Here is a 142,807-nt window from a genome sequence, read left to right as displayed (position 1 = left end):
TCCTTGTTGAAAACATGCATCAGAATCTCAACACGTGGAGGATATATAAGCCAACTTTCTACCAGGTATTTATCCAAGGAAATGAAAAGATGTCCACACAGAATACTGTGTATGAATATTCATAGTTGCCTTATTCTATCAAAGAGTGGTAAAAACCCAAATGTCCATCCATCCATCCATCGTCCAATGCATAAATTAAACATGGTCTGTCTATACAATGGAAGTCATTCTCCCATTTAAAGGAACAGCAAGCCAATTGCCTTTCAAGGACCATTACAATTACATACCAACCAGGAGAACACGATGTCCATATTCCTGAAGGTAAGCAACTCTGAGTTTTATTAAATTTTTCAGAATTCCTTGCAGATTAGAAACGCTCATAAATCAACTTTTAAAATGTGCATTTCTCCAAATTTCAGTAATTTGGTCTCTTTTCCATGTGTCTTTAGCTCGACGCTAGGCCTTTGGTGACATGCGTGTTCTTGCATATCTTTGGGCCGGTTTCTATTAGTATTGCATCACTCACTTTTCCTTATGGGTTGTAGAAACTTCCTGTTCTAAGTCATATCTTTCTTTACAGAAGCCCTAATGGGTTCACAGTGGGAGAAACATTCCACCTCAAGCAGAGCCCAGGGAAGCTGCCTGAGCCATCTGGTCACTCAAGCTCTCCTGAGGAGTAGGCTGATTAGACAGGGTCTCCCTCTCAGAAAACAATGCTGGTTCTGCGCCGGTGGTTAAGCTCCCTGGTTGTGACTATGATAACATGCAATAATTCCTCACAGTTCCCCTTCCATCTAGAATCTCTCTTTCCTCATCATTTCCAGGTTCCTTTCACACTCCACTACACACAGAATGCTTCCTGGCCCTGGTCTGTGGAGAGGCCAAGGAGCTGCCCATGGATGGAAGTACCTGGATGGAGGGAATGCGGGAACCATGGAAGGAAGGCAGTTCCTCATCTTACCTCCCAGCCCAAGCAGCCTGTCTTCATCCTACGTCATCCCACATCAGGCTCGCTGTCCTCCCCTGCAGTGTCCGTGCAGCGCTGCGGCTGCCTGGGGGGAAGAAACCAGTCTCTTTTCTAAGGGCACTCAGGAATCAAAGTCTCAGGTTCCTAAATTCACAACAGCCTCTGGAGAAAATTTATGGGGTAACAGCAGCTTTTGAGGACTTCCGTCTCTCAGATGGTTGTCCCAAACCTCATACCTGGTTTCTGAGGTTCCTAAACAAGCCTGGTCTCCTTGCTTCTAGCCCCTTCCCCGTGGACTGCTCCCTGGCACACCTCTCCTCTCCTCTCCATGAGATGCACCGGGTGTCTGCACCTGGCTCAAAGACCCCCTAAGTACCTCCCGCTCCATCAGAGCTTCCCAGCTGCTCTCTTTCTAGACCGTCCCATGGGTAGGCATCATCTCCTTCTCAGTGACCATGCTTTTATTCTCAGGGAGGAGCTGAAGGGTCTGCTGGGCATTTTGTAAGCTGCCTTCCCAGAATCACAGGTTTATTCAGCATCTGTTCCCCTTGCATGTGTCACAGGCCTTGGGAGAAGCTGATCCCAGACCCAGCTCCAAGGACTGGCCTCAGTGGTGAAGGAGGTGGTGTGAGTGTCCCCAGGAAGCTCCCCATCCTGGCGATGTGCAGGAATGAGCACGTCCCCAGGTGAAGGGACAGGGGAGGTCTGGCTGCAGAGGAGGTGGGAGAGGTCTGCTCCACGTCCTCCCCACTGAGGGTGAGGCCAAGTCACAAGGGAGGCAGAGCAAGAGGATGGTGGGCTGCCAGCCCAGAGCCGCTGGGCAAGCTCACCCCAAAGCCCCTCCCTTCCAGCTCCAGGAAGGAGCTGCCCGTCCTTGTGGTTGAAGGCGTTTGGGATGGCATGTCAGTCTTTTGAAGGAGGAAATATCCTCACCCCTTCAAGGTGCCATGAATCCCAGAACAAAAAAGTGTTCCTAAAATTTCTTAGAGAGTCTTAAAAAAAGAAATACATTCTATCCCCTTTTTGAATCCCCAAGCTGGCAAACCTGCTCCAGCTCTGTTTTGGTGTGTGTGTTTGTGTAGAGTAAAAGCAAAAATTTCAAATCCTGCAACAGAAAATTGACCAAGGGTGATGCCAGCCATTCTGTACTGCTCGTAATGTAATGGAATTCTTTCCAAAGACTCATCAGTAAAGAAGCCGTCTTGCTAGGTGTTTTTCATAGCTGCACTTTATGATGTTAAGCTTGTACCCGTCAGTGAGTGGTTTCTAAGAGTTTTATTTGACATCATTAATAGTTACAGAATTTTGTTTCATTTGTTTTGAATCTATTGATGTGTCATTATAGATTTTATGTTTATTCTGTTAACATGACAAGTTCCTCTAAATAGGTTTTTGGTGTATCGTTGTACTCTTGGGATAAATCCTTATGCTTTACAAATATTATCACACTACTAAGTCCAGTTTCTAAAACTGTATTCTATTTCATTTTTTGCTCTTATATTGACATCCATGTTCTTGAATTAGATTGCATGACATTTTCTTTCCTGTATTGTTCTTTCCCATTACTCGTATCAGATTATACTTACATCAGATTATTCTAAATTTATAAAATGAGCTGGGTACCCTTTTCACTTCCTCAAGATATCTTGGAAAAGTTAAAGGTCATCGAAACAGTGATTTTCATTGTTAAACTCCCTGGAACTATCAACTTTCTGAAAAGAAATCTTCTCATTATTAATTCCATTTTTTTTTAAATTATGAAAGTATGATAACATATTTACAGGAGATTTGGAAAATGTTGAACAAAGTTTTATATAGGTTATGTTCAGCTCAGCCTAGAATGGAAGAAATATGATTCCCAAATTAACCTGTGTGAAGACTGGCTGGAAAGAAATGCAGTACTTTACAGGATCATTGAAAATGCATGTGTGAACCTATACTCATTCACTCATTCATTCATTTAAGAATTGCAACTTGGACATTGGAGTCCCACAGTGGTACAGCCACACAAGGAATAAACAAATGATAAGTTAAATGACCCAGGGATTTATACAAGGTAAGTGAGGGGGGAAAAGGAGCGAGATCCCTGCACCTAAGAGGTGTCAAGAAGATGATAAGGTAACGTTAGCCCTCAATCTGAACCATGGTATCCTATATGGGGGTGGGGGGGTGGCGGTTCTGGCAGAGGGCATGTGAGTCAAAAGGTTTGGACAGATGCGATCCTGGCAGATGAGATCATGTGACAAAGGCATGGAGTTGCCCCAAATTCTTCAGTCTCCAACACTCAGTGTGTGATGGTCCAGCATTGAAAGGAGCAGAGGGGAGAAGAGGTTAGAAGGGAGGGAAGCTCAGAAAAGGAAAGATTTTGGAAAACTAGGCTAAAGTGGGTAAACTTTATCCTGAAGACAGAGATCCAGAGAAGGGTTTTCAACAGGAAGTGCCAATGGAATCAGATGTGTTTAGATGCGTGTGCTGGATGGTGAACTGGAAGAGACCAGGGTGGGATCTTTCCTAAAATCTACATCAGCAAAGAAGCCCCACCTCCAGGGAACTCACCTGAGGAAGGGAGACTCCAACACGGCTTCTGAGCTGGTCTCCTCAGGATGGTCCAGATAGACGAGTGCTGCTCTCAGGGGAGCTGATGACCCTGCCCAAGTCTGGGGAGACTCTACATCCCCACCTGACGAGTGGTGCTCTCAGGGGAGCTGATGACCCTGCCCAAGTCTGGGAGGAGACTCTACACCCCCCACCTCTCCAAAGAGAACAAGGTAACACAGAGGAGGATCCGGGTGTGCCCTCGTGTGTGGGGTTTGTGTCACGCAGGCAGATATTATGCTTCTTGGTCCTCCTAACATCCTGGCCTCTGGTAAAATGCAGCATCAAAACCTGAATCTGGGAATATTACTAAGCCATAAAAAAGCACAAATTTGAGTCAGTTCTAGTGAGGTGGATGACCCTAGAGCCTGTTAGAGAGAGTGAAGAAAGTCAGAAAGAGAAAAATAAATATTATATATTAGCACATATATATGGGATTTAGCTTCCAAGGTCAGACGAGATTGGCCACGTTCAGGATGGCATGGGCATATCAAACCCATCAATCCTAAAGAAAATCAGTCCTGGATGTTCACTGGAAGGACTGATGCTGAAGGTGAAGCTCCAATACTTTGGCCACCAGATGTGAAGAACTGACTAGTTGGAAAGGACTCTGGTGCTGGGAAAAACTGAAGGCAGGAGAAGGGAACAACAGAGGGTGAGATGGTTGGATGGCATCACCAACTCAATGGATAAGAGTTTGAGCAAGCTCTGGGAATTGGTGATAGACAGGGAAGCCTGGCATGCTGCAGTCCACGGAGTCGCAGAATTGGATATGACTGAGTGATTGAATTGAAACTGATGGGATTTGGGGCTTGGGTTCACATGGTAAAGAATCTGCCTGCTAATGCAGGAGACCTGGGTTTGATCCCTGGGTCTGGAAGATCCCCTGGAGAAGGGAATGGCAACCCACTCTAGTATTCTTGCCTGAAAAATTACATGGACAGAGGAGCCTGGCAGCCTACAGTCTATGGGTTTGCAAAGAGTTGGACATGCTGCAGCGACTAACACTTTACTTATGGGATCTAGAAAAATGGTATAGATGAACCCAATGGAGATGCAGATATAGAGACTGGACCTGTGGACACAGTGGCACAGGGAGAGAGTGGGACAAATGCAGAAAGTAGCAGCAACATATATACACTAACACGTGTAAAATGGGTAGCTGGAGAGAAGTTGCTCTATAACACGGGGAGCCAAGTCTGGTGCTCTGTGAGGACCTAGAGGGCTAGGATGGAGAAGGGGAGGGAGGCTCACGAAGGAGGAGATATATGTAAAATTATGGCTGATTCATGCTGTTGTATGGCAGAAACCAGCACAACATTGTAAACATTAAAAACCAACAAACCAACCAAGCAACAAAAAACCCCTGAATCTGATGATCCCACAAACAAAACATGTTTTACTCTTTGCATATCTTTTTAAGACACCCGAATATAGTTCTAGTTGGCCAGTGGGCATTAGAAGAAATTTAATGTATCACCATCAAATATTCTGTATCACCAACCACATTGTCAGAAAGTTTAGCAGAAAGATGCTCCAATGTCTCTACTCTGTCTTAGAGGTTTATCTTGGGCACAAGAGGGAAATAGTAAATAGGCAAAGTAACTATCCAAAGACAGGACTCAAAAAATAAAAACCTCTATGAGTTTAAAGAACTTCAGAAGAGGTTCCTGTCATTCTCACTGATGTCTGATTCTCTAACCTGTGACATGAGGACATTTAGAGTAAAAGAACAAATCCAGACCAGGTAAAGAGACTTTATTCAAAATGATTATAATGACAAGTGGAATGATCCAACAACAAGACTGGCAAGTATCGAAAACTCAGGAATAAGGAATCTTTCTTTGCAGGGAAGAGACAGAAGGCTGGAAAGGATGGAGGAGACCGGATGGGACGAGCAGGTGTGATCAGACAGGTGACCAGGATGTGTCTCTCCTCGTGGTCAGCTGATTCCAGAAGCGTCTTCCAGGAAGATTGTTTTCATCTGCAACACTTGTCCACTCTTAGGTGTGAGCACGATCACTAAGCTGTGGATGGAGAACTTAACTAGAGTTTGGTTAAGTCAGTTACACAGGGGCATCCCTCATAGCTCAGTTGGTAAAGAATCCGCCTGCAATGCAGGAGACCCTGGTTCAATACCTGGGTTGGGAAGATACCCTGGAGAAGGGATAGGCTACCCACTCCAATATTTGTGGGCTTCCCTTTTGGCTTGGGGAGCTTCCCTAGTGGCTTAGACGGGAAAAGCATCTGTCATGATGCGGGAGACCCGGGTTCAATCCCTGGGTCAGGAAGATCCCCTGGAGAAGGAAAGGACAACACACTCCAGTATTCTTCCCTGGAAAATTCCATGGATGGAGGATCCTTATAGGCTACAATCCATGGGGTCACAAGAGTCAGACACGACTGAGTGATTTCACTTTCACTTTCTTGCCCTTGTGGCTCAGCTGGTAAGGAATCTGCCTGCAATGCAGGACACCTGGGTTTGATCCCTGGGTTAGGAAGATCCCCTAGAGAAGGAAAAGGCTACCCACTCCAGTATTCTGGCCTGGAGATTTCAGTGGACTGTATAGTCCATGGGGTCACAAAGAGTTGGACACGACTGAGTGACTTTCACTTCACTTCAATTAAACAAGCATTTCCTTCCCATTGATAAGTGGGGGAAAAGTTTAGCTGATCATTAATGAGAAAAAAGAAACAGTTTTGAGAAACTGTGTCTGATTTGCCTTAGGTGACACATGTATATATTTGTATGCATAAATATTTGGTGAACATAATATACATTTTGTGTAGTAAATGGCAAATATCCATCCTGCTATATCTATATCCGAAGATATATATGTGCATTATATCTATATATCTGGTAAATATATGCATTTTATATAGTATACTATGTGTAATACACATTTTAAATGTACACACTAGAAATGCTTAAGGTTATAAGATCCAGAAAGGGAAATTTTCTATTTGGGAGGAATATGGGACATAATCAAAGGGAAGAGTAAAATTTGAAAAGAATTTTCATATGGGTCTTTCCAATTCCAGTATCTCAGATGCAGAATGTTGAGAATGAGCGGGTGGATGTCTCTGGAGAGACTCACTGTGTCATCCTGACTCTCGCTCACCCAGTGATGATCATGCAGAACTTAGATTCCACCTTATTTCAGCAGTCATGTAACAGCCACATGCCCAAGTGACCACAGAGCCATGCACGGACAGGAGAAGGCACTTCAGCAGACCCCTGTCCATCTCACCTACCTGATGGACGCCCGTAGTAAAATATATCAAAAGAAGATACTGGCTGGTTGGAACTTCTGTAGTACTTCACAGTCATGACATTGGAAGAAGATCGAAACACCAGGTGTCCCCCTGAACAGAACTTCCCAAATGTAGTACTGTCTGGCAGCCCGTCTATGATTTCCACATACTCTTCATTACAGTTGAGGCTGTTGGAACAGAGGGAAGGGCAGGCATCAGCCTTGGGAATCGTGGTCCCTCCGGCAGGCAGCCTCCCCAGTCCAGACCCCACACAATCACACAGCTTTGTGCACCAGACTTCCCAGCCTGGTGCCCACGGGGAAGGAGACTCATCCTTCAGGAGAGGGTGGTGGTCACCCAGGACCCTCGCCCCCCAGGGGCTGCAGGTGACTCCTTGCCTCCTGGGCAACCCCACTGACGGGGCTCAGGGAAGCCCGCCCAGGACTCTGGGATCAGGAGCCATGGGAGGGCACAGTACAACCAACCCTGAGGACCGTTTCCTTGGGCACAAGCACAGAGTCAGGTGAGGCCCAGACAGGCGTGTGTGATGCCACTCCTGCTTCACCCTCTGCACCCCTGGCACAGGGGGCCCAGCACCCCTTCTTGGCCTCCAGGATCTACAGAGGCGAGAGGGCCATCCAGCTCTCCCTGCTGTGGGCAAAGTGCACACTCGGGGTGTCACACTCCTGCTGAGGTCTCTGTCTCCTCCTCCTGCCCATCAGACCTGACCCCACCCTGTCTTCCTCTCTCAGCCACCAGCGTGTGTCCCAGCCAGGAGCGAGGTTGGAGCCTCCCTGGGCTAAAACGAGACACGGAAGGGACATCTCACCAGGACACACACTCAGCTCCCTCTATACTAGCTCACTCTTGGACTGATTCCTTCCTAGTCCCATATCCAAAACTTGTCTTGGGGAGTGTCAAAGAGACAATAATGAAAACTTTTAGAATAATCTATCCCTCTGATCCTAACAGAAATGGTGATGTAGGAAATGCCTCCCTCCTTCAGCCCTGGCGTGTGGTTTTGGTAGATGGTCTGAGCCCTGCTGTGAGGCAGGCATCTCCAGGTTGTCCTCCTCACATGGAGCAGCTCCTCCGCCTAGTGGGAGACCTGATCTCACAGAAGGACACGGCCCTCAGCTATAAGATGATAGAACTAATCTCAGCCTCCCCTGACGGTGACCTTTATTCCACAAATAATGAAAATGTCACTTCCAGGTTGAAATATATGAAGAATAACCTGCTACAGAAATGCTGTAACTATTGCTACTTTGGAAATACCTTCTGGAGCATTATAACTTCCTTCATACTTTCAAACATTTATTAGATCTTTCATTCAGTTATTCACTCCTAGGTAAAACAAGCAAACAAGCAATAGACACGCATCCTAGGAGAGACAAACTCAGACATCAGCAGGAGTGATGTTATGCTGTCAGTCCCCCAGAGTTTTGCACGGATTAATGGATGGGGCACAAATGCGAGAAAGATCTGCCCAGCTGTGGACAGAGTCAGAGCAGGGGTTTCTGGTGTGATGGAAAAGTTCTTCTTCCAGTGAACTCGTGAACTAGGAAATGAGGACCCTAAGCAGCAGGTGGTGAGTCTGGGAGAGGTGGAAGGTGCCTTTCAGGCAGAGGGGACAGTGTGAGCAAAGGCTTAGAGCTGCCCAACAGTCTGATGGGTCCACAGCTCAGTGTGTGCTGGCTCAGCTCAGAGAGGGGACAGAGGGGAGAAGAGGTTAGAAGGGAGGGGAGGTCGGGGTCCCCTGGAGGGATCTGAAAGCCATGCAAGGAGGGTCAGCTCTATGCAGAGGGCAGGGGGCCATGCAGGGTCATCAGCAGGAGTGAGCTGGAGTCAGGATGTGTCTGGATGTGTGTGCTGGGTGGTGCAGGGGAAACAGAAAGGGGCAAAAAGGGACACCTTCCCATAAAACCACACCATCAGCAAAGAACACTCAACTGAGCACTGACCTGAGAAATGGAATTGTCAGTACAATTCTATAACCTCTCTCCAAGAGGATAGTCCAAGTACACTTTGGCTCCCATGAGGAATAGCTGGAGATCCTCCCAGAGAAGTTTCTGCGGACGCCCCCACATTTTCTAGCGTCTACAACAGAAGGCAGTTTTCTTGGTGCCCAGAGGCTGTGACAACCCCTGGGTTGGAGGGCGGGGGTTGCTGTACCATTCTTGGGGCCCACACCATCATTAAACCTTGTGATTTCCGGATTCCAGAAATCACAAATCAACATCAATGATCCAAGTCTAATGACCTCCAAAAAAGTGATTTTGATGTTTTACTCTTTTAAACATCATAAAGGGAACCATACCCATCACTGAAATTTGTTTTGACCCCTGGAAACAGATATATTTAATCCCTCTTCAGCAAATAAATCTTTATCATCAACAGCATGGCCAGACTGGAAGTCAAAAGGTGCACACAAACCCCTCCTTCTGGGTGCTGTGTGTCTCTTCCCAGTGAAGCCTGAGAAATAGCAAAGGAACAGCCTGAGGAGCCAGACCCCTCAGAGCCATGAAAACCCACTCACTGTGCAGACCTGCAGGGAGCACCGGGACCCACTCAGTGACGCTCAGGCTCCACATCTGTACGTGAGGATAAAAGGAGCATTTTCCTTCGGGCATTTGGATCTAATGAGCTCCTGGTTGGAAGGTGCTCAGCCAGTGCCTGGGCCTGGAAACCTCTAGAGCACACAGCCCATCTCTGGTCAGCTGCACCCTCTGACCCGGTCCACCACGATATCCTCACTCCCTCTCCCTGTGAAGCTCTCATCTCTGACCCTGAAGATGGTGATGTCCCCCAGCCATTAGGAGGCGGCTCCATCCTCCTTGGCCACCTGCTTCATGGAGATGTGGCCCCTTCCTCCTCCCCGCAACCCCCAGTGAGGCTTCTCCTGAGTTTGGAAGATGCTGTGGGGTGGAGAGAAGGAATGAGGCAGAGGGGGCGTCCTCAGAGGTCAGGAGAGACTGGAGTTAGGGATTGTGATGACGGAGCCAGGCTGCGAAGTACAGAAAGCTATGTTCTTTTGGTAACGGGTACGTACATCTCCCTTGTAGAGAAGCCACTTGCACCTGAACTTTAAGGCTCATCTCTACGTGATGAGGGGAAGTGGTGAAATCACATCGTCTACACTTACCTTCATCCGATTCTGTTGAAACCGTTGTGGCTGAAAGGTAGCAAAACAGAAAACATCGTGAAAATGAGAGGTTACAGAGGGGTCAGGGTAAGAGAATGGAAAACGCACAACCCAGTGACGACAAGCCGTGTGCCAAGGGATGGCCGTGAGAGGAGAGAAATGCTTCGCTGCCTCCACCCTGGGGACCGTCCTGGTCACACAGGGGAAGGGCAGAGGGAGGGCCTTCGAAGGCTAGCCCATTCAGCTTGATGTCTTTGTTTTCCCCAGATCTACTCAGTTTAGGGCCAACGTTCTCTCTCTGCAGCCAGAGTTGGAAGAGTCAGCCCCCGGGAAGGTGACCACCTTGTCCCTTTAGCCTAGGGTTATCCAGGTCTCAGCACTGAACTACCTTCTCCCAGAAAATGTCTCAGTCCCGGCCAAACGAAGAGAGTAGTTCACCCAACTAGGACATGAATGTTTCTCATTAATCCTTTGGTGGTGAATTTGATGTTGTATTGAACACATTGAGTAAAATTTTCAGTTAAGGAGAAGTGAACCATCTTACTTTGTAGAAGCTTCACTGTATCAGGGACCTGAGTTAGGTGCATGGATCCAGGGCCCTGCTTTCAATCACGTGGCCTCCCAGAGTGGACCTGCACTGTGGCTTATCTTCACGATACAACGATCAGGCGTAGCAAAGCTTAAGAATATCTGATTCTTGGCCCTCGTCACAGCCCTGTGGGGATGAGAGATGCATGGCTTTGGACAAGTCATTTTCTCTCCTTAAGCCTCAATCCATTCATCTCTAAAATGGAAATGAACAGTAAGAGCCTCCTTGGTTCCAGAGGACAGTCCACACACACATAGCTCAGTGCCTGGTGCAGGGATGCTCCTCACTAGGGAACCTACCACTCATTCATTTCCTTTCCCGTAGAAACTGCTTTCCTTAGTAAATAGAAATCAGCAAGCCCTCTGGAAACTATTTGACATAAACGTCAACCAGGACACTGGAGTCCATCCCCACCTACCCTTCCTGAGTCTGAAGTGTCATTGGATTGGGGGCACAGTTACTTTCAAATTTCTTTTGATATTGTTTCTAACATAATTCCACAGTGATAAGAGAACAGACTATGATTTCAACACCTTTAGACCATGAAAGTTTTCTACCTTGTCTTAATGTCACTGGGTATGTTCCAGTGTCTCCTAGTTTATCGTCTATAGGAACCTGAATAGAATTGGTATCTTACTGTTGTGTGAAAACTGTATAAATCTTAATTATGCTGAATTGGTTCACAGGGCTTCTCAGGTCTGTTATATTCTTTTACTTCTCTGTATATTCTTTCTATTAATTTTGAGAGTTTGATATTAAAACTCCAATGAAACATCTTATTTATTTTAAAAAATAACTGTAATAGATAGCGGAACTGTATGTAACTTTGTTCTGTATTTTCCAAGTCTCCTGTAAATGTGTTATCATACTTTCATAGAGGGATGGTATGGGGAGGGAGGTGGGAGGGGGGTTCAGGATTGGGAACACGTGTACATCCGTGGTGGATTCATGATGATATATGGCAAAACCAATACAATACTGTAAAGTAATTAGCCTCTAATTAAAATAAATTTAAATTCAAAAAAATAAATAAAAATTAAAATATAAAAAAAAATCCTCCCCACCCTGGGGCATCCATCACAGTCTGCTTAGGAAGACACAGATTAAGGTTTGCCTGAAAGCAGGCCTCAGGGACAGAAGCAGAAATCATTCCTGTTCCTTCAGGTGACGTATCTGGCCTGGACCCACACGTACAGTGACCTCCTCTGATCTAGAGTCTGAGGTCCCGGCTTTGAAGCAGGGGAACAAACAGCCCCTTGTAGGAGTTCAAGACACATCACCCCAAAACGTGCCATCTTGATCTACTGACGATTTGAACTGAAGGCACTTGAGAAACAGCAGAAGCAGCAGGGGCTCTGATGGACCCATTTCTACCTACAAGGCGCCCACGAAGTGTCCCAGGAGAAGGGCTGCCCCTCCCCACCCCCACCCCGGGCCTCATCACAGGAGCCTGGGATGGACCCTGAGAAGGATCCGGGCGCACACACTGACTGCACGACCCTCTCCTTCCGCTCAGCCCCCACTCAGCTCCTAGTCGTGACCCACCATTGACTGTAGGGAGAGAAGCGGGGAGGGAAGAAAGAGCCTAGTCATGGGGACAGTCCCTGACAGGAAGTGTGAGGGGCAAGGTGAGCAGCGGAGGAAAAACAGGGAGAGGGGAGGGAAGCTGAGTGAGGCGAGAGGAAAAGAGGAGACGGAGCTGAAAAGGGCAGAGGAGGAATCACAAAATGCGACAGACAGAGAGACCCAGGAAGGAGGAGACAGATTTCCCTGAAGAAATGGCTGCCTTCCTATTCTTTCCCACCAGCACTGGGAACCAGCATGAGTAGTGAGTCCCTCAGTCGTGTCAGACTCTTTGAGACGCCATGGGCTGTAGCCCGCCAGGCTCCTGTGTCCAAGGAATTTTCCAGGCCAGAATACTGGAGCAGGTTGCCATTGCCTTCTCCAAGGGATCTTCTCAACCCAGGGATCGAACCCGCATCTCTTGAGTTTCCTGCATTGGCAGGCAGATTCTTTACCACTAGCGCCACCTGGGGAGCCCAAACCAGCGTGGGCCCCTCTGTGTTCAGTGCAGGCCCAACGGCTAGCCCCTTGAAGGATTATGACTACCTGTCAGGATGGCCTCAGCCCTGCTGGGAGCTGCTGCTCCTGCTGGTCATTCCTGAGCTCATGTTGCTGCCACGTCTCATTCCCAGGGGCAGAGGCAGAGCAACCCACTTGTCCAGGGGCTTCTCCAGGGGCCCCTGCTTCCCCTTAGATGCCACCCTCCAATCAGGTCCAGCCAGGGTCCCACCTCCAGCACCCACACTGGTCACACATCCAAGACCCCTGAAAAGCTGACCACGACTGGTTCACTTCATCCAGATGTGGGTGAGGGCTGGCTGTCCCGCAGGGCATCCCAGGCGAGTGAAAGTCACTCAGTTGTGCCCAACTATTTGCGACCTCGTGGACTATACAGTCCATGGAGTTCTCTGAGCCAGAATACTGGAGTGGGTAGCCTTTCCCTTCTCCAGGGGATCTTCCCAACCCAGGGATTGAAGCCAGGTCTCCCGCATTGCAGGCAGATTCTTTACCAGCTCAGCCACCAGGGAAGCATTCCAGAGGACATTGGTTAAGGCAGAGGGGCCCAGGGAATGCGTGCCAGAACAAGGAGAGACAGCCCAGAAAATGCTTAAAAGTCATTATATGCTCAGCCCTGGGTCACGGCCATCCTGCTGAACCCTCCTCCTCCAGGCCAGGCTGAGGGTGGCATCTCCTTGGAGGAAGGCAGCTTGCAGATCCTATTCTGTGGCAACAAGCGAACTGCACAGAATCTCTAGGCTGAACAGGAAGCAGAGAGGCCCCGGGGCAAGGGGTTGGGGGCCAGGCTTTACCTGTGCTTAGCAGCAAGGCCCAAGGGATGACGCTGGGCAGCTTCATCTTCGCAGCCTGGCACCAGCCTCAGCAGTGAGCCTGGCCCCGGAGGCCTGGGGCTATATACACACAGCAGCTGACACCTGACCTCCTCCTCCCCTGGAGCTCAGCCCAGCAAGGCTGCGGGAGCCCCGGGTTCTCTAGGAGAAGTGGGCTGCCTGCTGCTTCCCCCTTGTCTATGTCAGAGATTTTCTGTGTCCTTTCCCACCCAGACTGGGAAATGATGGCCTGTTTCTCCTCTCCCTCTCCTGTTTTTGTGGTCCTTGATGAAGGTTGACAAATTAGCCACAGACCACCAGGATGCCCTGTTTTCAGGGCCCTCTTCCCTGGGGTTCACCTGCAGCATATCCACCTCTAGTTACTTCATAAACCTCAGTATGACTTGGATGGAGAGGAACTGAGACCCAGAGAGACCAAGGGACTTGCCCACATCCCAGGGTGCCAGTGGCAGAAGCAGGACCAGTCTGATATCTTGGCTGCCTGGTCTTAAGAGCCCTCCTGTGTCACTCAGGGCAGAGGCAGGTAAACAGCCCCCCACCTGCTCCAGGTGCGGGTCATGATTGGTGGGGCAACTGGAGTACATGTCAGCCTGTGTGTGCTGTGTCCACAAGGGTGACCTGGACACACATGTCGGAATTCTTTCTGTTTATGATATAAAGACCACGTGGCTCAGTCCGATGAGTGTCACAGTTGTGAGAACCCAGCAGAAGCCCCTGTGGAAGACAGTCTAGCAGGTTCTCAAATGTTCCACACTAGTTTGTATATGGGCCCAGGTTTCTACCAGGTATTTACCAAGGAAATGAAAACATGCGTCCACACAGAGAATTGTGCATGAATATTCATGGCAGCGTTATTCATTAGAGACAGAGTGAAAAAAATCCAAATTTCCATCATCTGATAAATAAATAAAACATGGTCCATCCCTAAAATGATAACCATTCAGCCACCAAAAGGAATGGCAGCCCACTGGCCTTCCAAGCATCATTACCAGCTATATGCACACCAACCAGGAGAAGCCGATGTCCAGTTTCCTGATTAAACAGCTCTGAATTTTACCAAGTCTTTCAAAACATCTTGGTGATTACCATTGTTTGAAATAATATCTTCTATTAAAATGTGCATTTCTCCAACTCCAGTGCGTTTGGCCACTTCTCCAGTGTTTCTAGTCCAACCCCACTTCTTCTGAGAAATGTCTGTTCATATATATCTTTGAGCCAAGCTTTTATTACTGTTGCATCACTCACTTTTCCTTATGAGTTGTAGAAACTTCCTGCTCTTTCTAACTCATACCTTTCTTTACAGGAGCCCTAATGGGCTCCCAGTGGGAGGGACATTCCCCCTCCAGCAGAACACAGGGAAACTGTCTGAGCCATCTGCTCACTCAAGCTCTTCTGGCTGATGAGAGGAGGAAGTTTATTGGACAGGGTCTCCCTCTCAGAAAACAATGCTGACTCTGCTCCAGTTGGTTATGCTCCCTGGTTGCTATTTGTATAAAATGCAATCATTCCTCATAGTTCTCCTTCCATCTAGAATCTCCCTTCCCTTACCATTCTCTGTTATCCGTTACAGTCCCCTACACACAGAATACTCCCTGGCTCTGGTCTGTGGACAGAACAAGGAGCACCCCATGGCTGTAAATGGCTGGATGGAGGGAATGCAGGAGCCATGGGAGGAAGGCAGTTACTTGTCTTCCATCTCAGCCCAAGCATCCTACTTCAGTCCCCATGTGTCAGGCCCGCTGTCCTCCCCAGCAGCATCCAAGCAGGGCTGTGACTGGCCTGGGGAAAAAAGAAACTACAGTCCCTTTCCCAGGGACACTCAGGAATCAGTCTTAGGTTCCTGAAGTGTCTGTGCCCCCTGGAGGAAATTTATGACATAATAGTTTTTGAGGACTTCCGTCCTTCAGATGTTTGTCCCAAAGCTCACACCTGGTTTCTGAGGATCCTAGACAAGCCTGGTCTCCTTGCTTCTAGCTCCTTCCCTGTGGACTGCTCCCCAGCACAGCTCTCCTCTCCTCTCAATGAGATGCACTGGGTGTCTGCACCCGGTTCACAGACCCCCCCTAAGTGTCTCCCACCTCATCAGAGCTTCCCAGCTGCTCTCTTTCTAGACCGTCCCGTGGATAGGCATCATCCCCTTCTCAGTGACCATGCTTTTATTCCCAGGGAGGCTCTGAAGGGTCTGTTGGGCATTTTGTAAGCTGCCTTCCCAGCCCGGATTCCCTCCTCATTGATAGAGAACTGCTATTTCATTCCATTTCTATTCCCCTTGTGTGTGCCATGGGCCACGGGAGAAGCTGACCCCAGACTCAGCTCTGAGAGGAGGTCAACAGGAAGTCCCTGTCCTGGTGATGGTGCAGGAATGAGCATGTCCCCAGGTGAAGGGATAGGAGAGGTCTGGCTGCAGGGGAGGTGAGAGAGGTCTGCTCCACGTCCTCCCCACTGAGAGTGAAGCCAAGTCACATGGGAGGCGAGCAAGAGGATGGTGAGCCGCTGGTCCAGAGCCACTGGGCAAGCTCGCCCCAAAGCCCCTCCCTTCCAGCTCCAGGAGGCACTGCCTGTCCTTGTGGTTGAAGGCGTTTGAGATGGGGGTCCCAGTCAGAAGGAACCTGACTGACAGGTGCAGAAAAGACAACCTTACCCCTTCAGGTTCCCAGGATACGAGGGACACAAAGTTTTTCTAAGATTCCGTAGAGAGTCTTAGGAGAACAACAATTATCTTCCTTTTGAGCCCCCAAGCTAAGCAGACCTGCTCTAGCTCTGCTTTTCTTTGGAGGAAAGGCCATAATTTCTAAATCTTCCAGCACAATATTGATGAAACATGATGACAGCCATCTTGTGGTGTTCTTAACTCTACTGCTGCTGCTGCTAAGTCGCTTCAGTCGTGTCCAACTCTGTGCGACCCCATAAACGGCAGTTCACCAGGCTCCTCTGTCCCTGGGATTCTCCAGACAAGAATACTGGAGTGGGTTGCTATTTCCTTCTCCAATGCATGCATGCATGCTAAGTCATTTCAGTCGTGTCCAACTCTTCGTGACCCCATAGACAGAAGCCCACCAGGCTCCTCTGTCCACAGGATTCTCTAGGCAAGAATACTGGAGTGGGGTGCCATTTCTAGGGATGCTCTTTATATCTTAATCACAAACTATATGTTTTGCTGGATGTTCTTTCTAGTTGTGATTTATGAAAGCAAACTTGCTTCTTTCAATGACTAATTTCTAATAGCTTTGTTACAACATTAACAGTTATTCCATTTTTTTGAGTTTGTTTCTGTATCCATTGAGGTGTTAATATGGATTTCAGTGTTTATTCTATTAATATGAGAAGTTACTTTCACAGATTTTTTTATCTCAAGTTATCTTTGTATCCTTAGGATAAATATTTATTTTTAAATTATGGAATTTAGTTTCCTGAAGTTCTGTCCTATTCTTTTTTATTTTATGTTCGCACCTATGTTCATAAATTTTATTTACTGATTTCCTTTCCTGTACTATCCTTGCCTATTACTCATGTCAGATCATAGTTTTTTCAGATTTTTCTATATTTAAAATGATTTGGGTAGCCTTTTTGAGTTCTCTAAGATATTTTGAATAAGATAAAGATGATTGAAAACAGCAATATTTCCTTGTAAAACTGCCTGAAAGTATGACCTTTGACGACAAAACTTTTTTTCACTCTGTGGACAATTTCAGGGCATCAGTCATCACATTTTATTAAATAACCTCTGATGTGATTATAAATGGATTGTTTTCTTAATTTCTTTTTCTGATAGTTTGCTATTAGTGTATAGAAGTGCAATAGATTTCTATATATTAATTTTGTATCCTGCAAATTTACCTAGTTCTTCAATGAGTTCTAGTGGTCCTTGGGTGGCATCTTCAGGATTTTTAATCTGTACTATGGGGCTGCCCAGGTAGTGCTGGTGGTAAAGAATCAGCCTGCCAGTGTACGAGTCCACTTCAGCTCAGTTGTATCTGACTCTTTGTGACCCCATGGCACGCCAGGCTTCCCTGTCCATTACCAACTCCTGGAACTTACTCAAACTCATGTCCATTGAGTCGGTGATGCCATCCAACCATCTTTCAATCCCTTCTCCTCCTGACTTCAATCTTTCACAGTATCACAGTCTTTTCCCATGAGTCAGTTTTTCGCATCAGGTGGCCAAAGTATTGGAGCTTCAGCGTCAGCATCCATCTTTCCAACAAATACTCAGGACTGATTTCCTTTAGGATGGACTGGTTTGATTTCCTTGATGGCCAAGGGACTCTCAAGAGTCTTCTCCAACACCACTGTTCAAAAGCATCAATTCTTTGGCACTCAGCTTTCTTTATAGTCCAACTCTCACATCCATACATGAGTACTGGAAAAACCATAGCTTTGACTAGATGGACCTTTGTCAGTAAAGTAATGTCTCTGCTTTTTAATACACTATCTAGGTGTGTCATAGCTTTTTTTCCAAGGAGTAAGCATTTTTTAATTTCATGGCTGCAATCACAATTGCAGTGATCTTGGAGCCCAAGAAAATAAAGTCTCTGACTGTTCCCATTGTTTCCCCATCTATTTGCCATGAACTGATGAGACTGGATGCCATGATCTTAATTTTTTGAATGTTGAGCTTTAAGCCAACTTCTTCACTCTCCTCTTTCACTTTCATCAAGAGACTCTTTAGTTCCTCTTCACTTTCTGCCTTAAGGGTGGTGTCATCTGCGTATCTGAGGTTATTGATATTTCTCCCAGCAATCTTGATTCCAGCTTGTGCTTCATCCAGTCTGGTGTTTCGCATGATGTAAGCTGTATATAAGTTAAATAAGCAAGGTGACAGTATACAGCCTGACGTACTCCTTTCTCAATTTGGAACCAGCCTGTTGTTTCATGTCTGGTTCTAACTGTCGCTTCTTGACATGCATACAGATTTCTCAGGAGGCAGGTAAAGTGGTGTGGTATTCCCATATCTTGAAGAATTTTCCACAGTTTGTTGTGATCCACACAAAGTTCAGTGCAACACATTTGACAAAATTCCTGCCAATGCAGGAAAAGTGGGTTCAATCCCTGGGTCAGGAAGATCTCTTGGAGTAGAAAATGTCAACCTGATCCACTACTCTTGCCTGGAAAGTTCTATGGACAGAGGAGCCTGGTGAGTTACAGTCCATGGTGTTGCAGAGTTGGACACGACTGAGTGACTGAACACATCTATACTATGATGACATTTGTAAGCAGTGACATTTAACTTCAGCCATTCCAGTTTGAATTCCTTTTATTTTTCTTTTCAGCTTGCTGTAACTAGGAATTCCAATACTATGTTGAATAAAAGTGGTGAGAGTGAGCATCCTTGACTTGTTCCTGATCTTGGATGGAAATGCTTTCAACTTTTTACCACTGAATATGATATGAGCTCGGAGAAGGCAATGGCGCCCCACTCCAGTACTCTTGCCTGGAAAATCCCATGGATGGAAGAGCCTGGTAGGCTGCAGTCCATGGGGTCGCTAAGAGTCGGACACGACTGAGTGACTTCACTTTCACTTTTCACTTTCATGCATTGGAGAAGGAAATGGCAACCCACTCCATTGTTCTTGCCTGGAGAATCCCAGGGATGGGGGAGCCTGTTGGGCTGCCGTCTATGGGGTCGCACAGAGTCGGACACGACTGAAGCAACTTAGCAGCAGCAGCAGCAACATTATATGAGCTGTGGACTTGTTGTATATGGCTTTTATTATTTGAGTTGTGTTCCCTCTATATACACTTTGTTGAGAGTTATATTTCTTTTTAAAAAAACTCTCAGGAAATTGTAATCCATTACATCCTGTGACGAAATTTGCACCAAGTACCCTTCATTTCTCTGTCAAGTCTTTCTTATAATTTACGTGAAATTATCTCATATGTTAGGTGCTAAATAAAACTCACTTTGTACTATTAGAAAAAACTCTCAGGAAGCATGGCTTTTTGAAGCAGAAAACTTTGAATTGCTAGTTCTTTTTTTGACAAACAATATTTATTAAATCAAAGAAGTAATGAATGGATGAATGGGTAAAATACTTATTTTTAAAATCTGTCTCATTATGCTTGTTTTCATAAGACCATTTTTTGACCATGCCATATCACTTGTGGGATCTTTGTTTCCTGACCAGGGATCAAACATGGGCCCCAGCAGTGGAAGGGTGGGGTCCTAACCAGTGGCCCACCAGGGAAGTTCCATCATGAGACTGCTTTTTAAAGCAGTTTTAGATTCAGAGCACAATTGTGAGGCAGGAACAGAGGTTCCCCACATAACCCATGCTCCACACATGCACAGCCTCCTCTACTACATCAAAACTCAGCAGAGTGGAACATTTGTCATAACTGATGAATCAGAGTTGAAGCATCATAATCATCTGAGGTTCATAGTGTACATGAGGGTTCACTCTTGGTGTTGAACATCCATGGCTTTGGACAAAATATATGACATGGATCCATCATTATAATAGCACATGGAGTATTATCACAGTTTTCAAAATCCTCTGGGCTCCACATTGTCATCATTCTCCCTTAAGCCCTTCAAACCATTGACCTTTTTATTGTCTTCATAGCTTTACCTTTTCTAGAATGTCCAATAGCTATAATGGTACAGTGTAGAGCTTTATCAGATTGGCGTCTTTCACTTATCAATATGCCTTTCAGTTTCTTCCAAGTGTCTTTTTGTGGTTTGATAGCTCATTTCTCTTTAGTGCTACAAAATGTTCCATTTCTGGATGTACTCTACTTTACTGACCCATTCACCTTCCAAAGGACATCTTGGTTACTTCTGAGTTATGACAGTTATTAATAAAGCTGCGTAATATCTGAGTGCAGACTTTCGTGTGAAAATGTTTTCAACTCTTGTGTGTAAGAACCAAGATATATGATTAGATACCACATGTAACGGATACCATATGACATTTGTCTCTCGCTGACTTACTTCACTTAGTGCGACAACCTCTAGATCCATCCATGTTGCTGCAAATGACATTATTTCATTCTTTTACGGCTGAGTAGTATGTATGTATGGAGAACGGCACCCACTCCAGTCCTCTTGCCTGGAGAATCCCGTGGACGGAGGAGCCTGGTGGGCTGCAGTCCATGGGGTCACTAAGAGTCGGACACGACTGAGCGACTTCACTTTCACTTTTCACTTTCGTGCATTGGAGAAGGAAATGGCAACCCACTCCAGTGTTCTTGCCTGGAGAATCCCAGGGACGGGGGAGCCTGGTGGGCTGTCATCTATGGGGTCGCACAGAGTCGGACACGACTGAAGCGACTTAGCAGTAGTGGTATGTATGTATCTCTCTATATATGTATATATACACCACATCTTCTTTATTATTTCACCTGTCAATGGGCTTTAAATTGCTTCCTTGTCATTTTATTGTAAACAGTGCTGCAATGATGTATTTTATTTAATTAGAGTGCATATATCTTTTAAAATTATTTTTCTGTATTTATTTTTGACTGCACTGAGTCTTCATTGCTGCGGGCTTTCTCTAGTTGTGGAGAGCGGGGCTACTGTTCGTTGAGGTGAACAGGCTTCTCATTGCAGTGGCTTCTCTTGTGGAGCACAGGCTTCAGTAGCTGTGGTGCACAGGCTTAGCTGCTCCGTGGTGGCATGTGGGATCTTCCTGGACCAGGGATCAAACTCATGGCCCCTGCATTGGCAGGCAGATTCTTAACCACTGTACCACCAGGGAAGTGCATGTATCTTTTTTAATTAGAGCTTTCTCTGGATATATGCCTAGGAGTGGGATTTCTGGATCATATATTAACTCTATTTTTAGTTTTTAAGGAACCTTTGTACTGTTCTCCATAGTGGCATCACCAATTTACATTCCCACCAACAGTGTAGGAGTGTTCCCTTCTCTCCACACTCTCTCCAGCATTTGCTATTCGTAGACATCTTAATCATGGCCATTCTGATCAGTGTGAGGTGATAATTCATTGTGGTTTTGACTTGTATTTCTCTAATAATTAGTGGTATTGATTCTTTTCATGTGCCTATTGGCCCTCTGTGTGTCTTCTTTGGAGAAATGTCTGTTTAGGACTTCTGCATTTTTTTGAGCAATTTTGTTTTGTTTTGTTTTAATTAAGCTGTGTGAGCTGATCATACTCTCTTGGTAACTGTAGCATTGTAGTAAATTGTGAAGTCAGATAGTGTCAGTCTCCCAATTTTGTTCTTCTCCTTCAATAATTTCTCATCTATCTGAATCATTTCCCTCCACAAATAAAGCTTTCAATCAGCTTGTCAATACCCACAAAATAACTTGCTGGGATATCAAAAGGAGTTGCATTGAATTCATAGCTCAATTGGGATCTTGACAATACTGAGTCTTCCTGGCCATGAACATGGATTGTCTCTCCATTCACTTAGCTGGCCTTTGATGTCTTTGAACAGAGTTTTGTGGTTTTTCTCATATAAATCATGAAATAATTTTGTTTGATTAAAACCTCAGCATTTCATTTTGGGGTTCTAAACTAAATTATATAGGTTTTATTTCAATTTTTTTGCTTGTTCATTGCTAATATATAGGCAAGCAATTGACTTTTGTGTATTAACCTTTTTATTCTGCAGCCTTACTATGATCATATATTACTTCAAGTAGTTTTTTTTTAAACAATTCTTTCACATTATCTAAGAAATGATCATGTCATCTGTGAACAAAGTGTATATCTTCCTTACCAATCTGAATGTTTTTTACTTACTTTCTTTGCCTATTGCATACTGGAAACAAAACTTTTCAGTAATTAGTATGATACTGAAAATGAGTAGTAAGAGAGGATATACTTGCCCTGACCCAGATGTTTGTGGGAAAGCATTGTCTCTCAGTAAGTATGATGCCAGCTATGGGGTTTTTATACATATTCTTTTACAAGCTGAGGAAGTTTCTCTCTGTTCCTATTTCATTCTGAATACTTCTGATGAATGAGCTGAATTCTTTCAAGTGTTTTCATGCATATATTGTTCTGATCATGTGATTTTTCTTTTTTGCCTTTTTGATGTGCTAGATTACAATAATTGACTTTTGAAGGTTGAGCCAGACTTGTGTACTCATAATAGACCCCATATGACTGTGTGCATAATTCTTTTTATACATTGCTGGATTCAGTATACTATGATTTTGTTGAGAATCTGTGCCTGTATGAGTTTTAAGTTATTTCAAAATAATTTTTTATAAATATTAGAAGTTATGCTTTCAATGATACCATTGGTCACCTTTAAGATTCCAATTACAATCTTTGCAGGAGTGTTCTTAAAAATTAATCTTAAAAAATTAATCTAGAATGCTAGGTAAATCCATAAAGACATAAAAGATTCATGGTTGCGAGGTAGTGTTAATCTTCCAATTGGATGGAGGTAGAGAGGGATGAACGTTTATGGGCACAGGGCTTCATTTAGGGCTGCTGAAAACGCATTGCAAGTTGACAGAGATGGTGGTTGCCCAACATGGTGATTTGGAAAAGACAATGGCAACCCACTCCAGTACTCTTGCCTGGAAAATCCCATGGACGGAGGAGCCTGGTGGGCTGCCGTCTATGGGGTTGCACAGAGTTAGACACGACTGAAGTGACTTAGCAGCAGCAGCAACATGGTACTTATACCAAATTCCACTGAAGTACACACTTTAAAATGGTTCATCCTATGTTACCTAAAATTCACCTTGTTAAAAGTGAAAAGTGAAGTCGCTCAGTCATGTCTGACTCTTTGTGACCCCATGGACAGTAGCCTACCAGGCTCCATGGTCCATGGGATTTCCCAGGTAAGAATACTGGAGTAGGCTGCCGTTTCCTTCTCCAGGGGATCTCCCCAACCCAGGGATCGAAGCCAGGTCTCCTGCATTGCAGACAGACGCTTTACCATCTGAGCCACTAGGGAAGCCCACCTTGTTAAAACATTCACCCAAACAAGCTAATCCGGAGTGAATATCTGTTCCAATTGTTGATTTCGTTGGCCAACGTGTTTAGCATTTCCTCTATTTTATGTGTTGTCGTTTGGTTTCACAGGTCCATTTGGAGTGGGATGTTTTTGTGAATCTCTGTGTCTTTCTTCCTCTGCCCTGTCCCCATCCTCCATCTCCACACTCTCCTCTCCTGTCTTAGCAGTTTTGCAGTGACCTCCACATGGCCCTTTCCTGGGCCATGAGTCCAGAACCAAGGGCAGCTCTAGTAGGAGATCTGGTCAGAGATCCAAGAGCACCAGCTGTGTCTGTCTTCTGCCTCCCACAGTGGGGCCCCAGATCCAGCAGAAGATTTTCATCAGCCTCTCTCGGTTGATGGTCATTGGGTGGGTTGATGCTCATCAGTCCCCATGAGGTTGGCTGGCTCCTGGTCCTTCCAGTAGGTCCTGTCTGTAGGAGAGACAGGGGGTCCCAGCTCCCATGTAACCCCTGAGCTTCACCCCACCAGCCATTAGTATTTCATCAAACAAGAGTGATTTAAATGAGGATCCATTGGCCAAAGGACAGAGGTTTTATTGGCCACACGGCCAACCCTCTGCCGCAGCGTCAACCTGGCCCCCTGTCAGCCTGGCGGGAGACGCCTTCACAAAGACTTAAAAGGTTCCCACTTCCTGTACTCCCTGACCCTCCACCAAATCCACTCTCCTCCTCACACCTCCCAGGAGATCATATGGGAGGAAGAAGATGTGTCCAGGGTCACTGCTGGTTTCTGTCCTGTGACCCCTTGTAAGCTCCTAACATTTCACCCTCTCAACCCACAGCCCCAGCTTGATGCTGCCCCAGGGCCCTCAGGTCAGCCTTGGCCTCCTGAAACTACCTGCTCCATCAGGGACTCGTAGCAAGAAGGAAGTGTCCCCAGGGCTCTTCTACAGAGGCTGTAATGGGTCTGGGAGGGGAGGCAGGCAGATATGGGGGTGGGTGGCAGTCTGCCCACCCGCGGTCACCTTGCCTATGAAGACCCCCAGGGGCCGTGACTGGAAACGGCTGGGAAGCTGTGTCGGTCCTGTCTGTCCACTGCTCACTCCACAGTCTCCTCAGTCTTGGGGTCACTACAGCGCAGGGCCCCGCGGCCATTCTCATTCCTGCGGGAGCCCCTCTACCCGTCTACCAAACATGAAGAGGTCCATGCTGGGTGCAGCCTCGGAAACAAGTGACCAATCTGACAGTTGCTTTGAAAAAAGTTCTTTATTCAGCTTGCCCTATAACAAGGAAAGGCTAAGATATATACACCACAGGCCAAAGAATCTGGTTCCTAAAAGGTCAGAAAAGAAATTCTATCCACAACAAGTGCTCCTAGTGTGTAAGATCCCTGCTACAGGCAGGATTTTTAGGTCCCTGACCTGCTTGCCTGACATTTTGTCCCTGTGCCGAGCCTATGTTTTGGGGGAAACCTGCTCTCATTTTTCTCACCCCCCTCCTCCATCCACCCCCACCATGCACCAGGCCAGAGTTTAACACAGTTGTGTGCTCTGGGTACCAAGCTCTGGATGCTGGTTTCTTCCCTCCTCACATGGCTCCAGAGCACAGGGACTTGGGTCTGAGCACCACATCCTCCTGCTTCACATCTTAGTGCTTGGAGGCTGGGCACAGGCCGCCCGCACTCTCCGCCCCAGTGCGAAGGCTGCCACGGCCACGACCATAACCACGAGGACCCCGGCAAAAATGGTGGCAGTGTGGTAGCTCCCGCGGGTGCTGGTCTCCTCCTCTATGTCCACCACCTGCCGGTCTGGGAAGGAGAGGAGACTTGAGGTCAGGATGAGCCCAGCAGGGAAGGAGAAGGGGAGACAAGTAAGCGCAGGGTGGGCGGGGGGGTCCCAGGGCTCGGTGATGGCAATCAGAACCATTTGGTGGGAGGGAAAAAAATAAAGGGAGAGAGGAGTGCTTTTCAGGAAACTGAAGCCAGATTCCCCCCCCCTCAAGGGCAGCTGAGTGTCAGCCTTGGGAGATTTCACAGTGTCTTGTCAGCTCTTAGGAGCAATGAAGGATTCTAAACATAAGGGCAGAGATGGGCTTTGGGATATTCTCTCTGGCTGAAGGCGCCTAATGGATGTGAAGGGAGGGAGTTGGGGCATTTGACCCCATCTGGGAATGGCTACAAAGGTCCCAGCAAGAGGCAGAGACACAGACCTTGAGCTACTGCTGTGTCAGTGGGAATAGAGAGAGAGGAGAGACAGGAGCGGTGCCCCATCGGCACCCTTTGTCCGGTCCCTGCCCCACCTTCCTTCTCTCTGTAGCTCCACCCGCCATGGCAGGTGACCTGTGATGGAGCTGTGTCTCCTCCTGCTGGAGCTGCAGGGGTTTTGATCTATTTAGTTCTATCTCCTAGCACATAATAGACCTTCCAGAGATGATCTTCCAAAGATCACACCAGTCCACCCTAAAGGAAATCAACCCTGAGTATTTACTGGAAGGACTGATGCTGAAGCTCCAATACTTTGGCCACCTGATGTGAAGAGCCAACTCATTGGAAAAGACGCTGATGCTGGGAAAGATTGGATGCAAGAGGAGAGGACGACAGAAGATGAGATGGTTGGATGGCATCACCGACTCAGTGGACATGAGTTTGAGCAAGCTCTGGGAGATAGTGAAGGACAGTGCCTGACGTTCTGCAGTCCATGGCATCTCAAAGAGTCAGACACGACTGAGCAACTGAACAACAACAAAAATGCCCGGAATGCTGAAAATGTGAGGGAAGAGCCTGGAAGCAGCCAGACTAGGGGAGGGCCTGGGTCTGGGCCCTGGGAGGGAGGGAGCTGTCAAAGAACCTCTGTGAGGATGAGCCTGTGCCTTCAGGGGGGATTGTGGCAGCTACTGCTGCCCCACCACTAACACCACCACATTTGTTGACCTGGCCCAGCCTGGACCAGAAATGATGGGAATCCCTCTGCAAACATAACCTCATCTGCACCCACAACAGCACAGCACAGCAGGGGAACTCTGCTCCCCATTCCAGGTGCAGAAAATGAAATGGCTTTTCCAGGGTCAACCGCTAGGAGCTGTCAGAATAAACCAGTCCTGCCTGGATCTACACGGCCCTGCACAGACCCTGAGGTCACAACCCTGAAGGTACAGTTTGTTATCATCATAGGTAATAATGTGATCATTAATGTTAACATTGATGACAATATGATGGTAACAAAGTCACTGATCTTTGCAGCCAATGACTTGTACCAGGCAGAGGCCAAAGCAGTGTAACTAACTAACAAAGCAATGTAACCCTCTCTGCAGTCCTAAGAGCTAAGTATTAACGTTTTTGTTTCATGGATGAGTGTGAGATCGGTATTCAGAACTCACAGGATAAAGGTGTCAGGTATGCTGTGTCCCAGGTTAGAACTGTCTTGACCAAACCCCTCACATGCATCCCCCCCACAGACCAGAAGCCCTTGGAAGAACATGGGAACCAGGTCTAGTTTGACTCTGTATCGACTCCATGTCATATAGCACAGGTGCCCTATTCAAGGGGAAATAGGACAGCCACGGAAGCAGCCTGAGTCCCTGTGGCCCACAGTCCGGGTCCCAGGCAGATGGGGGGGTGGGAGGGGGGCCACTTACCGAGGTTCCTCTTCTGGGGCGAGGCCTGCAGCTGGATGGGTCCCAGGACGACATCCACCTTCTCCTGGTAGGAGCTCACATCCCTCTTGGCCCTCACAATGCAGCCTCTGTTGCAGCGGGAGAAGGGGTCATACGCCCTGCACACGACCATCTTGCACTTCAGGTACACGGAGGGGAAGCGGTTCAGGAAGTGGAAGGAACTGAACTTGAAGCGGACGATGTTGGACGAGGGCTGGTGGTAGGATCGGTAGGTCTCATCCTTCACACACCTGGGGGAGCAGAGGAGTGGCTGTGAGCTCTCAGCAAGGCGCTGCGCTCCTCATGCCACCCGACCACGCAGTGAACGTCCTCTGGGGAGGATGGCGGTCACGGGGTCACCTGCTCCCTTCACAACCCTCCTGTGGACCACCTGCTGGGTAGCCTCTTTATCCACTGCGCCATCTACCCCTTGTTTAACCTTCCCAACAGACTGGGATAAGGGCTTCACTACACTCATCTGATGGCTGAAGAAACTGGCTCAGAGAGGTGCGATTTTCTATCCAGGGTGATGCAGCTAGCATGGCACTGCGCTGGCTTCTCAACTGCAGTCTGCTTCAAAATCAATGTTGCTCCTGCTACATGCATATCTTTGGAACCTTAAGACTCGGCTGGAGTTTAGTCACTTGGTCTAGTGTTACTTTATAGCTAAACTGCTGGATGACAACTGACGACTCCCTGAGTTCTCCAGATACCCAGAAATGATAGCCTGGCTGCTGAAGCCTGAGCTACTGGAGCCCAGTCTGCATTCCTTGTGCTCTGGGCTAGCTGGGCATGAGTTTATCAGGTAAAAGCTGAAGTCCACTCCCAGAAGACGCTACTTACCCGCTCTGGATGAGATCGTAGGTCAAAGATGTAAAGTCATTGGGATTTGGTGATGCCACACAGGTGTCCACAAATAAGGCTAGGGAAGGGTTAGAACGGAGGATTTCAGCCTGAAGGTACAAATTCTGGTTTAGGTCCACATAGTATGGGCTGCTGGTCACCGGATACAGGAATGAAGAGGATGTATAAAAGGAAATGTTCACGTCAAAATTGCCGTATTGTGTGTTCTCAATGTCTATGGTGTCATTAGTAACATAGACCGTGTTAACCCAGGTGTTCTGGAGCATCTTGCAGCTGACGTGAATTTGGAGGTCCCTCTTCCTATTGATGATGCTTCTTGAAGCAGTCGCTTTGAGGAAGTTGGAGTAGGTAATGGTGTCGTTATCCACCTGGGAGGGGCAGGAAGGAGAGCAGAATCAGGCAAATGTCATCCACTAAGGGCATCTCATTGCTGGTTTGGGTTAGGAGGAGATTGAAGTGATGCTGCAAGACTGCAAAATGCTTCCAAAGCCTCAGAGAGATGGGAGGTACCTGTCGCTATGGCTACCGTTACCTGGGATGGACACACTTCGCAGCAAGATCCCCTCCTTTCATACCACCCCTTTCCTTTGCCTCAGGATACAGACCACAAGGCTGGTGGTCCTCCTGGGAGCTGCTGCTCTTGGAAGGATGGGTGTGTCCGGATGACCCCTACCCCGGCTGCATGACTAAGTTGAGTTTGGTCTTCCTGGCTTGGGGCCCTTCGGGCTGTTCTGTTTCAGTCTCACTCTTGGTGGGAGAAATCAAGGGAGGCAGTTGTGAGGGAGGGGTGGCTGGCAGGATTCGATTTCCCTGTGCTGTGGGGATGCGTGTGGCTATTGCAGCTTGGTGTCTGAAGCTGCCGGAGCCCAAAGCAACAGAGATCCAGACTTATAGCCGTGGCAGCTCTCTGACCTCTGGGCAGGAACCTCCCCAGAGGTTCTTATGGAGCACGGGGTCGGTGCCATGGCAGTGCAGGAGCACTTGCGTCACGCTTTGGCTCTCCGCTCCCCAAACCACAGCACCATTTCCTACTGCACCTTTCAGGAAGCAGCAAACTCATATGATTGTTGGTCTCTCATGCTGCTTGATGTGCTTATGTCTTGTAAGAGCAACCTCTCCAGGGAAAAGAGTCTTGCAACCTGATGGTCTATGAGCAACTCAAGGAAGGGTGATGTCTAAGCATCTCTCTTTTCCCAGAGCTTGGTAGTGCTGATGATAGCATCATTAGCATCAATAAAAATTCATGGAATGGAGGAAAGGCCCGGAGCATAGAAGCCCAGCCAAAGTACTGTGATGGAAGAAGGATGGAGCTGGCAGTAGCAAGCCCAAATGGCCAAAAGGTCACAGGTGAACAAGTGCCCCTGGAAGCCCTATGGTCACGATCCTCTGGCCGCAGGTGAGGTGAGCACAAGAGCAGCATTCCCAGGTGGAGACGGGCTGGGGGGGGGTGGACTCTCCCTCCCAAACGCTGTGATGGTCAGAACCTTGCCTGGTATGAGTTCCCACCAGTTGTGGGCGCCTTTGCAGGAATGGACACAAAAATAGTGGCCTAGATAGAAGCCCTTGTAATATGTGAAACAACCGTACTCTTTAAAAAAAAAAAAAAAAAACATGGAAGGGGGACTTCCCTGGTGGTCCAGTGGTTGAAGGGCAGGGGATGAAGTTTCAATGCCTAGTCAGGGAACTATGATCCCACATGCCCTGCGGCTGAGTCAAAAGAAAAGTGAGTCGTTGAGTCAGTTACACATGTACACCATGAGGAGCAAATGTGCATTCCTGGCCACTTGGGAGATTAGACAAGTTCCCTTCTGAAGCCAGCACTTGTACAACTCAAATATAATTATTCTTTAGAACAGCATGTATTGCAGAGGCTTTCACTCCATGTCTGAAGTCGCAGAGCTCAGCTCTGAGTTAGTCCCTTCCAGAAAGACTTGTGAGAAGAGAAAAGTTTAACAAGTAACTAAAGTGGTCAGATATGCAGATGACACCACCCTTGTGGCAGAAAGTGAAGAGGAACTAAAAAGCCTCTTGATGAAAGTGAAAGTGGAGAGTGAAAAAGTGGGCTTAAAGCTCAACATTCAGAAAACGAAGATCATGGCATCCAGTCCCATCACTTCATGGGAAATAGATGGGGAAACAGTGGAAACAGTGTTTATTTTTTTGGGCTCCAAAATCACTGCAGATGGTGATAGCAGCCATGAAATTAAAAGACGCTTACTCCTTGGAAGGAGAGTTATGACCAACCTAGATAGCATATTCATTACTTTGCCAACAAACGTCCGTCTAGTCAAGGTTATGGTTTTTCCTGTGGTCATGTATGGATGTGAGCGTTGGACTGTGAAGAAGGCTGAGCGCCGAAGAATTGATGCTTTTGAACTGTGGTGTTGGAGAAGACTCTTGAGAGTCCCTTGGACTGCAAGGAGATCCAACCAGTCCATTCTGAAGGAGATTAGCCCTGGGATTTCTTTGGAGGGAATGATGCTGAAGCTGAAACTCCAGTACTTTGGCCATCTCATGTGAAGAGCTGACTCATTGGAAAAGACTCTGATGCTGGGAGGGACTGGGGGCAGGAGGAGAAGGGGATGACAGAGGATGAGATGGATGGATGGCATCACTGACTCGATGGGCATGAGTCTGAGTGAACTCTGGGAGTTGGTGATGGACAGGGAGGCCTGGCGTGCTGCGATTCATGGCGTCGCAAAGAGTCGGACACGACTGAGCAACTGAAATGAACTGAAACTGGTTTTAGTGGAGAAGGAAATGGCAGCCCACTCCAGTACTCTTGCCTGGAAAAGCCCATGGACAGAAGAGCCTGGTGGGCTGCAGTCCAAGGGGTCGCAAAGAGTTGAACACTACTGAAGTGACTGAGCACGCACCCCCACACTGTGCAGGGCGTGGGATGGGTGGGGAGACCAGGCTGTTCTGGCCTCTACATTTGCCCGACACCGGCTAAACAGGGTACCTGGAGGAGATGCAGAAAGTTCCAGCTATGGATCACACTATCTTGTCTTTGAATCTCAGCTCTGCCACTCATGACCATGTGGCCTTGAGCAAGTGGCTTAACCTCTGTAAGCTTCTGTTTCCTCTTGATTAAATGGGAATAAAGTTTGTCTCAAGAATTTTGAAAGTCTCATTGAAACTCAGAGTTCGGTGTCTGGCACGCAAACTAGCCATTAGTAATCTGATTATAAAGGCTGAGGCTCTGCACCAAGGGGCGTAGGCCATGGCAAAGATGAATGAAATGTGGGCCTGCCCCAGAGGTTTGTAGAGGATACAGGTATTTAAATAAGCAAAGGAATAAGAATTAACCTACGCGACCCACGACCATCCAGGTTAGAAGACCAGGGCTGCCCTGTGGCTTTGGCATCTCCTAACAGAAATGAAGGAACACAGATGGAATAGCCCAGACATCAGAGGCTCCAGGCCGTACATTTGGAGCCTGGAGGGGTGGTTGCCTGTGGTGGACCAACTTCCACTGACTTAACTCAGGACAAACCAGAATCCAATATGACTGATCTGTGAAATGTAAAAGCCAGGTGGACTAGAGCATTTGCAGGGCGTGACTCATCTTCTCTGCACTTAGGCCTCCATGACCCACTCAGATCCTCCCAGAAGGAGATCCTATGGGAGCTGGGTGGCCACAGTGGTGACTGCAGACCCTCGGGCCCAGGCACCCATCCGCCGCCCACGGGCTCACCCGGTTAGCTAATCAGCACCCCTGCCTCCATCACTGTTCCTTGTGACTGAAACAGACATGGCACTGCGCCCTTGGGGCCCCTTGCCTGGCACACAGCAAATGGGTAGAATGTCTTTGGTGACTGACAAACCCTCTGATCGTGTGTGTCACACACACTGCACACATTTGAGCACTTCGTGCTGTATATTTGCTGCAGACCTAAACCTAATAAAAAACTTCCTAGGTGGCTCAGTGGCACAGAATGCGCCTGCGAATGCTGGAGACACAGGTTGGATCCCTGGGTCAAGAAGATCCCCTAGAGTGGCATTCCAGTATTCTTGCCTCGGAAAATCCCATGGACAGAGGAGCCTGGGGGGCTACAGTCCATAGGGTCCCAAAAGAATCGGACACGATCCAGCAACTAAACAACAACAAACCTAATAAAAGTATTTGCTCTGTGTCTGTTTCCTGACATCATGAGAAATGCTGAGCTGGATGAAGCACAAGCTGGAATCAAGATTGCTGGGAGAAATATAATAACCTCAGATAGGCAGATGACATCACCTTTATGGCAGAAAGTGAGTAAGAACTAAAGAGCCTCTTGATGAAAGTGAAAGAGGAGAGTGAAAAAGTTGTCTTTAAGCTCAACATTCAGAAAACTGAGATCATGGCATCTGGTCTCATCACTTCATGGGAAATAGATGGGGAAACAGTGGAAACAGTGGCTGACTTTATTTCTTGGGGCTCCAAAATCACTGCAGATGGTGACTGTAGCCATGAAATTAAAAGACGCTTACTCCTTGGAAGGAAAGTTACAACCAACCTAAACAGCATATTAAAAAGCAGAGACATTACTTTGTCAACAAAGGTCCATCTAGTCAACGCTGTTGTTTTTCCTGTGGTCATGTATGGATGTGAAAGTTGGACTATAAAGAAAGCTGAGCACCGAAGAGTTGATGCTTTTGAACTGTGGTGTTGGAGAAGACTCTTGAGAGCCCCTTGGACTGCAAGGAGATCCAACCAGTCCATCCTAAAGGAGATCAGTCCTGGGTGTTCATTGGACGGACTGATGCTGAAGCTGAAACTACGATACTTTGGCCACCTGATGCAAAGAGCTGACTCATTTGAAAAGACCCTGATGCTGGGAAAGATTGAAGGTGGGAGGAGAAGGGGACAACAGAGGATGAGATGGTTGGATGGCATCACCAACTCAATGGACATGGGTTTGGGTGGACTCCGGGAGTTGGTGATGGACAGGGAGGCCTGGTGTGCTGCGGTTCATGGGGTTGCCAAGAGTCGGACACGACTGAGCGACTGAACTGAACTGAACTGTTCCCTGACAGACAAGATCTGGAAGTGGTTACTTAGGTGGCACTCAAAAATTCAGATCTAGAATGGAGAGTTTGAAATAAATTTGCATGAAGTTAAGTGCAACAACTCTCAGAGTGCCAGCAGTGCCATGCTGATGGCAGTAAGAGGCCCGACGTTCTCATAATCCCAGAGCTCCGTCTGCCTTTGCAGGCATCTCCCCCACCAGGCTGGCCCATCACACGCTGACTCTCCATTTCTCAGCTTCGCAGAAATGGAATCACAGGGCAGGGCATCTGGAGTGCCTGCCTTCTTTCACTCAGTGCCACATTTTTGAGATTCTCAGAGTCTGACGTCAGCCCTGCCCCTACCTACCTGGCTAAGGAGCCTTAGGCAATCTGCTTGACTCCTGGAAGCCCAGTCTCCCTGCTTTTCAAGTGGGATGATAATGAGGGAAGGCTTGTTGCATCTTGTTGCTGGGGGACTCGGGGAGTTTGACAGGGACTGATCTCAGGGTCTGTCACTTGTAGGGTGACAGGATCGAGGAGTTTCCTGGGACATAGGACTTCTCGCTAAAATCGGCCAAGCCCCACGTCAGCCAAGACAGCTGGTCACCCTAGGTGGTGACAGCTCAGCAAGTGACACCTGCGGAGGCAGATGTATTGTGAAGCTAATAAGCTTAAGGACTTCCCTGGCGGCTCAGTGGTAAAAAAAATCTGTCTTGGTTTGATGCTTGGATGAGGAAGATCCCCCAGAGAAGGAAATGGCAACCCACTCCAGTATTTTTGCCTGGAAAATCCCATGGACAGAGGAGCCTGGTGGGCTACAGTCCATGGGGTTGCAAAAGAGTTGGACACGACTGAGCAACTAAAAAACAATTAAGTTTTGGCTTTAGCACCCCCATCCCCACCCCGACCCCAAGGACAGGTCCTCCCAGGGGTCAGCAATATGCTGGCACCACCATGCGTTTCTGTAAGATTTCTAAAAGTAAGATATGCTTGCTTTCTTTCCATGAAGGAGGCACCCATCCCTCTCACCCACCCCAACCTCAACCTATATAAGCTCTAGGACCTTCAAAACCTGGAACGGCCCCTGGGAGTTGCTACTGTTCTTGCTGACCTGATGGCAGCCTGCCAGGCACCCTCTCTGATGGACACTGTGGGAAAAAACTCCCCGCTGACCTTCCTTCTTTTTCTGTTTGAACGTGGCTGGAGCCACATCATGACACCAAGGAACACATTTATATCCTCACCCAGATTATGTTCTGGTTATACCACAGTCATGTTTTCTGGGTCCCCAGGATTCCCAAAGCATAGCATCCTTCGCTAAGAAAGCTTGCTTGGCAGGAGGTGGGGGGAAGCTCCAAGCTTACCTGCTGGATGGTGCCGCAGCCGGAGTAGGGGATCACGAACGTCACCAGGCTCGACGTAATCTGGGGCTGACACTGGTAGCTTGAGTCCGAGCCGGGAATGGCAAGGTCCCTGACAGAGTAGCCCAGGGATTGGAGGTAGCTCGTCCTCACTCTGGCTTCCATGTGATTTTGCAGGCAAAGCAGCTCTGGGGGCCAAAGGCAGACAGTGCAGTCAGTCACCGCACCCCCGCTAAGCCCACAGAAAGACTGAGATGGCTGGCCCATGGTCTTCCTGTGGACACAGCTCACCAACCCCCCTCCAGATGCCCTGGGGCTCAAGTCAGTTTCATTCGCCTGAGACCCCTATGAGGGCACAGGGACTAGGATTCCTCTGATGGAGAAATGGAGGCAAGATGTAAAACAACAAAATGTTTCTGCCAGGTTGCCATTTATCCTTTTAGTAGGATAGCACTTGGGCTTTGCTGGTGGCTCAAATGGTGAAGAATCTGCCCACAATGCAGAAGACCCAGGTTCAATCACTGAGTGGGAAAGATCCCCTGGAGAAGGGAATGGCAACCCACTCCAGTATTCTTGCCTGGAGAATTCCATGGACAGAGGAGTCTGATGAGCTACAGTCCATGGCATTGCAAAGAGTCGGACACAACTGAGCGACTAAGACACATACACACAGAGTTACACTTGGGGCAACTTGCAGGGATGTTGGGAAATCAACATCCTTAGCTATGGACTTAGCATAGGTCCTGCAGCTAAGGGCAGGTCAGTGCTTAAAATCCTGACTGCAAAGATAGCCAGCACATCTCTTTGCCCAGCCTCTGGTCAATCTGTACATCAGTCCATTTAACAGATCCAACCATGGCTGCCATCCTCTGCTGGATGTGGCTGAGAGAGCAGCTCAGACCACTTTCAGGAATCAGCTGAATGTGCTAGATCTCAGGACAAGGTCACAGTGTCCCTCACTCTGGGAAGGCCACAAGGTCTCAAGCCAGGTGGTCCCCTCTGCCCTTGGCACTGACATCTCACTGTCTGATGACAGCATCTTCTCACCCCTTCTACTTCGTCTCTGCTGACCATAGAAAGGCCAACCCACCACCCATCGGCCAGTCCTGGGCAGCCAGAGTCCCCAGATCCCCTGCTCTTGGCCCCCTTCTGCCCAACACCAAGCCTTGGCGGCCTGATGGGGTGGCTCTCGTTTCTCCTTCCACAGCCCTGGGATGGCTGAGCCACTGAAGGCGCTCAGAGGTGTCACCCCGGATGGGCAGGGACTTACTCGTGTTCTCATTGGAAAGAATGGAGAAGTATTCAGCTGAGAACCCTCTCTTGGTGATGGAGATGTCGCTGATGAAGCGGATGGAAATGAAGTTGGACGATGAGGTGAAGGAGCCCCTTGACCCGTCACAAACCCGGGCGAGCAGCGGGGAACTGTGGTGGGGGCCGTCGTACACTTCAATGTAATCATAGTTACAGCCGCCTTCCAGCCTGCAGAGATGGAACACACAGTCTGGCTTCACTTCCAACCAGGATTTGATGCCGGCGGTCAGAGGCCTTACGCCTCTAAGCCAGAAACTCCGACAAAATTAATAATCGGAAGGAATAGACTTTCATTTTTTACCAGAGTAGAGTCAATGTACAATATTACACAAGTTATGGGTGTAAATACAGTGATTACAATGTTTAAAGGCTATACTCCATATATACTTATTTAAAAGACATAGGCTATCCTCCCTGGGCTGTATTGAAAGCATAGAGTCTTGTAGCTTGTTTTCTACGTCATGGTTTGTCCCTTTTCATCCCCTACCCTCAGCGCCCCTCCCTCAACCCCTCTCCCCACTGGTAACCACCAGTTTGTTAGACTTTCTTAAATCCAGTGGAGGTTCATCCTCCCATGACCTCCATACATCGGTCTTAGTCCTGCCTTTTGGGGTCACGCATATGAAATCTACAGCTCCTCTCTTGACAGCCCTTCGCAGTACGTAAGAAAGAATGACATCCCACCTTCGACTTCTTCTTTGATGAAAAAGACCCCAGTTTCCCATAGAATTTTTTTCTTAAAATCCATGAATTCATAGTGACAGAAACAAATAATTGAACAAGTAAATATTGGGCAAATGAGATAACCTCTCTGCAGCTCGGATTTCTTATTTATAAAGGTGAAATCTCCCAATGCAAGTGTACTGAAGAGAGCTATCAGGAGGCTCTAACAGTGGAAAAGTGCTTCCTAAGATGCCACAAACGGTGGTCACTGATATTAAGATGCTGGCTCAGAACTAGTCACGGTCAACCTTCCTCTGTAGAATTTCATGAGCTTTAAGTACAATCCCCCAAATGAATAGTAATGATGAAGAGATTAAAATAACATCATATCTTTTGCAAAACTTCACGCGAATTTCCAAGGCAGAAACTCCCAGGCCACCGCAAGCAGAAATCAAGAAAAAAAAAACTGCTTTGTTCAGTGGTGACTGTTAGAGAAAAAATGACGGTACCCCCTTTCCAGGACTCTACAAGCTCCTGATGTCTCAGTGTGGTCACCCCTGCCCCTTGAGCCAGTCATATATCCTGGTGGTTCTGATGTTGTCTCCTCTGCTTAAAACAAGGATTCCCACCCTTCACTGGATGAGGAACAGATAACCTAAGCTCTGTCACAGGAATTATTCCTCTTCTGCCCGAAACCACTCCCCCAAGAAAGAGGGAGCAGAGAGAAAAGAGTTCAGAAAAACTAGTGTGGTTGTTAATAGGATTCTTTGTGCTATTACTACTTCTAACAATAACCCCTCCCATTGGGTAACACTGCCCGAGTATTTTCATATATTTCTCCTGTGACTTTCCCAGGAACCAGGAGGGGAGGGGAGCGGATATTATATTCTCCTCTTTTGAGGCTCAGGAGAGTTAAATGACTTCCTGAGGTCACACAGCAAAGCAGTGATGGACCTGCAACTTGACCCAGGACTCTGATCCTGGCGTCCCCTCCACGGCTGCTTCTAGGCTCGGTCGAAAATGGAACCCATAGAAAAAAAGGGCAGTGGGGCAAATATCTCTCCTGAAGTGCCATTTCTCTCCTCCTAGAATGTCTGCAAGGGGCTCACCACATGGCCCTCCCCACTGCACATGCACTCACTGGACATCTCTGAAGGTCACAGTCACTCGGTAGTTGTTTTGAACTTCAATGTCCCACACACACTTGGCGTTGTTCGGATAGTTCCTAGGGTAGAATGGGCTGGAAAAGTTCCCTGAAAACTGGGTCAGGAAGCCTCCGCAGGCTGTTGGGACAAAGGGAGAAATGCCGATGACGCGCAGTGTACACTGTACAGTCACATGGGGGAAATCCACCGGGAGGTGCCTACACCTGGACTGCCTACTGAGGGTCGGGGCGGTGCCCCTACAGGGAGGCCGTACCTAGGGAAGCCCTCTCCTCACTGTTCTCCTCATCCCTCCCCAGTGTCACTGTCATCAAGGAGAAGGGAAGGGGGACTGGTCAGTGGGGCTCAGAACTTACTGGCTGGGCCGGTGACGTTGTAATCAGGATCTGTTGACAAACAGAAAAGATAATGATCAGTTTCCTGGCAACCTTGGTTCAGCTGCTGAGTCCTTGTCAGCTCTGCGCTGGAAAAATGCCAACCCCAAGTTCCCAGAGAGATGCCAGATGCGGGACTTGCCCTCTGGGAGCTCACAGCCTAATGAAGAGGATGGAAAAGAGCAAATCCCAGCCTCCAGGGATGGGACTGTGATGGAGCAGAGCCCAGGAGGTGCTAGGAGCTGGGAGATTTGGCTCCTGATCCAGACTGAGGAGGGAAAGGGGACGGGTACACAGAGAGGTGAGGCCAAAAGGTCAGAAGTGTGCTCTAGGCAGAGGGAACAGCATGTGTGAAGGAATCTAGGTATGAGAGTAGCTGGCATAACTGGGGACCCCCTATGTGGATGGAGCAGGGATGGGAAGGATGGCAGGAATCAACTCCACAATGGGAAAGAATTTGCAAGCCCTAGAGATTATCCTGAGCACTGAGGATCTGGGTCCAGACGGTGCTGAGGATTCCAGCCTCGAGGCCAGGACAGACCTTGGCATTTGATGAAGATACCCTAGAGCACTGCAGAGAATGGGTCAGGGGGAGGGAGCCTGAAGCTGCTGCTGCTGATGTAGGAGACAAGGTGGTGAGGAGGGGAGGCTGTGGATGCAGAGGAGACATATGGGGCAGGGTGGGGGCAGTGAGCGGTGGTTCAGCACCCACTCAAAAGCAGGCTATTGGGAACTTTTGTTGATTACATGCCAGGCTCCATCCAGGCTGCACTGATCTGGGACTAGTGTCCCAGACGAGGGGTGGGACCTACACAGTGGGAGACTTCACCTAGACATTGACCAGAGACCCGAATCTTAGGATGGTCAGGTGATTAAAGGACAAAGAAGAGCCTGGAGAGAGGCCCAGCCCTCCTGGGGTTGGGACATCAGCTACAGAGACGCCACGTGGCAGGAAAGTCAGGAGCGGTGAACTCATTGGAGAGTGAGTGCCGTGACTACAGCCTGGAGACCAGCAGCAAAGCCTGGGGAGAGGAAACCCAAGGCCTGCGGGTCAGGTGAAAAATGTGATACTTACTCTGAGTGGGTGTAGTTGTTGGGGACAGCCAATCTAGAAAGAAAACCAAGTGATTTTAGGATATTGCTGGATCATTTTTTAATTCCATACTCAAGGGTTTGATGGAGAAAGTAAATCGTTCTCCTTACTTCAGGACTTCAGAGACTTGATTATACCAATTTACACTGACCAGACAAAAGGGGTTAGAGACACACCACATCCAAACATACTAGAACCAGATATTTTCCTTGTGTCATAAAGATCATTTGGGGAATCGCTCTGAACATGAAGGATTATTTAAGAGATAAACCTCTGTAGGGCTGCTATTCAGTCATAGTTCTACAATGCTGACAGTTCTGCTTGGCATGACTGGGACACTTATTTTCATAGAAGTGATCACAGGACATAATCCTCTCCACCCCACAGCAGCTCTGAACAGGCGCAGGCAGCAGGAGGTGCCAGGGGACCAGAGGTTCCTCCAGGGACAGCTGAGTGACAGCCCTGGTCCTGAGGACCCAGCGGGTCACTGAACAGCCTCCAGAGTCCTCGGAGGGAAATGACTCTTCAGGAGGAGGCTGCTCTTCTATTGGAAACCTGAGAGGTGGAATCCCGGAGAGGCTTTGGCTGGGTGGGGCTGCAGGGACTCACCTGGAGTGGAGGAGTTGGTCGGTATATCTGCAAGAAAGAGGAAGTATGATCAGCCTCCACACCAAGTTGTTGTTCAGTTGCTAACTCATCTCGGGCACTTTAGGGACTCCAAGCACTGTACCCTGCCAGGCTCCTCTGACCATGGGATTCTCCAGGCAAGAATACTGGAGTGGGTTGCATTTCCTTCTCCAGGGGCTCCTCCCAAACCAGGGATCGAACCAGCATCTTCTGCTTTTAGGTGAATTCTTTACCCTCTGAGCCACAAGGTAAGCCCATAAAGCAAATGGGAGAGTAATGGTAAGCTGGATAGCAGCTGAGTGATCAGCACAAAGACCAGAGATGAAGTGGCCTCTGCAAGGTCTCCCGAGTGCACAAGTCAAGGGGTACTCTGACAAGCTCCTGCCCACCCCCACACCCTGAACTAGCCACAGACACCATCAGTCACTGGCCTCCAGTTTCCCCTGCTCCAGTTTCCAGCAGCTCAGAGGTGAAAGGGGCCTTCCGCAAATGACATCACCCAATACCTGAGCAAATGACTCCAGCATCTTCATGGTGGCCACAATTGTGGTAGAACCAGCCTCGGTTCCGGCACTGCCAGAGATTGGACTCCGCCCCTGAGCACACCACGTCATCCAAGGTGATGGGACCAGAGCCAGAGCCAAAGTAGGCATTTCCTGGGGCTGAGACTGCATATCCACAGCCCAGCTGTCTGCACACCACCTGGGCATCTTGAACGTCCCAGTTGTCATCGCACACTGTTCCCCACTGGCCACCATGGTAGATTTCCACACGCCCAGCACATGTGGGATGGGAGGAGTTCCAGTTCACCAATCTCAAGCTGACATCTGAAAGACACATGCTGTAAGAGGTGATGACCCCATCCCCCAGCAAATACCCAAAGCCAATTAACCCCTGGTTCTTTCCCCATCCCAAAAGCCACCCAATGACACTGATCAGTGAATAAACAGCTACATGATCCACCTGGAAGGGGCTCTTGACATCACAGAGTTCAGATCCCCCATCTTCTAGATATATTCTTTTCCGCATCTGCTTCCATATTCTTTCCACACGGTTTATCACAGGTTACAGAATATGGCTCCCTGTTCTCTACAGTGGGACCTTGACGTTTATCCATTTGAATGTAGTAGTTTGCATCTGCTAATCCCCAAATCTGCATCCACCCCTTCCCCAAAACCCCATCCCCTTGGGAACTACAGATCTTTTCTCTATGTCTGGTACTCACTTCTTGGAAAGGAGTTATACCAAGCAGAAAAACCAGTTTTTTGGACACTGCCGTCACTCCGAAATCGAACAGTCAATCGGTTGGAATAAGAAGTGAATATTTCCCTGGTGTAACGACAGATTCTCCTCGCTGAGGCATTGCTACTCAGCGGTCCATTAAGGATTTCAACATAGTCATAACTGCAGCTACTGTGTGTCTCCAACCTGTATGGAAAACGGGGTTCATGTCAACATCAGGATGTCTGCTGCTCATAAACTTTGTAGCTATTTTGAACTTTATGAGAAATGTCCTTGAATCTAATATCTTCTTCTTGTTCTTTCTTAATCAGATCAAAGGACTGCCCAATATTGTCTGATACTTCCCAGTGGGGACCAGAGAAACCTGAAATGTAGTCCATGGTACCTGAGAGGGGAAAGCCTCCTGGCCCAGGACCCAACCCAAACCACAGGGTGGTCCGTGGAAGATGCCTCCTTCTCCAAGTGGCCTGGGGGTTACTTACTGCAGACTGTCGAAGCCCAGGTTTATGAGGTAGCCGGGGTTCACTTGTATTTCCCAGACACAGTCGGCGTTGTTGGGGTAGTATCCTGGGTAGGATGGGCTAGAAAAGTTCCCACTGGCACTGAATAAGAAGCCACCACAACTTGAAAAGGAGCCTGCAGAGCAGAGAGAGAGGAACATTCCCATTGTGGTGGGTCTCCGGGGGTGTTGTGACCAGCGGTCGTCTTCTGGGTGAGTGTCCTCAGGAAGTCCTTTTCCTTCCTGCAGGACTTCTCAGTGCCTTGACCATTCCACCTACTCGGAGACTGGCCAAAAGGACTGGCGTGCACAGAAGCACACCTTCCAATTTTGGCACCAGATGTTTTCAAGTGGCCCTAAAAATGGCAACCCACTCCAGTGTTCTTGCATGCAGAATCCCAGGGAGGGGGGAGCCTGGTGGGTGGCCGTCTATGGGGTAGCACAGAGTCGGACACGACTGAAGCGACTTAGCAGCAGCAGCAGGAAAGATCATTTGTGGTTACTCTCAATGTGAAGGAGCATTTAGCAGAGAAAGCTCTGTAAGGCTGCTACTCCGTCTGTTTTGAAAATGGCCACAGTTCTGCATGGCATGAGTGGGACACTTATTTTCATAGAAATGATCAGAGGACCCAATCCTCTCTCTCTCTCACTGAACAGGCACAGGCAGCAGGAGGTGGCAGGGGACCAGAGGTCTCTCCAGGGACAGCTGAGTGACAGCCCTGGTCCTGGGGACTCGGCTGGTCACTGAACCGATTCGAGTCCTCGGAGAGAAATGACTCCCCAGGTAGAGTCTGCTCTTCTCTTTCTGGAAACCTGAGAGGGTGGAATGCCAGAGACAAACCTGGCTGGGTGGGGCTGCCGGGGCTCACCTGGAGTGGAGAAGTTGACTCCTGGTGCTGCAAGAAAAGAGGTAGCATGATCAGCTTCAGCATCCACAATGGGCTGCAATGAACCCATCAGTTTCCTGAGAGATGCTGAGTGCCCGGCCCCTTCACGGCCAGAAAAGGGCGGCCTAGGAGTTGCACCCAGGAGCTGAATAGGAAACATCAATCTCGCATATCGTTCTTCACAAACAACAGCAAATCTGGGCAATTTCACTCTTACAAACTGGATGTCCCCTCCTCGATGTGAGGGATTGACCTTGCCATTGGCTGAAGACGACCATCACTGAGAGAATGGATCATGGGGAGGGGCAGGCTGAAGCTGCTGCTGCTGTAGGGAGCCCGGTGGGGAGGAGGGAAGCGTGAGCATGCAGAGGAAATATCTGGAAGCAGGGTGGGGTAGGGAGCGGTGGTTCAGTGGCAACTCAGAATCAGGCTGTTGGGAGCCTTTGCTGGTGACACACCAAGCTCAGCAGTGAAGCAGAGTCCATCCAGTCTGCTCTGACCCCCGACTAGTGTCCCAGGCAAGGAGTTGGACATAAACAGGTGGTCAGCATCATCTAGAGACTGACTAGATGTAGGAATCTCATCCTGGTCAGACGAGTAAAGGACAAAGAAGAGCCTGGAGAGAGGCCCAGCCCTCCTGGGGTTAGGACATCAGCTGGGGTAATCATGTGGCATACAGTCAGGAGAGGTGGACTTATTAGAGAGTGAGCACCCTGACTGCAGCCCGGAGACCAGCAGCCAAGCCTGGGGAGAGGAAACCCAAGGCCTGCGGGCCAGGTGGAAAATGTGATACTTACTCTGAGTGGGTGTAGTTGTTGGGGACAGCCAATCTAGAAAGAAAACCAAGTGATTTTAGGATATTGCTGGATCATTTTTTAATTCCATTCTCAAGAGTTTGATGGAGAAAGTAAATCATTCTCCTTACTTCAGGACTTCTCAGAGACTTGATTATACCAATTTACACTGACCAGACAAAAGGGGTTAGAGACACACCACATCCAAACATACTAGAACCAGATATTTTCCTTGTGTCATAAAGATCATTTGGGGAATCGCTCTGAACATGAAGGATTATTTAAGAGATAAACCTCTGTAGGGCTGCTATTCGGTCATAGTTCTACAATGCTGACAGTTCTGCTTGGCATGACTGGGACACTTATTTTCATAGAAGTGATCACAGGACATAATCCTCTCCACCCCACAGCAGCTCTGAACAGGCGCAGGCAGCAGGAGGTGCCAGGGGATCAGAGGTTCCTCCAGGGACAGCTGAGTGACAGCCCTGGTCCTGAGGACCCAGCGGGTCACTGAACAGCCTCCAGAGTCCTCGGAGGGAAATGACTCTTCAGGAGGAGGCTGCTCTTCTATTGGAAACCTGAGAGGTGGAATCCCAGAGAGGATTTGGCTGGGTGGGGCTGCTGGGGCTCACCTGGAGTGGAGAAGTTGACTCCTGGTGCTGCAAGAAAAGAGGTAGCATGATCAGCTTCAGCATCCACAATGGGCTGCAATGAACCCATCAGTTTCCTGAGAGATGCTGAGTGCCCGGCCCCTTCACGGCCAGAAAAGGGCGGCCTAGGAGTTGCACCCAGGAGCTGAATAGGAAACATCAATCTCGCATATCGTTCTTCACAAACAACAGCAAATCTGGGCAATTTCACTCTTACAAACTGGATGTCCCCTCCTCGATGTGAGGGATTGACCTTGCCATTGGCTGAAGACGACCATCACTGAGAGAATGGATCATGGGGAGGGGCAGGCTGAAGCTGCTGCTGCTGTAGGGAGCCCGGTGGGGAGGAGGGAAGCGTGAGCATGCAGAGGAAATATCTGGAAGCAGGGTGGGGTAGGGAGCGGTGGTTCAGTGGCAACTCAGAATCAGGCTGTTGGGAGCCTTTGCTGGTGACACACCAAGCTCAGCAGTGAAGCAGAGTCCATCCAGTCTGCTCTGACCCCCGACTAGTGTCCCAGGCAAGGAGTTGGACATAAACAGGTGGTCAGCATCATCTAGAGACTGACTAGATGTAGGAATCTCATCCTGGTCAGACGAGTAAAGGACAAAGAAGAGCCTGGAGAGAGGCCCAGCCCTCCTGGGGTTAGGACATCAGCTGGGGTAATCATGTGGCATACAGTCAGGAGAGGTGGACTTATTAGAGAGTGAGCACCCTGACTGCAGCCCGGAGACCAGCAGCCAAGCCTGGGGAGAGGAAACCCAAGGCCTGCGGGTCAGGTGGAAAATGTGATACTTACTCTGAGTGGGTGTAGTTGTTGGGGACAGCCAATCTAGAAAGAAAACCAAGTGATTTTAGGATATTGCTGGATCATTTTTTAATTCCATTCTCAAGAGTTTGATGGAGAAAGTAAATCATTCTCCTTACTTCAGGACTTCTCAGAGACTTGATTATACCAATTTACACTGACCAGACAAAAGGGGTTAGAGACACACCACATCCAAACATACTAGAACCAGATATTTTCCTTGTGTCATAAAGATCATTTGGGGAATCGCTCTGAACATGAAGGATTATTTAAGAGATAAACCTCTGTAGGGCTGCTATTCGGTCATAGTTCTACAATGCTGACAGTTCTGCTTGGCATGACTGGGACACTTATTTTCATAGAAGTGATCACAGGACATAATCCTCTCCACCCCACAGCAGCTCTGAACAGGCGCAGGCAGCAGGAGGTGCCAGGGGACCAGAGGTTCCTCCAGGGACAGCTGAGTGACAGCCCTGGTCCTGAGGACCCAGCGGGTCACTGAACAGCCTCCAGAGTCCTCGGAGGGAAATGACTCTTCAGGAGGAGGCTGCTCTTCTATTGGAAACCTGAGAGGTGGAATCCCAGAGAGGATTTGGCTGGGTGGGGCTGCTGGGGCTCACCTGGAGTGGAGAAGTTGACTCCTGGTGCTGCAAGAAAAGAGGTAGCATGATCAGCTTCAGCATCCACAATGGGCTGCAATGAACCCATCAGTTTCCTGAGAGATGCTGAGTGCCCGGCCCCTTCACGGCCAGAAAAGGGCGGCCTAGGAGTTGCACCCAGGAGCTGAATAGGAAACATCAATCTCGCATATCGTTCTTCACAAACAACAGCAAATCTGGGCAATTTCACTCTTACAAACTGGATGTCCCCTCCTCGATGTGAGGGATTGACCTTGCCATTGGCTGAAGACGACCATCACTGAGAGAATGGATCATGGGGAGGGGCAGGCTGAAGCTGCTGCTGCTGTAGGGAGCCCGGTGGGGAGGAGGGAAGCGTGAGCATGCAGAGGAAATATCTGGAAGCAGGGTGGGGTAGGGAGTGGTGGTTCAGTGGCAACTCAGAATCAGGCTGTTGGGAGCCTTTGCTGGTGACACACCAAGCTCAGCAGTGAAGCAGAGTCCATCCAGTCTGCTCTGACCCCCGACTAGTGTCCCAGGCAAGGAGTTGGACATAAACAGGTGGTCAGCATCATCTAGAGACTGACTAGATGTAGGAATCTCATCCTGGTCAGACGAGTAAAGGACAAAGAAGAGCCTGGAGAGAGGCCCAGCCCTCCTGGGGTTAGGACATCAGCTGGGGTAATCATGTGGCATACAGTCAGGAGAGGTGGACTTATTAGAGAGTGAGCACCCTGACTGCAGCCCGGAGACCAGCAGCCAAGCCTGGGGAGAGGAAACCCAAGGCCTGCGGGTCAGGTGGAAAATGTGATACTTACTCTGAGTGGGTGTAGTTGTTGGGGACAGCCAATCTAGAAAGAAAACCAAGTGATTTTAGGATATTGCTGGATCATTTTTTAATTCCATTCTCAAGAGTTTGATGGAGAAAGTAAATCATTCTCCTTACTTCAGGACTTCTCAGAGACTTGATTATACCAATTTACACTGACCAGACAAAAGGGGTTAGAGACACACCACATCCAAACATACTAGAACCAGATATTTTCCTTGTGTCATAAAGATCATTTGGGGAATCGCTCTGAACATGAAGGATTATTTAAGAGATAAACCTCTGTAGGGCTGCTATTCGGTCATAGTTCTACAATGCTGACAGTTCTGCTTGGCATGACTGGGACACTTATTTTCATAGAAGTGATCACAGGACATAATCCTCTCCACCCCACAGCAGCTCTGAACAGGCGCAGGCAGCAGGAGGTGCCAGGGGATCAGAGGTTCCTCCAGGGACAGCTGAGTGACAGCCCTGGTCCTGAGGACCCAGCGGGTCACTGAACAGCCTCCAGAGTCCTCGGAGGGAAATGACTCTTCAGGAGGAGGCTGCTCTTCTATTGGAAACCTGAGAGGTGGAATCCCAGAGAGGATTTGGCTGGGTGGGGCTGCTGGGGCTCACCTGGAGTGGAGAAGTTGACTCCTGGTGCTGCAAGAAAAGAGGTAGCATAATCAGCTTCAGCATCCACAATGGGCTGCAATGAACCCATCAGTTTCCTGAGAGATGCTGAGTGCCCGGCCCCTTCACGGCCAGAAAAGGGCGGCCTAGGAGTTGCACCCAGGAGCTGAATAGGAAACATCAATCTCGCATATCGTTCTTCACAAACAACAGCAAATCTGGGCAATTTCACTCTTACAAACTGGATGTCCCCTCCTCGATGTGAGGGATTGACCTTGCCATTGGCTGAAGACGACCATCACTGAGAGAATGGATCATGGGGAGGGGCAGGCTGAAGCTGCTGCTGCTGTAGGGAGCCCGGTGGGGAGGAGGGAAGCGTGAGCATGCAGAGGAAATATCTGGAAGCAGGGTGGGGTAGGGAGCGGTGGTTCAGTGGCAACTCAGAATCAGGCTGTTGGGAGCCTTTGCTGGTGACACACCAAGCTCAGCAGTGAAGCAGAGTCCATCCAGTCTGCTCTGACCCCCGACTAGTGTCCCAGGCAAGGAGTTGGACATAAACAGGTGGTCAGCATCATCTAGAGACTGACTAGATGTAGGAATCTCATCCTGGTCAGACGAGTAAAGGACAAAGAAGAGCCTGGAGAGAGGCCCAGCCCTCCTGGCGTTGGGACATCAGCTGGGGTAATCATGTGGCATACAGTCAGGAGAGGTGGACTCATTGGAGAGTGAGCACCCTGACTGCAGCCCGGAGACCAGCAGCCAAGCCTGGGGAGAGGAAACCCAAGGCCTGTGGGTCAGGTGGAAAATTGTGTTACTTACTCTGAGTGGTTGTGGTTTGTGGGGGCTGCCAACCTAGAGCGAAAAACAAGTGATTTTAGGAGGCTGCCCCAAATTGTTAAATTCTATCATCATCATTTTCATGGAGAAAGGAAATCCTCGTCCTAATAAGGATTTCTCAGAAGCTTGACTATTCCCACCTACAGTATTACTAACCACGTGGGCTAAGTACATAGAATTCCCCCCTGATTCAGGAGCAGATATTATCACTGTGGGATAAGATCATTTGGGAAATTGCTTTCAACCTGAAGAAATTTTTTAACTGATAGATATTTGCGAGTCTGCTACTTGGTCATGGTTCTAAGTGGTCAGTCTGCATGACATGACTGGGACACTTATTTTCAAAGAAATGATCAGAGGACCTAATCCTGTCTCCCCTCATAGTAGCTCTGACCAGGCACTGGCAGCAGGAGGTGGCATGGGGCCAGAGGTCCCTCCAGGGACAGCTGAGTGACAGCCCTGGTCTTGGGGATTCCACTGGTCGGTCACTGGACAGCCTCCAGAGTCCTCGGAGGGAAATGACTCCCTAGGAAGAGGGCGTTCTTCTTTTATAAATGTGAGAAGTGGAAACCCAGAGAGGAGTCTCACTGTGTGGGGCTGCTGGAACTCACCTGGAGTTGAGGAGTTGATCTGTGCAGCTGCAAGAAAGAGGAAGCATGATCAACCTCATCACCCAGGCTCAATGCAAGAAACCCATCAGGTCCCTGAGACAGAGATGCTGAGTGCCCGGTCCCTCCATGGCCTGAAAAGGGCGGCCTGGGTTTTGTCCAGAAGAACTGAATATGAAACATCAAGCTCAGAACATCAGTCTCTACAAATGAAAAAAGTCTGAGGGGAATTTGCTCTTACAACCTGTAATCACCCCCCTGCTCTGGGGGCCCAATACAGAAGGGGCTGCAGTGGATACATGAAACCCACCCGCCATCTATCAGTGATAGAGGAAGGGAAATAGCCCATCTTCCATGGAAGCTCAGTGTGATTGGAGCACAGTGCAAACAAGAGCTCTTGGTGGGAGAAAATCACTCACTAAAATGGCGGTCATGGAAACCAACCTGAGCAGATGACGCTGGCATCCTCGCTGTGTCCACAGTTGTGTGAATTCCAGGGGCTGTGGGAGCAGCTCCACAGGTAGGTCTCATAGCCTGAGCAGCCCACGTCGTCCAGGACAATGGGCCCTGAGCCCTGACCGAACCGGGCATCTCCTGGGGCTGAAATGGCCCAGCCACAGCCCAGCTGCCTGCAGACCACGTTGGCGTCGTTGGTGTCCCAGCTGTCGTCACACACGGTGCCCCAGGAGCCTCGGTACAGGACCTCCACCCGGCCCTGACACCTGTCACTTCCGTTCACCAGCCTCAGGGCCAAACCCGACTCGGTTCCTGGAAGGAGACAGGAAAAGTCAGCCTCCTGTTTCTCCTGAAGGAAAAGGCACTGAGGACTGAGATTCAGATTTCTTCCAGGGGAAGGCTGCTGAGGTCTAGGCAGTGAGTCCATAAGGACTTGACTGAGCGTGGTCCTCACTCTTTATCTCCGATGGCGTGTGATAGAAGCCTTGACTGTGCGCTGTGGACTAGCTCTGCAGGTTCTCTGATGGCATGCCCAAATTCAGCAATTCAGGCACTGAATCCTGTCTCAGGATGCAGTTGGGAGGAGGGAAGCCCACAGCCTGTGTGGGCAACCTACATCTCAGACCCCTGGGATAGAATGAGCCTCTGCAAAGGAGACCACTGACACAGCTTCCCTTTCCCACCAAGGTGCCGAGTTTGGCCATTCACCCCTACGTGGGAACCCACTCCATCAGCCCAAGGTTATTCTGAAGACTTTTCCACTCAGTATGCATTCAGGTACTTTCACACACAAAGTGTAGCTTGAAGCTTTTTTTTTGTTTTTTTGCTTGAATCCTGAAATAACCTTGGAATTGTTGAATATCATTGGAGGACTTGGAGATGACTGGGGAGAAGGCACCTATTACCAGCAGGCTGTTCACAATCCCTCCAGGACTTGTCAGCTCAACATCAAGAACAAAAAGACTCTTTCCTCCTGTGGCAGGAGACTTGTGGCTGACAGGCGCCCCCTGGCAGGAAGCAACCTGACAGTGAAGCTCATAAACACAACCAAGCCGAGGTCAGAAAAGTGCATGGGGACAAAGAGAGTATTGGAACTTCTGGATCCAGCTGTACCTGAAGGTTGCCTTATGGCTCAACATCCTCGATATGTAGGCCGTGGCACCAGCCCAAATTAAGAGTACGAGTAGCCATCCTAATACTTGCAAACAAAACATTCTGAGTAACATATGGCACAACTCGTAGGTAAAGCTTATCCATAACTCTGGCCAGTGAAGGCAACCATCCAGAGTGGATGAGGTGGTGACCTCAGAACCCGGACCCAAGAGGCAAGAACTACACCCATGTCTGTGGACTGGAATGTTCCATGCTGGTAGTTGAGCAGGATCTGAATGACGCTCACCATAGTCAGTTGTTGGATACCACAAATCTGGAGGGGAAACAGAGCAGGATTACAAAGAAGGTTGATAGAATCAAGGCTGGTCTAGTTCCTATGACTAGGATCAGGACAGTGGGGTCTGAGGAGCTTCACAGTCCGGAGAGAAGAAGCCTTTTCTGAGAGTTTGCTGTGAGCCCGGATCATGTCATCAAAGGTACACACTCATCTAATGAGGCGGCACAGCCCACAGAGCCATCAGCACGTCCTGCTGACTGGGTACTTCTTGGTAATATAAACGCCTAGACTCGGCCATGAGTGGAGGACAGGAGAAAGCTCTGTCCTCTCCATACACATAACTTTTGGTCCAGAGAATGCATGCAAGCAGAAAAGACCCCGGGACACACCACCCTGTCACCCAAAACTCTGGGGAGACACTGTGTAGCCACGAAATATTGAAGTCACTGAGACAGTCCAGAGGATGCCTGAGTTATGGCTTATCTGGAAGTGTCTTTGTGGTCCAGAGTAACCTGGGCAGGTACTGAGAGGTGGAAAACCTCCACAGTGCCTGCTTGGGGATACTGGGTGGGGGCCCTGGGGGCGACTGGGGAGGGGACATCCCAAGTGAAGAGGCAGCAGGACTCACCTGGCACAACCGTGGACTGGGTCTGGGAAGCTGGGGGAGAGAGAATGCAGGTCAGACACAGTGCAGGTCAGACACAGTGCACAGAACGGGCTCCATGGGGGCAAAGGGGTGATGCTAAGATGCAGGCCAGGTGAGGGGTCAGTGCATGCACCTGCTCTGCCATGGATGGCGGGGCCTCTGTCATCCTCAACCCTCCAAAGATGCTCCTCCTGAGAGGTCCCAGCAGACCAGCATCTCTTATTTCCAAAGTCAAGGTGATTGACTCTGTGTCTTGATGACACAGTGGACCCGGAGCATTCGTCAGGCCCACAGCTTTTATGGATCCACTGAGACACTGAGACGGGGCCCCAGCTCCAGGTCAAGTCCCATGTGTGATCTGTCAGGCTCGACCTTAGGGGATGACAAGGGGGTGCCTGGCAGGTCACACAGGGGCCAATGCCCTACTCACAGCAGACCTGGTGCCCAAACCGTGCTTCCCAGTTCCTTGGAGGGGCCACGGTCCAGGACTCAGAAGGCAGAACCGAGGCCACCAGCAGCCGCAGCCCATGCCCTCTGCTCAGAGACCTCCTGGCAGACCTGTGCTCTCCTGCCCCTGGTTTGCACTGGGTGTGTATTTCTGTTCTAATTCTCCAGCTACACACCCAGGGGCCAGACAAAAGCCTATATACTAAATAAGCAAAACACTAAGGGGATTTCAAGGGAAACGGAAATGTAGAGAGGGTTTCTCGATGGGGTTCAGAATGTGAGCAAGAAACCACCTCCAGAGAAGCGCACCCAGCTTATTTGAGACCCACCTGAGCAGATGACGCTGGCGTCCTCGCTGTGTCCACAGTTGTGTGTGTTCCAGGGGTTGTGGGAGCAGCTCCACAGGTAGGTCTCATAGCCTGAGCAGCCCACGTCGTCCAGGACAATGGGCCCTGAGCCCTGACCGAACCGGGCATCTCCTGGGGCTGAAATGGCCCAGCCACAGCCCAGCTGCCTGCAGACCACGTTGGCGTCGTTGGTGTCCCAGCTGTCGTCACACACGGTGCCCCAGGAGCCTCCGTACAGGACCTCCACCCGGCCCTGACACCTGTCACTTCCGTTCACCAGCCTCAGGGCCAAACCCGACTCGGTTCCTGGAAGGAGACAGGAAAAGTCAGCCTCCGGTTTCTCCTGAAGGAAAAGGCACTGGGGCCTGAGATTCAGATTTCTTCCAGGGAAAGGCTGCTGAGGTCTAGGCAGTGAGTCCATAAGGACTTGACTGAGCGTGGTCCTCACTCTTTATCTCTGATGGCGTGTGATAGAAGCCTTGACTGTGCACTGTGGACTAGCTCTGCTATCTCTGATAGCTATCTATAGATAGCTCCACTATCTCTGATGGCATGCCCAAATTCAGCAATTCAGGCACTGAATCCTGTCTCAGGATGCAGGTGGGAAGCCCACAGCTTACATCCCAGACCTCTGGGATAGAATGACCTTTTGCAGCTGGAGACCACTTACACTAGCTACCCATTCCCACCAGGGTGCCAGGTTCGGCCATTCACCCCTATGTGGGAACCCACTCCATCAGCCCAAGGTTATTCTGAAGACTTTTCCACTCAGTACGTATTCAGGTACTTTCACACACAAAGTGTAGCTTGAATCTTTTTTTTTTTTTTAAGCTTGAATCCTGGGAGTGACGGTGGGGGAGGGGACGTCCTGGAGTCAAAAGGCAGCAGGACCCACCTGGCACAACCGTGGTCTGGGTCTCGGTAGCTGAGGTCAGACACAGTGCACAGAAGGGGCTTCACATGGGCTAAGGGGGGGATGCTAAGTTGCAGAGCAGCTGAGGTGTCAGTCCTTGCACCTGCTCTGCCATGGATGGGTGGGGGGCCCTCTGCCATCCTCAACCCTCCAAAGAGGCTCCTCCTGAGAAGTCCCAACAGACCAGCATCTCTTATTTCCAATATCAAGGTAAGGTAATTGACTCTATGTCTTGATGACACAGTGGACCCGGAGCCAATCGTCAGCCTCACAGCTTTTATAGATCCACTGAGGCAGAGACAGGGCTCCAGCTCCAGGTCAAGTCCCGTGTGTGATCTGTCAGGCTCGGCCTTAGGGGATGACAAGGCGGTGCCTGGCAGGTCACACAGGGGCCACTGCCCTGCTCACAGCAGACCTGGTGCCCAGACCGTGCTTCCCAGTTCCTTGGGGGAGCCATGGTCCAGGACTCAGGAGGCAGAACCTGAGTCTGCCAGTCTCTCCAGGACTTGTCAGCTGAAGATCTAGAACAAAGAGGCTCTTTCTTCCTGTTGGGATGTAGACTTGGAGCTGACCCCTGCCCCCATGACAGGAATGAAAGTTAGAATGAAGCCCAACACATGGAAATCAGAGCTCTAAAAAGTGGTTAAGACAGGTAGTCCTGGAACCTCTGGATCCAGCTGTACCTGAAGACAGAACTATGACTAAATGTCTTAGACATGGAAGTTACTAGGTCCTAGTCCAGCTTGAGTGTCGGTTGAAATCTTACCACATGGAAACTGAAACAGCCTGACTAATACATTCTCTAACGGATAGGTGAAGGTTATCCACAGTTCTGATGAGTAGACGGAATCCCTGCCGTTGAATGAGGTGGTGAACGCAGAGCTTTAAGCCAAGATTTAGACATTGAACCCTGAGAGTTCGGCGGCATCCAAGTGACGCCTACCATAACTAGTTGTCGGATACCACCACTCTGGAGGGGAAACAGAGCAGGATTACAATGAAGCTCAGTAGAATCAAGGTTGGTCTCATTCCTATGACCAGGAACAGGACAGTGGGATCTGAGGGACTCCACGGTCCAGGGAGAAGAAGCCTTTTCTGAGAGTTTGCTGTGAGCCCAGATCATGTCATCAAAGGTACACACTCATCTAAAGAGGTGGCACAGCCCATAGAGCCATCAGCATGTCCTGCTGACTGGGTACTTCTTGGTAATAGCATCACCTAGACTCCACCTGGGGTGGAGGACAGGAGAAAGCTCTGTCCTCTCCATACACAGAACTCTTGGTCCTGAGAATACGTTCAAGCAGAAATGACCCCAGGACAGAGCACCCTGTCATCCAAGCTCTGGGAGACACTGTGTAGCCACGAAGTCCTGAAATCTTGAGCCAGTCCAGAAGATGCCTGTCTTATGGCTCACTGGAAGTGTCTTTGTGGTCCAGAGTGAATAGGGCAGGTATTGAGAGGTGGAAAACCTCCTCAGTTCCCTCCTGGGGCTACTTGTTGGGGCCCACGGGGCTGACTGCTGGGGAGAGGACGTCCCGGGGTCAAGAGGGAGCAGGACTCACCTGGCACAACCGTGGACTGGGTCTGGGAAGCTGGGAAAGAGAGAAAGAAGGCAGGTCAGACACATAGTGCAGAAGGGGCTCCACAGGTGTAACGGGGGTGATGCTAAGCTGCAGACCAGGTGAGGGGTCAGTGCGTGCACCTGCTCTGCCATGGACGGCGGGGCCTCTGCCATCCTCAACCCTCAAAGATGCTCTCCTGAGAGGTCCCAGCAGACCAGCACCCCTTATTTCCAAAGTCCAGGTGATTGCCTCTCTGTCTTGATGACACATTGGATCCAGAGTCAATTGCCAGGCTCGCAGCTTTTATGGATCCACTGAGGAATGAGACAGGGTCCCAGCCCCAGGTCAAGTCCCATGTGTGATCTGTCAGGCTCGACTTTAGGGGATGACAAGGGGGTGCCTGGCAGGTCACACAGGGGCCACCGCCCTGCTCACAGCAGTTCTGGTGTCTAGACCGTGCTTCCCGGTTCCTTGGAGGGGCCGCGGTCCAGGACTCAGGAGCCAGAACCGGGGCCACTGGCATCCCCAGCCCATGATCTCTACTCAGAGACCTCCTGGCAGACCTGCGCTCTTTTGCCTCTGGTTTGCACTGGGGCATGGAGCGAAATGTCACTTTCCATTTGGTTTGTTGTTTTTGTAATTCTCAATCTACATACCCAGGGGCCAGACAAAAGCTAATATACTAAGTAAGCAAAGCACTAGGAGGATTTCAAGGGAAAGGGAAATGTAGACAGTGCTTCGTGAGGGGATCAGAATGTGAGCAAGAAACCACCTCTAGAGAAGCACACCCAGCATATTTGAGACCCACCTGAGCAGATGACGCTGGCATCCTCGCTGTGTCCGCAGTTGTGTGAATTCCAGGGGCTGTGGGAGCAGCTCCACAGGTAGGTCTCATGGCCTGAGCAGCCCACGTCGTCCAGGACAATGGGCCCTGAGCCCTGACCGAACCGGGCATCTCCTGGGGCTGAAATGGCCCAGCCACAGCCCAGCTGCCTGCAGACCACGTTGGCGTCGTTGGTGTCCCAGCTGTCGTCACACACGGTGCCCCAGGAGCCTCGGTACAGGACCTCCACCCGGCCCTGACACCTGTCACCTCCATTCACCAGCCTCAGGGCCAAACCCGATTCGGTTCCTGGAAGGAGACAGGAAAAGTCAGCCTCCTGTTTCTCCTGAAGGAAAAGGCACTGGGGCCTGAGATTCAGAATTCTTCCAGGGAAAGGCTGCTAGGTCTAGGCAGTGAGTCCATAAGGACTGGACTGAGCGTGGTCCTCACTCTTTATCTCCGACGGCTGTGTGATAGAAGCCTTGACTGTGCACTGTGGACTAGCTCTGCAGGTTCCTTGATGGCATCCCCAAATTCAGCAATTCAGGCACTGAATCCTGTCTCAGGATGCAGGTGGAAAGAGGGGAAGCCCACAGCCTGTGTGGGCAACCTACATCCGAGACCTCTGGGATAAAATGAGCCTCTGCAAAGGAGACCACTGACACAGCTTCCCTTTCCCACCAAGGTGCCGAGTTCAGCCATTCACCCCTACGTGGGAACCCACTCCATCAGCCCAAGGTTATTCTGAAGACTTTCCCACTCAGTACGTATTCATGTACTTTCACACACAAAGTGTAGCTTGAAGCTTTTTTTTTGTTTTTGCTTGAATCCTGAAATAACCTTGGAATTGTTGAATATCATTGGAGGACTTGGAGATGACTGGGGAGAAGGCACCTATTACCAGCAGGCTGTTCACAATCCCTCCAGGACTTGTCAGCTCAACATCAAGAACAAAAAGACTCTTTCCTCCTGTGGCAGGAGACTTGTGGCTGACAGGCGCCCCCTGGCAGGAAGCAACCTGACAGTGAAGCTCATAAACACAACCAAGCCGAGGTCAGAAAAGTGCATGGGGACAAAGAGTATTGGAACTTCTGGATCCTGCTGTACCTGAAGGTTGCCTTATGGCTCAGTATCCTCGATATGTAGGCCGTGGCACCAGCCCAAATTAAGAGAGCACGAGTGGCCATCCTAATACTTGCAAACAAAAGCATTCTGAGTAACATATGGCACAACTCATAGGTAAAGCTTATCCATAACTCTGGCCAGTGAAGGCAACCATCCAGAGTGGATGAGGTGGTGACCTCAGAACCCGGACCCAAGAGGCAAGAACTACACCCATGTCTGTGGACTGGAATGTTCCATGCTGGTAGTTGAGCAGGATCTGAATGATGCTCACCATAGTCAGTTGTTGGATACCACCAATCTGGAGGGGAAACAGAGCAGGATTACAAAGAAGGTCCGTAGAATCCTGGTCTAGTTCCTATGACTGGGATCAGGACAGTGGGTTCTGAGGGGCTCCACAGTCCAGGGAGAAGAAGCCTTTTCTGAGAGTTTGCTGTGAGCCCAGATCATGTCATCAAAGGTACATACTCATCTAATGAGGCGGCACAGCCCACAGAGCCATCAGCATGTCCTGCTGACTGGATACTTCTTGGTAATATAAACACCTGGACTCGGCCTTGGGTGGAGGACAGGAGAAAGCTCTGTCCTCTCCATACACATAACTCTTTGTCCAGAGAATGGATTCAAGCAGAAATGACCCCAGGACAGACCATCCTGTCACCCAAAGCTCTGGGGAGTCTGAAATCACTGAGGCAGTCCAGAGCATCAGATGCCTGTGTTATGGCTCATCTGGAACCGTCTACATGCTCTAGAGTGACCAGAGCAGGTACTGAGAGGTGGGAAACCTCCACAGTCCCCTCCTGGGGCTGCCGGTTGGGGGCCCTGAGGGTTACTGGGGGGAGGGGACATCCAGAGTCAAGAGGCAGCAGGACTCACCTGGCACAACCGTGGACTGGGTCTGGGAAGCTGGGGGAGAGAGAAGGCAGGTCAGACACAGTGCAGGTCAGACACAGTGCACAGAACGGGCTCCATGGGGGCAAAGGGGTGATGCTAAGATGCAGGCCAGGTGAGGGGTCAGTGCATGCACCTGCTCTGCCATGGATGGCGGGGCCTCTGTCATCCTCAACCCTCCAAAGATGCTCCTCCTGAGAGGTCCCAGCAGACCAGCATCTCTTATTTCCAAAGTCAAGGTGATTGACTCTGTGTCTTGATGACACAGTGGACCCGGAGCATTCGTCAGGCCCACAGCTTTTATGGATCCACTGAGACACTGAGACGGGGCCCCAGCTCCAGGTCAAGTCCCATGTGTGATCTGTCAGGCTCGACCTTAGGGGATGACAAGGGGGTGCCTGGCAGGTCACACAGGGGCCAATGCCCTACTCACAGCAGACCTGGTGCCCAAACCGTGCTTCCCAGTTCCTTGGAGGGGCCACGGTCCAGGACTCAGAAGGCAGAACCGAGGCCACCAGCAGCCGCAGCCCATGCCCTCTGCTCAGAGACCTCCTGGCAGACCTGTGCTCTCCTGCCCCTGGTTTGCACTGGGTGTGTATTTCTGTTCTAATTCTCCAGCTACACACCCAGGGGCCAGACAAAAGCCTATATACTAAATAAGCAAAACACTAAGGGGATTTCAAGGGAAACGGAAATGTAGAGAGGGTTTCTCGATGGGGTTCAGAATGTGAGCAAGAAACCACCTCCAGAGAAGCGCACCCAGCTTATTTGAGACCCACCTGAGCAGATGACGCTGGCGTCCTCGCTGTGTCCACAGTTGTGTGTGTTCCAGGGGTTGTGGGAGCAGCTCCACAGGTAGGTCTCATAGCCTGAGCAGCCCACGTCGTCCAGGACAATGGGCCCTGAGCCCTGACCGAACCGGGCATCTCCTGGGGCTGAAATGGCCCAGCCACAGCCCAGCTGCCTGCAGACCACGTTGGCATCGTTGGTGTCCCAGCTGTCATCACACACGGTGCCCCAGGAGCCTCCGTACAGGACCTCCAGCCGGCCCTGACACCTGTCACTTCCGTTCACCAGCCTCAGGGCCAAACCCGACTCGGTTCCTGGAAGGAGACAGGAAAAGTCAGCCTCCTGTTTCTCCTGAAGGAAAAGGCACTGGGGCCTGAGATTCAGATTTCTTCCAGGGAAAGGCTGCTGAGGTCTAGGCAGTGAGTCCATAAGGACTTGACTGAGCGTGGTCCTCACTCTTTATCTCTGATGGCGTGTGATAGAAGCCTTGACTGTGCACTGTGGACTAGCTCTGCTATCTCTGATAGCTATCTATAGATAGCTCCACTATCTCTGATGGCATGCCCAAATTCAGCAATTCAGGCACTGAATCCTGTCTCAGGATGCAGGTGGGAAGCCCACAGCTTACATCCCAGACCTCTGGGATAGAATGACCTTTTGCAGCTGGAGACCACTTACACTAGCTACCCATTCCCACCAGGGTGCCAGGTTCGGCCATTCACCCCTATGTGGGAACCCACTCCATCAGCCCAAGGTTATTCTGAAGACTTTTCCACTCAGTACGTATTCAGGTACTTTCACACACAAAGTGTAGCTTGAATCTTTTTTTTTTTTTTAAGCTTGAATCCTGGGAGTGACGGTGGGGGAGGGGACGTCCTGGAGTCAAAAGGCAGCAGGACCCACCTGGCACAACCGTGGTCTGGGTCTCGGTAGCTGAGGTCAGACACAGTGCACAGAAGGGGCTTCACGTGGGCTAAGGGGGGGATGCTAAGTTGCAGAGCAGCTGAGGTGTCAGTCCTTGCACCTGCTCTGCCATGGATGGGTGGGGGGCCCTCTGCCATCCTCAACCCTCCAAAGAGGCTCCTCCTGAGAAGTCCCAACAGACCAGCATCTCTTATTTCCAATATCAAGGTAAGGTAATTGACTCTATGTCTTGATGACACAGTGGACCCGGAGCCAATCGTCAGCCTCACAGCTTTTATAGATCCACTGAGGCAGAGACAGGGCTCCAGCTCCAGGTCAAGTCCCGTGTGTGATCTGTCAGGCTCGGCCTTAGGGGATGACAAGGCGGTGCCTGGCAGGTCACACAGGGGCCACTGCCCTGCTCACAGCAGACCTGGTGCCCAGACCGTGCTTCCCAGTTCCTTGGGGGAGCCATGGTCCAGGACTCAGGAGGCAGAACCTGAGTCTGCCAGTCTCTCCAGGACTTGTCAGCTGAAGATCTAGAACAAAGAGGCTCTTTCTTCCTGTTGGGATGTAGACTTGGAGCTGACCCCTGCCCCCATGACAGGAATGAAAGTTAGAATGAAGCCCAACACATGGAAATCAGAGCTCTAAAAAGTGGTTAAGACAGGTAGTCCTGGAACCTCTGGATCCAGCTGTACCTGAAGACAGAACTATGACTAAATGTCTTAGACATGGAAGTTACTAGGTCCTAGTCCAGCTTGAGTGTCGGTTGAAATCTTACCACATGGAAACTGAAACAGCCTGACTAATACATTCTCTAACGGATAGGTGAAGGTTATCCACAGTTCTGATGAGTAGACGGAATCCCTGCCGTTGAATGAGGTGGTGAACGCAGAGCTTTAAGCCAAGATTTAGACATTGAACCCTGAGAGTTCGGCGGCATCCAAGTGACGCCTACCATAACTAGTTGTCGGATACCACCACTCTGGAGGGGAAACAGAGCAGGATTACAATGAAGCTCAGTAGAATCAAGGTTGGTCTCATTCCTATGACCAGGAACAGGACAGTGGGATCTGAGGGACTCCACGGTCCAGGGAGAAGAAGCCTTTTCTGAGAGTTTGCTGTGAGCCCAGATCATGTCATCAAAGGTACACACTCATCTAAAGAGGTGGCACAGCCCATAGAGCCATCAGCATGTCCTGCTGACTGGGTACTTCTTGGTAATAGCATCACCTAGACTCCACCTGGGGTGGAGGACAGGAGAAAGCTCTGTCCTCTCCATACACAGAACTCTTGGTCCTGAGAATACGTTCAAGCAGAAATGACCCCAGGACAGAGCACCCTGTCATCCAAGCTCTGGGAGACACTGTGTAGCCACGAAGTCCTGAAATCTTGAGCCAGTCCAGAAGATGCCTGTCTTATGGCTCACTGGAAGTGTCTTTGTGGTCCAGAGTGAATAGGGCAGGTATTGAGAGGTGGAAAACCTCCTCAGTTCCCTCCTGGGGCTACTTGTTGGGGCCCACGGGGCTGACTGCTGGGGAGAGGACGTCCCGGGGTCAAGAGGGAGCAGGACTCACCTGGCACAACCGTGGACTGGGTCTGGGAAGCTGGGAAAGAGAGAAAGAAGGCAGGTCAGACACATAGTGCAGAAGGGGCTCCACAGGTGTAACGGGGGTGATGCTAAGCTGCAGACCAGGTGAGGGGTCAGTGCGTGCACCTGCTCTGCCATGGACGGCGGGGCCTCTGCCATCCTCAACCCTCAAAGATGCTCTCCTGAGAGGTCCCAGCAGACCAGCACCCCTTATTTCCAAAGTCCAGGTGATTGCCTCTCTGTCTTGATGACACATTGGATCCAGAGTCAATTGCCAGGCTCGCAGCTTTTATGGATCCACTGAGGAATGAGACAGGGTCCCAGCCCCAGGTCAAGTCCCATGTGTGATCTGTCAGGCTCGACTTTAGGGGATGACAAGGGGGTGCCTGGCAGGTCACACAGGGGCCACCGCCCTGCTCACAGCAGTTCTGGTGTCTAGACCGTGCTTCCCGGTTCCTTGGAGGGGCCGCGGTCCAGGACTCAGGAGCCAGAACCGGGGCCACTGGCATCCCCAGCCCATGATCTCTACTCAGAGACCTCCTGGCAGACCTGCGCTCTTTTGCCTCTGGTTTGCACTGGGGCATGGAGCGAAATGTCACTTTCCATTTGGTTTGTTGTTTTTGTAATTCTCAATCTACATACCCAGGGGCCAGACAAAAGCTAATATACTAAGTAAGCAAAGCACTAGGAGGATTTCAAGGGAAAGGGAAATGTAGACAGTGCTTCGTGAGGGGATCAGAATGTGAGCAAGAAACCACCTCTAGAGAAGCACACCCAGCATATTTGAGACCCACCTGAGCAGATGACGCTGGCATCCTCGCTGTGTCCGCAGTTGTGTGAATTCCAGGGGCTGTGGGAGCAGCTCCACAGGTAGGTCTCATGGCCTGAGCAGCCCACGTCGTCCAGGACAATGGGCCCTGAGCCCTGACCGAACCGGGCATCTCCTGGGGCTGAAATGGCCCAGCCACAGCCCAGCTGCCTGCAGACCACGTTGGCGTCGTTGGTGTCCCAGCTGTCGTCACACACGGTGCCCCAGGAGCCTCGGTACAGGACCTCCACCCGGCCCTGACACCTGTCACCTCCATTCACCAGCCTCAGGGCCAAACCCGATTCGGTTCCTGGAAGGAGACAGGAAAAGTCAGCCTCCTGTTTCTCCTGAAGGAAAAGGCACTGGGGCCTGAGATTCAGAATTCTTCCAGGGAAAGGCTGCTAGGTCTAGGCAGTGAGTCCATAAGGACTGGACTGAGCGTGGTCCTCACTCTTTATCTCCGACGGCTGTGTGATAGAAGCCTTGACTGTGCACTGTGGACTAGCTCTGCAGGTTCCTTGATGGCATCCCCAAATTCAGCAATTCAGGCACTGAATCCTGTCTCAGGATGCAGGTGGAAAGAGGGGAAGCCCACAGCCTGTGTGGGCAACCTACATCCGAGACCTCTGGGATAAAATGAGCCTCTGCAAAGGAGACCACTGACACAGCTTCCCTTTCCCACCAAGGTGCCGAGTTCAGCCATTCACCCCTACGTGGGAACCCACTCCATCAGCCCAAGGTTATTCTGAAGACTTTCCCACTCAGTACGTATTCATGTACTTTCACACACAAAGTGTAGCTTGAAGCTTTTTTTTTGTTTTTGCTTGAATCCTGAAATAACCTTGGAATTGTTGAATATCATTGGAGGACTTGGAGATGACTGGGGAGAAGGCACCTATTACCAGCAGGCTGTTCACAATCCCTCCAGGACTTGTCAGCTCAACATCAAGAACAAAAAGACTCTTTCCTCCTGTGGCAGGAGACTTGTGGCTGACAGGCGCCCCCTGGCAGGAAGCAACCTGACAGTGAAGCTCATAAACACAACCAAGCCGAGGTCAGAAAAGTGCATGGGGACAAAGAGTATTGGAACTTCTGGATCCTGCTGTACCTGAAGGTTGCCTTATGGCTCAGTATCCTCGATATGTAGGCCGTGGCACCAGCCCAAATTAAGAGAGCACGAGTGGCCATCCTAATACTTGCAAACAAAAGCATTCTGAGTAACATATGGCACAACTCATAGGTAAAGCTTATCCATAACTCTGGCCAGTGAAGGCAACCATCCAGAGTGGATGAGGTGGTGACCTCAGAACCCGGACCCAAGAGGCAAGAACTACACCCATGTCTGTGGACTGGAATGTTCCATGCTGGTAGTTGAGCAGGATCTGAATGATACTCACCATAGTCAGTTGTTGGATACCACCAATCTGGAGGGGAAACAGAGCAGGATTACAAAGAAGGTCCGTAGAATCCTGGTCTAGTTCCTATGACTGGGATCAGGACAGTGGGTTCTGAGGGGCTCCACAGTCCAGGGAGAAGAAGCCTTTTCTGAGAGTTTGCTGTGAGCCCAGATCATGTCATCAAAGGTACATACTCATCTAATGAGGCGGCACAGCCCACAGAGCCATCAGCATGTCCTGCTGACTGGATACTTCTTGGTAATATAAACACCTGGACTCGGCCTTGGGTGGAGGACAGGAGAAAGCTCTGTCCTCTCCATACACATAACTCTTTGTCCAGAGAATGGATTCAAGCAGAAATGACCCCAGGACAGACCATCCTGTCACCCAAAGCTCTGGGGAGTCTGAAATCACTGAGGCAGTCCAGAGCATCAGATGCCTGTGTTATGGCTCATCTGGAACCGTCTACATGCTCTAGAGTGACCAGAGCAGGTACTGAGAGGTGGGAAACCTCCACAGTCCCCTCCTGGGGCTGCCGGTTGGGGGCCCTGAGGGTTACTGGGGGGAGGGGACATCCAGAGTCAAGAGGCAGCAGGACTCACCTGGCACAACCGTGGACTGGGTCTGGGAAGCTGGGGGAGAGAGAAGGCAGGTCAGACACAGTGCAGGTCAGACACAGTGCACAGAACGGGCTCCATGGGGGCAAAGGGGTGATGCTAAGATGCAGGCCAGGTGAGGGGTCAGTGCATGCACCTGCTCTGCCATGGATGGCGGGGCCTCTGTCATCCTCAACCCTCCAAAGATGCTCCTCCTGAGAGGTCCCAGCAGACCAGCATCTCTTATTTCCAAAGTCAAGGTGATTGACTCTGTGTCTTGATGACACAGTGGACCCGGAGCATTCGTCAGGCCCACAGCTTTTATGGATCCACTGAGACACTGAGACGGGGCCCCAGCTCCAGGTCAAGTCCCATGTGTGATCTGTCAGGCTCGACCTTAGGGGATGACAAGGGGGTGCCTGGCAGGTCACACAGGGGCCAATGCCCTACTCACAGCAGACCTGGTGCCCAAACCGTGCTTCCCAGTTCCTTGGAGGGGCCACGGTCCAGGACTCAGAAGGCAGAACCGAGGCCACCAGCAGCCGCAGCCCATGCCCTCTGCTCAGAGACCTCCTGGCAGACCTGTGCTCTCCTGCCCCTGGTTTGCACTGGGGCATGGAGCAAAAGGCTTGATGTCACTTTTGGTGTGTGTTTCTGTTCTAATTCGCCAGCTACATACCCAGGGGCCAGACAAACGCCTATATAATAAATAAGCAAAACACTAAGGGGATTTCAAGGGAAACGGAAATGTAGAGAGGGTTTCTCGATGGGGTTCAGAATGTGAGCAAGAAACCACCTCCAGAGAAGCGCACCCAGCTTATTTGAGACCCACCTGAGCAGATGACACTGGCGTCCTCGCTGTGTCCACAGTTGTGTGTGTTCCAGGGGTTGTGGGAGCAGCTCCACAGGTAGGTCTCATAGCCTGAGCAGCCCACGTCGTCCAGGACAATGGGCCCTGAGCCCTGACCGAACCGGGCATCTCCTGGGGCTGAAATGGCCCAGCCACAGCCCAGCTGCCTGCAGACCACGTTGGCGTCGTTGGTGTCCCAGCTGTCGTCACACACGGTGCCCCAGGAGCCTCCGTACAGGACCTCCACCCGGCCCTGACACCTGTCACTTCCGTTCACCAGCCTCAGGGCCAAACCCGACTCGGTTCCTGGAAGGAGACAGGAAAAGTCAGCCTCCGGTTTCTCCTGAAGGAAAAGGCACTGGGGCCTGAGATTCAGATTTCTTCCAGGGAAAGGCTGCTGAGGTCTAGGCAGTGAGTCCATAAGGACTGGACTGAGCGTGGTCCTCACTCTTTATCTCCGATGGCGTGTGATAGAAGCCTTGACTGTGCGCTGTGGACTAGCTCTGCAGGTTCTCTGATGGCATCCCCAAATTCAGCAATTCAGGCACTGAACCCTGTCTCAGGATGCAGGTGGGAAGCCCACAGCTTACATCCCAGACCTCTGGGATAGAATGACCTTTTGCAGCTGGAGACCACTTACACTAGCTACCCATTCCCACCAGGGTGCCAGGTTCGGCCATTCACCCCTATGTGGGAACCCACTCCATCAGCCCAAGGTTATTCTGAAGACTTTTCCACTCAGTACATATTCAGGTACTTTCACACACAAAGTGTAGCTTGAATCTTTTTTTTTTTTAAGCTTGAATCCTGGGAGTGACGGTGGGGGAGGGGACGTCCTGGAGTCAAAAGGCAGCAGGACCCACCTGGCACAACCGTGGTCTGGGTCTCGGTAGCTGAGGTCAGACACAGTGCACAGAAGGGGCTTCACGTGGGCTAAGGGGAGGATGCTAAGTTGCAGAGCAGCTGAGGTGTCAGTCCTTGCACCTGCTCTGCCATGGATGGGTGGGGGGCCCTCTGCCATCCTCAACCCTCCAAAGAGGCTCCTCCTGAGAAGTCCCAACAGACCAGCATCTCTTATTTCCAATATCAAGGTAAGGTAATTGACTCTATGTCTTGATGACACAGTGGACCCGGAGCCAATCGTCAGCCTCACAGCTTTTATAGATCCACTGAGGCAGAGACAGGGCTCCAGCTCCAGGTCAAGTCCCGTGTGTGATCTGTCAGGCTCGGCCTTAGGGGATGACAAGGCGGTGCCTGGCAGGTCACACAGGGGCCACTGCCCTGCTCACAGCAGACCTGGTGCCCAGACCGTGCTTCCCAGTTCCTTGGGGGAGCCATGGTCCAGGACTCAGGAGGCAGAACCTGAGTCTGCCAGTCTCTCCAGGACTTGTCAGCTGAAGATCTAGAACAAAGAGGCTCTTTCTTCCTGTTGGGATGTAGACTTGGAGCTGACCCCTGCCCCCATGACAGGAATGCGAGTTAGAATGAAGCCCAACACATGGAAATCAGAGCTCTAAAAAGTGGTTAAGACAGGTAGTCCTGGAACCTCTGGATCCAGCTGTACCTGAAGACAGAACTATGACTAAATGTCTTAGACACGGAAGTTACTAGGTCCTAGTCCAGCTTGAGTGTCGGTTGAAATCTTACCACATGGAAACTGAAACAGCCTGACTAATACATTCTCTAACGGATAGGTGAAGGTTATCCACAGTTCTGATGAGTAGACGGAATCCCTGCCGTTGAATGAGGTGGTGAACGCAGAGCTTTAAGCCAAGATTTAGACATTGAACCCTGAGAGTTCGGCGGCATCCAAGTGACGCCTACCATAACTAGTTGTCGGATACCACCACTCTGGAGGGGAAACAGAGCAGGATTACAATGAAGCTCAGTAGAATCAAGGTTGGTCTCATTCCTACGACCAGGAACAGGACAGTGGGATCTGAGGGACTCCACGGTCCAGGGAGAAGAAGCCTTTTCTGAGAGTTTGCTGTGAGCCCAGATCATGTCATCAAAGGTACACACTCATCTAATGAGGTGGCACAGCCCATAGAGCCATCAGCATGTCCTGCTGACTGGGTACTTCTTGGTAATAGCATCACCTAGACTCCACCTGGGGTGGAGGACAGGAGAAAGCTCTGTCCTCTCCATACACAGAACTCTTGGTCCTGAGAATACGTTCAAGCAGAAATGACCCCAGGACAGAGCACCCTGTCACCCAAAGCTCTGGGGAGACACTGTGTAGCCACGAAGTCCTGAAATCTTGAGCCAGTCCAGAAGATGCCTGTCTTATGGCTCATCTGGAAGTGTCTTTGTGGTCCAGAGTGAACAGGGCAGGTATTGAGAGGTGGAAAACCTCCTCAGTTCCCTCCTGGGGCTACTTGTTGGGGCCCATGGGGCTGACTGCTGGGGAGAGGACGTCCTGGGGTCAAGAGGGAGCAGGACTCACCTGGCACAACCGTGGACTGGGTCTGGGAAGCTGGGAAAGAGAGAAAGAAGGCAGGTCAGACACATAGTGCAGAAGGGGCTCCACAGGTGTAACGGGGGTGATGCTAAGCGGCAGACCAGGTGAGGGGTCAGTGCGTGCACCTGCTCTGCCATGGACGGCGGGGCCTCTGCCATCGTCAACACTCAAAGATGCTCTCCTGAGAGGTCCCAGCAGACCAGCACTCCTTATTTCCAAAGTCCAGGTGATTGCCTCTGTGTCTTGATGACACATTGGATCCAGAGTCAATTGCCAGGCTCGCAGCTTTTATGGATCCACTGAGGAATGAGACAGGGTCCCAGCCCCAGGTCAAGTCCCATGTGTGATCTGTCAGGCTCGACCTTAGGGGATGACAAGGGGGTGCCTGGCAGGTCACACAGGGGCCACCGCCCTGCTCACAGCAGTTCTGGTGTCTAGACCGTGCTTCCCGGTTCCTTGGAGGGGCCGCGGTCCAGGACTCAGGAGCCAGAACCGGGGCCACTGGCATCCCCAGCCCATGATCTCTACTCAGAGACCTCCTGGCAGACCTGCGCTCTTTTGCCTCTGGTTTGCACTGGGGCATGGAGCGAAATGTCACTTTCCATTTGGTTTGTTGTTTTTGTAATTCTCAATCTACATACCCAGGGGCCAGACAAAAGCTAATATACTAAGTAAGCAAAGCACTAGGAGGATTTCAAGGGAAAGGGAAATGTAGACAGTGCTTCGTGAGGGGATCAGAATGTGAGCAAGAAACCACCTCTAGAGAAGCACACCCAGCATATTTGAGACCCACCTGAGCAGATGACGCTGGCATCCTCGCTGTGTCCGCAGTTGTGTGAATTCCAGGGGCTGTGGGAGCAGCTCCACAGGTAGGTCTCATGGCCTGAGCAGCCCACGTCGTCCAGGACAATGGGCCCTGAGCCCTGACCGAACCGGGCATCTCCTGGGGCTGAAATGGCCCAGCCACAGCCCAGCTGCCTGCAGACCACGTTGGCGTCGTTGGTGTCCCAGCTGTCGTCACACACGGTGCCCCAGGAGCCTCGGTACAGGACCTCCACCCGGCCCTGACACCTGTCACCTCCATTCACCAGCCTCAGGGCCAAACCCGATTCGGTTCCTGGAAGGAGACAGGAAAAGTCAGCCTCCTGTTTCTCCTGAAGGAAAAGGCACTGGGGCCTGAGATTCAGAATTCTTCCAGGGAAAGGCTGCTAGGTCTAGGCAGTGAGTCCATAAGGACTGGACTGAGCGTGGTCCTCACTCTTTATCTCCGACGGCTGTGTGATAGAAGCCTTGACTGTGCACTGTGGACTAGCTCTGCAGGTTCCTTGATGGCATCCCCAAATTCAGCAATTCAGGCACTGAATCCTGTCTCAGGATGCAGGTGGAAAGAGGGGAAGCCCACAGCCTGTGTGGGCAACCTACATCCGAGACCTCTGGGATAAAATGAGCCTCTGCAAAGGAGACCACTGACACAGCTTCCCTTTCCCACCAAGGTGCCGAGTTCAGCCATTCACCCCTACGTGGGAACCCACTCCATCAGCCCAAGGTTATTCTGAAGACTTTCCCACTCAGTACGTATTCATGTACTTTCACACACAAAGTGTAGCTTGAAGCTTTTTTTTTGTTTTTGCTTGAATCCTGAAATAACCTTGGAATTGTTGAATATCATTGGAGGACTTGGAGATGACTGGGGAGAAGGCACCTATTACCAGCAGGCTGTTCACAATCCCTCCAGGACTTGTCAGCTCAACATCAAGAACAAAAAGACTCTTTCCTCCTGTGGCAGGAGACTTGTGGCTGACAGGCGCCCCCTGGCAGGAAGCAACCTGACAGTGAAGCTCATAAACACAACCAAGCCGAGGTCAGAAAAGTGCATGGGGACAAAGAGTATTGGAACTTCTGGATCCTGCTGTACCTGAAGGTTGCCTTATGGCTCAGTATCCTCGATATGTAGGCCGTGGCACCAGCCCAAATTAAGAGAGCACGAGTGGCCATCCTAATACTTGCAAACAAAAGCATTCTGAGTAACATATGGCACAACTCATAGGTAAAGCTTATCCATAACTCTGGCCAGTGAAGGCAACCATCCAGAGTGGATGAGGTGGTGACCTCAGAACCCGGACCCAAGAGGCAAGAACTACACCCATGTCTGTGGACTGGAATGTTCCATGCTGGTAGTTGAGCAGGATCTGAATGATACTCACCATAGTCAGTTGTTGGATACCACCAATCTGGAGGGGAAACAGAGCAGGATTACAAAGAAGGTCCGTAGAATCCTGGTCTAGTTCCTATGACTGGGATCAGGACAGTGGGTTCTGAGGGGCTCCACAGTCCAGGGAGAAGAAGCCTTTTCTGAGAGTTTGCTGTGAGCCCAGATCATGTCATCAAAGGTACATACTCATCTAATGAGGCGGCACAGCCCACAGAGCCATCAGCATGTCCTGCTGACTGGATACTTCTTGGTAATATAAACACCTGGACTCGGCCTTGGGTGGAGGACAGGAGAAAGCTCTGTCCTCTCCATACACATAACTCTTTGTCCAGAGAATGGATTCAAGCAGAAATGACCCCAGGACAGACCATCCTGTCACCCAAAGCTCTGGGGAGTCTGAAATCACTGAGGCAGTCCAGAGCATCAGATGCCTGTGTTATGGCTCATCTGGAACCGTCTACATGCTCTAGAGTGACCAGAGCAGGTACTGAGAGGTGGGAAACCTCCACAGTCCCCTCCTGGGGCTGCCGGTTGGGGGCCCTGAGGGTTACTGGGGGGAGGGGACATCCAGAGTCAAGAGGCAGCAGGACTCACCTGGCACAACCGTGGACTGGGTCTGGGAAGCTGGGGGAGAGAGAAGGCAGGTCAGACACAGTGCAGGTCAGACACAGTGCACAGAACGGGCTCCATGGGGGCAAAGGGGTGATGCTAAGATGCAGGCCAGGTGAGGGGTCAGTGCATGCACCTGCTCTGCCATGGATGGCGGGGCCTCTGTCATCCTCAACCCTCCAAAGATGCTCCTCCTGAGAGGTCCCAGCAGACCAGCATCTCTTATTTCCAAAGTCAAGGTGATTGACTCTGTGTCTTGATGACACAGTGGACCCGGAGCATTCGTCAGGCCCACAGCTTTTATGGATCCACTGAGACACTGAGACGGGGCCCCAGCTCCAGGTCAAGTCCCATGTGTGATCTGTCAGGCTCGACCTTAGGGGATGACAAGGGGGTGCCTGGCAGGTCACACAGGGGCCAATGCCCTACTCACAGCAGACCTGGTGCCCAAACCGTGCTTCCCAGTTCCTTGGAGGGGCCACGGTCCAGGACTCAGAAGGCAGAACCGAGGCCACCAGCAGCCGCAGCCCATGCCCTCTGCTCAGAGACCTCCTGGCAGACCTGTGCTCTCCTGCCCCTGGTTTGCACTGGGGCATGGAGCAAAAGGCTTGATGTCACTTTTGGTGTGTGTTTCTGTTCTAATTCGCCAGCTACATACCCAGGGGCCAGACAAACGCCTATATAATAAATAAGCAAAACACTAAGGGGATTTCAAGGGAAACGGAAATGTAGAGAGGGTTTCTCGATGGGGTTCAGAATGTGAGCAAGAAACCACCTCCAGAGAAGCGCACCCAGCTTATTTGAGACCCACCTGAGCAGATGACACTGGCGTCCTCGCTGTGTCCACAGTTGTGTGTGTTCCAGGGGTTGTGGGAGCAGCTCCACAGGTAGGTCTCATAGCCTGAGCAGCCCACGTCGTCCAGGACAATGGGCCCTGAGCCCTGACCGAACCGGGCATCTCCTGGGGCTGAAATGGCCCAGCCACAGCCCAGCTGCCTGCAGACCACGTTGGCGTCGTTGGTGTCCCAGCTGTCGTCACACACGGTGCCCCAGGAGCCTCCGTACAGGACCTCCACCCGGCCCTGACACCTGTCACTTCCGTTCACCAGCCTCAGGGCCAAACCCGACTCGGTTCCTGGAAGGAGACAGGAAAAGTCAGCCTCCGGTTTCTCCTGAAGGAAAAGGCACTGGGGCCTGAGATTCAGATTTCTTCCAGGGAAAGGCTGCTGAGGTCTAGGCAGTGAGTCCATAAGGACTGGACTGAGCGTGGTCCTCACTCTTTATCTCCGATGGCGTGTGATAGAAGCCTTGACTGTGCGCTGTGGACTAGCTCTGCAGGTTCTCTGATGGCATCCCCAAATTCAGCAATTCAGGCACTGAACCCTGTCTCAGGATGCAGGTGGGAAGCCCACAGCTTACATCCCAGACCTCTGGGATAGAATGACCTTTTGCAGCTGGAGACCACTTACACTAGCTACCCATTCCCACCAGGGTGCCAGGTTCGGCCATTCACCCCTATGTGGGAACCCACTCCATCAGCCCAAGGTTATTCTGAAGACTTTTCCACTCAGTACATATTCAGGTACTTTCACACACAAAGTGTAGCTTGAATCTTTTTTTTTTTTAAGCTTGAATCCTGGGAGTGACGGTGGGGGAGGGGACGTCCTGGAGTCAAAAGGCAGCAGGACCCACCTGGCACAACCGTGGTCTGGGTCTCGGTAGCTGAGGTCAGACACAGTGCACAGAAGGGGCTTCACGTGGGCTAAGGGGAGGATGCTAAGTTGCAGAGCAGCTGAGGTGTCAGTCCTTGCACCTGCTCTGCCATGGATGGGTGGGGGGCCCTCTGCCATCCTCAACCCTCCAAAGAGGCTCCTCCTGAGAAGTCCCAACAGACCAGCATCTCTTATTTCCAATATCAAGGTAAGGTAATTGACTCTATGTCTTGATGACACAGTGGACCCGGAGCCAATCGTCAGCCTCACAGCTTTTATAGATCCACTGAGGCAGAGACAGGGCTCCAGCTCCAGGTCAAGTCCCGTGTGTGATCTGTCAGGCTCGGCCTTAGGGGATGACAAGGCGGTGCCTGGCAGGTCACACAGGGGCCACTGCCCTGCTCACAGCAGACCTGGTGCCCAGACCGTGCTTCCCAGTTCCTTGGGGGAGCCATGGTCCAGGACTCAGGAGGCAGAACCTGAGTCTGCCAGTCTCTCCAGGACTTGTCAGCTGAAGATCTAGAACAAAGAGGCTCTTTCTTCCTGTTGGGATGTAGACTTGGAGCTGACCCCTGCCCCCATGACAGGAATGCGAGTTAGAATGAAGCCCAACACATGGAAATCAGAGCTCTAAAAAGTGGTTAAGACAGGTAGTCCTGGAACCTCTGGATCCAGCTGTACCTGAAGACAGAACTATGACTAAATGTCTTAGACACGGAAGTTACTAGGTCCTAGTCCAGCTTGAGTGTCGGTTGAAATCTTACCACATGGAAACTGAAACAGCCTGACTAATACATTCTCTAACGGATAGGTGAAGGTTATCCACAGTTCTGATGAGTAGACGGAATCCCTGCCGTTGAATGAGGTGGTGAACGCAGAGCTTTAAGCCAAGATTTAGACATTGAACCCTGAGAGTTCGGCGGCATCCAAGTGACGCCTACCATAACTAGTTGTCGGATACCACCACTCTGGAGGGGAAACAGAGCAGGATTACAATGAAGCTCAGTAGAATCAAGGTTGGTCTCATTCCTACGACCAGGAACAGGACAGTGGGATCTGAGGGACTCCACGGTCCAGGGAGAAGAAGCCTTTTCTGAGAGTTTGCTGTGAGCCCAGATCATGTCATCAAAGGTACACACTCATCTAATGAGGTGGCACAGCCCATAGAGCCATCAGCATGTCCTGCTGACTGGGTACTTCTTGGTAATAGCATCACCTAGACTCCACCTGGGGTGGAGGACAGGAGAAAGCTCTGTCCTCTCCATACACAGAACTCTTGGTCCTGAGAATACGTTCAAGCAGAAATGACCCCAGGACAGAGCACCCTGTCACCCAAAGCTCTGGGGAGACACTGTGTAGCCACGAAGTCCTGAAATCTTGAGCCAGTCCAGAAGATGCCTGTCTTATGGCTCATCTGGAAGTGTCTTTGTGGTCCAGAGTGAACAGGGCAGGTATTGAGAGGTGGAAAACCTCCTCAGTTCCCTCCTGGGGCTACTTGTTGGGGCCCATGGGGCTGACTGCTGGGGAGAGGACGTCCTGGGGTCAAGAGGGAGCAGGACTCACCTGGCACAACCGTGGACTGGGTCTGGGAAGCTGGGAAAGAGAGAAAGAAGGCAGGTCAGACACATAGTGCAGAAGGGGCTCCACAGGTGTAACGGGGGTGATGCTAAGCTGCAGACCAGGTGAGGGGTCAGTGCGTGCACCTGCTCTGCCATGGACGGCGGGGCCTCTGCCATCCTCAACCCTCAAAGATGCTCTCCTGAGAGGTCCCAGCAGACCAGCACCCCTTATTTCCAAAGTCCAGGTGATTGCCTCTCTGTCTTGATGACACATTGGATCCAGAGTCAATTGCCAGGCTCGCAGCTTTTATGGATCCACTGAGGAATGAGACAGGGTCCCAGCCCCAGGTCAAGTCCCATGTGTGATCTGTCAGGCTCGACTTTAGGGGATGACAAGGGGGTGCCTGGCAGGTCACACAGGGGCCACCGCCCTGCTCACAGCAGTTCTGGTGTCTAGACCGTGCTTCCCGGTTCCTTGGAGGGGCCGCGGTCCAGGACTCAGGAGCCAGAACCGGGGCCACTGGCATCCCCAGCCCATGATCTCTACTCAGAGACCTCCTGGCAGACCTGCGCTCTTTTGCCTCTGGTTTGCACTGGGGCATGGAGCGAAATGTCACTTTCCATTTGGTTTGTTGTTTTTGTAATTCTCAATCTACATACCCAGGGGCCAGACAAAAGCTAATATACTAAGTAAGCAAAGCACTAGGAGGATTTCAAGGGAAAGGGAAATGTAGACAGTGCTTCGTGAGGGGATCAGAATGTGAGCAAGAAACCACCTCCAGAGAAGCACACCCAGCATATTTGAGACCCACCTGAGCAGATGACGCTGGCATCCTCGCTGTGTCCGCAGTTGTGTGAATTCCAGGGGCTGTGGGAGCAGCTCCACAGGTAGGTCTCATGGCCTGAGCAGCCCACGTCGTCCAGGACAATGGGCCCTGAGCCCTGACCGAACCGGGCATCTCCTGGGGCTGAAATGGCCCAGCCACAGCCCAGCTGCCTGCAGACCACGTTGGCGTCGTTGGTGTCCCAGCTGTCGTCACACACGGTGCCCCAGGAGCCTCGGTACAGGACCTCCACCCGGCCCTGACACCTGTCACCTCCATTCACCAGCCTCAGGGCCAAACCCGATTCGGTTCCTAGAAGGAGACAGGAAAAGTCAGCCTCCTGTTTCTCCTGAAGGAAAAGGCACTGGGGCCTGAGATTCAGAATTCTTCCAGGGAAAGGCTGCTGAGGTCTAGGCAGTGAGTCCATAAGGACTGGACTGAGCGTGGTCCTCACTCTTTATCTCCGACGGCTGTGTGATAGAAGCCTTGACTGTGCACTGTGGACTAGCTCTGCAGGTTCCTTGATGGCATCCCCAAATTCAGCAATTCCGGCACTGAATCCTGTCTCAGGATGCAGGTGGAAAGAGGGGAAGCCCACAGCCTGTGTGGGCAACCTACATCCGAGACCTCTGGGATAAAATGAGCCTCTGCAAAGGAGACCACTGACACAGCTTCCCTTTCCCACCAAGGTGCCGAGTTCAGCCATTCACCCCTACGTGGGAATCCACTCCATCAGCCCAAGGTTATTCTGAAGACTTTCCCACTCAGTACGTATTCATGTACTTTCACACACAAAGTGTAGCTTGAAGCTTTTTTTTTGTTTTTGCTTGAATCCTGAAATAACCTTGGAATTGTTGAATATCATTGGAGGACTTGGAGATGACTGGGGAGAAGGCACCTATTACCAGCAGGCTGTTCACAATCCCTCCAGGACTTGTCAGCTCAACATCAAGAACAAAAAGACTCTTTCCTCCTGTGGCAGGAGACTTGTGGCTGACAGGCGCCCCCTGGCAGGAAGCAACCTGACAGTGAAGCTCATAAACACAACCAAGCCGAGGTCAGAAAAGTGCATGGGGACAAAGAGTATTGGAACTTCTGGATCCTGCTGTACCTGAAGGTTGCCTTATGGCTCAGTATCCTCGATATGTAGGCCGTGGCACCAGCCCAAAGTAAGAGAGCACGAGTGGCCATCCTAATACTTGCAAACAAAAGCATTCTGAGTAACATATGGCACAACTCATAGGTAAAGCTTATCCATAACTCTGGCCAGTGAAGGCAACCATCCAGAGTGGATGAGGTGGTGACCTCAGAACCCGGACCCAAGAGGCAAGAACTACACCCATGTCTGTGGACTGGAATGCTGCATGCTGGTAGTTGAGCAGGATCTGAATGATGCTCACCATAGTCAGTTGTTGGATACCACCAATCTGGAGGGGAAACAGAGCAGGATTACAAAGAAGGTTGATAGAATCAAGGCTGGTCTAGTTCCTATGACTAGGATCAGGACAGTGGGGTCTGAGGAGCTTCACAGTCCGGAGAGAAGAAGCCTTTTCTGAGAGTTTGCTGTGAGCCCAGATCATGTCATCAAAGGTACATACTCATCTAATGAGGCGGCACAGCCCACAGAGCCATCAGCATGTCCTGCTGACTGGATACTTCTTGGTAATATAAACACCTGGACTCGGCCTTGGGTGGAGGACAGGAGAAAGCTCTGTCCTCTCCATACACATAACTCTTCGTCCAGAGAATGGATTCAAGCAGAAATGACCCCAGGACAGACCATCCTGTCACCCAAAGCTCTGGGGAGTCTGAAATCACTGAGGCAGTCCAGAGCATCAGATGCCTGTGTTATGGCTCATCTGGAACCGTCTACATGCTCTAGAGTGACCAGAGCAGGTACTGAGAGGTGGAAAACCTCCACAGTCCCCTCCTGGGGCTGCCGGTTGGGGGCCCTGAGGGTTACTGGGGGGAGGGGACATCCAGAGTCAAGAGGCAGCAGGACTCACCTGGCACAACCGTGGACTGGGTCTGGGAAGCTGGGGGAGAGAGAAGGCAGGTCAGACACAGTGCACAGAACGGGCTCCATGGGGGCAAAGGGGTGATGCTAAGATGCAGGCCAGGTGAGGGGTCAGTGCCTGCACCTGCTCTGCCATGGATGGCGGGGCCTCTGTCATCCTCAACCCTCCAAAGATGCTCCTCCTGAGAGGTCCCAGCAGACCAGCATCTCTTATTTCCAAAGTCAAGGTGATTGACTCTGTGTCTTGATGACACAGTGGACCCGGAGCATTCGTCAGGCCCACAGCTTTTATGGATCCACTGAGACACTGAGACGGGGCCCCAGCTCCAGGTCAAGTCCCATGTGTGATCTGTCAGGCTCGACCTTAGGGGATGACAAGGGGGTGCCTGGCAGGTCACACAGGGGCCAATGCCCTACTCACAGCAGACCTGGTGCCCAAACCGTGCTTCCCAGTTCCTTGGAGGGGCCACGGTCCAGGACTCAGAAGGCAGAACCGAGGCCACCAGCAGCCGCAGCCCATGCCCTCTGCTCAGAGACCTCCTGGCAGACCTGTGCTCTCCTGCCCCTGGTTTGCACTGGGTGTGTATTACTGTTCTAATTCTCCAGCTACACACCCAGGGGCCAGACAAAAGCCTATATAATAAATAAGCAAAACACTAAGGGGATTTCAAGGGAAACGGAAATGTAGAGAGGGTTTCTCGATGGGGTTCAGAATGTGAGCAAGAAACCACCTCCAGAGAAGCGCACCCAGCTTATTTGAGACCCACCTGAGCAGATGACGCTGGCGTCCTCGCTGTGTCCACAGTTGTGTGTGTTCCAGGGGCTGTGGGAGCAGCTCCACAGGTAGGTCTCATAGCCTGAGCAGCCCACGTCGTCCAGGACAATGGGCCCTGAGCCCTGACCGAACCGGGCATCTCCTGGGGCTGAAATGGCCCAGCCACAGCCCAGCTGCCTGCAGACCACGTTGGCGTCGTTGGTGTCCCAGCTGTCGTCACACACGGTGCCCCAGGAGCCTCCGTACAGGACCTCCACCCGGCCCTGACACCTGTCACTTCCGTTCACCAGCCTCAGGGCCAAACCCGACTCGGTTCCTGGAAGGAGACAGGAAAAGTCAGCCTCCGGTTTCTCCTGAAGGAAAAGGCACTGGGGCCTGAGATTCAGATTTCTTCCAGGGAAAGGCTGCTGAGGTCTAGGCAGTGAGTCCATAAGGACTGGACTGAGCGTGGTCCTCACTCTTTATCTCCGATGGCGTGTGATAGAAGCCTTGACTGTGCGCTGTGGACTAGCTCTGCAGGTTCTCTGATGGCATCCCCAAATTCAGCAATTCAGGCACTGAACCCTGTCTCAGGATGCAGGTGGGAAGCCCACAGCTTACATCCCAGACCTCTGGGATAGAATGACCTTTTGCAGCTGGAGACCACTTACACTAGCTACCCATTCCCACCAGGGTGCCAGGTTCGGCCATTCACCCCTATGTGGGAACCCACTCCATCAGCCCAAGGTTATTCTGAAGACTTTTCCACTCAGTACGTATTCAGGTACTTTCACACACAAAGTGTAGCTTGAATCTTTTTTTTTTTTTAAGCTTGAATCCTGGGAGTGACGGTGGGGGAGGGGACGTCCTGGAGTCAAAAGGCAGCAGGACCCACCTGGCACAACCGTGGTCTGGGTCTCGGTAGCTGAGGTCAGACACAGTGCACAGAAGGGGCTTCACGTGGGCTAAGGGGGGGATGCTAAGTTGCAGAGCAGCTGAGGTGTCAGTCCTTGCACCTGCTCTGCCATGGATGGGTGGGGGGCCCTCTGCCATCCTCAACCCTCCAAAGAGGCTCCTCCTGAGAAGTCCCAACAGACCAGCATCTCTTATTTCCAATATCAAGGTAAGGTAATTGACTCTATGTCTTGATGACACAGTGGACCCGGAGCCAATCGTCAGCCTCACAGCTTTTATAGATCCACTGAGGCAGAGACAGGGCTCCAGCTCCAGGTCAAGTCCCGTGTGTGATCTGTCAGGCTCGGCCTTAGGGGATGACAAGGCGGTGCCTGGCAGGTCACACAGGGGCCACTGCCCTGCTCACAGCAGACCTGGTGCCCAGACCGTGCTTCCCAGTTCCTTGGGGGAGCCATGGTCCAGGACTCAGGAGGCAGAACCTGAGTCTGCCAGTCTCTCCAGGACTTGTCAGCTGAAGATCTAGAACAAAGAGGCTCTTTCTTCCTGTTGGGATGTAGACTTGGAGCTGACCCCTGCCCCCATGACAGGAATGAAAGTTAGAATGAAGCCCAACACATGGAAATCAGAGCTCTAAAAAGTGGTTAAGACAGGTAGTCCTGGAACCTCTGGATCCAGCTGTACCTGAAGACAGAACTATGACTAAATGTCTTAGACATGGAAGTTACTAGGTCCTAGTCCAGCTTGAGTGTCGGTTGAAATCTTACCACATGGAAACTGAAACAGCCTGACTAATACATTCTCTAACGGATAGGTGAAGGTTATCCACAGTTCTGATGAGTAGACGGAATCCCTGCCGTTGAATGAGGTGGTGAACGCAGAGCTTTAAGCCAAGATTTAGACATTGAACCCTGAGAGTTCGGCGGCATCCAAGTGACGCCTACCATAACTAGTTGTCGGATACCACCACTCTGGAGGGGAAACAGAGCAGGATTACAATGAAGCTCAGTAGAATCAAGGTTGGTCTCATTCCTACGACCAGGAACAGGACAGTGGGATCTGAGGGACTCCACGGTCCAGGGAGAAGAAGCCTTTTCTGAGAGTTTGCTGTGAGCCCAGATCATGTCATCAAAGGTACACACTCATCTAATGAGGTGGCACAGCCCATAGAGCCATCAGCATGTCCTGCTGACTGGGTACTTCTTGGTAATAGCATCACCTAGACTCCACCTGGGGTGGAGGACAGGAGAAAGCTCTGTCCTCTCCATATACAGAACTCTTGGTCCTGAGAATACGTTCAAGCAGAAATGACCCCAGGACAGAGCACCCTGTCACCCAAAGCTCTGGGGAGACACTGTGTAGCCACGAAGTCCTGAAATCTTGAGCCAGTCCAGAAGATGCCTGTCTTATGGCTCATCTGGAAGTGTCTTTGTGGTCCAGAGTGAACAGGGCAGGTATTGAGAGGTGGAAAACCTCCTCAGTTCCCTCCTGGGGCTACTTGTTGGGGCCCATGGGGCTGACTGCTGGGGAGAGGACGTCCTGGGGTCAAGAGGGAACAGGACTCACCTGGCACAACCGTGGACTGGGCCTGGGAAGCTGGGAAAGAGAGAAAGAAGGCAGGTCAGACACATAGTGCAGAAGGGGCTCCACAGGTGTAACGGGGGTGAGGCTAAGCTGCAGACCAGGTGAGAGGTCAGTGCGTGCACCTGCTCTGCCATGGACGGCGGGGCCTCTGCCATCCTCAACCCTCAAAGATGCTCTCCTGAGAGGTCCCAGCAGACCAGCACCCCTTATTTCCAAAGTCCAGGTGATTGCCTCTGTGTCTTGATGACACATTGGATCCAGAGTCAATTGCCAGGCTCGCAGCTTTTATGGATCCACTGAGGAATGAGACAGGGTCCCAGCCCCAGGTCAAGTCCCATGTGTGATCTGTCAGGCTCGACCTTAGGGGATGACAAGGGGGTACCTGGCAGGTCACACAGGGGCCACCGCCCTGCTCACAGCAGTTCTGGTGTCTAGACCGTGCTTCCCGGTTCCTTGGAGGGGCCACAGTCCAGGACTCAGGAGGCAGAACCGGGGCCACTGGCATCCCCAGCCCATGATCTCTACTCAGAGACCTCCTGGCAGACCTGCCCTCTTTTGCCTCTGGTTTGCACTGGGGCATGGAGCGAAATGTCACTTTCCATTTGGTTTGTTGTTTTTGTAATTCTCAATCTACATACCCAGGGGCCAGACAATAGCTAATATACTAAATAAGCAAAGCACTAGGAGGATTTCAAGGAAAAGGGAATTGTAGACAGTGCTTTGTGAGGGGATCAGAATGTGAGCAAGAAACCACCTCCAGAGAAGCACACCCAGCATATTTGAGACCCACCTGAGCAGATGACGCTGGCATCCTCGCTGTGTCCGCAGTTGTGTGAATTCCAGGGGCTGTGGGAGCAGCTCCACAGGTAGGTCTCATGGCCTGAGCAGCCCACGTCGTCCAGGACAATGGGCCCTGAGCCCTGACCGAACCGGGCACCTCCTGGGGCTGAAATGGCCGAGCCACAGCCCAGCTGCCTGCAGACCACGTTGGCGTCGTTGGTGTCCCAGCTGTCGTCACACACGGTGCCCCAGGAGCCTCGGTACAGGACCTCCACCCGGCCCTGACACCTGTCACCTCCATTCACCAGCCTCAGGGCCAAACCCGATTCGGTTCCTAGAAGGAGACAGGAAAAGTCAGCCTCCTGTTTCTCCTGAAGGAAAAGGCACTGGGGCCTGAGATTCAGATTTCTTCCAGGGAAAGGCTGCTGAGGTCTAGGCAGTGAGTCCATAAGGACTGGACTGAGCGTGGTCCTCACTCTTTATCTCCGACGGCTGTGTGATAGAAGCCTTGACTGTGCACTGTGGACTAGCTCTGCAGGTTCCTTGATGGCATCCCCAAATTCAGCAATTCCGGCACTGAATCCTGTCTCAGGATGCAGGTGGAAAGAGGGGAAGCCCACAGCCTGTGTGGGCAACCTACATCCGAGACCTCTGGGATAAAATGAGCCTCTGCAAAGGAGACCACTGACACAGCTTCCCTTTCCCACCAAGGTGCCGAGTTCAGCCATTCACCCCTACGTGGGAACCCACTCCATCAGCCCAAGGTTATTCTGAAGACTTTCCCACTCAGTACGTATTCAGGTACTTTCACACACAAAGTGTAGCTTGAATCTTTTTTTTTTTTAAGCTTGAATCCTGGGGGTGATGGTGGGGGAGGGGACGTCCTGGAGTCAAAAGGCAGCAGGACCCACCTGGCACAACCGTGGTCTGGGTCTCGGTAGCTGGGGGAGAGAGAACGCAGGTCAGACAAAGTGCACAGAAGGGGCTTCACGTGGGCTAAGGGGGGGATGCTAAATTGCAGAGCAGCTGAGGTGTCAGTCCTTGCACCTGCTCTGCCATGGATGGGTGGGGGGCCCTCTGCCATCCTCAACCCTCCAAAGAGGCTCCTCCTGAGAAGTCCCAACAGACCAGCATCTCTTATTTCCAATATCAAGGTAATTGACTCTATGTCTTGATGACACAGTGGACCCGGAGCCAATCGTCAGCCTCACAGCTTTTATAGATCCACTGAGGCAGAGACAGGGCTCCAGCTCCAGGTCAAGTCCCGTGTGTGATCTGTCAGGCTCGGCCTTAGGGGATGACAAGGCGGTGCCTGGCAGGTCACACAGGGGCCACTGCCCTGCTCACAGCAGACCTGGTGCCCAGACCGTGCTTCCCAGTTCCTTGGGGGAGCCATGGTCCAGGACTCAGGAGGCAGAACCTGAGTCTGCCAGTCTCTCCAGGACTTGTCAGCTGAAGATCTAGAACAAAGAGGCTCTTTCTTCCTGTTGGGATGTAGACTTGGAGCTGACCCCTGCCCCCATGACAGGAATGAAAGTTAGAATGAAGCCCAACACATGGAAGTCAGAGCTCTAAAAAGTGGTTAAGACAGGTAGTCCTGGAACCTCTGGATCCAGCTGTACCTGAAGGTTGCCTTATGGCTCAGTATCCTCGATATGTAGGCCGTGGCACCAGCCCAAAGTAAGAGAGCACGAGTGGCCATCCTAATACTTGCAAACAAAAGCATTCTGAGTAACATATGGCACAACTCATAGGTAAAGCTTATCCATAACTCTGGCAAGTGAAGGCAACTGTCCAGAGTGGATGAGGTGGTGACCTCAGAACCCGGACCCAAGAGGCAAGAACTACACCCATGTCTGTGGACTGGAATGTTCCATGCTGGTAGTTGAGCAGGATCTGAATGACGCTCACCATAGTCAGTTGTTGGATACCACCAATCTGGAGGGGAAACAGAGCAGGATTACAAAGAAGGTCCGTAGAATCCTGGTCTAGTTCCTGTGACTGGGATCAGGACAGTGGGTTCTGAGGGGCTCCACAGTCCGGGGAGAAGAAGCCTTTTCTGAGAGTTTGCTGTGAGCCCAGATCATGTCATCAAAGGTACATACTCATCTAATGAGGCGGCACAGCCCACAGAGCCATCAGCATGTCCTGCTGACTGGATACTTCTTGGTAATATAAACACCTGGACTCGGCCTTGGGTGGAGGACAGGAGAAAGCTCTGTCCTCTCCATACACATAACTCTTCGTCCAGAGAATGGATTCAAGCAGAAATGACCCCAGGACAGACCATCCTGTCACCCAAAGCTCTGGGGAGTCTGAAATCACTGAGGCAGTCCAGAGCATCAGATGCCTGTGTTATGGCTCATCTGGAACCGTCTACATGCTCTAGAGTGACCAGAGCAGGTACTGAGAGGTGGAAAACCTCCACAGTCCCCTCCTGGGGCTGCCGGTTGGGGGCCCTGAGGGTTACTGGGGGGAGGGGACATCCAGAGTCAAGAGGCAGCAGGACTCACCTGGCACAACCGTGGACTGGGTCTGGGAAGCTGGCGGGGAGAGAAGGCAGGTCAGACACAGTGCACAGAACGGGCTCCATGGGGGCAAAGGGGTGATGCTAAGATGCAGGCCAGGTGAGGGGTCAGTGCATGCACCTGCTCTGCCATGGATGGCGCGGCCTCTGTCATCCTCAACCCTCCAAAGATGCTCCTCCTGAGAGGTCCCAGCAGACCAGCATCTCTTATTTCCAAAGTCAAGGTGATTGACTCTGTGTCTTGGTGACACGGTGGACCTGGAGCATTCGTCAGCCCCACAGCTTTTATGGATCCACTGAGACACTGAGACGGGGCCCCAGCTCCAGGTCAAGTCCCATGTGTGATCTGTCAGGCTCGACCTTAGGGGATGACAAGGGGGTGCCTGGCAGGTCACACAGGGGCCAATGCCCTACTCACAGCAGACCTGGTGCCCAAACCGTGCTTCCCAGTTCCTTGGAGGGGCCACGGTCCAGGACTCAGAAGGTAGAACGGAGGCCACCAGCAGCCGCAGCCCATGCCCTCTGCTCAGAGACCTCCTGGCAGACCTGTGCTCTTCTGCCCCTGGTTTGCACTGGGGCATGGAGCAAAAGGCTTAATGTCACTTTTGGTGTGTGTTTCTGTTCTAATTCTCTGTCTACATACCCAGGGGCCAGACAAAAGCTGATATACTAAATAAGCAAAACACTAAGAGGATTTCAAGGGAAATGGAAAGGTAGAGAGTGTTTCTCGATGGGGTTCAGAATGTGAGCAAGAAACCACCTCCAGAGAAGCGCAGCCAGCTTATTTGAGACCCACCTGAGCAGATGACGCTGGCGTCCTCGCTGTGTCCACAGTTGTGTGTGTTCCAGGGGCTGTGGGAGCAGCTCCACAGGTAGGTCTCATAGCCTGAGCAGCCCACATCGTCCAGGACAATGGGCCCTGAGCCCTGACCGAACCGGGCACCTCCTGGGGCTGAAATGGCCGAGCCACAGCCCAGCTGCCTGCAGACCACGTTGGCGTCGTTGGTGTCCCAGCTGTCGTCACACACGGTGCCCCAGGAGCCTCGGTACAGGACCTCCACCCGGCCCTGACACCTGTCACCTCCATTCACCAGCCTCAGGGCCAAACCCGATTCGGTTCCTAGAAGGAGACAGGAAAAGTCAGCCTCCTGTTTCTCCTGAAGGAAAAGGCACTGGGGCCTGAGATTCAGATTTCTTCCAGGGAAAGGCTGCTGAGGTCTAGGCAGTGAGTCCATAAGGACTGGACTGAGCGTGGTCCTCACTCTTTATCTCCGATGGCTGTGTGATAGAAGCCTTGACTGTGCGCTGTGGACTAGCTCTGCAGGTTCTCTGATGGCATCCCCAAATTCAGCAATTCAGGCACTGAATCCTGTCTCAGGATGCAGGTGGGAAGCCCACAGCTTACATCCCAGACCTCTGGGATAGAATGACCTTTTGCATCTGGAGACCACTTACACTAGCTACCCATTCCCACCAGGGTGCCAGGTTCGGCCATTCACCCCTATGTGGGAACCCACTCCATCAGCCCAAGGTTATTCTGAAGACTTTTCCACTCAGTACATATTCAGGTACTTTCACACACAAAGTGTAGCTTGAATCTTTTTTTTTTAAGCTTGAATCCTGGGGGTGATGGTGGGGGAGGGGACGTCCTGGAGTCAAAAGGCAGCAGGACCCACCTGGTACAACCGTGGTCTGGGTCTCGGTAGCTGGGGGAGAGAGAACGCAGGTCAGACACAGTGCACAGAAGGGGCTTCACGTGGGCTAAGGGGGGGATGCTAAGTTGCAGAGCAGCTGAGGTGTCAGTCCTTGCACCTGCTCTGCCATGGATGGGTGGGGGGCCCTCTGCCATCCTCAACCCTCCAAAGAGGCTCCTCCTGAGAAGTCCCAACAGACCAGCATCTCTTATTTCCAATATCAAGGTAATTGACTCTATGTCTTGATGACACAGTGGACCCGGAGCCAGTCGTCAGCCTCACAGCTTTTATAGATCCACTGAGGCAGAGACAGGGCTCCAGCTCCAGGTCAAGTCCCGTGTGTGATCTGTCAGGCTCGGCCTTAGGGGATGACAAGGCGGTGCCTGGCAGGTCACACAGGGGCCACTGCCCTGCTCACAGCAGACCTGGTGCCCAGACCGTGCTTCCCAGTTCCTTGGGGGAGCCATGGTCCAGGACTCAGGAGGCAGAACCTGAGTCTGCCAGTCTCTCCAGGACTTGTCAGCTGAAGATCTAGAACAAAGAGGCTCTTTCTTCCTGTTGGGATGTAGACTTGGAGCTGACCCCTGCCCCCATGACAGGAATGAAAGTTAGAATGAAGCCCAACACATGGAAATCAGAGGGCTAAAAAGTGGTTAAGACAGGTAGTTCTGGAACCTCTGGATCCAGCTGTACCTGAAGGTTGCCTTATGGCTCAGTATCCTCGATATGTAGGCCGTGGCACCAGCCCAAAGTAAGAGAGCACGAGTGGCCATCCTAATACTTGCAAACAAAAGCATTCTGAGTAACATATGGCACAACTCATAGGTAAAGCTTATCCATAACTCTGGCAAGTGAAGGCAACTGTCCAGAGTGGATGAGGTGGTGACCTCAGAACCCGGACCCAAGAGGCAAGAACTACACCCATGTCTGTGGACTGGAATGTTCCATGCTGGTAGTTGAGCAGGATCTGAATGACGCTCACCATAGTCAGTTGTTGGATACCACCAATCTGGAGGGGAAACAGAGCAGGATTACAAAGAAGGTCCGTAGAATCCTGGTCTAGTTCCTGTGACTGGGATCAGGACAGTGGGTTCTGAGGGGCTCCACAGTCCGGGGAGAAGAAGCCTTTTCTGAGAGTTTGCTGTGAGCCCAGATCATGTCATCAAAGGTACATACTCATCTAATGAGGCGGCACAGCCCACAGAGCCATCAGCATGTCCTGCTGACTGGATACTTCTTGGTAATATAAACACCTGGACTCGGCCTTGGGTGGAGGACAGGAGAAAGCTCTGTCCTCTCCATACACATAACTCTTCGTCCAGAGAATGGATTCAAGCAGAAATGACCCCAGGACAGACCATCCTGTCACCCAAAGCTCTGGGGAGTCTGAAATCACTGAGGCAGTCCAGAGCATCAGATGCCTGTGTTATGGCTCATCTGGAACCGTCTACATGCTCTAGAGTGACCAGAGCAGGTACTGAGAGGTGGGAAACCTCCACAGTCCCCTCCTGGGGCTGCCGGTTGGGGGCCCTGAGGGTTACTGGGGGGAGGGGACATCCAGAGTCAAGAGGCAGCAGGACTCACCTGGCACAACCGTGGACTGGGTCTGGGAAGCTGGCGGGGAGAGAAGGCAGGTCAGACACAGTGCACAGAACGGGCTCCATGGGGGCAAAGGGGTGATGCTAAGATGCAGGCCAGGTGAGGGGTCAGTGCCTGCACCTGCTCTGCCATGGATGGCGGGGCCTCTGTCATCCTCAACCCTCCAAAGATGCTCCTCCTGAGAGGTCCCAGCAGACCAGCATCTCTTATTTCCAAAGTCAAGGTGATTGACTCTGTGTCTTGATGACACAGTGGACCCGGAGCATTCGTCAGGCCCACAGCTTTTATGGATCCACTGAGTCACTGAGACGGGGCCCCAGCTCCAGGTCAAGTCCCATGTGTGATCTGTCAGGGTCAGTCTTAGGGGATGACAAGGTGGTGCCTGGCAGGTCACACAGGGGCCAGTGCCCTGCTCACAGCAGACCTGGTGCCCAGACCGTGCTTCCCAGTTCCTTGGAGGGGCCACGGTCCAGGACTCAGAAGACAGAACCGAGGCCACCAGCAGCCGCAGCCCATGCCCTCTGCTCAGAGACCTCCTGGCAGACGTGTCCTCTTCTGCCCCTGGTTTGCACTGGGGCATGGAGCAAAAGGCTTAATGTCACTTTTGGTGTGTGTTTCTGTTCTAATTCTCTGTCTACATACCCAGGGGCCAGACAAAAGCTGATATACTAAATAAGCAAAACACTAAGAGGATTTCAAGGGAAATGGAAAGGTAGAGAGTGTTTCTCGAGGGGATCAGAATGTGAGCAAGAAACCACCTCCAGAGAAGCGCACCCAGCTTATTTGAGACCCACCTGAGCAGATGACGCTGGCGTCCTCGCTGTGTCCACAGTTGTGTGTGTTCCAGGGGCTGTGGGAGCAGCTCCACAGGTAGGTCTCATAGCCTGAGCAGCCCACGTCGTCCAGGACAATGGGCCCTGAGCCCTGACCGAACCGGGCACCTCCTGGGGCTGAAATGGCCGAGCCACAGCCCAGCTGCCTGCAGACCACGTTGGCGTCGTTGGTGTCCCAGCTGTCGTCACACACGGTGCCCCAGGAGCCTCGGTACAGGACCTCCACCCGGCCCTGACACCTGTCACCTCCATTCACCAGCCTCAGGGCCAAACCCGATTCGGTTCCTAGAAGGAGACAGGAAAAGTCAGCCTCCTGTTTCTCCTGAAGGAAAAGGCACTGGGGCCTGAGATTCAGATTTCTTCCAGGGAAAGGCTGCTGAGGTCTAGGCAGTGAGTCCATAAGGACTGGACTGAGCGTGGTCCTCACTCTTTATCTCCGATGGCTGTGTGATAGAAGCCTTGACTGTGCACTGTGGACTAGCTCTGCAGGTTCCTTGATGGCATCCCCAAATTCAGCAATTCAGGCACTGAATCCTGTCTCAAGATGCAGGTGGAAAGAGGGGAAGCCCACAGCCGGTGTGGGCAACCTACATCCGAGACCTCTGGCACAGAATGAGCCTCTGCAAAGGAGACCACTGACACAGCTTCCCTTTCCCACCAAGGTGCCGAGTTCTACCATTCACCCCTACGTGGGAACCCACTCCATCAGCCCAAGGTTATTCTGAAGACTTTTCTACTCAGTACCCATTCAGGTACTTTCACACACAAAGTGTAGCTTGAAGCTTTTTTTTTTTTTTTTTTTTGCTTGAATCCTGAAATAACCTTGGAATTGTTGAATATCATTGGAGGACTTGGAGATGACTGGGGAGAAGGCACCTATTACCAGCAGGCTGTTCACAATCCCTCCAGGACTTGTCAGCTCAACATCAAGAACAAAAAGACTCTTTCCTCCTGTGGCAGGAGACTAGTGGCTGACAGGCGCCCCCTGGCAGGAAGCAACCTGACAGTGAAGCTCATAAACAAAACCAAGCAGAAGTCAGAAAAGTGCATGGGGACAAAGAGTATTGGAACTTCTGGATCCTGCTGTACCTGAAGGTTGCCTTATGGCTCAGTATCCTCGATATGTAGGCCGCGGCACCAGCCCAAAGTAAGAGAGCACGAGTGGCCATCCTAATACTTGCAAACAAAAGCATTCTGAGTAACATATGGCACAACTCATAGGTAAAGCTTATCCATATCTCTGGCAAGTGAAGGCAACCGTCCAGATTAGATGAGGTAGTGACCTCAGAACCTGGACCGAAGAGGCAAGAACTGCATCCATGTCTGTGGACTGGAGTGTGGCATGCTGGTAATTTAGCAGGATCTTAATGTTGCTTACCATAGGCAGTTGTCGGATACCACCAATCTGCAGGGGAAACAAAGCAGGATTACAAAGAAGGTCGGTAGAATCAAGGTAGGTCTGGTTCCTATGACCAGGGACAGGACAGTGGGACCTGAGGGGCTCCACCGTCTGGGAAGAAGCCTTTTCTGAGAGTTTTTGTGAGCCCAGATCATGTCATCAAAGGTACACAGTCATCTAAGGAGGTGGCACAGCCCATAGAGCCATCAGCATGCCCTGCTGACTGGGTACTTCTTAGTAATAGCATCACCTAGACTCCATCTGGGGTAAAGGACAGGAAAAAGCTCTGTCCTCTCCATACACAGAAGTCTTGGTCCAGGAATACGTTCAAGCAGAAATGACCCCAGGACAGACCACCCTGTCATCCAAGCTCTGGGAGACACTGTGTAGCCACGAAGTCCTGAAATCTTGAGCCAGTCCAGAGGATGCCTGTCTTATGGCTCATCTGGAAGTGTCTTTGTGGTCCTGGGCAGGTATTGAGAGGTGGAAAACATCCTCAGTTCCCTCCTGGGGCTACTTGTTGGGGACCATGGGGCTGACTGCTGGGGAGAGGACATCCTGGGGTCAAGAGGCAGCAGGACTCACCTGGCACAACCGTGGACTGGGTCTGGTCAGCTGGGGGAGAAAGAGGGCAGGTCAGACACATAGTGCAGAAGGGGCTCCATGGGGGCAAAGGGAGTGATGCTAAGCTCTAGAGCAGGTGAGGGGTCAGTCCTTGCACCTGCTCTGCCATGGGAAGGGGTGGGCTCTGCCATCTTCAACCCTCCAAAGAGGCTCCTTCTGAGAAGTTCCAACAGACCAGCAGCTCTTATTTCCAATGTCAAGATAATTGACTCTGTGTCTTGATGACACCGTGGATGCAGAGCCAATCGTCAGGCTCACAGCTTTTATGGATCCACTGAGGCAGTGAGCCAGGGCTCCAGCTCCAGGTCAAGTCCCGTGTGTGATCTGTCAGGCTTGACCTTAGGGGATTTCAAGGCAGTGCCTGGCAGGTCACAGAGGGGCCACTGCCCTGCTCACAGCAGTCCGGGTGCCAGACTGTGCTTCCTAGTTCCTTGGAGGGGCCACAGTCAGGACTCAGGAGGAAGAACCGGGGCCACTGGCAGCCGCAGCCCATGCCCTCTGCTCAGAGACCTCCTGGCAGACCTGCGCTCTTTTGCCTCTGGTTTGCACTGGGGCATGGAGCGAAATGTCACTTTCCATGTGTTTTGGGGTTTTTGTTTTTTTTTTTGGTAATTCTCAATCTACATACCCAGGGGCCAGACAAAAGCTAATATACTGAATAAGCAAAGCACTGGGAGGATTTCAAGGGAAAGGGAAATGTAGAGAGTGCTTCGCAAGGGGATCAGAATGTGAGCAAGAAACCACCTCCAGAGAAGCGCACCCAGCTTATTTGAGACCCACCTGAGCAGATGACGCTGGCGTCCTCGCTGTGTCCGCAGTTGTGTGAATTCCAGGGGCTGTGGGAGCAGCTCCACAGGTAGGTCTCATAGCCTGAGCAGCCCACGTCGTCCAGGACAATGGGCCCTGAGCCCTGACCGAACCGGGCATTTCCTGGGGCTGAAATGGCCAAGCCACAGCCCAGCTGCCTGCAGACCACGTTGGCGTCGTTGGTGTCCCAGCTGTCATCACACACGGTGCCCCAGGAGCCTCGGTACAGGACCTCCACCCGGCCCTGACACCTGTGTTCTCCGTTCACCAGCCTCAGGGCCAAACCCGATTCGGTTCCTGGAAGGAGACAGGAAAAGTCACTCTCTTTGTCTCCTGAAGGAAGGAGTCCTGATGTCTGAGTGAGATTTCGATATCTTCCAAGGAAAGAGACTGAGTCTAGTTCTTGTTCCTTATCGGGAGCTCTTGACTTAAGTCTGGCCATCATGGCTGACCCACCAGGGACTGTGTCAGGGAACCATGTCTGTGTGCTGAGCTATGCACATTCTCTGATTGGTTCCCCACAACTCCTGGAATTCAGGAGCAGAGCTCAGCCTTGGGATGCCAGAGGGAGAGGGTGCCCACGTCCTGCATCCCTAATGACCCCTGAGATGGACAGGAGCCCATGCATCAGGGTACCACCAGACACAGCTTCCCAGCCCCCCAAGGTGCCTCTTTCTGCTGCTCACCCAACTTGGGTCTCTACCTCACTTGACCCGAAATTGTTCTGAAGGCTTGCTTTCCACTGAACTCCATGTTGTTTTCAAACACAAAACTTAGCCTGGATATAAAATAAATCACAGACCCACAGCCTATCACCAGAGCACATGGAGATGATTGGGGGAATGGCACCTATTGCCAGCAGGCTGCTCGCAGTCTCTCCAGGACTTGTCAGTGGAAGGTCTAGAAAAGAGACTCTTTCTTCCTGTTGGGATGTAGACTTGGGCTGACCCCTGCCCCCATGGCAGGAAGGAAAGTTAGAGTGAAGCCCAAACACATAAAAAAGCAGAGGTATAAAAAGTGGCGAAGACAGCTAGTCCTGGAACCTCTGGATCCAGCTGTACCTGAAGACAGAATTATGACTAAACATCTTAGACAAGAAAGTAACTGGATCCTCGTCCGGCTGAAGTGAGTGTCAGCTGAAATCCTACCACTAGCAAGCTAAACCAGCCAAACGAATACATTCTCACAGATAGGTGAAGGTTATCCACAGATCTGATGAGTAAAGGGAATCCCCAACGTTGAATGAGGTGGTGAACACAGAGCCTTAATCCAAGATTTAGACACTGAACCCTGATAGTTGGCAGTATCCAAGTGATGCTTACCATAATGAGTTGTCGGGTACCACCAGTCTGCAGGGGAAACAGAGCAGGATTACAAAGGTCGGTAGAATCAAGGTTGGTCTAGTTCCTGTGACTGGGATCAGGACAGCGGGATCTGAGGGGCTCCACAGTCCGGGGAGAAGAAGCCTTTTCTGAGAGTTTGCTGTGAGCCCAGATCATGTCATCAAAGGTACACACTCATCTAAAGAGGTGCAACAGCCCACAGAACCTTCAGCATGCCCTGCTGACTGGGTACTTCTTGGTAATATAAACGCCTAGACTCGGCCATGGGTGGAGGACAGGAGAAAGCTCTGTCCTCTCCATACACAGAACTCTTGGTCCAGAGAATGCATTCAAGCAGAAAAGACCCTGGGACACATCACCCTGTCACCCAAAGCTCTGGGGAGACACTGTGTAGCCACAATGTCCTGAAATCTTGAGCCAGTCCAGAGGATGCCTGAGTTATGGTTCATCTGGAAATGTCTATGTGCTCTAGAGTGACCAGGGCCGGTACTGAGAGGTGGAAAACCTCCACAGTCCCCTCCTGGGGCTGCTGGATGGGGGCCTGGGAGTGACTGTGGGGGAGGGGACATCCCGGAGTCAAGAGGCAGCAGGACTTACCTGGCACAACCGTGGACTGGGTCTGGGCACCTGGAGGGGAGAGAAGGGAGGTCAGACACAGTGCACAGAACGGGCTCCATGAGGGCAAAGGGGTGATGCTAAGATGCAGACCAGGTGAGGAGTCAGTGTGTGCACCTGCTCTGCCATGGACGGCGGGGCCTCTGCCATCCTCAACCCTCCAAAGATGCTCCTCCTGAGAGGTCCCGGCAGACTAGCATCCCTTATTTCCAACGTCAAGGTGATTGACTTTGTGTTGATGACACAGTGGACCTGGAGCCAATCGTCAGGCTCACAGCTTTTACGGATCCACTGAGGCAGTGAGACAGGGCTCCAGCTCCAGGTCAAGTCCCGTGTGTGATCTGTCAGGCTCAACCTTAGGGGATGACAACGTGGTGCCTGGCAGGTCACACAGGAGCCACTGCCCTGCTCTCGGCAGGCTGGGTGCCCAGACCGTGCTTCCCAGTTCCTAAGGTCCAGGACTCAGGAGGCAGAACCGGGGCCGCCAGCAGCCCGTGCCCTCTGCTCAGAGACCTCCTGGCAGACCTGCACTCTTTTGCCTCTGGTTTGCACTGGGGCATGGAGCGAAAGGTTTAATGTCACTTTCAGTTTGTTTTTTTGTTGTTGTTCTAATTCCCATCTACATACCCAGGGGCCAGACAAAAGCTAATATACTGAATAAGCAAAGCACTGGGAGGATTTCAAGGGAAAGGGAAATGTAGAGAGTGCTTCACAAGGGGATCAGAATGTGAGCAAGAAACCACCTCCAGAGAAGCGCACCCAGCTTATTTGAGACCCACCTGAGCAGATGACGCTGGCATCCTCGCTGTGTCCGCAGTTGTGTGAATTCCAGGGGCTGTGGGAGCAGCTCCACAGGTAGGTCTCATGGCCTGAGCAGCCCACGTCGTCCAGGACAATGGGCCCTGAGCCCTGACCAAACCGGGCACCTCCTGGGGCTGAAATGGCCGAGCCACAGCCCAGCTGCCTGCAGACCACGTTGGCGTCGTTGGTGTCCCAGCTGTCGTCACACACGGTGCCCCAGGAGCCTCGGTACAGGACCTCCACCCGGCCCTGACACCTGTGTTCTCCGTTTACCAGCCTCAGGGCCAAACCCGATTCGGTCCCTAGAGGGCAGCACAGGGAACCACTTCATGTTTCTCTTGAGGTCACAGGACTAAGGCAGGTTCCACTCAGGGGACTTCTAATGGCTTTAGATCAAAGCAGTCCATCCTAAAGGAAATCAACCCTGAATATTGACTGGAAGGACCAATGCTGAAGCTGCAACTCCAGTACTTTGGCCACCTAATGGAAAGAACTGCCTCACTGGAAAAGACCCTGATGCTGTGAAAGATTGAGGAGAGGACGAGAAGGGGTCAACAGAGGATGAGATGGTTGGCTGGCATCACCAACTCAATGAACATGAGTTTGAGCAAGCTCGGGGAGATGGTGAAGGACAGGGAAGCCTGGCGTGCTGCCGTCCACTGGGTTGCAAAGAGTCTGACATGACTAAGGGAGTAAACAACAACAAATGGCTGCAGTTCGCTGGGCTGGGGGTCACCTTTGAACAAGGCTGTGAGTTAACCTTCATCACAAGGAAATAAACAGAGACTTTCTTCCCCCAGCCCAGACTACCAGGACCTCAGGCTCTCCTGGCTGTAACTCTCAGCTCTCCTACTGGAGGAGCCCCCAGGGTGGGTTACAGGACCTCTGCACCCCAAGCTAAAGGACCATGGTTCCTATAGAGTGAACAAAAATCAATGAGGCCCCATATGGACTCAGGTAGAGCCCAGACAAGCTGGCATCCTCAACAGATTTCAATTGCCTCTCCAGGCTCTGTAGCCAGTGACCTTGAATCCTAGCTTGACCCGAGGTCAGCATGTATCAGTGAGGATAACATGGTGGGCATGGAGCACGGGGAACAGGACTCTCTTAGAGACAGAAAACCAAGCTCCATCTTGGATCTCCTTAGAGATGTCTCTGCAGGTTGATCCCTCCCCTATCTCAGAGTCAAGATCCGTGGAAGAGACACCCATTCAGTAAGGCCTTGTTCAGAGGACCTCCCTGTTTGAGAGCTAAGCAACCCCATCCCTTATGCCTTCTGCACCTCTTCTGTACCAGATATAGACCTCCGGGTGCAGCAGGGGAATGAGCCCACAAGGATCCCACATAACAAACGTTACCTTCTATTGGGTTCACTGTTGAGAGTTCCTCCGTGGCAAATGTAACTGCAGAGTGGAGAGAAGGAAAGGTCATTGGGTTGTTGCTCTCCTCCAGGGAGGACTGGCCCTCAAGCTTGGCTCGGAAATGGGGCTGGAGGCAAAGATCCAGAAGCCCTGCCCACTGCCCCAAGGCTGTGTTCCTCCTGAAGCAGAAGGCAAATCTGTCTCTTTGCCAGCCCTCATTCAATGTTGGAGGCCACCAGGGACATTCTTGGTTCCTGTTACCACCTCCTATGCTTCCACAATCTCCATTCAAAAAAATCACCCTGTGGATGAATGGCCCAAATCTATTCACAAGACTAACTTGAAATGGGCTTCCCTGGTGGCTCAGCAGTAAAGAGTGTGCCTGCAATGCAGGAGACGCAGGAGACCTGGGTTCGATCCCTGGGTCGTGAAGATTCCCTGGAGGAGGGCATGGCAACTCACTCCAGTATTCTTGCCTGGAGAATCCCATAGAGAGAGGAGCCTGGCGTGCTACAGTCCTTGGGGTCACAAAGAGTCGGATACAACTGAAGCAACCGAACATGCATGCAAACTTCAAATACCAACTGCCTGTTTCTATGGTGCAAACATACTCTGAGATGACGACATCTACTGTCACTGAGGTATTCCCGAGGGTGGGCCCAACTAGGAGGAAAGATGTTCCCAAAGGTGCATCTCCAAAGCAAAGATACCTGCTGCAACGTGACTGCTTAGACAGAAATGCTCTCTTGGGGGACATATTCTTAGGTGGTGACTGGATTTCACAGCCACATCCTGTGCTTAGTGACATGTATGTGCACACAGCAGCCCACATAGTAAATGCCACAGGTTGCTCTGAGAGTGTGTGTGCTCAGTCGTGTCTGACTCTTTGCGACCCCGTGGACTGTAGCCCACCAGGCTCCTCTGTCCATGGAATCTTCCAGGCAAGAATACTGGAGCAGGTCACCATTTCCTATTCCAGGGGATCTTCCTGACCTAGGGATCGAACCCGTGTCTTCTGCATTAGCAGATGGACTCTTTATCACTGCGCCACCTGGGAAGCAGGAATAGTCAATCGGATGGCCTGTAGGCTTTTCCCAGGGTGCAGTCTGGGGTTTTTTTAGCTCCAGCTACTGCTCTCTTCTGATCATTTCTGTGAATGGTCCCTGCAGAAATCCAGCTTCCACCTGTGCCTTTCTCCTGGAGGTCAATCACCAGAAACCTGCCCCTCAAGTCCCTCCCAGGCCATTCCTGGACCCTCAGGGCATGCTCTGAAAGGGCAGGGATTGGCCTCGACGCAGCCAGGACCCAATAGCAGGGTCAGCTGCCCTAAGTGAGCGCGTGAAAGATGCTAATGTACCAAAGTCGGCACAAAGGGTGTGTATGCTCACTGTGGAGAAGGAGGAGGGAGGATCCATTTAGAAAGAATCGTGGACAGAGCCAAAGAGACCTGTTCCGGGTTCAAATCCCTGCCCAGCCACTGGCCCACCACGTGATCTGAGATATAGAACTTGACAAGATACCTAAGGATGCCCTGGTTCCCCCATCTGCACAAAGGTAATTATCCTACTTACCTCAAAGTGCTGTTGGGAAGATTTCATGACAGTAGCACTTTCTATGTGCACTAGTTGAGCACTTACTCTGTGCCAGCCAGTCTTTTAAATGCTTTTTTTTAAAATATATATTAACTCATTCTTTGTAAGAAAATAATTTTGTGCAGGGTACAAAGCAAGTCCTTGGGAGATATTAACTGTGTTCGATAGAACTGGCATTCATGGCAAGAAGAGGCACTGATTCTACCCTCCTCCCACCACCTCCTGACTCCAAGCTGAAGCCAATCTCATGCAATGAATAACTGACAGGTAGAGAGAAGAAAGCTGAGTGCCGAAGAATTGATACTTTTGAACTGTGGTGTTGGAGAAGACTCTTGAGAGTCCCTTGGACTGCAAGGAGATCCAACCAGTCCATTCTGAAGGAGATCAGTCCTGAATATTCATTGGAAGAACTGATGCTGAAACTGAAACTCCAATACTTTGGCTACCTGATGCGGAGAGCTGACTCATTTGAACAGACTCTGATGCTGGGAAAGATTGAAGGCAGGAGGAGAAGGGGACGACAGAGAATGAGATGATTGGATGGTATCACCAACTCAATGGACATGAGTTTGAGTAAATTCTGGGAGTTGGTGATGAACAGAGGCCTGGCATGCTGCAGTCCATGGGGTCGCAAAGCGTCAGACACAACTGAGTGACTGAACTGACTGACTGAGAGAGACGAAGGGAGAAGAAGGACACAGGGGACTTGTTGGGTGTGTGTCTAGGACACACCAAGGGTCTTGGCACCCCTGGACTCCTCCTGCTCCATCCTTGCATTCTAAACGCCAGGCCCTTGTCCTGTGGCCAAGGCTGCTCTCAACCTCAGTTCGCCGCATCCCTGGCCGACCCGGCCAACAAGCAAAGCTCCAGGGAAGGCAAGTGAACAAAAAATGTCTTACCATCATTTATAGTCTGGAAATTCCCCTGATCTAGAAAGAAATACAGATTCATCTTAGTCGGTTCTGCTGTTTCTAAATGACACGCGGTCACAGCAAAGGGCTTGAGGTCCACCTTACAATCACGCCAGGGGGCGCTGTGACTCAGTCTTGAGCTTGTGAGCCTGTGGCATTCTTGCTAAAAGCGTTTGGGGTTTTGGAATAGAACTTCAAACCAAATGGGCCGTTTGTTTTGAACTACTATGGGGCGTTCAGTAGCTTTAGACCTAATAAAGTACGTGTCTGTTTACCATGCCTCTAACACTAGTTAACAGTCCCATGCGATCTATGCTCAGAAACCACCCAGCTTATTTCATTCTCCTGAGTACTATCTTTTCTGCCGAGCAGACTGCATCGATCTCCAAGTCTGAGGATTTTGTGGATGGGAACCTTGTCTGAACCCTCTCCATGGACTAAGCGGAGGATGTCCAGCCTAAGGGGATGGTAGAGAGGGACAGGATGGCACAAAAAGGAGGCTGTAACAACAATTCAAGACGTGACCAAGGATTAGCATCCCGGAAACGTGTTCACGATCCTCTTCTGAATTCGCCTCCATCGTCTCCATGCAGATTTAGACAAGGACTTAGAAGGCAAATAAGAACTGCGTCTGGGTGGCAGCCGCCCACCTGCCTGCTCTTCACTCTTTTGCCCCCAAAGATGAACGCTGTTCTACCGCTAATGGCAGCTGACACTTCTGAACCCCATTGATCAGAAGTCCTTTTTTTGCCCTAGAGCTTCAGAAAATATGTCAAAGGTACAGTTTGGGAAATGGAACTTAGAGATAAGCCCCCATCAGGGAACTGTGATGCTTAGATAAAATATTAGGGTGGGGGTGAGGGTAGAGTGACTAAGTCAGCCTAAGTCTATATCTGTTCCCTTGAGTTCCTGGCACCAGTGCCAGGAATAACAGAAAAATGCTCTTCCTTCCTCCTCTGTCTGGCCAACTCTTACACCAGCCCTATACCTCCGTTTACCTGTGACTTCCACGGGGTGGCTCTCTCTGATGGCTTGAGCACAGGCCTCTTGCCAAGGACATCTCTCCCCAGCACCCATCACAGCTGTACTTGTAACTGTGTGCTCAGAGATTACTGTCTTTCTTTCCATAAAACCCTAAGTCGCTCCAGGGGCCTGTCCTGTTTAGAAGGATCCTGGTAGGACTCGCTCTTGACGGACAAAGTGGCATTGATGTTGAGCCCATTGTGAAAGATGTGTGAAAGCTCAATGTTAGCAACTCTCTTATGGAAAAGTCTTTATACCAACAAGCCAGACTTAACGATGTACCCAATAACCATTTGGGAAAATGTTTAAAAGCTGCATTTACTTGACATTAAGCAAAACGTAGACATTAAGAAAAAATAAGTTTAAAAAGGTAGCACTTAAAATATATGCATAGATCTCCTGTCACTTGCTTTGGAAATTCTTAGTCAAATCTTATAAGTACATTGCAAACATGAAAGCTTAATTCAATCCTGGGCCATGTAGCAGGCTTGATCAAAATGGGGTCTGCAGACCATCTTTATTTTCAGTTACATAAAAATTCAGATTCCCAAGTCCCACCCCAGACCACCCAAATCCAAGTGTCTGGGGTGGGGAGGTGAATTCTAAGGACCTGCATTCAACCAAATACCCTAGTTGATTCTGATGTGCACTGAAGTTTGAGGTGAAGGCAAAACAAAATCAAAGAAAAAACTAACTGTGTAACCACAGTCCATTTGTCCTGCAGCTGAAAGAAGTTTCTATTGCCTTTGTATTTCCATGAAGGACGCAAATCACATTATTACCCAATCCTCATACCATTCACTAAGTTCCAGAGAGGCTGTGTGTATTCTTCAGATATAAATAGCTATATAGAATGATAAACTTTAAACCAAATACACCATACCATTTTCAAAATACTTACCATGTGTTCTGGGAGAATCTGACTCAGAAACTATAAAAGAATAAAAGAAAAATCAGACATGTGCATGTTTCATGCGTAAGGACCCTAACCAAGAAATCCACCTTTGAGCCATTGCTTTTTTTATAGTTGACTCTCAATTGCAGATCTAGTGCAATGAGAGATCTAAGCTTGCTTCCAAAATGCCTGCAGGGTGAAAGTACACAAAGACTTGTCTTTTGTTTTTTTTTTTTTTAAAAAGGAAGTCTACACTTATGCCATCTCTTCTTCCTTGCACACATACCCAAGGAGGCCCATTTTTAAAAGCTTAATCATGGCAGATGATGTTGAACATTTTCTAGCCTGGGAACCTGGAGTCATACTCCAGAGTTCTACATCATACTCAAGAATTTTACAAGTGTCATCTCAGCTCATCCTCATAGAACCCCATAGGGAAGCTGGCTTGAGTAGGTGACCCAGACCAACTGACCAGTAAATGACAGCCGGACCTGTACTCAGATGGTTGCTCTTAACCATTTCGCTCTTCTACCTTCCAGTGTATATATATTTACCAATTGTATTATTTGTATTTGGCTCAAATCATAGTCTGTGCTTTTGCGCAAGCAGGTATGCTCATGCACACACAGGACTGCCATAAAAGAGGAATTAGGGAGCAGAAGCAGTTAGCACTTAGAGCACTGACTGAGGCCAGGGTACTCCTTATTCCCCCAAGACTTGTAGCAGTTCTAGAGAAGAAAAGGAATGTGATTCTCACCAGAGAGGCTCAGCTACATACGCTGCCCCACCACTGCCCCTGCCGCCCTGCTGGACACCCAGTGGGGCCGCCTGGGGGCCAGAGACCTTAGGAAAGGAGTGTGACCGGACAGACACGGCCTGGGGGCCGATCTCATGGTCAGGATGGAACCTCACAAGGAAGGAGCTAAGGGTCTAGGTGGACCCCATCAGAGGAAACCCTTCCTGTCCCACATCTAAAACCCAGCAGAATTCTCTGTGGCAGTCCCTCCTGAGTCCTTGGGGGTGGCCTTGGGCACCACAATTGCCCAGCCTGTCTGGAGTTCAGGTAGACTTACCAGAGCTGAGTAACTCCCAGAAAGCACTTTCTGTGGTGTGTCTCGTTGCTGATGTTGCTGGAACTACAAAGAAAAACAGGCAGATGAGAGCTCTTCCAAAAACAAGCATTAAAGCCAGACTCACCCTCCCTCCCATCAGCTAATTGGAGCAGCAGAGGGAGTTGCATTGCTCTTTGCTTCGGAGGGTAGCCGGACCCATTATTCATTAACTCATTGATTCACTCAGGGAATATGGGCTTGTCTCTGACCACACAAGGGGCACGGAGGAGAGGGATCCATCACTGAAGGTAAGATGTAATCCTCTGGAGCTCAGAGGCCAATGGCAGCCAAACCTCGTGAGCATGATCAGTCGCTCAGTCGTGTCCAATTCTTTGTGACCCCATGGACTGTAGCCCGCCAGGCTCCTTGGTCCATGGGATTTCCCAGGCAAGAATATTGGAGTGGGTTGCCATGCCCTCCTCCAGGGGGTCTTCCTGACCCAGGGATTGAACCCATGTCTCCTGCATCTCCTGCATAGGTAGGCAGGTTCTTTATCACTGAGCCACCTGGGAAGCCCCTGGCAGCCAGACTTGCTAACCAGTAATTCTCCATTTTGGCCAATGAGGAACACAGTGGAGGGGAAATAGAAATCTCAAAAGAAGCAATTCCTGGGCTTGGAAGAAGGGCAGGAGGACTCCAGAGAGGACAGGATGTTTCAACAAGGCTTAGAAGAAGGCATAGATATATATCAAGAAAGAACAGGGTGAAAGTTGTTAAGTTGCCAAATGAAACTCAGAATGCCCAGTAAAATTTGAATTTCAGATAAACAATGAATTCTTCTTTAATGTAAGTATGTTCAAAATATTACATGGAATATGTATACTTAAAATTTTTATCTAAAATTTGAATTTAGCTGGATGTATTATATTTTTGTTTACAATATCTGGCTACTCTCCAGTATTCTTGCCAGGGAAATTCCATGGGCAGAGGAGCCTGGCGGGCTACGGTCCATGGGAGATCCCAAAGAGTCAGACATAACTGAAGTGACTTAGCACTCACTAGATGGAAGGCATCCCAGCAGGGGCAGTAGACAAAAAGTTGTTTTAACTGTCCTTTAGGTAACTAACCCCCGAGCCGGATCCACTGAGCTCTCCATCCTTTCTGTAAACCTACTGACCACTAGCGCTAGGGGGGTAATTTCTAGTACACTTGGCAACTTGCATTCCAACCAAGTTGTGTGATCAGTGAATGACAGATATGAGCCCTGAACCTGTTTATGTTGATTGTACTTGACACTAAAATAAATATTAAGTAAATTGATCAAATATGGTACAAATAGAAAGATGGCCTTCAAAAAAATAAGGCTGAATGCTTTGGAAATAAAACTCAGGTGCTCAAAAGAAATTGAGTGGGTTAGGCAGCAAAAAGGAGAAATATATTTAAAGCAATTGAACTTATACCCTTTGTTCATTCAGTCACTCAGTCATATCCTGCACTTTTGCAACCTCATGGACTGTACCTTGCCAAGCTCCTGTGCCCGTGGGATTTCCCAGGCAAGAATACTGGAGTGGGTTGCCATTTCCTACTCCAGGGGATCTTCCTGAGCCAGAGATCAAACTCTCATCTCCTATGTTGCCAGGCAGATTCTCTACCACTGAGCCACCTAGGAGGCTGCTTTGCAAAGGTCTTTCATTTCACACTCTACTTTAGAGAGACTAAAAATGAAAAGGTATAGATATGCCAAATGGGAGCAATTTATGCAAGAAAGGTGCTGCAGAACTGCAGAAGACCTCTGCTGAGAGAGAAGCCTATAGCAACAAATTGGCAAGTCAAAGTGTGTTTATAAGTTTTAAGATAAAAGGAAACATTTTAAATGTGTATCTATCATATTTTTTATTTTAAACAATATTTTTGAAGGAAAAAAACAACTCCCTGACCCAGTCACATTAGAAAAGGGTTCTTTTAGAACAATGGCTCTTAAAATGGTTCCATGAGTCTTCAGTACCAACCAGCACCTGGGAATTTGTTTTTAAAAAATGCAAATTCTTAGGCCTCCCCCAGACTTAAGAATTTACCCTTGAGGTGATGCCCAACAATATGTATCCATTCCAGGTGATTCTGACACACATTAATGTTTGAAAACCACTGTCTACTGTGCAGCAGAAGTGTTTTGACAGAGTGGTAGGGAATAATGTATTCAACAATCACGCTCCTTGTAGAAAGTGAAGAGGAACAATGGGCTGTTGATGAGGGTGAAAGAGAAGAGTAAGTTTCAAGCTGGCTTGAAACTCTGCATTAAAAAAACTAAGATCAAGGCATCCAGTCCCATCACTTCATGGCAAATAGAAGGGGCAAAAGTGGAAGCAGTGACAGATTTTATTTTCTTGGGCTCCAAAATCACCGCAGATGGTGACTGCAGCCGTGAAATTGAAAGACGTTTGCTCCTCGGAAGGAATGGCAAACTTGGACAGCAGGTTAAAAAGCAGAGACATCACTTTGCAGACAAAGGTCTGTAGAGTCAAAGCTATGGTTTTTCCAGTAGTTGTGTACAGATGTGAGAGTTGGACCATAAAGAAGACTGAGCGCTGAAGAACTGATGCTTTTGAATTGTGGTGCTGGAGAAGACTCCTGAGAATCCCTTGGACTCCAAAGAGAACAAACCAGTCAATCCTAGAGATCAGCCCTGAATATTCACGTGAAGGACTGATGCTCCAATATTTTGGTCACCTGATACAAAGAGCTGACTATTGGAAAAGACCCTGCTGCTGGGAAAGACTGAAGGCAGGAGGAGAAGGGGGCAGCAGAGGGTGAGATGGTTAGACGGCATCCCTGATCCAATGGACATGAATCTGTGAAAACTCCGGGAGATGGTGGAGGACTGAGGAGCCTGGCGCACTGCAGTCCAAGGGGTGGCAAAGAGTTGGACATAACTTAGCAACTGAAAACAACAACAGCTGGATGCCTGACCCAGCAGGCAGGGGAATGTTGAGATGACACAGTGCTGCCTCTGGAAATTGGCTCTAGTGGACGAAACTTAGAGACAAACAGTTAGAGGACAGGGAACTGAGAGCTCCGATTGTGGGATGTCGGGAGTCCAGAAGAAGAGCTCACGGAATGGAACCAGGACTTCTGAGCAGAAGTGCACCGGGCAGAGGGGAAGATGTGGATGGAAACAGGCTCCAAGGAAGTAAAACACTATAAATAAACTTCCCTTGAGGAGCGACCCAGAAGAATGAAACTACCAGCTCTGTGTAAAGCTTCTTGGCTGTCTCCTCAGACGAAGAGATGAATCGGGTTTCCGGATGGAAGGACTGAATATAGGACTATCAGTCGTTCTAAACTAATTCATAGGTTTGATATCATTTCCATCAAAAAGTTTCTCTTGGATTGGTCTTTAAAAAACAATTTTGAAGTTTATCGAGAAAAATAAATAGGCTAGAAATGACTGATAAGTTCTTGAAAAAGGAAAAAAAATCCTGCTGGGGAGAGGGAAGGGACAATGTGGGTTTGGGACTGGGGGTCTTGGCCACCTACGAACCTGGGAGACAGGAACCTCGAGTTCAAATTCTAGCTCTGCTGTTTATTTGGTCTCTAAACTTGGGCAAGCCATTTATTCTCACCCAGTCCTAGTTTCTTCATCTGCAAAAAGATAGTTATACTAACCTACTTCACAAGGTTATTGTGAAGACAGAGTTAGAAAACTATATCAGATGCTTAATTATTATAGTGTTTGCCATGTTGTCAGCATTCAAAAAATTATGATTAGCTCCAAAATATTCAAAATAAAGCTATAAAAATTAAAGCAAACTTTAAAATTTAAATTATTTTAGAATCATTTTAGATATTTACTTCACACCAGAAGGCAAAATAATTTTCAAAACCAAAGAACAGGATTTTATTAAACAAATGAAAACAGGAAACTAATTAAATGTTTATTTGATTTTTGTGAAATGTCTAGAGTTTAAATCAACAGGAAATTACAAAGAAAAATAGCAATAAATTTAATTATGTTAAAATATTCGTGCAGAAGGAAATCAAAATTTAAAGGCAAATAACAAATTGGGAAAATATTTGTCATCAATATAATGGACCAAGTGGAGAGAGTTTGTTCAATATAATGGACAGAGAGAGTTTCTATAAACCAACAAAGATGATACTAACTTTCACACAAAAAAATAGAGGATAAAAACAGACAGTTCAAGTAAAGGAATTCAAATGGCTTAAAATTTTTCACCTTCACTATAAAGCAAAGAAATGCCAATTAAAATAACTACATCAATTTTTATCCACCAACTCAGCCAAGAGTTTTGAACGGTAATATTCAGATTCAGCAAAGTTGTAGAAGATTGCACTCTCCTGTTTTACCATTGGAGAAAGAATTGGTAGATTGCTAGAAAAAATGTAACAGTAGGCTTTAAAACCTTAAAATGATCAACTCTCTGACTCAGTAATTCCACATCTAAGAATCTAGCCAAAGGAAATCATAATTTACTTAATGTGGACAACGATGCATGAACAAACATGATCTTCACAGTATTATCTGTTATAATTACAGAAAGAATCGGAAAAAGGGTGGTAGAAATAGGAAGAGGTTGGTAAAAGGGCACAAACTTTCAGCCAGGTGATGAATAAGATCTTAGGATCTAATGTAAAACATGGGGACTACAGTTGATAAAACTGCATCTGTTATACATCTGAAATTTGCTAAGGGAGTAGAACTTAAATGTTCTCACCAAAATAAAAATAGACATGTGAGGTGATGGCTATGTTCTCAACTAGATGAGGGAGAATCTTTCCACCACGCATATGCATATCAAATCACCACAAGGTGCTCTTTAAATATCCTGCACATTTCTTGGCCATTCATACCTCAATAAAGCGAAAATTTTTAAAAAAGAATAAAACTTGAAAAAAAAAACTTCAATCTCCCAAAATCATGAATGCATGTTAAAATGTTCAGAATACAAACTATAGAAAAACTGTATGTTAAATGCTATCCTTTAGGGACTTCCCTGGCTGTCAAGTGGTTAAGACTCTGAGCCTCCACTGCAGGGGACATGGATTTGATTCCTGGTCAGGGAACTAGATTTGGCATGCCACTCGGCGGGTGGGGGAGCGGGGAATGATATCACTTCCATACACATGTAATTGGAAAGAAATACGTATTTTAATAAAGCCAATCTCAGGTGATAGGACGAGATGTGTTTTTATCTTTGCTGTGTTTCTCTGGTTCCTATACTCTCCACCCTAACTGTGCATTAAAAGCTGTGGTTTGAGGCTGAATGCGGGAGATGTGGTGGCAGGTGATTTAGGAGGCAAATTCTTTTAGGTTCAGGAGGAAGTGTGGTTGTAGGCTAAAGGAAAAGAACAAGGATGAAAGAAAAAGAAGATAAGGAAAAAAAATGAAGCTAAGGATAAAGCAGAGAGGGAGGAAGAGGAAAGAAAGAGAAGGAGGGGAGAGGAGGGGACGTGTAGGGAGGGAGATAAGCTGCTCTTATCTCTTGGCAATTACAGCTTTCCCAGCGTTGAGCTAACTGTGCTACCTGCAGTATCTCGTTTTATCCTCAGGATATCCTTTATCAGATTATTACAGTGTCAGATTATTACACAGTCTACTTTATGGAAGGGAAACCCAAGGCTTAGGGACGTGAAACAGCTTGTCAAAGGTCACACAGCGCTGACAGTGAAACTGATGCCGGAAGTCAAGGGCACTGACCCCAGAGTAAATGTGCTCATAGCTCAGCTCCGCCGCTTCCCAAGATTCAAGTGCAAACGAGATTCCGTTTCAACTTGTCAGAAAGCAAAGCATTCTGAAATAATAATCTTTAGTGATGGAGAGTTTGTGGTCAGCATCGCCCCTGACAGCACTGGGGTTGGTGGAGTCTGGGGTGGTAACAGCGTGGAAGGACATAAGTGCAGTCATCGGGCAGCAACTGGGCCATTTCTAGGGAGGAATTTGAGGCACAGGGAGGGTGTGTCTTCTAATTATTACCTCCCAGCAATGGACAGGTATTTGGGATTCAGTGTCAGGTTGCCTATCTCAGGACAAGGGGAGTCTGGTCACTGTAGTCCTCTTTCCCTTCCAACCCAGCTCTGGGGACTCAAAGAATAGCTGGTCCACACTCCATCCCTGCCCTTCCCTCCTCAAGAGCTCAGCTCATATGCTGCACTCCATGCTCAGTGGTCACGAGTATCCGCTGGGAAGCAACATTCCTGGCTTTCCTGTGAATGACCCCATTATCTACCTGGTGATGCTCTGTCCCCACCTCCTCCATGCCACAGCATTGCATGGGTTTAGGGCAGCCAAGAGTGGAGAAGAGACTTGTAGGATACTGTATGGTATCACTTACATACAGTTTTAAAACAACACAAATGAATACACATGCCTTAGAGAAACAAACTCAGATTTAGGGGCTTCACTGGTGGCTCACTGATAAAGAATCTGCCCGCCAATGCAGGAGATGTGGGTTCGATCCTAGGTCAGGATGATCCCCTGGAGGAGGAAATGGCAACCCACTCCAGCATTCTTGCCTGGAGATTCCGACAGACGTGGGAGCCTGGCAGGCTGCAGTCCATAGGGTCGCAAAGAATCAGACACGACTTAGCACCTATACAGATTGCTCCTGATATGGGGTCTTGTTTAGTTACTAAGTCATGTCCGACTCTTTTTGCCACCCCATTGGACTGTAGCCTGCTGGGCTCCTCTGTCCATGGGATTTCCCAGGCAAGAATGCTGGAGAGGGCAGCCATTTCCTACTCCAGGGGCTCTTTCAGAACCAAGGATTGAAGCCGTGTTTCCTGCGTCTGCAGGCAGATTCTTTACCACTAAGCCACCTGGGAAGCCCCAGTATGGTGTCTGGCTCCCTTTAAACTATACATAAGGATGAGAAATACTTTTCAGGACCTGGCCCAGGGCACAGAGAATGGCTCAGGAAGGGTCCTCCTGCCCCTCCATTACGGCCAGCAGGAGCCTCTGCTAGGCTCTAAGGGATGCATGCTGTTGTACTAAGTGAGCCAGACACGGTTCTTGCCCTCCAGGGTCTCCCTGCATAGCAGGATCTCTAGAAAAATCCATAGAGTTAAGATGCTATCGGAGAATAAGAGTGGCAAGCATCGGATGACACATGGCTTGTGAGTGTGTGTGGTTGTGTGTTGAGCGTACACGTCAGGGTTCCTGGATGGGACAATGCCCATGGTATTTAAAAAAGAGCAGCTAGATTTAGCCAGAGCTGAGGAGGTGGGGAGGGGAAGAATAAGACTGTGTTCCAGGTGGAGGCAACAGCGTGAGAGCAGTCACCACAGCAAGAGGCAGCTCCTGAGGGTGTAAGGTGGCCGGGACAGAAGTGCTCTGCGCTGTAAGACATCCTGCTGGAAAGCATCCTGCTGGAAAAGGGGCAGAACAAATAAAATCATGGGGTGGAAACAGCAGGGGACAGGTTGAAACTGAAACCCTGGTGGGGGTTGTCAAGCCAGCTGTGGAGAGACCTGAGGCTGGAAGCAAGGGTCCTGAGTGCCTGGCTGAGACTCAGGCTCTGGGCATGGCCTTGGACTTCCTCTTCATTCTGGAACATTCCACACCTAGATTGGGCTGAGTGACCTAACACCCAGAGGGTAGCTTGTGCAGTAAAGACAAGTTGCAGCGAAGAGAGCTGATGAGGGAATAATTAGACATCTGTGGGACCTATTTAAAAGATAACAGAAGTGCCTACCCCAGCCCAGTGTCAGCCACCTAAGGACATCTTACAATTTCCTCCTTCTTTTTAATGTGTTAATTATTGCCCAAATCCCTGATAAACTGTGAAAAGGGGAAGTACAAGCATTAACTAATTGTAAGCAATTATTACTTTCTCATTTTGACCTTGAAGAAATGAGACCAGGGAAGTTGAGTTTAAAAAAAAAAAAGATTATTTTGAAATAATTTTCCAGAAAAGTTGCAGAAAATACAGTTTCCATATCCTCTTACCCAATTTTCCTTCATGATAACATCTCCTGTGACCAAGCTACATTTGTCACAATTACCAACCGACAAGGGTACACTCCTACTGATAAAACTCCGGGCTTTATTTGGATTTCACCAGTTTTTCCTTTTTCTAGGATCCAATCCAACATGCTGCCTTGCATTTATGAAGTCGTGTTAGGATTATGCCCAGAAGAGTAACGGTGGATGGTGCCCAGACACTCCACATGCCAGACACCGCATGGGTGAGCCCATGTCTGTACAACCTTATGAAGCTGGAACACAAGCCCATTTTATCAGTGAGTAAACTGAGGCTTGCAAAGGCCCAGAGTTGGTAAATGGCAGAACCAAAGACATTGCCAGGAGCAGAAGGAGTTTCATGGCTGCTTTAGACCAGCACAAACCTGAACTCTTTGACTTTTTCTCAAGAATTGGTGCAGAGACTAGAACTGGGCAGTCTCTGCTGCCTGGGTTTCCCCAGCACGGAGCTCCTCCACAGGGCTCCAGCGCTGACCTGAAAGCCACCGTTCATCTCCTTAGCCGAGTTCTCCGCAAGAAACAGTGGGAGCTAACCGGACAAATCCTTTACTCAAATGCCAGCAGACCTCCTCCAGGTTCAAATCCTGGCCCAGCCCTGCAACAACTGCTGACCTTAGACAAGACACAGAACCTCTCTGAGCCTCAGTTTCTTCATCTGCAGGGTGGATACCCAACTTGGGAGTTGTCAGCAGATTTAGACAAGAAAAGGTAGGTGTCTGTCTCACAGAATACCTGGTACAGAGCAACCACTTTGCAGAGGTTTAATTCTCAAGGCTAAAATGCAAATGTAGGCATGCGTGTCTGTGCACGTGTGTGCACATGCACAACCACAGCCCCCTCAAGCCACTTGTAGAGGGTGCCGTAAGCCCCTCTACATAAGCCTTTGTAGATAGTGAAGTGAAAGTCACTCAGTCGTGTCCGAATATTTGTGACCCTGTGGACTATACAGTCCATGGAATTCTCCAAGCCAGAATACTGGCGTGGGTAGCCTTTCCCTTCTCCAGAGGATTTTCCCAACCCAGGGATCGAACCTGGGTCTCCCACATTGCAGGCAGATTCTTAACCTGCTGAGCCACCAAGGAAGCCCAAGAATACTGGAGAGGGTAGCCTATCCCTTTCTTCAGCGGATCTTCCTGACCCAGGAATTGAACCAGGGTCTTCTGCATTGTAGGCAAATTCTTGACCATCTGAGCTATCAAGGAAGACCCCTTTGTAGATAAGGACAGGTCAGTTCATTCCCTGTCCCATAGGGGCTGATGTGAACCCCCTGTCACTTTTCAGAGCCAGTGCAAGTCTGGGGATGCACTTCATATTGATAAAAGCCAGAGCTAAGAACACTGCCTTCCACTTTCCAGTATTCTGATGGAGACATAGTCTCTGGCCCCTAGTCTGTCCAGAGCCAGTACCCACCGAGGTCCTCCTGACAAGAGGGGAAGGCAAGTGTTGCCCGTCAGTGAGTTTCCTGTCACAGACCTAGACACAGAGACAGCGAAAGATAAGAGAACGAGAGAGAGAGACAGACAGGAAGGGAGGAATGATAAACAGACTGGCTAAACGTCCTGTTCACTGAGCATCTCGGTAAAGCGACATTGCGGTTCAAGGTCTCGGTGATTTGCCCAGGGCTCTTTCATGTCCATTTTGTCACTTGACATTCTAAGAACACAAAGATGTGCTTGAAACTAATCTCCAGATCATTTATCTAAAGCAGTCACAGACAGGGAGTTCCCCGCTGGTCCAGTGGTTAAGAGTCTGCCTTGCAATGAAGAGGATGCAGGTTTGATCCCTGGTCAGGGAACTAACAGCAACCCACTCCAGTGTTCTTGCCTGGAGAATCCCAGGGATGGGCGAGCCTGGTGGGCTGCCATCTATGGGGTCGCACAGAGTCAGACACGACTGAAGTGATTTAGCAGCAGGGAACTAAGATCCCATATGCCTTAGGGCAGCTAAGCTCATGTGCTGCGACGGAAGATCCCATATGATACAGCCAGGGTCCCACGTGCCCCAGATAAGACCCCACATAGCCAAATAAACAAATAAAAATTTAAAAATAAAGCAGTGACAGACATAGACTTGGAATCTTAATGATCTTTTCTGTGCTCAGCTATGTGATCTGATTTTGCCTGGTAATTGTTAATTATCAAGCCAGACACACCTGCAGATAGAAGTCACATTATGCACATTTACAGGGCAATCTTTGCTGGCCATGTTCGTCAATACACAAACCGCAGGCTTAATCCATGATAACAAAGTTTTAATAATATACATTTTTCCTTAATTTCAGGAATTTTTCTAAAACCAATCAATCATTTCCTTAGTTGAGTGACTCACTGAAGACAAGTGACATAGTGATTGGCTTTGTCTAACTACAACCATTGCATTTCTCAGCCAGAAACAAAGCAAAAAATCTTTGCAATTACAATGATCACCAAAGAACTATCCCCCCGTTCTTGATATAAAACTCCTCTTGAGATGAAGGAATAGCACCAAGAAACAGATATAATTTGCCACGATTCGGATTTTCAGCAGTGAAAAACAAATGTAATAATTAAATATAATACCTGTAGATAGAATTTGACCCAATAAAAGACATATTTGAAGGATGACTGTGGAGATCCCCATTTTGCTGGGTTCTTCTCAATCTCAGTAAAAATGCCTTGATATTTATAGGTTCGTAGTTAAAAGGAGGCGTGTCCTCCAGGATACCATATTTGTATTGGTGCCATAAAGATAAAGGAAGTCAGGGACTTTTCTAACAATCGATGGCTAATCTGTGGAACAATTTAGGTGGGTTAGACTGATTGCTGTATGACAGTCTGGCAATTTCCCAACTGCAAAAGTGCTGATATTAGCAGTGCAATTTCCAACTTCCTTCTAGGTGAACCTCTAAGTCTCTCAAGCGCTCCCTGAATATAGGCTTGACTTTAATCTGGGAGAATGTGAATGAATTTGTGGGAAGTCTGCTCCAAGGCTCAGGGCAGAGCAGGATGTGGGCTGCTGAGCAAATACAGGACACGGTGCCAAGGGGAAAAGCATCTCTGGGATGGTTTGTCCTGGCAGGGCACTCTTCTGTTGGCCCCTGGCCTTGAAGAAATGAGGAAGACATTGCAGACATGATTGGAGAGGAGAAGACATGAGAGATATCCATGGATTCTGTGGGCTTATATTAGCTTTAGCCATCGACTTCCGGGTCTCATACTCATTCCATAACCCAGGAACTGAGAAATATGTGACCTTGAACTGAACCACTTCCAACCATTCACAGGCTTGGATTCACATTGCCTGACCCTTTTTTTGTTTAGTTGCTCAGTCATGGCCAACTCTTTGAGATCCCATGGACTGCAGCACACCAGGCTTCCCTTTCCTTCACCATCTCCTGGCATTTGCTCAAACTCATGTCCACCGAGTTGGTGATCCCATCCAACCATCTCATCCTCTGTCATCCTCTTCTTCTCCTGTCTTCAGTCTTTCCCAAGGTCAGGGTCTTTTCCAATGAGCCAGCTTTTCCCACCAGGTGGCCAAAGTATTGGAGCTTCAACTTCAACATCAATCAGTCCAAGGAATATTCAAAGTTGATTCCCTTTAGGATTGACTGGTTTGATCTCCCTGCTGTCCAAAGGACTCTCATGAGTCTTCAGCACCACCGTTCAAAAGCATCAGTTCTTTAGCACTCAGCCTTTTTATTGTCCAGCCTGGCAAACCCACCAAGCCTGCCTCCAACCTCCTCCAACTTTGCCCACAATCCCTCTCTTACATAGATACAACTTTGGGATCCCTGGTGTTTATCACCAGACTCTGGTAAAACTCCCTGGTAAAACTCCCTAGAAGGTTTCCTGTTGTTCTATTTTTTTTTTTTCCCCTCCCCAAATTCTCTTGATGGTCAGTAACTCTCGGTCAGAAGCATATGGCTTTTCAGGACTTGCCTTTGTTATCCTGGCCTGAGTGAGCCCTGTCTTGCCTTTCAGCTGAGATGTCGACACTATGAGATGGCACCTCAGCTTCCTTGCCATGAGTTGTTAACCCCTGATCTCCTGCAGCTTCGTTCTGGAAGGATACTAGGAACCCATGCCTTGTATTGGTCACCAGGCAGGATTTCGGGCCAGATGTCTGCATTAGGCTCCATCCAGATGAAAGTTACATTCAACCCTGGATTCCTTTTTTCAATCCTATGGCTTTTCCTGTTGTTCCCCAATTCCTCCTCTCCCCTTGATGAGAAGAGGCACATTTCCGAGGGACTTGACTGGTTCCCATTGTCCTACTGGCAGCCCAACAATTGATAAGTGTCAGGTGATAGGAGAGGAGAAGCAGGATACACATCTGCTAGGGAACCCGTAAGACCAGATACCACAGTGGATTCCTCTTATGATTATGACAGGAATGGTTATGATCGTTTGTTATTGCTTATTATGTTATGATGGTTATTATGAGAGGGGGTTATGATTGTTTGCATTCGGAAGCGTTAGGTTTAGGATCATAAAAAAAAGGGTGCCATGATTGTGCACCCGTCCTGCACACAGCAAAACAAAGGAATAAGGGGCAGGAATACAAAATATCCACAGGGGAGGAGGGGGGTACAAAAGGTCCCTCCCCCACAGAAGCAGACTGTCTTGTCTTAGAGACAGACCTGCATGGTGACCATTGCAATAAGCAAGAGTATTAGTGCAAGTTGCTAAGGGGGAGAAAAACCATGTGACTCAATGGCAGAGGCAGTTTCTCTAAGGAAGTGAGACGAAATGCAATCGGGAGTCATTTGGCAACCAAGAGTGGGAAAACCAGATGAGGAACAGGAGTGACCTTCACACAGGACAGTGTGACAGTGGAGGCTGGGGGAGGGGAATCCTGCCCTAAAACTGGAGAGGAAGCCCCATGGATCACTCAGTTCAGAGCATGAAGGACAGCAGCCCTTCCTCATTCTTGTCATTGCGATGACTCCATCCTCTACCCCCTGTGGTCAGCAGTAAAGATCCTAACACAACAAAGGCTTGTGAGCTTTTTGTTCAGAAGATACCAGGAAGAAGGAAGTGGAGGGGACCTACCCGTCATTCCAAAGCCCACTGGGGAGGCATCCAGGTGGGAAGATGGGTGAGCTCAGTGGAGCAGGAAGGAGGTGGGGGTCCTGGGTGTGCAGGAAGAAGACCATGGGGCCACGACCCACATGCCACCCCCATGTGGGTCCTTCATCACCAGGACCCCTTCCTGGCCCGAGGCCCACAGCCCTTTATCAGACCCTGTTCAGAGAGGGCTTCCTCTTGTGCAGAAAGGAGGGTCCCGGGGGGACGCACCCCTTTCAGAGGGCTCACCTCTCTCTCTCCATCCCGCTGATTAGAAGCATCTACGTCAGCAGCGTGTCTGGGTGGAAAAAGAGCCACAGAGCTCCATTTCCTAGCAAAATCCTAGCCACAGAGCTCTATTTCCTAGCAAAATCTGCCATTAAGGACAGCGGGAAGAAGGAAAACTCATTGAAGCTCCAAGACTCGGCCCTCAGACCCTGCTTTTCAATGACCTTCCCCAGGTGGTTACGACCTGTTGAACACCTGCTCTTGCAAATCCCGGAAGGTAGAACCCAGGGCTGGACCTCAGTCCAGGAGGCATGGCCTTGGGAAGAAACCTCTGTAGGGGTCATTCACAGCTTTATTTAAGCAACAGAACCCTTTCCTAAACTGAAAATCACAGGGAAGCTCCAAGTAGGAACAGGTCAGTGGAACCCTCTGGGTGTGGCAAGGGAGTCCCTGCCAGCTCAGCGAGCACCCCCAAGCCCTGTCCTCCCAAAGGGCAGCCTGTGGCAGGGCTGGGGATTCCTTGAGGGAAGCCAGCCCCTCTCTTCACAGGACCTGGAGGCCCAGCGAGGCTCCTGGGGTTGCCAGGGCTCCATCTGGACACTGTGCTGGGGTCCCCAGGGGGCTCCCCAGAGCAAGCACCTGCCCTCACCTTGGGTCATCTAAGCCCCTTTCCCCAGAGGTTGGCTCTACATCCTACCTGCCACCCTGTGACCTGGAACAGACCTGGGTGGGAAGAGTCGGGGCCTGTGGCCTCTGAGGCATCACCGTTTGCTTCCGGACCTTGGAGGTCTGGGTGACCATGGCTCCCCTTCGGGGGTCAGGTTGATCCCTAATATCTAATTTCACTGTTGCTGAGTAACCCGACTTAATTGTCAGCCACTGTTACCATTGTAACAACCCTTTGGGCACGGTGTACATGATGCACTGTTGCAATGTCACTCAGCTTTGCCCTCTGAGAGCCTGCCTTCCCAACCAAGCTACCAGGGACCCGCACCCCACCCCAACCTCCAGCCTGAGGACCAAGCAAAGTCTCATCCTTTCCTCTGTAATCGGATGCCTCAAGCTGAACAGGTGCTCAGTGGGCATTGGCTGCTAAAGGTGGTCGTCAAGAGCAGAAACCTGCCCTCCCGCCTTCCAGGGTCACCAATAGCCTCGAGGAGGGGACACCGAGGTCCAGGGAGGGAAGGGACTGGCAGAGCCAAGCCAGTGTCCAGGGTGGCAGAAACTGCCTCCCATGAGAAGGATGGAGAGCAGGAGGACTGATACAGCTCCCTGCTGAACATGGTCCAACCTCAGAATCTTCCAGTCACAAACACAGCCCTCTAGTGGCCCTTGATAATAGGTAATAGCAGGCTCATCACATTCTTCTCATCTTTCTCAGGATAACACTGAAAGCCCTCACCATGGTCTATAAGGCCCCACTCAACCCCCATGGCCTCTCTCCACCCAGCCCACCCTACCAATTGTCAACCCCAAGGCCTTTGCACTTGCTGTCTTCTCTGCCTAGAAGACTTTTCCCCCAGGAAGCTATGAGTTCATCCCTTCCCCTCCTTCTTTTCTGACCCATCGTCTCCTCTGGGCAGCCTTTCCTGACCACCCCTGCACTGCACTCCCTCCCACTTCCCTGGCTGTTCCTCTCTCCACAGCTCTTTTCACCAGATGGCCTTCTTATATATTACTTCCTCATTCTTTTGCCTGTCTGCTCACACAAGCTCCACAAGGCAGGACTTTGTGTCTGTTTTGCTCACTGATGTATCCCCAGAATCTCAGAACAATACTTAGCACATCATAGGCGCTCAAGAAATACTTGTGGAATGAGTTGACTGAATGAGTGTGGACAGAGGAAGAGGAAAGAGGAAGACCAGGGCTCTTTACTCAGATGGCTTGAGTGAGTTCTACGTCAACAGAGTGTGAACCACATGCTATAGATTATGCTATCCATTCACCTGTTCAGTCAACAAATAAGTGCTGATCACTTACAATGTTCCAGGCACTGCTCTAGCTAATGGGGCTGAAGTCCAAAGTCAAATAGACATGACCCTTGTTCTCATGGGCTTGCCAGGTGAGGCTAGTGGTAAAGAACCCGCCTGCCAATGCAGGAGACATAAGAGATGCAGGTTCGATCCCTGGTTTGAGAAGATCCCCTGGAGTAGGAAATGGCAACCCACTCTAGTATTCTTGCCTGGAAAAGTTCATGGGCAGAGGAGCCTGGTGGGCTACAGTCCATGGAGTCTCAAAAGAAGGAGACACAACTGAGCATGCATGCCCTCGGAACTGCCCTCATGGGCCTTATAACTAAGGTAACATAGACAATAGGCAAGAGGTAAATCCATAGGGAGAAACATTTCAGAGTGGGAGGAGAATTAGGAAGGAAATGAGCAAGGTGGTAGAATGGTAAGTATGCGTGGTAGGAAGGGCTATTTGGATAGGGTGGTCAAAATCTCAGACTAGCTCAATAACTGCTCCAGGGATTCCTTATCTGAGGCTCAGAGAAGCTAAGTAACTTTCTGAAAGTCACAAAGAAAGTGGTATAGCCAGAGCTTGAAGTGAAGTCTGACTCTAAAGTCTGGTATTTTCCCGCTGGACTCCAAAGCCTTTCCCTTTCCCCCAGAAGACTCTTTCTATTCAAATAGTGGGCCTCGTGTCTAAGTGCCCTTCACCACAGGATGCCCTGCTGTGCAGAAACATTCAAAGGAGCAGGTAGAGCAGGAAAACTGGCACTAGGGTCATCAGAACAAGCGCAGAATTTTTTGACATATGCCCCACGAAAGATGCTAAGTGGCTTCTCCCTGGAAGAGTGAAGGGAGAATAGTTTTAAAGGCAACACTACATCTAGACCGACACAGTTAAAAGTGGTATAGGCAGCTTGTGGTGCCCAGTCGTCTTGCAGCAAAACCAGGGAGGAAAAATCATAGTTGTGACCATCTCCATGAAGTTATTTCCTCCTTCACTTTTTCCTGTTAAGGTACAAAGGTTAATGAAGCCCAGCACACTCTCCCTCCAAGGGGGTTATTGCAACTGAGCGGGGAACCCTCCCTCGGGAGTTGTCATGCCAGAAAAACAAATACCACACAGCATCCCTTATTTGTAAAAATCTACAAAGAAATGACGCAAATGAACTTATTGAGAAAACATAAACAGACTTAGAGACGCACTTATGGTCACCAGAAGGGATAGGTGGGTGAAAGTGACTCTTAGGGCTTTGGGCTGGACGTGTGCACACTGCTCTATGTAAAATGAATAGTCAACAAGGACCTCCTGGATAGCACAGAGAACTCTGTTCAATGTGATACGGCAGCACGGATGGGAGGGGAGTCTGGGGGAGAATGGATACATGTGTATGTATCACACCACTGTTAACTGGCTATACTCCAATATAAAATAAAAAGTAAAAAAAAAAAAAAAAGTGAAGGTCCAACAGCAAAGTGAAGGAAACCCAGGGTGTCGGGGAACGATGGGAATGGCTGTTTCAGGCAGGGATGCCCATGGGTTGTCAGCATAATGGAGTGTTAGCCTTTTCAAGTTCAACTCACTCCAGTGCGATCAGATTCTAGAAAATCCAGTTACACTAAATACACTCGCCAGACACTAACTGGTGAGCCAGGAAGACCAATTCATTCATTTGCAATAGGAGTATCCTTTGACTAAAGGACTGTTTTGTTTGAAAGATCAAATTATATGCCAATAATTTGCTTGGGGAACAAAGAATGAGAACAAGGAAACTGCGCGATGCCCAAAAGAAACTCTTATCGAGATAGTGGAGCCTGTCATTACCCTTTGGACGTCTCTGCATAAAGAACTGTTTTGGGTTCCTCTAAAGGCTCGTCATTATGGTCACCCTCCTACATCCCCAACATGGGGCCCCTGATAAGTGAGACCTAAAGAGATTCAGATAGACCACCTCCCACCAGAGCACAGGAGAGCTTGGGCCACAGCCAAATTGGTTCCTTTCATAGTTTTTCATGTTCAATTCCGTTGCTTCAAAAGGGTGGCACTTGACAGTCTTTTGTTAACTTAAAAGGCAAGAACTCAGTTACCTTAGGAGGAGAAGTCTTGTGGTTCAAAGGCACTGGTGATGAGTCTAGAAGAGTCCTGAGCTGTAGGAAGGCCCTTCATCCCCATTTCCTTCAACGCCTTCGCCTGTGACTGGGAAATAACACAGAGGGAGGGATGAAACGGAAATGGAAGACACCACTCGCGTGCATGACCGTCTAGAAACACTGAACCACCAGCCAAGCCAACCGTGAGTAAACACACCCAAATCACTCTTGTCCTTGAGTCTCAAAACCAAGTGTACCGGTCCTGGAAGGCGGAGGTGGGTGATTTTTACACACGTCAGAATCGACCAGAAGTGTAACAGGAGTGCAGCGGGAAAAGGTGCCACCAAAGGTGAATGGGTCTAAGGGCAACTTAATTGTTGCTCGAGGGCACCTGAGTGAGGAAGAACCCCTTTCCTCTGGATGGGCCAGACTGTGTCGCAAGTACTAGCGCAGGTTCATTGGGCCATTTGATACACTAACCCACTGGCTCCCACAGTGTGGTCCCTCGACCACCAGCATCAGCATCAACCAGGCACTGGTCAGAACTGCGGAGCCTCGGGCTGCAGAGTGGGCCCTGTCATCTGGGCTTCAACAAGCCCCCCACCCCCACCCCCGGGGACTCCGAGGGTCATTCTGCACTAAACAAACCTGCTCGCTTCCCCACCCAGGTGAGTAAAGCAGGGCTCTGAGCTGCAGGGATGAAGCAGGGCCAGTGGCAGTGGGGAAGAAGATAACAGTAGCTGAAGTCAGGAACGGAAGCTGGGGGCCAACTGGATGGCAGTGGCGTGGGGACCAAGGGGACAAAGGAGCACAGGACGACCAGTTCTGCTCCAAGTCACACGGAGACAGGGAGCCCAGGAGGAAGGGTGGGCACTGGGGACAGTGAGCGTTTTGGGGGCCTCTGCCCCTCTTCTTTCCTCCTCCTGATGGACTCCTTCTGCTCCCAAGGCTTCAGGGACCTTGACATACACACACACCCCAGTTCTCTCTTCCCAGTCCCTGCTTCCCCCTCAAACTTCTAACTTCCTGCTGGTCACCTCCACTTGCACAAAAGCTTAACCTGCCCCTCCAGCAGATGCAGCCCCGGAGGGGATGGGAGAGGGGCCCCCAGAGAAGATTCAGTGAAAGACAAACAACCCAGGGCCCTGGATGGGGGTGTCCTCCTCACCCAGCGTGGGGCGGGTAAAACCTTAGATGGTTCCAAGGGCGGGAGGTTGGAAGGCAGATGAAACGGAGGGGTCATGAGTGTGATGAAAAGGGAGGGTGAGGCTGGGGATGGAGGAGGTGAACTTGGGAGGCACCAGGGAAATGAGGTCCAGACCTGTCCCCATCCGTGTGGGTGTCCTAAGATAGGGAGGCTGGCTGCCCATCCGTGTGGGTGTCCTAAGACAGGGAGGCTGGCTCCCCATCCGTGTGGGTGTTCTGAGGACAGGGAGGCTGGCTGGAAGTGGAGTCTGGGAGCGTCGCATCAGCCTGAGGTTCTGGACGTGGCTGTGGTCTGGGTGTGGCCACGGGACTAAAGGAAGGCCACTGGGCAGAGGGCGTCCCAGCACCGAGGCTCTGCTGGGCTCTGCACTCCGACGCGATCCCGACCTGCTGTTCCCAGACATTTGCTTTCTCAACCCCGTCAGGTTTCAAATAACTCTTATTTGAGGGGCCTTTTTGTCCCCACAAAGCTGCCATGTTTTATTTGCTAAATGATGATGTTTTTAAAGCCCAGTTTTCATTATCACTGTTTCATAAACTAACAGATGTTTAAACAAAAAGAATCAGGGGTGATGGATCCGATTCAGGGACCGCCCCTCTGAGAAGGGGGTCTCCTTTTTGCCACAGGTCGGTCCCTCTTCATCTTAGTAGTGCTGTCCACCCGCCAGCATCTGGGGGCAAGCGGCAGGTATCCTAGTTGAGAGACACCAGGGCCAGCACAGTCAAAAGCTAGCCCTCTACCCCAAGCCTGGCCAGGCTCACAGTCCTTCTGCCCCCTCCAATCTTTTATCCTCACAGAGCTGGAGTGAGCTTTAAAAGCCATGAAATGAATCCTTGCCGAAAGCCTCCGGAGGCTATCCTAGGGCATTCCTTGTAAGACGGAGCCCCGCAGCAAAGCCTCTGGAGCAGGAACTATGCATCCAGTTGTCCCCAGGCAGCTCTGCTGGCACTTTCTATTCCGGGGCTGTGACAAGTGCAGCATCCCCCCACTTACACCAGAGTCCTGGTTTGGGATAAGCTGATATGGCCACCTCCTCCTCCCATGTCTGGCCCCTGGTCACTGGCCTCCAACCTGGCTGGCCTTCCTTCTTGTCCTCAGCCGTACTCCATGCCCTTTCCCCTCGAGGTCTAGAACTCTCTGCCCACCTCCTTCTCTCTCCTTCAACAAGGAATATGGGTCTTTCAAACCAGTGAAACAGCACCGATTCAGAAGAGGAAAGTGATGTGGGCATCACAGGAGGGGGTGTTGCTGGGGATAAATGACCCAGATCCAAACCCAGACTGACCATTCCCAGTGCTCTGGATCGCCACACCTCTCCGTGCCCCAGGGTTGGAGGGAAAACACAAGGGGAGCCCAGGTCTTAACAGGCGCCCAGCAGGTCCCCACAGGGCCCCTGGGAAAGGCATCAGGCCCAAGCCATCACTCTCAGACTTGGAGATGCCGTCTCGGTCCAGCCTCTTATTCTGATCCTGAGAATGGAGGCAGTGGTTCCAAACAGCAGTTGGAGCGGGCCAAGTGGAGCATCCTAAACGACCCTCATCACCCAGAAGGGGAGCATTTTATTTACAAAGGAGGACCATCTGTTGCCCACATTGGCTGAAGAGCCCAGTGTAGTCCAAAGTCAGCTCAGGCGCCACGTGCAGCCCCAGGGACAGGGAAGTTGTATCCGTGGCCCCTCGGCTCCAGAGAGCTGGTTCACATCAGGTTCCAGGCAGTGGTTCAAATCCACTGCTTTGTTCATCAACCACCCTCAAGTCAGTCTTTGCTGTGGCCTTGACAGGGGGTGTTGAAAACCACAACACATGCTGTAAAAACTCCAAGGAAATTGGAACAAAAAAGAGTCGTAAATGGGTACAGGGCAATGACAAGCACATAACACTCAGCCAAACCAAAGAAAACAAAACTGCCTTAAAAACAGTACAGCCATAATGGAGTTCTTATGCATGGCCAGTGAAGAAGGAAACGTGATTGATGGCTCCACAAAGTTATCACCGACTCTCAGCTAGTTCCTTGAATGGGAAATGTTTTGTCCATATTTCCTTCTTCCTTGTTACAACACAAGACCCAGAGAGCCAGTGCACATGTGTGTGTGTGTGTGTGTGTGCTCGGTCGTGTCTGACTCTTTGCAACCCCATAGATTGTAGTTCACCAGGCTCCTCTGTCCATGGAATTATTCAGGCAAGAATACTGGAGTAGGTTGCCTTGTCCTCCTCCAGGGCCTCTTCCCAACCCAGGGATTGAACCTGTGTCTCCTGCCTTGGCAGGTGGATTCTTTACCACTGAGCCACCTGGAAAGCCCACTGCACTGCACACACACGTGGGCAGTATCCCCCAGAGACCACCCATTTGGCTCTATTTAACTGAATGAACATTTGATCAGGTTGAGAATTGAGCAGTGGGAAACCCTGTCCAGTAGGGAGCTGGCTCAGGTCAAGGGAGCCAGCCTGCTTTTATCCAAGGCTGGGGGAGAACTGTGTGTCCTACATCAAGGCATTGGAGGTCTGGGCTCCACGGAGGGGCTCCAGACTGGGAGGACCCAGCGCCAAACCCCTTCCTCTTGCAGAAAACACCAGGGCACAGGGCAGGCTTTACCCGGTTCTCTTCACCCAGAAAAGGCTGCTCAGAATTCTTTCCTTTCTCTGTCATTGCATCACACATTCTCAGAAAAACGGATTAATCCCTCTTGCTTCCTCCATGAAACCTTTTTCTCCACACCCATGGGGTCAGCCCCCCTCCCTCTCCACCTTCCTCTGGCTCACATGTCATATTGAACTGAGCCCTAATTATTCCGTGCATCACTACTTAGGCTCCCCTTTTGAAATCAGGAAGCACAACTTCCATTTCCCAGCACCGCACACCCAGCAAGATCTCAAACAGCACTTGAGGACAAACTGCAAAAACTGCTGTGCTCTCAGCACCCTGAACTTGACAACCAAGCATCATATACACTCTTCAGGTGAGACTCAGCCCACATCACAGATGAGGAAAACTGAGGCTCACAGAGGTGAAGTAGTTACTCCCACGATCATAGTTAATAAGTGAGTAGAGTGGGGAGAGCTCAGGACACAACTGCCTGACCCAGACCCTACAAGCTCCCTGATGATACTGTTCTTGCCTGAGATTCCTAGACAGGATGTGATATTTCTCTCCTAATTTGTTTGCACCTGCCTTGCTCCTAAACAGTGTGATGCAATTTTCAAAATCACATATGGTGCAACAGCAACGAAAGAAATGTTTAACAAGACCATAAAAAGTAATGGTAGGCTAGGAAAACAAAGCTGGAGTAAAATTTCAACCCAAAATTGAGAAATACCATAAGGGGCTCCACTAAAGGAACTTAGTTGCTAGAGCACAGTTAGAATTGTGACTCCAAGCTTCCTAGCAGGCAAAGCAAAGAAGGAAACAAGATCAGTGCAAAACTGAACTCACCTGCTTCTCTTAGAGACATTAGTTCTCTTGTTTCCAAGGCCTTGAAAAAATGTCTCCCAAGTGGTCTCATGGACAGATTACCCAGGTGAAGGATGGTGCCCGGAGTGTGATGAAGAGGAGGGTGAGGAAATTGGCTCTTCTGTACTGCCTCCTCCAACCCAACTCAGCTCCAGCAGAGCAGAGGTTACACTTAGAATCCTATGGTGGCCCATGAAGCCCAGAGATAGACAGCTCCTGCATATCAGTTCATGGCCATCAGGAATTTTGACTTTAATGCTAGTAAAATCTTCCATCCTGTCCTATTTTCTAGGACTTGAGGACAAGTTGCAAAAGCTGTCATGCTCCCAGCACCCCGAGCTTGACAACAAGGCTTCATATACACTCTTCAGGTGAGATTCAGCCCACTTCACAGATGAAGAAAACTGAGACCCAAAACTCCCAACAGGCTTTCACTTTTCTGTGCAAACAGACGCACGAGAATCTCAGTCCCAGGTAAGAAACCCCACATCCGGACCCCCATCCATTTCTCATCTTCCTCCTCCTCCTCACTGCTAGCAACATTTGGTGCCTTTCCTGGGATGAAAAACCCCGTTGGAGGTGGGTTTTCTTCTTAAATTGTTATTTTCTCAAGAATTCTCATGTAGATATATATGATGGAACATTACTCAGCCATTAAAAAGAATGAAATCATGCCATTTTCAGTAACATGGAGAGTGTCATACTGAGTGAAGGAAGTCAGAGGAGTAGAAATATCATGTTATATCCCTTATATGTGGAATCTAAAAGGAAATGATACAAATGAATTTATTTACAGAACAGAGACAGACTCAGACTCAGAGAATGAACTTATGGTTACCAAACGGGGAAGGGTGGGAGAAAGGCATATTAAGAAGTTTGGGGTGGACATGTACACACTGCTATATTTAAAATGTATAACCAACAAGAACCTACTGTACAGCACATGAAACTCTGCTCGATGTGGCAGCCCGGATAGGAGAGAAGTTTGGGGGAGAATGGATATATGTATATCTGTGGCTGAGTCCCTTTGCTGGTCAACTGAAATATCACATTGTTAATCAGCTATACTCCAATCCAAAATATAAAGTTTAGTATTAAAAAAATCAACTACAGAAACATTAAATGTAGGACCAGAAAAAAAGGTCAAGTGTTTTTGAAACTCAGTGGGAGCAATTTTGTTTCAACAAAACCACATTATTCACTAGATTGGATTAATATCGTTCAGTTGAGTGTTCTCAGGTGGGTAGTTCAGTTAGTATTCTGAGTATACATCTGTCTTTAGTGGGTTGAGTTCTATAAGCACATTTGAATATCGCATTTCTTCTTTGTATACATTTAAATAATAATAGAATAAAAATTATTTAAGTCAACACCAGAGGTACTGAATGGCTGAATCTCTTTGCTGTTCACCTGAAATTATCACAGCATTGTTTGTTAACTGGCTGTATCCCAGTACAAAATAAAAAGCTAAAAATAAAAAAAAAAGAAAGAAATTCTCCTGTAGAACTTTTCTCTCTTCTCTCCTTGAAAGCAGAGAGATGGGAAAAGTGCTCCAAGCTCAACAAAAGAGGAGGGCTGGGTCCCCCATGTAAAATATACAGAATGTCATGATGATGGTTGGAGACTTACCTGGTGGTCCAGTGAAATGCTGACTTTCTATAAAGAATATTAAAAAGAAGAGACATTACTTTGCTGACAAAGGTCCACTTAGTCAAGGCTATGCTTTTTCCAGCAGTCATGTATGGATGTGAGAGTTGGACTATAAAGAAAGCTGATGCTTTTGAACTGTGGTGTTGGAGAAGACTCTTGAGAGTCTCTTGGACAGCAAGGAGCTCAAACCAGTCCATCCTAAAGGAAATCAGTCCTGAATATTCATTGGAAGGACTGATGCTGAAGCTGAAACTCCAATACTTTGGCCACCTGATGTGAAGAGCAGACTCATCGGAGAAGACCCTGATACTGGGAAAGATTGAAGGTGGGAGGAGAAGGGGACGACAGAGGATGAGATGGTTGGATGGCATCACCGATGCACAAGATTTGAGCAAGCTCTGGGAGTTGTTGATGGACAGGGAAGCCTGGCATGATGCAGTCTGTGGGGTCACAAAGAGTCGGACACAGCTGAGCGACTGAACTGAACTAATGATGATCATATGGCGTGGATTATACTGAAGTCTTGCCACTGGATTAATAGCCAAATTGAAAGAGGAAGAAGGAAGAAACAGCACAGTAAAAGTATCTCAACTGAGACGATTTCTAATTTCGAAAATGTTAAAAATGGAACCCAAAATGTGTGAGTCAACAAAATAATTCGATTAGAAAAGACTGTTTCCTGGTATTTCTTCCCAATACAAAAGGAGAGTTCAGACATCGCCTACTCAATGCCTCTCCCAAACCCCTCACTAGTCAAAGCTCTTTTCTGCTCCATCCGTTGCCTCCTTATAGGTTTCTAGTGGATCTTAGAATCTGGCAACTCTTTGATAACCCCTGTCTTTCCAGTAGTAAACTATAAAGATTGTTTCAAGATAAGAGGAGGTAAGAAAACCAGATTTTTTTAAGTTGGCTTCCTGGTTGAACCAGAAATCACTTTGTCTCCGTTGCTTTGTGGCCCAGAGGTGAAGAGGTCCCTCCCTGCGGATGGGGATGCTTCCTCCAGGATCTACTGGAAGCTCCTCATTGAACCATAGAAACTTACACAGGACAGGAGCTCCACAAATTTCCCTTTTGTTTTTCAACAGGGCTACATGCAGTGGTAAACTAATGAGGTTGCTTTGGACTGGCTCTAAAATCAGAGGCCAGAGAGCTGTGCTGGGGGTGGGGGTGAGGATGGGGGTGCAGTTGTGGTTAATTGCTAAGTGGTGTCTGACTCTTGTGACCTCATGGACTATAGACCACCAACTCCTCTGTCCGTGAGATTTCCCAGGCAAGAATACTGGAGTCGGTGGATGCGGTTGGGGGCAGAACCATCAGGGTTTAAAATACAGATGCCTGGGTCCCACACCCCCAAGATTCTGATACATCAAGTTTGGCGTTGGACCTGGAGATCTTTTGCTTAAACTTTCCGGATTCTGATGGTGTGGATACCGAGAAAGGACGGCTCTGAGCAGGGCCTCCTGGCTGCAAATACGGAAGGAAATTCACATTGCAGCAACAGGTTTATTTGGGAACAGGAGAAAGGTGGTTTGGGGGCTTCCCTGGTGGCTCGGTGGTAAAGAATCTGCCTGCCAATACAGGGAACATGAGTTCCATCCCTGGTCCGGGAAGATCCCACATGCCACGGAGCAACTAAGCCCATGCACCACAACTATTGAGCCTGTGCTCTCGAGCCCAGAAACTGTAACTATTGAAGCCCACATGCCCTAGAGCCTGCGCTCTGCAACAGCAGAAATCAGTGCAATGTGAAGTTCACACCCTGCAACGAGAGTAGCCTCTGCTCGCCATGAACTAGAGAAAAGCCCACGCAGCGACAAAGGCCCAGCACCACCAAAAATAGATAAATGAACGAATGAATAAAGAAATCAAAAGAAAGGTGGTTTGGGCTGCAAGGCAACGGCTTCAAACAGCTTACGGAGAAGCCTACATTTAATGGAGTCCTGGCAGGGTTTTGAGGAGGACATGGAGTCCTGGCAGGGTTTTGAGGAGGACAGTGAAGGGGGACCTCTTTTATGAAGAAACGAGAAATGACTGTGTGGATCAGCACGTATGGAGCATCCTGTTTATCAGGCACGGCCACACCTGCCATACTGTGCAGGGGTCTGGAAATCTACCGGGAGGAAGAGAATAACCCCCGCCTCGAGAAACATACAGTCCAGGGGGACGGAAAATCACTGGCTCGTCAGAAAGTAACAGGTGGAAACCTTTCAGTTCCTTTGAGACCTTAGAGACCATGGAAGATTTTGACTTTAAGAAAAAAGACAGGGAATTCCCTGGTGGTCAAGTCATTAGGACTCCACGCCTTCACTGCTGAGGGTGCGGGTTCAATCCCTGGTTGGGGAACTAGGCTCCCACAGGCCACACGATGTGGCCAAAAAGAAAAAAATTTAAAAAGACTTGGATGAAATCGAAGACCTTTAAAAGCGTGAATCTGGGGAACAGATAAGAGTCAGATCTATAACAGTGAAAGATTTGGGAGATGGTACCTGGCAGTGCCTAGGCATGTGTAAGTTCAAATCTTCATCTACATTATGTATTCACTTTTTCATAGCTAGAAAATCACTGGGTGTTTTGAGTTATTATTGGCATACATACATTTTATTCAAAAGGCAAAAATGAAGTCATCAGCAGTTCACAGGTCACCCGTGCTGTTTGGGGGGTGAATGTACCAGGTGGCTCTCTGAAGCCATCTTCCATGGATTCAAGGGATCAGCTGAGGCTTAGAGCAGTTTAGGGCTTAAGCTGGACCTCATAGATGCTGTCAAAATCCTTGACATTTCTGGGAGGTATGTTTCCAGATCCTGTAAGTGTCTGATCACAAACTACTTTAGAAAACTCTAATGTATTGACAGAACAGCAGCCAGAGTGAATTGAAATAAACTATAATTTGAGTCATGAATTATCACTGTGCATCAATTTAAAATAGTCTCATTGACAAATTGCTGCAACAAGTGATAAAAATTTAATTTTCTGGTCATTTATAATTTCATAATGAAAGAAATACTCCAATTTAAAAAAACAGCAAAATGTTTCATTTTATTAGAAAGGGAAAAATATGTGAAGATAAACTCTTTTCCTTTGTGCAAGCTCAGTCACTCAGTTGGGTCTTTGCGGCTCCATGGACTATAGCCTGGGAGGCCCCTCTCTCCATGGGATTTTCCAGGCAAGAATGTTGGAGTGGGCTGACATTTCCTCCTCCAGGGGATCTTCCCCACCCAGGGATTGAACCCAGGTCTCCTACATTGCAGGCAGATTCTTTACCCCTGAGTCACTTGGGAAGCCCCAAACTCTTTCATTTTAATGTTTTTTTTAAGAAGAATATGTTTGTGGCTTTATCACAAGCCATGGTGATAATTGCTCTACAATATTCAGATGGAATAAACACCACGTTAATATTTCTTAACCCAATCAAATTCTATCACAAATCTCCCACTCACTACTTTTTTTTTTTTTGCCATGCTCTGTAGCTTGTGGGATCCTGGGTCCCCAGTCAGGGGTGGAACCCAGGTCCCAGCAGCGGAAGCTCGGAGTCTGAACCACCGGACCACCAGGGAAGTCCCCTGTTCATCAGTGTTGATGAGAAGGCCAACACCCATTGGCCAGAGTGAATTGAAATAAACTATAATTTGAGTCATGAATTACACTTGTGCATCAATTTGAAGTAGTCTCATTGACAAACTCACAACATTCCCCAGGCATCCCCCTGCTTCCTGAGATGGAACCAAGGTCCCAGGCTCTTCCTAGGTGGTCTCAGGTTCCCCCCACCCCATCCCACCTCTTATCCCTGCCCTGTGGTTGACGGATACTATGTTAATTCTGATCCTCCTCAACCAGACATCACTATAACTATAGAAACAAGTCTTGCTTGACGTGCATTCTGCCCAGGCCTCCTGGCTTACTCAGTGGTGGGCAACTCGAGTGTCCAAGCCCCAGGCTTAGTGCCCACATCTTCTCTGGCCCCCAGTCTGACAGCCCCAAAATTTTGGTTTGTGATTTAAAGCAGCCATAGCACTCTCCAGCACTTCTACAGAGCACCAGCCTAAGTTTTCTTTCTGGAACAGGAGACAATACCCTGACAAAAATTTTAAGGGACAAAGACAAAAAATAAATTTGTGTTTTGACCATACCATAGACTATGTTTATTCAATGCATCAATTGCTTGGTGCTCAGTTGTGTCCAACTCTTTGTGACCCCATGGACTAGAGCCCACCAGGCTCCTCTGTCCATGGGATTTCCCAGGCAAGAATACTGGAGTAGGTTGCCATTTCCTCCTCCAGGGGACTTTCCCAACCCAGGAATCGAACCTGTGTCTCCAACTCTTGCATTGACAGGCAGATTCATTACCACTGAGCCACCTGGGAAATGTTTTGATTGCACCACGTGCGTGTTAGTCACTCAGTCATGTCCGACTCCATGGACTGTAGCCCACCAGGCTCCTGTGTCCATGGAATTCTCCAGGCAAGAATACTGGAGCGGGTTGCCATCCTCTTCTCCAGGAGATCTTCCCGACTCAGGGATCAAACCAGGGTCTCCTGCATTGCAGGCAGATTCTTTAACATTTGAGCCAAGATTACACCATAGAGTATGTTTATTCAATGTATCAACTATACAACAACTTTCTAAAGGACAAGTATGATTTTTAAATGTTACAAAATAATAAAATGAATGGCTTCCTATCTTAACCCAGATTCTGACCCATTCCCCTAAAGAATATATGAGTCTCGAAAAGGCTCCAGAAAGGATTTTAATTATATTTTCTTCATACAGTAGAAGTGTCCTTTAAACTTCATGAGTCACACTGTGTGAATAGAACCCTATCTGTATGGAAACTAGGGAAAGTGGCCATTTAAAGGAATCCATCAGCTTCCCTGGTGGCTCAGCCGGTAAAGAATCTGCCTGAAATACAGGAGACCTGGGTTCAACCCCTGGATCCAGAAGATCCCCTGGAGAAAGGAATGGCTACCCATTCCAGTAGTCTTGCCTGGACAAAGGTTCCATGGACAGAAGAACCTTGCAGGCTACAGTCCATGGGGTCACAGGGAGTCGTACACAACTGAGCCACTAACATTTTCAACACTTTCAATCAGGACCCCACTATTATTACACTGAAAAATTGTTTGTTAGTGATTTGGGGATAAATGTAGCTCAGTTGCTAAAGAATCCAGTTGCAATGCAGAAGACCCCAGTTTGATTCCTGGGTCAGGAAGATCTCCTGGAGAAAGGATAGGCTACCTATTCCAGTATTCTTGGGCTTCCCTGGTGGCTCAGATGGTAAAAAAAAAAAAAAAAAAAAAAAAAAAAAACCCACCTGCAATGTGAGAGACCTGAGTTCAATCCCTGGGTCGGGAAGATCCCCTGGAGGAGGGCATGGCAACCCACTCCAGTATTCTTGCCTGGAAAGTCCCATGGACAGAGGAGCCTGGCGGGCTACAGCCCATGGGGTTGCACAGTGTTGGACAGGACTGAAGCGACTGAGCAGCAGGAGCAGGCTTCTGAAGCACCAGGTTGCTCAAAGGTTTAGTTGACTTTACTTTTCTAGATTAGTTAAACCATTCTTTCCATTTTGGCCAAAAAACAGAAATTTAAGAGGCAAATTTCTTGTTCTTGTCACAGAAGAGCAGGAAGACCCAGTATTAAACCCATAGGAAGGCGTGGCTCCTTCACTCAAGTTTTCAAGACCTCTTGGCTTCCCTGCGTGGAAACTGCCCATCTGCCATTCCGGGTCCCCTCTGAGTCTCAGGATCCCAGAACTAGGAATGACCTCAGCGAACATCCACCTCCAAACCTTCTCCTGCCCCCATTTTACAGATGAGAAAACTGAGCTCCAGGGAAGTCAAGCCACACACCCAAATTCAAAGAAATGGCTCCAAGCTCTCCTGCCTCACACGGGTCACCCTGCCTCTGCGAAGGCCTCTCAGCTGCTGCAGGCCAGACAGAGATGCTTGTCATCGAGACTGTTCAGCTGGGGGAACGCGTGTGCCAGGAAGGGCAGGTCACATGAGGCCACTGTAGGGAAAGGGAGGCCTCTCCAGCAGCTTCCAAGCTATTCCCCGGGTCACTCAGGTGAGTGTGCTACGGAAAGGCGGAGCCAGCCCTATCGGTGAGAATCCACCGCACCCCGGAAGCCCCAGGACAAGAGGCAGATTATCTGAGTGCTCTTTGTGTGGCAGGGGCCATGGCAAACGCTGCACAGGAGTGGGGGGCAGCTTCCTGTTCCCGCTGCCAACACCGATTGCCCAACTCCCCTCTCTCACCTTAGTCCCACACCCAAGCTGCCAGTGCCCGAGGGACGATCCTTCCACATGGTGAGGCCTCAGTCTTTTCCAGCCTTTTCCTGGTCAGCCTCCCTTTCTTTTTTAATCTGCTGTTCTGGAGCCAAAGCAGCTGACCTCCTAGCCTGCCCTTGGCTTGATTTAGGGGTCTCGGTACTCAACCTGTCATCAGCTTACTCCACATCTGGGTAGCCCCATCTCATATTCAAGTGTGGGCCTGCCAAAGAGCCAGCCTGAGGCCACCCTCCACTGGTACCTGCCTGTCTCCATCTTGATTACTGTCCTGCTGGCCTGGGCCTGAAACAGGCAGCCCTCCCCACGTGTCTTTCACAGCTTTCCTTATCAATCCCACTCTGGTTTTCTTCGCCTTCAGCTGTGTCCAGGGGGTTGCCACCAGTGGTCATCAAGAGCTTGGGAACTAACACTCAAAGTTTCAGGGGGTGCATTTAGGGGGCCTTTGTCAGGGCACTGGGCTGGGCTTTGCCAACCACACCATGTTCATCACAGAACATGTGTGTGTAATATCCAGGAATCTTTGGACAAGAAAGGACTCACAAGAAGTCAACATATCTGTCCCAAAGTCTTCAGGTTAGAATATTACTTTAATATCATATGGCATCCCTTATGTGTGAAATCTAAATAGAAATGATACAAATGAACTTACTTACAAAACAGAAACTCACAGTCTTAGAAAACGAAAGTCTAATGGTTTCGGGGAAGAGGGAGTGTTGAGGGGGAGGGACAGTTAGGGAATTTGGGAAGGTCATGTACACACTGCTATATTCAAAATGGATAACCAGCAAGGATCTATTGTATAGCAAATGGAACTTTACTCAATGTTATGTGCAGGTTAGATGGGAGGGGAGTTCATGTATCCCTTCACTGTTAACCTGAAACTACCACAACATTGTGAATCAGTTAGGTGCTGCGCTGTGCTTAGTCACTCAGTCATGTCCATCTCTTTGCGACCCCATGGACTGTAGTTCACCAGACTCCTCTGTCCAAGAGGATTCTCCAGGCAAGAGATCCCCATGCACAGATCCCCTGGATTTATCCATGGGGATTCTGTCCATGAAGATCACACTCTTCTCCAGGGAACCTTTCCAACCCAGGGATCAAATCCAGGTCTCCTGCATGGTGGGGGGATTCTTTACCAGCTGAGCCACCAGGGAAGCCCAAGAACACTGGAGTGGGTAGCCTATCCCTTCTCCAGGGGATCTTCCCAACCCTGAAATCAAACTAGGGTCTCCTGCATTGCAGAAGGATTCTTTACCCACTGAGCTACCAGGGAAGCCCTAATCAGCTATATACCAACACAAAATAAAAAGTTCAAAGTTTTAAAGGAGAAAAAAACTTTTTTGGTTTGAAAAACCTTTAAAACATGAGGCTCCACTACTCTTAGCTATCCTTTTTCATGGGAAATAAAACACAAAGGATATGAGAATAAAAGTTGCTAAACCCTGCCCCAAATAAGGAAGTGTCTCTTTGTCCCAGTACTGCAAGGGTGAGGTTCCCTCTGACTTCCTGCAGAAACAGGAATGGAATGGATGGTCCAAGTTCAGGCTGGCTGAGAGGCACCCTTGCCCTAAATTAGCACATGCCCATAGGTGTGCAGGCACAAACATAGGCCAAGAACAAAAAAAGATTCAGGTAGAAGCTGGATATTAAATGAAAACTGTCATCTGGGATTTTTTAAAAATTCATTTTGAGTATTATAGATGGTGGTTTTTCTCAGGTCCACTTGTGATATGAATTTACCTTCTGCCATCTAGCAGATTTCATGGTTCCTTTCCTAGTTCTAAGTGGGCCACTCCTGGACTGTAGGGAGCATGCTGATAGTCCTTGTGTCATAGCTGACCCATCACAGTGTGAGGGACAAGAAAGGATGAGCCTTTTTATTTTTTTTTCAGTTCCAATTAAAAAAAAAAAAATCGAGGAAGGACTCTGACTGGCTGAATTTAAGTCCCAGTGCTCACACTGAGCCAATCAGCAAAGGCCAGTTGTTTTGGTCTCTAAGAACATGGGAACTCCTGTCCCAGTGGATGAAGCAGTTTCCAGAGCCAAAAGGAAAACTATCATCAAAAGAATTGAAGGCAAACACTCAAGACAACAGACATCCACAATAAAGTATTTGTAAACCTGCATGTAGCTGTAGTGAGCTATGACAACACCACTGCCTGAAGACACATTATAAAACATAGTAAATAGATATACCTTGAACAGAAAGTGTCAAAATGCCAATAGCTGTTACATTAAGATGGTAGGTGGTAGGAACTATATACCTTTATATTTTTCTAAAAAGAGTTAGAATTATGTATTAAGCTTAGACATTTAAAGGCAAAAATAAAATAAAATATGCAGAATTTATAGCTTCTACATCAGCAAAAGAGGAAAAGGCAATATGAAAATATTTCATCAATCTAATTGAAGGCAGGAATGGAAAAAAAATGCAAACAAGAAGGATGGAAAGCACCAGTCGTAAAAGAAAATGCTTAAAATAAGTTTAAATATATGAGAAATAACAAGAAATGTAAATAGGTTATGTTCACTCTTCAATAGAAACAGACTATCCATTCTTTTTTTTTTTTAATGAAGCTATATCCTGTCTATAAAAGTCATGTAAAACTGTTTCTAAAACAAACTGACATAGAAATACTGAGAAAAGATACACTGTAGAAGTACTAAAACCATAGTTTGCATGGTGGTATTAATTTGTAATAGAATATGATATTAACTTGGGCTTTCCTGGTGGCTCAGTGGTAAAGAATCTGCCTGCAATGCAGGAGATCAGGGCTTTGATCTCTGGATTGGGAGGATCCCCTGGAGGAGTGCCTGGCAACCCACTCCAGTACTCTTGCATAGAGAATTCCAAGGACAGAGGAGCCTGATGGGCTACAGTCCATAGGGTTGCACAGAGTCAGACAGGACTGAAGCAACTTAGCAGCAGCAGCAGCATGATATAACTTATAGTAAAATCAATATAGATAAGGTAGAATGCTACATAGTAATAAAAGAAACATTCCACCAAAAATGTCCATCTAGTCAAGGCTATGGTTTTTCCAGTGGTCATGTATGGATGTGAGAGTTGGACTGTGAAGAAGGCTGAGCGCCGGAGAATTGATGCTTTTCGATGGAGAAGACTCTTGAGAGTCCCTTGGACTGCAAGGAGATCTAACCAGTCCATTCTGAAGGAGATCAGCCCTGGGATTTCTTTGGAAGGAATGATGCTGAAGCTGAAACTCCAGTACTTCGGCCACCTCATGCGAAGAGTTGACTCATTGGAAAAGACTCTGATGCTGGGAGGGACTGGGGGCAGGAGGAGAAGGGGATGACAGAGGATGAGATGGCTGGATGGCATCACTGACTCGATGGACGTGAGTCTGAGTGAACTCCAGGAGTTGATGATGGACAGGGAGGCCTGGCGTGCTGCGATTCATGGGGTCACAAAGAGTCGGACATGACTGAGTGACTGAACTGAACTGAACTGACCAAAATAATCTGGAAACGCGTTAAGTAAAAACGGATACAATTGGAAGGTGAAAGTAATAAAAACACAATTGTGCTGAGGGATCTTAGCAGGTTTTCTCAGACACAGATCAAGCAGGCATAATATTCATGTTGATGTATGGCAAAACAAATACAATATTGTAAAGTAAAAAAAAATAATAAAATAAAATAAATAAAATAAAAAAATATAGAAGAGTGGTTTAAAAAAAAGAGAGGGGTGTCAAGGGGAAGCTATTAGTTAGCAAACCCTGATTAAAAGCCAACCATTAATGCAATTTCAGGTAAATCATAAAAGGCAGAAGTTTTCATGCTGTGACTTTCAGTGCCCTTTATCTTATCAATCTGAAAATAATTAGTTAAGAGCATGACTGAAAAATGATGTCTATTGAAAAACAACAATTTAATTATTAACCTAATACAAGACACAGTTATAAAACTTGTCAAAGGGTAACGATTTCAAAAAAAAAAGAACAAGGAAGTCCTTGATTTAAACCTTTCATTGCTTTGAAAAAATGGCATCAAACTGAAAGAACAAGAAGTCCATTAATATCGCCTGTTGGTATCTGTTGTAAGACCTGCTACTTATTGACCAATGGCCTGGTCATCATTCAGAAACTCTTTCTAGGGCAGTGATTCCCATGTAGACTTTTGGCAGCAATTTGAAGAATAAAAAGACTCAAACAACACTAAAGATTACAACAGAATGCTATGAAAGCCTTCACAGTTAACGTGATATTCACTCGGCTGGTCATCACCACCATATCTCTGTTTGATCAGAATGTTTGTTGCTCGGACTGTATTCTCTTATATACTCATGCCCACGTCTGCCACTGATCCAATTTCATGCTAAGCCCTGGAAGTCTTCTGGGAAAGAGCTACCTTGGGTCAAATGCCCTGCTTAGTTCACTGAGCCTATGATCAATACCCCTAACAAAATAGATCTTTTAGTATTCAAAAAAAAAACCATTTTAAATGTTTATCTGACTCTTATCCAAGATTTCATAGCCCACTGAGGTTCCATTTGAGATCCATAGTTCCAGAGTCTCATTACCCTGACATCCTTGAAGTTTTCCTTTATAACATTTTGTTTGGACTGTTGCCTTTGAGGTTGCTCTGTCCATGGGATTCTCCCGGCCAGAATACTGAAGTGGGTTGCCGTGCCCTCCTCTAGGGGATCTTCCCTACCCAGGGATTGAACCCAGGTCTCCTGCATTGCGGGAGATTCTTTACTGTCTGAGCTACCAGGAGAGAAAAACATTTTGCTTTCATTTAAGTCAGTTCCTGGAAGGAAAACAAAATTGAGTAGTTAACTTGCATGATCCATTCAATAAGAATTAATAGAGTGCCAGCTCCATGTCAGCTCCTGGGCCAAGTGTTGGGCTTGAAAATGAACAATACAAGGTCCCTGCCCTTAAGGAGCTTCAGATACAATGGGGAGAATTATAAAGCAGATAATAACAATACAGTGTGATAAGGTAACCAAGGAGACTCCGCTGGCACCAAGAGGCCTCTTGCTGGAGGGACTGGAACACAGAAAGAGCATTAGTCACCAAGGTAAAACCTCAGCCAAGTCACGAAAAAAAAAAATGTAAGTAGTAAGGAAGCAGAGGAGGGGATGGTGGGTGGGGAGGGTGGGTGGGAAGGGCTTTCCAGACAAAAGGATTAGCATGTGCAAGGCCATGAAGATAAAAGAAAGGACGGGCACCCTGGGAGAACTGCCAGGGAAGCCTAGAGTGGGTGGAGGTATGTGGTAAGAGATGGCAGGTCTCATGTGTGCCCCTGAACAAGGACAACAAGGTGTGTTGTAGAAAGAGGCTTGGCTTCATCTCTACAGCCATTTCTCCTGGATCCAGAACCTCTAGTACTCACCTCTTTGCTTTGTCTTCTTTGGGGTTTGAGTCAATTCTCTAGCTTTCAATCTGTTCCTAGCTACCACCAGACACATTGAGAACCTTCCATGCCCATTGTCTACAGAACAGACTTCCAAGTTTGACATTCCAGGCCGTCCACAACCCCTACCCAATCTACCTGCCTCCACACACACTTTCTCCTCCTGATCAACCATGTCCTAGTAACAGAGCTTACCCTTCTTCAGCTCTTCTCATTTGATTACAAGAGCCAGCTTGCCTTCTGCAAACTCATTTGCCTCCCAAGACTCACCTCAAGCTGCCACCTTTGATGGAACCCGAGAATACTCTTGCCTGACATTTCATATATGCCATCTTGCCATTGTCAAATTTCTTGTAAGTTTCTCTCTCCTTTCCTGAGCTAAACTGTGAGCTAAACTGGATATTTTTTAAAAAATAGATTGGGTTAACATGGGTCAGAACTTGATTTTGGCTCTATCATTGTTAAAACAAAGATTCAAGGCTAGGGAATGTTAAAACCTAACACCAGAGATGACTCGACTTAACAAGAGTGCAGGAGAACAGACAAGAACCCATGCTCTCACTGTGAGATTCAGACTATTTTATAATGCTTTCTGCTCTGCCAAGATTATCTCCCAGCCACCAGTCATATCAGCAAATGCATCTGACATCTCTAAAGGCCTGACTCACTAAGCAGAAAGATATGGAGACTACTTAGCTCTGAAAGTGATCATGTAAATCTATGAGGGGAATTTCTCCTCTTACTGTATAAACTTTGGCCTTGTTTGACTATACTGTACATACATAAGATATAGTCATAATAAAAACAGCTCTTAAATTTTTTTCTAGTGCAAAATGACCAGGAAGCTCAAAAGAAATAATGTCATAGTGTTGCAAAGAAAAGGAAAAAAGAGGAATGAATTTTTCTCTTTCCCTTTCCTGAGAACAAAGAATATAAAGAGAAGAGTGAGCAGCCTGAACATTCCTCGTTTTTTAAAAATTTTAATTGCTCCTAACTCTGAATGTCTGTAACTAAGTTTGCTTTTCTGCCCCCCTAACTCTGCAGGAGCTATACTTCGAAGCTAATTTCCGTTGACTCTATGCTAAATACATCCCCTAGCTGGTGTTTTGGAGAAGGACATGGCAACCCACTTCAGTACTCTTGCCTAGAGCATCCCGTGGACAGAGGAGCCTGGTGGGCTGCTGTCCATGGGAGCGCACAGGGTCGGACACGACAGAAGCAACTTGGCGGCAGCAGCAGCAGCTGATGTTTACCCTACTACACCCTTCCCCTTGTAGTTACCTATCAGAAAGGAGGATGCAGAGCCACCAAAAAAGCCAGACTCAGTTAGTGGGTTGCTGTCACCAGTTTATGACTGTCTTTGAAACAATCCAAGAGGAAGAAATCAGGATCTTCTCACCTTTGCTCCTCATCACTGACTCCTGACTTCGAGTCCTTGCCGTATAAGCCCTGGACTCCTCATAGGGGCTGGGGGGACACAGTTGTTTTGGGCCATGAGCCTACCGTTTTCCCCTCTCCACTAGCTGAGATAAAAGCCACCTTTCTATTTCCTCCAAACTCTGTCTCCATATTTTTCATTCAGCTTTGGTGGGCAGAGAAGGCCAAGATTTTGGCCAGCAACAGCCACAAAGACCCAGAGCAGCCAAAAATAAATATAAATAAATAAATATTTAAAACTGAATAGGAGTAGATAAAGGGACTGAATGTCATTTCAGTCCCTCTTTACCCATCTCTTTGCTTATTTAAGATTCTTCCTCTTGTCTGGAAGCCCCAGGAAGGCAGGGCTCCTGTGTTCTTTGTTCGCTGTACAGCACCTCACACAGAATACATCCAATAAATATTTGTGGAATAAATGATGATTCCTGGTTCTCAAACTGATGTTCTGGGCAGAAACTCTGCCATCAACCAGTAGAAGTGTTTCTATGAGTCTTTTTTGAATGGATCCACAGAATGAGTCAACTTTGAAAGAGTCAAAGATCGGTGAAAAGTACTAACTGCCCATGTCATTTTGCATCCCGCCAAACGGCAAGCATTGTGCACTGGTATGCACTTGAGGGCTTACTCAGTTGTGTCTGATTCTTAGTGACCCCTTGGACTGGAGCCCACCAGGCTCCCCTGTCCATGGGATTCTCCAGGCAAGAATACAGGAGTGCGTTGCCATTCCCTCCTCCAGGGGATCTTCCTGACCCAGGGGTTGAACCAGCATCTCCTGCGTTTCCTACACTGGCAGGCAGATTCTTTACCATTGTGCCACCTGGAAAGCTCATGTGGTTCATTGAAGCGCTCCATAATTCCTTTGTGATTAATTTCCTTTGAGCCAGGGATTCCAAAACCTGGTCCGATGGACCTATGGGCTTTAAAACCCCATGAACACTTAAAACATACAGCTGTGTGCTTCTTCCTAGGTATAAAATTCACAGCTTTCATCCACGTATCAGAAGAGTCTGAGCTTTAGAGGTTGATGTTCTCATCTAACCAGCTATTATGAATGGAGGCCCAAAGTGCAGGAAGCAGAGCAATGAATTCAAGTTCTGCAGTCAAGGTCACTTCCAGGAGGGCACCCGACTGGCTCTGGGAGACCAGACAACAATGATAGCAAGAAGTTTTGTTAGGCTCAGTGCACTGTGCTGCAGTAACTCATTTATCCTCCCAAAGCTTATGAGAAAAGCACCGATGTTATCACACGCCCACTTTACAGATAAGGAAACTGAGGCTTGGGAAAGTTAAGTAAAGTAGCATGTTATCACTAATAATAAGTGAGTGCTTGGATTCAGTCCCAGGTCTAAGTGGTGTGCAGCCTGCATGCTTAACCACTGCCTCATATTTGTTCTTCCCATGGTCAGAAGAACTGGTCCTCTTTTATGGAAACCACAAAGCACTCTGATTACAAAGAGCCGCTAGCTGCCCCCTTTGCTGTAAAAATCAAGTTCAAGCCTGGTACCAGAAGGCCCCAAAGGTGTCTCCAGCAAACTTTGATTTTTTAAAAAAGACAGGGAATCCAGACAGGTTCCCAAGACTTCACAGTGCCTGGAGCTCTGACCCTGGAGCACGCATATTTCAGAGCCTTTGTGTCCTAATTACAGGTAAACAGGTGGACATAATAGTCTCTGTTGACTCTTTTCAGGTCTAGTCATTTAATTATGGTCTGCTAAAGGGTGAAAAAAGCCCATGTTCTCCACCCACTGTCAAAATCAAAAGCTTACAATTCAGCTCAGTTCAACCACAATCTAACAATCTATCACTTACAAGTCAGTAGGATCCAGGCAACTGTGGGTGGGAAATTTTAAAATGGTGGGTCATTTTAAATATGAATAAGTCATTTCATACGCCCCTCCTGGCAAAAAGTAAGGACGCAGGATACTTTTATGTAATCAATAGAGCCCTGAACACGAGGCACAAATCTATGGAGTCAGATGGAAGCATGACGGCAGTGATGAAGATGACCCCTGTCACCTCGATTTCACAAGGACCAACGTGGGGTTGGCATGTTAAACATGCTGTCCCCAAACACCACCACAATTCTAGGAGGTAAGTTTTCTTGGCCTGTTTTGGAGCTGAAATAAAGTGGAGAAAACTGCCCAGTGGCATAACGTAATAACTAAGTGGCTGAGTCAGAGCTTGAACCCCATTCTCTTTGCCCTCGGAGTCCTGCCTTCTTCCAACCCTCTTGTCCTACAGACCTTGTGCTCTACTGTGAATACCCTCTGTTTTATCTGCTTTGTGTATTCAATACTTGGTCTGCCAAGAAGCATATTCAAAATAGTAATTTTTAAAACACAGAGCAATTCTAGATTTGAGCACCACACGACATGGATTTGTGATCTAGGAAGAGTTAAGGGTTGCGTGCTGACCTTTCCTTTTCAATATCATTTTAAGGAGTCTTCCATGTGCAGTTACCCATTCACTGGGTCATGAGCAATTCGCATCTTCCACCTTAAGCCCAGGGCTGGTGTTCTAGATGCCCTTCTCGGGGGGAGACGCCTAAAACTAGCTGATCAAGCTGGTTTCCTTAATATGAAAATGCGTTTGAAACACCTACCTAATATCCAGCATCATCCAGTGTATTCCTCTTTGTTGTTTAGTCACTAAGTCATGTCTGACTATTTGCGATCCCATGGACTGTAGCCCGCCAGGATCCTCTACCCATGGGACTTCTCAGGCAAGAATACTGGAGTGGGCTGTTGTTTCCTTCTCCAGGGGATCTTCCCAACTCAGGGATCGAACGCGCATCTCCTGCAATGCAGGAGGATTCTTTACCACTGAGCCACCAGGGAAGCCCGTGTTCATCTTTACACGACAGTTAATCATTTACAGTGTTTTGTTACATCTTAGACCATGCCAGTAATGCACAGCACAAAAATAATTTGCCAGAAAGATTAGTTTTCATTGCTCCAACATGTTATGAAACTACCAAATTGCTGACATATAGGTTATCGACCATTTAGATGATAAGAAAACACCATGTCCCAAGAGTGACTTTATTATTAATAACTTTGACTCTCAAACATTTATCAGGCAAAGTCAAGCATCCTCTATCTGTCGAACGTCAGGCTCCTAAGAGTCAGATATTGTATTGTGAAGTAGTCAACTAGTGACGTAAATTAAAAGGTAGAATAATAAATGTCTATTTAGGGAAACTGATATCTGCTGGAGATGCCATAAAATGCTTCCTGTTGCTACTCATAGTAACTGTTAATAGAGAGCAATTAGGAGATATCTTTTATCCATACTGTACTGTATTCTACAAAAATCGAAGAGGATAATCAGACATAAGAAGTAATTGGTCCACCCCAGGGGTACTGAGGTCCCAACCTTCATGCTGATTAACTTCATAAAACTGCTGAAATTGTTGCTATTTTGAAAATGTTCTGTCCAATAAACAGAAAAGGCACACTATTCTCAAATCTTAGGTACCATTGGAATCAAGGGGTCTGGGAAAGGGTTGGGAATCTTAATGGTTGCTCAGGCAATTCTGATACAGGTGACCTTTGAGACTGCACATTAAAGGGCCCCATCCCACCCCTGGCAGGATGCCCACCAGCAATGCCCTGGGACTGACCCGCAGCCCGGTGTAAGGAACAGTAATGTGAACAGTTCCTGGTCCTTGTTCCTCACTATTCATTTCAGAGGCAAAAGCTGAGGTCTAAGGATAAAGGCCATTTTAACCTCCGGGAAGGTGGCTAATTTGTTCAGTTGGCGGTGCAAAGGCAGGGATAAGTGATTGTGAATCACAGAGGCAGGTAGGCTCAGAGCAGTCTCCTAGAAACCCCCAGAGCCGTGGCCTCACTGTCTTTACCTTATCCCTCCCTCCGGCCTCTCACCAAGTCTTCCCTTCGTATGACCCCTAGGCTCCAGAGCCTCCCCTTCTTCTTGTTCCTCTTCTTTAAGCTTAAAGAAATGTTTATCTTCACTGCCATTCATTTAAAAAGTGGAGAACGTCTATTTTATTTTAAATTTTATTTATTTATTTATTTTGGCTGTGCTGGGTCTTGATTGCTGAGCATGGCAAGTGGGGGCTATTCTGTGGAGCACAGACTTGTCACTGCAGGGGCTTCTCTTGCTGCTGAGCACAGGCTCTAGGGCACAAGGACTTCAGTAGTTGCAGCCGGAGAGCTCAGAAGTTGCAACTCATGGGCTCTAGAGCATCGGCTCAGTAGCTGTGGCTCACGGGCTTAGTTGCCCCTTGGTGTGTGGATTCTTCCTGGACCAGGAATGGAACCCGTGTCCCCTGCATTGGCAAACTCTTACCCACCGTGCCCCGAGGGAAGTCCTGAGAACACCTATTTTAATTTTGCTAACCAAAGTTGCTTCACTGTCATTGTGTTTTCCTTGTGTGATGGGGCCCGCAGTCACTAGCTAATTCCTACTCCTCTCTTTTTTGCCAGGTTTGGAGCTGGGATCTCTAAAAGTACAAAGATTTTAGATGTGCTTTTCTTGAGGGCAGAGAGATGTTTAATTCATCTCAGGTGAGCGCTCAGAGATGGGGAAAGTGCTCAAAATATAGCTACTGAATAAGCTGGTCCAGGCTTCAGAAACTCGTATCCTGGATGCGGGCATAGACACAGGTGCGGGGGGAAATTTTCCTCATTGCTGATGTAAAAGACTACCGAAAACTGGATGGTTCAAAACAATACAAATTTATTACCTTATGGTTCTGGAGGGCAAAAGTACAATATGGGTCTTATGAGGCTAAAATCAAGGTCTTAGCTGGGCTGCATTCCTTCTAGAGGCTCTAGGACAAACCCTTTCCTTTCCTTTTCTAGTTTCTTATTGTTTAGTCACTAAGTTGTGTCTGGTTCTTTGCGACCCAATGGACTGCTGCACTCCAGGCTTCCCTGTCCTTCACTATCTCCCGGAGTCTATTCAAACTCATGTCCATTGAGTGGACGATGCCATCCAACTATCTCATCTTCTGTCACCCTCTTCTCCTCCTTCCTTCAATCTTTCCCAGCATCAGGGTCTTTTCCAATGAGTCAGCTCTTCATATCAGGTAGCCAAAGTATTGCTATAGCATCAGTCTTTCCAATGAATATTCAGGGTTGATTTCCTTTAGGATTGACTGGTTTGATCTCCTAGCAGTCCAAGGGACTCTCAAGAGTCTTCTCCAGCACCACAGTTTGACAGTATCAATTCTTTGGCGCTTAGCCTTCTTTATGGTCCAACTCTCACCACTGTGCATGACTACTGGGGAAAACAAAACAAAACAAAACATAGCTTTGGCTATACAGACCTTTGTTGGCAAAGTTTCTAGTTTCTGGAGGTGCCCATAGTCTGTTTGCTCCTCTCTGCCAAGCATTAACCTAAGTTTTCATCAGCAAAACTTTAGCTAAGTTTGGGGATACTGAAGGGGGTTTACAGAAGAGCAAGGGCTTCTGTTGGAAACACCTCCCTCATCTCTCTGCATCTTCAGGAAATTTCTCACCGACTTCCTGCCAAGGTCTGTATCTCTTGTCCTTTGCCCTTGCTTTTTCTGGGCTTGTTAGCTTCTGTCTCAGGGCTGCCCGGGAAAGACCCAATCTGCTCTTGTCTTCTTCGACAAAGCGGCCGTCTCCTCCTTTTTCCTTTCTCTCCCTCTGGATCAGGACTTTCACCCGAGTTGGAGCTTTCACCTTTTCAATCCCAAAGGCCTCCAAAGTTTTCCCCCAGACAAAGAACTGTCTGGTGTGGTGTGAGCCGGGCTGTTCCTAGGGCTGTATGGCAGCCGCAGACAGCACTGGATTCAAACAGCTGTGTCTCCTTTTCTCATCCAAGCTGTAAAACCACACTGGCTCTGAGTGGCCGTGAAGTGTGGGTACACACCCCTGTGAGCCAGCATCATGCTGCCTTCCAGCACGAAGTGTGCCTCCTGGAAGAAGAGGATCGAGTGTCTCAGGAATAAACCTGAGTTTACCTGGAGTAAACCTCCTGCTCTTATTAGCTGAGCGTCTGGGTTAATGAGAAAAACCTCACTTTGCTCACCTCTGAAATAGGGCCAATGACACCTACACTTCAGGGTGTCATAACGACCAAATACAAAAGCCAACACATTTCTTTTTTTAATTGAAGTATAGCTGATATATAATGTTATATAAGCTATAGGTGTACTATATGAGAGAGTGAATCATTCGGTCATCTCTGACTCTTTGTGACCCCCATAGACTGTAGCCCTCCAGGCTCCTCTGTCCATGGAATTCTCCAGGCAAGAATACTGGAGGGGGTTGCCATCTCTTCTCCAGGGGATCTTCCCGACCCAGGGATCAAACCCACATCTCCTGCATTTCAGGCAGATTCTTTACCACTGGCTCACCAGGGAAGCCCAATATAGTGAGCTGCAATTTTAAAAAAAGGTTATACTCTATTTATAGTTGTTATGAAGTACTGGCTACATTCCCGGGTTGTATATATCCTTGTAGCTCATTTATTTTATATACAGTAGTTTGTACCTCTTAAACTCCAACACCTGTATTGTCCCTGCTCCCCACTCCCCACTGGTAACCACTAATTTGTTTTCTATATCTGTGAGTCTGTTTCTTTTTTGTTACATTCACTAATTTGTTTTCTTTTTTGGATTCCACAGATAAGTGATATCATACAGTATTTGTGTTTCTCTGTCTGACTTATTTCACTTAGCACCGTGCCCTCCAAGTCCATCCATGTGGTTGCGAGTGGTAAAATTTCATTTTCTTTTCTTGGCTGAGTAGTTTTCCATCGTGTATGCGTGTCACAGCTTCTTTACCCATTCATCTGTCAGTGGACACTTAGGTTGCTTCCGTATCTTGGCAATTATAAATAAAGCTGCTATGAACACTGAGGTGTGCGTATCTTGTTGAATGAGTACTTTTTGGGTTGTTTTTTTTTTCTTTATAAACATCCAGGAATGGAATTACTGGGTCGTATGGTATTTTTATACTTGCCATTTTTCTGAGAAACCTCAACACTGCTTTCCACAGTGGCTGCACCAATTTACATCCCCATCAATAGTGTATGAGGGTTCCCTCTTGTCCCCATCTTCACCAACACTGAGAATCAACACACTTCTATCTTCAGCAAATGGTCATTTTTGTCATTATTATTATAACCTGGCAAAAACTCCCTGATTCATTTTTTAAAATCTTATCCTCTTAAAACTCCATGAGATAGCACACACACGTGCATACACACACACACACACACACACACACACACACACACACAGAATTAAAGGTTCCCTTGGCCAAGCTCACCTAGCTAATGAGTGGCTAAGCTTGGACCAAAAGCAAGGTGCCCCACCTTCCCCCATGCAGAGCCACTCCTTGGCACAGCCTAAACCCAAAAGCCTCCAAGCTGACGCACGGTGTGACCAGAGGTGAGGCGGGGAGGAGAGCGGACTTCCTTCTCAGATTACTCAGTTCGTCCAGCAGCTGGGTGTGGCTAATGTGGGTGCTGACCCCGGCCTGACCCAGACTTCAGCACAGCTCCTGACGCTGTGGGCTGCACAGTCCTCCTGGCCTCAGGAACTGTAACTCAGTTACAAGGACACATGTTTCCCATCTGGCAGCCGAGTTTCTTCTCTCTGGACCAGATGCAGTGGTGGAATGAGGTCCCTAACAATGTCCAGGTTGAGCCTTTGAACAGGCAGCTTCCCCTCTGCTCCTGTGTTTCACTGGTTCCAGGGTCCTCCCCTACCAACTTCCGAGGCGATAGGGGCGGCTTAAAATAAAAACACGGTACAATAGTGGACATTCGAAAACTCTGGGATAGAAGCCACAGGGAGAGGGGAAGAGTGAACAGACATGATTGACAGTGGGTCCCATGGCCATTTCCGGCTGTGGAAGCAGCTTGGCTTCCAGCCTGCATGAATCAAGTCTTGTGGTTGCAAGACATAGAAAGTGACTGGACGCAACTCACACACAAAGGGAGATTCATTATACATCTGGGGTGTCTCACGGTCTCCAAGGTCCAGGAGGGGCTGGAAGGCAGGGGCTCGGACTGCTTAGGACTCTCCTTCCCTCATCTCTGCTCCACCAGAGCTCTCCCACTCGCCTCTTGTTTCACTGTCTTCCCCTCTCTCTCCTTGGATTTCCTCTGCTTATCAAGGAAATCCCTGGCTGCCAGCAGCTCTCCAATTTGAATCTGCTCCGTTAAAGTGACCCACAGCCTTAATCCAGAATCTCTTGGTTCCAACCTAAGAGGCCAACAGATCAGA

The 142,807-nt window shown here is 49.3% G+C and overlaps 2 protein-coding genes and 1 long non-coding RNA gene across 52 annotated transcripts; 1 reads left to right on the top strand and 2 right to left on the bottom strand.

Moving 5' to 3' along the window:
- Positions 1-5,317: 5,317 nt before the first annotated feature.
- LOC109579032 (carbohydrate-binding protein AQN-1-like) lies at positions 5,318-13,470 on the bottom strand. Its single transcript, XM_070780463.1, has 5 exons — positions 13,425-13,470; positions 9,963-9,992; positions 8,782-8,917; positions 6,818-7,005; positions 5,318-5,589 (listed from the first exon to the last, which is right to left on the bottom strand). The coding sequence occupies exons 1-5, from the start codon at positions 13,468-13,470 to the stop codon at positions 5,585-5,587; spliced, it is 405 nt and encodes a 134-aa protein (XP_070636564.1). The 3' UTR covers positions 5,318-5,584.
- Positions 13,471-24,588: 11,118 nt separating this feature from the next.
- Positions 24,589-108,560, bottom strand: DMBT1 (deleted in malignant brain tumors 1). 50 transcript variants are annotated; one of them, XM_070780991.1, is made up of 64 exons: positions 108,413-108,560; positions 97,880-97,942; positions 96,813-96,842; positions 94,877-94,906; positions 92,383-92,427; positions 91,003-91,326; positions 90,206-90,235; positions 89,588-89,614; positions 88,239-88,562; positions 87,420-87,449; positions 86,814-86,840; positions 85,397-85,720; positions 84,588-84,617; positions 83,986-84,012; positions 82,986-83,015; positions 82,106-82,429; positions 81,296-81,325; positions 80,694-80,720; positions 79,694-79,723; positions 78,793-79,116; positions 77,985-78,014; positions 75,520-75,843; positions 74,742-74,771; positions 74,136-74,162; positions 72,724-73,047; positions 71,916-71,945; positions 69,452-69,775; positions 68,626-68,655; positions 68,024-68,050; positions 66,613-66,936; positions 65,805-65,834; positions 63,341-63,664; positions 62,515-62,544; positions 61,913-61,939; positions 60,502-60,825; positions 59,694-59,723; positions 57,201-57,524; positions 54,394-54,717; positions 53,586-53,615; positions 51,093-51,416; positions 50,299-50,328; positions 49,680-49,706; positions 48,269-48,592; positions 47,828-47,854; positions 47,199-47,231; positions 46,383-46,409; positions 45,754-45,786; positions 44,939-44,965; positions 44,310-44,342; positions 43,495-43,521; positions 42,866-42,898; positions 42,051-42,077; positions 41,165-41,318; positions 40,666-40,868; positions 39,947-40,267; positions 39,423-39,449; positions 38,796-38,828; positions 37,703-37,732; positions 37,325-37,466; positions 35,480-35,688; positions 34,213-34,397; positions 27,836-28,224; positions 26,975-27,243; positions 24,589-25,148 (listed from the first exon to the last, which is right to left on the bottom strand). In XM_070780991.1, the coding sequence occupies exons 1-64, from the start codon at positions 108,471-108,473 to the stop codon at positions 24,982-24,984; spliced, it is 8,151 nt and encodes a 2,716-aa protein (XP_070637092.1). In that variant the 5' UTR covers positions 108,474-108,560; the 3' UTR covers positions 24,589-24,981. The 50 variants fall into 50 exon arrangements, with proteins under 50 accessions (XP_070637092.1, XP_070637122.1, XP_070637117.1 ...); XM_070781021.1 differs by having other exon boundaries at positions 54,394-54,678; positions 57,486-57,524; XM_070781016.1 differs by lacking the exon at positions 57,201-57,524 and adding an exon at positions 55,805-55,831.
- On the top strand, positions 105,821-125,112 carry LOC109553126 (uncharacterized). The gene is made up of 3 exons (XR_002179968.2): positions 105,821-106,562; positions 120,117-120,298; positions 124,942-125,112. It is a non-coding gene; the product is annotated as an uncharacterized lncRNA (long non-coding RNA).
- Positions 125,113-142,807: the final 17,695 nt, after the last annotated feature.

This window comes from Bos indicus, chromosome 26 (genome assembly GCF_029378745.1).
Source record: "Bos indicus isolate NIAB-ARS_2022 breed Sahiwal x Tharparkar chromosome 26, NIAB-ARS_B.indTharparkar_mat_pri_1.0, whole genome shotgun sequence".
Classification (NCBI taxonomy): domain Eukaryota; kingdom Metazoa; phylum Chordata; class Mammalia; order Artiodactyla; family Bovidae; genus Bos; species Bos indicus.
Note: the sequence above shows the minus strand (reverse complement) of the source record. Positions and strands in the feature narration are given on the sequence as shown.

Bases quoted from the DNA above. Each gene is read 5' to 3' on its own strand.
- LOC109579032 (XM_070780463.1), bottom strand. From the start codon at position 13,470: ATGAAGCTGCCCAGCGTCATCCCTTGGGCCTTGCTGCTAAGCACAG. The intron at 9,993-13,424 runs GTAAAGCCTGGC...GCTACCTTTCAG, and splicing joins GGCCTTGCTGCTAAGCACAG to CCACAACGGTTTCAACAGAA. The intron at 7,006-8,781 runs GTCAGTGCTCAG...CTGTTCCAACAG, and splicing joins CTGACAATTCCATTTCTCAG to CCTCAACTGTAATGAAGAGT.
- DMBT1 (XM_070780991.1), bottom strand. From the start codon at position 108,473: ATGGGGATCTCCACAGTCATCCTTCAAATATGTCTTTTATTGGGTCAA. The intron at 62,545-63,340 runs GTGGGTCTCAAA...TCTCTCCCCCAG, and splicing joins CGCCAGTGTCATCTGCTCAG to CTTCCCAGACCCAGTCCACG. The intron at 47,232-47,827 runs GTGAGTTCCAGC...TTTTCGCTCTAG, and splicing joins GATCAACTCCTCAACTCCAG to GTTGGCAGCCCCCACAAACC.